At 39.9% G+C, this 138,360-nt stretch overlaps 1 protein-coding gene across 6 annotated transcripts; it reads right to left on the minus strand.

The window, feature by feature from the left end:
* Positions 1 to 25,681: 25,681 nt before the first annotated feature.
* On the minus strand, positions 25,682 to 90,939 carry PCGF5 (polycomb group ring finger 5). 6 transcript variants are annotated; one of them, XM_077183069.1, is made up of 12 exons: positions 90,542 to 90,939; positions 80,652 to 80,762; positions 75,627 to 75,697; positions 58,670 to 58,979; positions 49,394 to 49,490; positions 44,939 to 44,994; positions 44,760 to 44,819; positions 41,455 to 41,603; positions 40,241 to 40,339; positions 39,122 to 39,211; positions 37,238 to 37,297; positions 25,682 to 35,112 (listed from the first exon to the last, which is right to left on the minus strand). In XM_077183069.1, exons 4-12 carry the CDS (start codon positions 58,779 to 58,781, stop codon positions 35,065 to 35,067), a joined length of 771 nt encoding a protein of 256 aa, XP_077039184.1. In that variant the 5' UTR covers positions 58,782 to 58,979; positions 75,627 to 75,697; positions 80,652 to 80,762; positions 90,542 to 90,939; the 3' UTR covers positions 25,682 to 35,064. The 6 variants fall into 6 exon arrangements, with proteins under 6 accessions (XP_077039184.1, XP_077039185.1, XP_077039188.1 ...); XM_077183070.1 differs by lacking the exon at positions 75,627 to 75,697; XM_077183073.1 differs by lacking the exon at positions 37,238 to 37,297 and having other exon boundaries at positions 90,542 to 90,937.
* Positions 90,940 to 138,360: the final 47,421 nt, after the last annotated feature.

Raw genomic sequence — 138,360 nt, forward strand, 5'->3', positions numbered from 1 at the left:
TGCTCCTTTAAACTCCTATGTACAGGCTTTCTACTCTTTTGGAGTGGGGAATTAAAGAAGTCATTAACTTGGCTTAGTTTGCCTGGGTATTATGCAATCTGGACAATATGGAGAGCAGCATTTGAAAGACATTGTTTGCAAAGTTGTGCTGGTGACAGCAGCATTTCCATCTGGCAAATGCCTAAAATGTGTGTTCAGTGCAGGAAAGACTGGAATAAAAGAGGAAAATAATGTGATATTGGCCTAAGCTGGCATGTGGCAGAGGTTTTGGGCAGGCTGAGAGTATACAACAACATATATAGAGTTGCAGGCTCAGAGTATATTGTACAACAACAGACAATGTGGAAATAATTCTCATTTTGTCTGCAGTGCTTAGCAAACAAGTTTCACTAATTTTTCTTTAATCAGATTTGTAATTAAAATGTTCCTTGCTTTAGTGCAACTGGAATAAAGACTATTCTAAAAGCATGACCAACTGATAAGACATGAATAAAATTACTTCCATGTGTATGAGATTATTATAAATGGGACTTCTCTTTTCAACAAAGAACACTCTAAACAAATACATGATCCAGTTTATTAACTGAGATTGGCTGGATTACATTTTGAAAATAAGATACACATGTTGGCAATTATCACACTTCACTATAGTTATGCCTTTGAAAGACATACATAATGTGTTTTTTCCTGTGGAAATTGTAGCTTTTATAGCTTGCCTTACTAGAACATTTTGAGAAGTATCTTTTCAAAATGCATATACCAGCCTGATTTCTGAATCCATGCTCAGACATGAGAGGGCAGATCCAGATTTCTCAGTTACATGGGCTGAGGTGGAAGTTAGGAAGGTCTTCCAGCCAGCTGGGACACACCACAGAGGGGAACTAAGGGTAAATGTTTCAGTGGCTGCTGTGTTTGCCTGTAGCCTGTGTCACTCAGGGTGTGAGACCAAGAGAGGCATTGCCTGGTTCAACTAGGAGAACAACTGTGTCAGTGCTCTGTTTTGTTGGGGTTATTTTACATTGCAGGTTGCCTGGTTTGTAAAATGTGGCAAAACAGACCTTCTCTACTTCATATAGACGTTATTAGGGGGACTTAAGTGGCTAGACTCTTAGGTAGTAGTTGCCAAAGAAAGGTAGATATTCTTTAGGTTGTGGGGGTTTTTTTTGGTTTTTGTTTTTTTTTGTTTTTTTGTAGCTTTGAAAGAAAAAGCTTCTCTGTTTGATAAAAATAAAGATAGAAACCTCTTGAATAACAGCAGCCTGGCATTCAAGGCACTTATGGCATGTCCAGGCCAAGTTCTTGCTCCCTATCAGGTAGAGTCCTTGTTTTGCCCTGCTCTGCTGCCTGGCTGGTGCATTAAGCCCTGAGCACTGGGCTGCTGCCCATTCTGTAGCAAGTCTCTCAGAGTGAGAGACTTCTCTGACACACCACAAAACATGATTTAAGCACTGCACATGTTTTGAGAGAGCTCTGTGCTGGGATGCACTGGTTACAGTGGAGAGGGGCAAGTTAGATCACATGGAAAGTGATACAGATCTTACCCAGAGCACCATACTCAGTCTAAACGTTGCACAGTTTGGACAGAGCTGGCAGGGACATTTCAAAGGTAATATTCATGTGCTGTCCCACTTCTCCATGTTAAGGAAATGCATGTTAATGTTATCCCTGGCACTAATCCAATGCTGGGCTCTGACCTAAGAAGAACATACACAGCAAGTAGGAACATGTCTGCAGAGATTAGAGATGAATCTTCACTCTCACAATACAAGAGCTCTGTGCAACAGCTGTGGGGAAAAGAAGAGGAAACCCAGGCAAAAAATCTTTGCTTCAAGCCCATTATAATTTCCAACATGTCCAAGAAATGATAACAAAGTATTTTGCAGACCTTATTAGACTTGGGTGCTGTTAGTCCCATCCTGGCATAGATAACACATAAGCCTGAAAAACACAGGCCTAACCTCTCCTTCCTGTCATGCAGCCTAGAAAACCAATGAAGTATTGCAACAGATATGAACAACAGCAAAAGTAATCTCCTTATCTAATTGACTCTAGTATTGGTAGCTCACAGTAATATGACTTAGAAAGATGTGAACTTGAAGTGTCAAGTGTAGAAGATATAGGAACCCTGGCCTCAGCTAAGATTCTCAGACAGCAACTCCCCTGATACAGAAGTGCCACAGTTCAAACTTTATTTACTTCAACCAAAACTTTGCACCTTTACAGTATGAAGGATTCCCCCAGTGAAGGAGCTATGTCAGTCCTGTCCCTCCTTCCAGCACATCAGAGACAAAGATGGCCAGGTGATGGGTTAACTTCATGTACTGCACTTCAGGCTTCATTGAGGGTGTTGCAAGATCTCATTTTTCAAACAAAGCCTGGGATAAGATTACATCAGGATGTCACACAAATCTTCAGCTGCCTTAAGAAGGCCAGTAACATGGGAAACCTTTTTTCCCTATCCTATGTTACAGAAAACCTCAGATTATTTTTGGGTTTGGTGCTGATTCTAATGTCACTTTTAAAAACCATGCAAAAAAGTAGTTAAAACTATGAGCTTCATAAATCTTATTAGGAAAAAATTCTGTTTGAATTACATGAAATGAAAGTACTGAACTCAAAGTATTTTCAGTTTCTGAAAACTCTCCAAAGGGTCTTCAAAATGCAGTAGGGGGAGAAAGATACCATCCAATTAGTCCTCTAGTCCTACCCACACCAAAATGACCACACTAAATAGCAAAACAATCAGTTAAGGAGGGATCTTCAGCAAAGCTGGCATTCCCATCTCTCTCAGTGTTTCATTTCATTCTACAAGGCCAAAGATTGTTTTCTTGAAATTATAAAATGAAAGCCAGCCCTGCCCTGTTTTGTTAGACAGCATTGATCTTTTTATACGAGCTACCTGTTCAGAGAAGCAGAAAATTTCAGATAAATCCTTTTAACGGGTTCTTTTTTCTTTTTTTTTTTTTTTTTTTTACTGTAAGGCCAAATAAATGGATGAGGCATTTATTTTTTTAAAATAATGATAGAAGCATTTCTGCTCTGCCTCTGTGTTTGTGGCCCCTAACTGGTGACAGCAATTAGAAATTACTGCCTTGTAAATTTTCTTCCATTCCCAGCCCAGCTCCCGTGTTGGAAGCAGTCAGAGATGAGCAGAGCCTCAGTCAGTGGGTTCCTGGTGCTGGCAGCCAGCAGCAGCATTATTGCTGCCATGCCTGTGTTCCTGCAGTAGCACTATTGCTGCCATGCCTGTATTCCTGCACTAGCACTATTGCTGCCATGCCTGTATTCCTGCAGTAGCACTATTGCTGCCATGCCCGTGTTCCTGCACTAGCACTATTGCTGCCATGCCTGTATTCCTGCACTAGCACTATTGCTGCCATGCCTGTGTTCCTGCACTAGCACTATTGCTGCCATGCCCGTGTTCCTGCACTAGCACTATTGCTGCCATGCCTGGATTCCTGCACTAGCACTATTGCTGCCATGCCTGTATTCCTGCACTAGCACTATTCCTGCCATGCCTGTATTCCTGCAGCAGCACTATTGCTGCCATGCCTGTATTCCTGCACTAGCACTATTGCTGCCATGCCTGTATTCCTGCAGTAGCATTATTGCTGCCATGCCTGTATTCCTGCACTAGCACCATTGCTGCCATGCCTGTATTCCTGCAGTAGCACTATTGCTGCCATGCCTGGATTCCTGCACTAGCACTATTGCTGCCATGCCTGTATTCCTGCACTAGCACCATTGCTGCCATGCCTGTATTCCTGCACTAGCACTATTGCTGCCATGCCTGTATTCCTGCACTAGTATTATTGCTGCCATGCCTGTATTCCTGCAGTAGCACTATTGCTGCCATGCCTGTATTCCTGCAGCAGCACTATTGCTGCCATGCCTGTATTCCTGATCTAGCACTATTGCTGCCATGCCTGTATTCCTGCACTAGCACCATTGCTGCCATGCCTGTATTCCTGCCCAGGACCTGTGCTGGAGCAGAGATCCATCAGCCTTGCAGCCCCAAAGGGCTGACCTGGCTGTCTTTGCTTTCGTGCTCCCATCTTTGCTGCATGCCAAGCTAAGCCACAAGGCAGCTCAGGGCTTTGCCAGCCACCTGCAGAGGATTAGGTGGACAGCCCTGGACTGAGGTTTCAGGGCAAGCCCAGGCAGCGGCTCTGGCACATGGGAGCTGAAGCGCGGTGTCCCACGGTCCCAGCAGAGATCAGAGATCAGCATTTGCAGACCCAGGCCTTGCAGAGCAGCCATCTGTCACTGTGCAGCCATGGGCACTTAGAGGGGCTTTGGCAGCTGGATCCAGTCCCCATGTGCTGCACAGTCAGGATGGGACCAGACAGTAACCAAAGTGTTACAAGTCAGTGATGGATCCTGGGGAGCTGCTCCTGAGACAGACCCTCCATCACAGCAATGCCCATCCCAAGAGCTACAGCAATGGAAGGACAGAAACATTTATCTCACTACCTAGAAGGTATTAAGTCTGTGCTTCATACAGTAAGAAAGTTATTATCACCAGCAAATCTGTCCCTTTCCCTAAGACATAAAATCTGCAAAGCTATGAAGCCAGGTGTCTGATAATGTGGAAATCACATCAGGGATGAACACCACCAAAACTGTTTTGACTGCCATTCTGGAGGTGCTTTTAAAGTGATTGTTTAGTGAAAACAGCAACGTTTTCAGGTGACAATAAGGTTACCTAAAATAAAATCTAGAGTCTGGGTATTTAGTACAAAAATGAACAGATAGGATCATAAATCTATCTTATGCCGTAATATTATTCAGGGACCCTTAGATTTTAATTTTTATATTTTCTAATCTTGACTGCCATTCTGGCAGGAATTATACTACTGTAATTTGATCAGCTAGCAGCCATTACTTTGGATAAACCCAATGGAAACAAGATTAGATGCAAACCCATTTACAGCAAAGTCCACTAACCCAAACAAACCTCAAAACTTGTAACTTATAAAGCACACTCATGCCCAGCTCTATGGGAACCACAAGGGAGTATATTAATTCCTCTGTGAGGCCAAAGAAGGCAAGTATCAGATGGAAGACTCTTTATAGTGGATCTGCTCTAAGTCATTCAAACTTCAGCAGCTGTTTGAGAGATCTTCTGGTTCTCTGACTGTAGTCGGTTCTTTACAGAGCAAACATGAGAATTCTCAAGTCAAAATGTTTTTCTAATCAACATCAAAAAGGATTTAAAAAAACCTCAAAGCTGTTTCTCCCCTACAGAGTTAAGGGAAAGCTCACAACAAGTTACTGGAAGCCAATATGTTGCTTTTATACAGAATTTCCAAGAAAACAGGAGTGGGGAAGCAAGTATAATGAATTGCCAAGTATAATGAATTGCCATCCTGTCTTTAAGAAGGATGAAATATTAGAGAGTTTTCAAGCTTATCCTAAGCAGGTATCGTTGTAAAAGCAGCAATTAAGAGCTTTTGTTGGTGTTACAAGTGTAACTAGAAGTAGAATTTTGTTATGGTAATAAAGCTGCTACTGCAAATATTCTACAATGGAGAAATAAGCTTTTTGTGGCTAATAAAAACATATATATTTAAAGAAATGGTCAGCATAATATTTCACCTCTGATTTCCTTTTTTTTCATACCCCATGCATGATTCTTCCTCACCAAAAACAATAATGCTTGAAGAGGAGGCAATCATGCTCTGCACAAGTGTAATAGTCTAAACACATCACTTTTTTTCTGCAGATTGAGACCTGAGAATTTAATGATTTACAGAACACCTCGGCTTGAGGCCTTCTTTCAGCTTTTATTAATTAAGAGTATGTGTCTTTGATACAAAGTAGAATCTCTGAGAGGCCAGAGGCATTGCACTCTCAGGTATATTTAACACAGAGCAACATGATGGATGCAGTTCAGGGTTCTACACCGCTCATGCCTTTGCTGGCATAAATTTAGAAAGTGTTAAAAGGTCTAGTGCCTACAAAAGTGAAGCATGTTACAGCAAGCCAAGAAAAGGGAGATGATGCATTCTCTCAGGAATCTGTCTAAGGAAGTTATGGGTGTAGCTGCTGCGCTCTTTGGCTTTGGTGAAAGTCTAGAGCAGGAAGTGGTGTGGGATGGCCCTGGCAAAACTTACAGAAACAACAGCTCTAAAGTAACTGGGAAATTTAGATAAGGGAACTGATAGAAATCCTTAGGACAAATGAATCTCCTATTGGACTGAGAGTCTAGAAGAGTAATATCTTCCTCCTGCAATTCACAGTTTATTGCAGAAAAATGAATGAAATGCTATAGCAAAAAGACATTCCCCCAGAGTGGTCACTGGAACTTCTCACTTGGAGAAGAAATGAGAGGAATTTTCTTTTTTTATTCTGCTATTTTGTTAGTTATGGCTGTAACAGGAATTTAGACAACAGAAAAGGATTCCAAACCACTTGGGGAACTTGTTAACATTTTGTGATTCATACAAAATAAGTGGGACTCAGTGCAGTGGGACTCCACATCTTGTCCTCTTCACCACTGAGCTCAGAGCTGCTCTGAGGTGGTGGTGCTGTAGAAGCCTACACTTACTACTGGAAAAAGCCATTACTGACTAATGGAGGTCTCAGAAAATGTTTGAAGGAGTCATGAGACTCCTAAAAGCAGAAGTTACCCTCATTAAGTCTATTTTGGAACAATACTGTCAGTTGTTTTCTGAGTATTCAGAAAGTCCTGTTTTGTTTTCACAATTAGAGCAGAGAACAAACAAGAGTAAGTTGTCAGCTTCAGCAAAACCATCTATTTGAAGCTGGAGGAAAATATCAGGATACCTTATTGGCTGAACATTGTGGGCCAGACTACATCAAATGGTGGAAATCAGAGTCAAGTTCAGCAATGGTATCTTGCCCATTCCCAGTAACAAACTAACTCCTTGCTGAGCTCTCCCACTGCCAGACTGCAGCACTTTCACCCACAGACCTGCAGATACTCGTGTTAAATTGTAGCTTCAGTGTCTGCAAATGGAGACCAATGCCCTCACTTGCATAATGCACAGGCTCTGCTCAGTGTTGAAAAAGTGCATGTTTAGCATGCTGTGATTCTTTAGGGAAATGGGTGAATAGAATTAACCTCCTTGAAACTCTTTTTTTTTTTTTCTTTTCTGCTGCAGCAGCTTTTTAAAGTAAAGAATTTACTGGTGTAAAAAACCAGTCACGTTCTTAATTGCCAAATAATGCCAAATGCCAGTGCCCATGTTTTATATCTGTGTTTACTCCACAGCACCATTCAAGCCCTGGTCCAAGTAATCTTAATAATGATTGCTTCTTAATACTAAAGTAGTTTCTCAGGAAGTTTCCACATGAAAAAAACACTGCTGACAGATTGAGAAGGGAAGAGGTTCAGGTAGAAATTCTCCCTTCTGCACCAGCACTACAGGATTTGCTGTGAACCTAAACATGTGAGGAATTTAGCTTTCACCCACAGACAGCAATGAATACAGTCTGTGCCTTCCCAAGATAGAAGATCACAGATTTAGGCTCAAAGAAATGCCAACATACAGCTTAAAGAAAAGGGCTCTAGTTTATGTTAAAACAGGATAACCAGCTTGGCATGAAAAATGTGAGAGTCAGATTGGTATCCACCCATTCATCAGGCTCTGAGCAAGGCAGGCAGGCGCAGGCTCAGAAGAAAGCTGCCTCATCCTAATAAGGCAGAGCTGTCTGGCAGGGACATAGTCTGGATGCCTTCTCTATGAACTAGTGCAAGCCATGGAGGAGCCACTTCTGCATGGCTCAGGGGCCCTGTCATCCTTCCAGCAATAACTGAGTGTGATCACCTCTGCAGGATTACTTGTGCTGAGTTGCACACAAGTGCTGGGCTCGCTTGTGTGCTGCAGGAAAATCTCGTGTTACAAGAAAAGCCACTTACCAATGTCCCAGGTTACCCTCTGCACCTCCTCCAACATGAAAGCCCAGGGAAAAGAAAACAGACATCACGACTGACTAGCAAGCATTTTTTTATGCCCAGGGCATATAAAATTATAGCAAGTTTTTTTTTTTTTTTTGACTCTGTAGTAAAATGATACTGCTTCTTTGCTTGACTTGTCAAGACCTTCCTTTGTTTAGATTTAATATGACTGAATCCTTTAGAAATACTGGATTTAAAATGGAAGGCAACAGCTCAGAAGATGGGCATCTATGCAAACAGCCATGTTTCTGCCTGCTGCTGAGTGGAGGTGGCAAGGTGTTTGCTGAGGTAGGAGCTGCTGCTCACTTATTTTGAAGAAATGTCTTTTTTTCTTGATGTATTTATAACATTCATATTCACTAATGCATTCCAGGGAGAGGCAGATCTCCCTACTGATGTCAAGAGAATCAGCTGAAAACAGGCCAATAACAATTTCTGGACTTTAAAGCAAGCTCTGTGGCTGTGCAGGAAGAAGGAGATTTAGCATTATAAGAACAAATAAGAAACAAGTCATTTACAAAGAAGAGAGTAAGTATATTGTGTTGAAAATTATTAATGCAGTTGCTGTTCTTATACTTCATAGCCAAAAAATTATTCTGCAGCAAGATTTCCATCTGAATTTTTAGGGTATTCACTTGATTAAGTGCTGCAAGGTGTGCCTTTTGGGCCAAATCTCCTTTTGGTCTAGTGGCATTGTGGACCTTTGTCATTCAGTCACAAATATCCAATGCATTAAAATGAAAATCAACACTCAACTGCCACCATTACATCTTACTCTTTTCTTTCAATAATTTTAAATATTGACCCAAAATATGGTGGCATGTTGACGTTTCATACTTTTGCAAAGCAGGAAAATTAAAGCGAGTGGTGATCTTTTCTTACCACTTACAATAATCAAGTATGGCTCTACTGGCCTCTTAATCTCCCTCCACACCCTTCTTCCAGGCTTTGTACTACAATGGGGTATTAGTGGCTAAAAAGAGCGTGAGAAATTATGGTGAGGGACAGAGAATGGGCTGAGGTGCTCTTGGGTGAATAAACAATGCAATTGAAAAGATTTTGTTTAAACACAAATGTTTGAGCAGAACAAAGTATGAACTTACTCAACTCTCAATTTATGAGATAGTTAGGGTTTGTTTAATCATCATTGAGGCTCCCTAAACTTCAACTACAATTAATTTTCAGTTTGGAGGAGGTGCTCTCCTTGCTCATCAATTACTCAGGAAATGAAGGTAACCCTAACATTCCCATACAGAGAGGAGCTTCCATCACAATCCTCCTGGTCACTGTAAGCAGCTCCTTTAATAGTCAGCTTCTGCAAAAGCATAAGGTACTCAAGGGGTGCATCAGACCAAGCATAAATACACTTGAATCATTTTCTACTAATAATGCAGAAAAGAAGTTGAAAGTCTGAAAGGCACTCCCAAAAGCCCTTCTAACTCATGAACATACACCAATGAAAATGGTGACAGACTCCTGTGACATGCCATCTCCTACAGACATGTCTGTTCTCTGCCCTGTCAGACTCCACCTGTGGCAGGAGTGAAGCTGGGTCTCAGATCTAGAATTCACTCACAAGGTTCTTATTTCACTTGCAATTCTTTAATAGTTCCAAGTTTCTAGACATATGGTTTCAACAGTGTGCAACTTCCCTGCACGAGCTACGGCTTCCACTTCAAATTGCCAGATTTGACTAAGGGGACAGAACAAGTGATTGAATTCACAGACCTTGGACCAGTCCATTCTGTTGGGGCAACAGAGAAGGGGATTGAAGTACACCCAGCAAAAAGACCAGAAGTGTGAGGCAGTGCCACAAAAGAATTGTCAGGGTGCCCTACCAAGACATTGTAGGTGTTGTCAGTATAGAAACCCATCTGAAATTTTCCAGAGAACACTTTCCACATGACTGACATCTTCTACAGGTCAAAACCAAAAAAATGTTCATTATCTCACCTCTCTGTCCCAAGCAGGCAGGACAAGAACACATACTGACACATCAGCACTACAGGAGAGAGAAATTGTAGTTTATGACCACCTCTGCATTTTTCTCCTTTACATAAAGGATTTCTTCCTTCTGCACCAGAACCTGTCAGCACACACCAAACAATAGTGACGTATTTAAGTGTAGTTACTCAGCACTATGCACCCAAGTGCTTACAGCTGAGAAAGCTGTTCATTTAGTAAGCCAAATTTGGAGCCTCATTCTGCCTACCCTGAAGAAATGCTCCAATATCCACACCCACATCCAAATGCTCTTGTTCTGCCTCCACAGAAAGCCTGGTGGCTCAGAAGTGCCCACACTTGGGCAAAAGAAAATGGAAGACACTCCAAAATGTAAGCACAAGAAAAGCAGTCTCTCCAAGGGAGGGAGATCATTCATCTCTCACATCAGCTGTCATGCAGGTTTGCTAGCCTGAACTCCTTCATTCTGATTGAGAAAATAGATCTTCCATTTCACTACTTCCTTTACTCTTAAGTTTCACTTTGCTCTCTCCATGTTATTATAATGAAAGAATAGTCAGCCCAGTCCCAAGCAACAATTCTGAGTATGTATTTCAACATTGCTGTGGTTAATAAGCTTGTCAGATAGCAGTCCAGGAGCAGCAGATATATAGGCCCCTCAGGCATGTTGCATATTTTATCTTTGCCATATCACTAATTATAACCATGGTTGTGATTAGAATGCTGAGATTCATGATTTTACATGTCACTCTTTCCTTGCCTATCCTAACTTTCCTTTCAGCCTCCTCTCTCTGGCTCCAGCAGCACAGAGACATCAGTGACAGGGAATGCCTGCCAGGGCAGCAGGAGGGAGCCAGTGCTGATCCCTCTTCCTGTAACATGTCCTGGCTGAGCATGTCCAGGCTAAAACATCATTACAGCCAAATCTGCACGTACCCAAAAGCAGTATTGCATTGTAGCACTAAGTACTGGTATGAACAGGACTCCTCACGAGCTTCTTGAACAGACAACCTTTAGATGAAATGGAAGAACTGGAAACAGGTTCTAAACTATCTTTTCCATATACTAGAGGACACTTCTTATGTTTAGTTGAACTAGAAGTACCTAATCCCTCTAGATTCTTATCCTTTCAGAGATCTGTTAGGGTTCTAGAAATGAGGGAATTCAGCCCAAGAGACCCAGGATAATTAAAAAAAAATAAAAAATAAAAGAGAGAGGGGAAGAAAAAAAAGGCATACAAGGCCATCAAAAAAGAGTTATGCAGGACTCAAATATTCCATCCCAGACTCTCTTTGCCTGATTGCCTCCTAGCACTAGAGAAAACTCAGTTTTACAGATACCTACTCTTTGCACTTCCCCATCCCTGTGCACCACTTTATACAGCCAGAACTGCCTCAGCTGAGGGTTAGCAGAGATGCTCAGCATCCTGCTCTGCTTTAACCCTGTCCACAGCCAGAAGCAGGGCACTAGTTCAGCCCAGTGGCAGCAAACACAGCCATTGGGCAGTGGGCTCCCAAGCCTCAGAGATGCAGATGGATGTCATGGCACCTCCTGGCTTCCTGAAGAACAGGGAATGAGCTGGGCTGCTCTCAATTACTTCATCTGATGCTTGGCTGCTTCTGCCTTGCTTGTGGGCAAGCAAGCTGTGATTGTGAGCAGGGTGCCTCTGCCTCTGGGTGACATCTTCATCCTCCTCATCTCACCAGCTGAAGCCATGCCCTGTTCAGGGAGGCACTCACCATGCAACAGGGGGTTCTGGTTACTCTCCCTGCTGCCACAAGTGCTGGCATTACTGTTCAAGGGCCAACCACAGCTTATCCTGGGGGACAGGAACCACAGCTCAGAACCCTCCTCTTCCCCAGGAGTGCCCTAAGCTGTAGCCCACAGCCCTGCAGCCTTTTTGTTTCTTTGTATCCATGCTTTCTCTCCATTTGATTAATTTGGTTTGGAAGAACACATTCAACAGGAGAGAAGGGTTTTCTTCCAGGATAAGTGGTTGCCTTGGAAATAGGACATGTGGATTTGAGTTCTCTCTAGTAGAGAAGAGAGCCAAATGAAAAGCCCCTGCTTTATCTGCAAGGGCAGAATCCACCCACTGCCATGGGAAAGGTGCACACCTGAGGCTTACAGCCAGATACAGAAATGGACCAGGGAAGTGTCCTCAGGACAGAGCCAGGACCAGGCCCTGCAGGAAGGCTTTTCCCTGAAGCTGTAGTAGAACATTTTACTCATGTAATCATCCAAGCAACTTCTTGCTGAGCATAGAGCATGATTCTTTCCTCAGGCTTTCTGACTGCTTATAGAATATGTCATGGAGGAAAGAAAAAACCCAGTGATTTTGCCTAAAAATTGGTATGGTAATAATGAGGGTTTCTGGATTGAGCCAGTAGGTATAAGTACAAGTAAAATGGTCTCATATCTGATTTGGTTGGTTTGTTGTTTTTGGTTTTTTTCCTGAAAAGTTCTTTCCCCTGTAGCTTTTCAAGCAATGTTAACATTAGGTCTGGGTTACTTTCAGCTAGTGAAAGTGCAAAAAGGTTGTCTCAGGGGATGATCTCTCTGAAAAAATGGCAAGACAGTCACAAGTTGGACACAGATCACTTGCTGAGTGTTTTAGGCTGCTGTGAAGGTGTCAAATAAAGACTACTTCAGGCATCCATAGCAAAGGCCCAGGAGCCAGAGAGACTGTACCCTGCCCGACCTTTAAGCCATACTGTCTTGTGTGCCCAGGATCAAAGGCAACAGAAATAACAACTATCATGTTACATGGTGCTGTTCCAATAAACAAATGTGTGTCTTTTCACTTCAGCTTTTCCTGTGCTTTGAGAAAAGTGCAGTTTGAAAAACAAACCCCAAAAGACTATGAAATTAAACTGTATATATCCAAAAGCCAAGACTGTTATGTTTTGCTACTTTCAGTTAGTTTACACTAAGAGGATTTTTAGGAGTTCAACATACCATTGCTGTCCTGTAATAATATTTCATAGTGTAGTAAGAGATGTTGTCTTATTTTTCTTCTTGGCCCAGAGTGAATACTTCAGCACTGCATGTTTCATAGTCTGAGTCATAAATGTTGAAATTGATTACACAGAGGCATTGGAGCAGTCTCTCATTTTGCTTGCTTAAAGAACCACTAAAATTTATTGAGACATTTACAATTCCCATGAAACTCAGGCTTCTAACTTGAGGCTTTTTATTTCTCCCCACCACTGTCAGGACAGCAGCTCCAAGGGCACAGTACATGTTCAAAAATCACAAAAACATTTAAACCCCCCTAAATTCTGAGAAGGGAATATATGAGGAACATTGCTTAATCTGGCTTGCTTCTAGCAGTGAACAGGTATTTCCAGTACAGAGCTATATCCTAATTCTCAATACTGTGTAACCTCAGGGGCAGTCCCTGTTCTTCTACCTACAAAGCATTTTACTATTTAACAAAGTTTCTGTTTACTGAAATTACCTTTTAATTCTCTAACATCCCTTTTGATAGCAGGAGAATGCAGCTGGATCCTCCCAATCCCTTCTGTCTCAGGACAAACAAACCCACCCCTCCTTTGCCTCTCTTCTCCTCTGTCATATGCTCACCCTCCTTCTCAGACCCCCATTTTAATGGATTGCCATTGAATTAATATCGTTTTCAATAACAGCACTTGATTAAGTAGAAATATATATTAATAGTCTTCCTACTGGGAGTAAGCCCAAATACACCAGAATGCAGATGAAAGACATTAAACCTTGTGTTTTTTTCAAAAAAGATGGGATTTTGCTTCTTTCCCATGGAATCAGTTGTGGTCCACTCTACAAGGGTCATTTGTGCTCCTTTTGAAGACCAGACAGAGCTGAGTAAATCCTTCAGAAAATGCAGCCATTCCAGCACTGTTTATGTTGTACCCCAAACAGGTATAACTGACCCCATCCTTTACACCAAATCCAACATGAAGCAGATCAGTGTTTGCCATTTTGGTATGGAGATCAGAACTGACCCTTGTTGGGCTTCCCTGAGGCACTCCCAGTGGCAGAGTCTCCTGACATGTAACTGGAGTCTATGGAAAGGGTGCAGCTCAAGGCAACGTGGCTGGCATCAAAAGGGGCACTAGCAGCACTTCTTTCCATTCTGAATGCACTGCCTCTGGGAAAAGTGCAAGCCTAGGAGCTGTTGCCCCATTTAAACAATTGAGTTACACTACATTCAGTAGAGCAGATCTTCATCTGCCTGGAAATACTATGAAAACTTTTATTGCAATGCTTAATTATTTTCTCTTCTGCAAGCTGATGGAGGCTCTGGGGCAGGTCAGGGGAGCTGATGGAACAACCTCAGCAGCCCATTCATTAGACCTCCTGTATCACCTGGGCTGGGCAGGACTTTCTGCATAGAATGTTCCACTTCCCCAGCCTCACAGGGCAAATTAGAGTACATCCAATTAAGATATAGAGGACACTTCAGTTAGAGGCAAATAACCTAATTCATATTTCTCTGGGACATGAGAATGATGCATCCATTTTATTAAAGCAAAAAGAGTAAGGATAAAACCACTCCGCAATCCAGGGCAGGAAAACAACCCTCACTGTAAACAGAGGGTTTAATTATTATTCTTAGAAGGATTATCTTTTAAAGAATTGCTGAAATGTTCATTGGCCAGAGCTGGTGCCTTCTGACTTGTGGGAAATTGTATTTTTTTAGAATGTTTTGTTTTTGTGATAACCTTAGGAAGGGCCATCACACCTCATTCTGTGCTTGTTTCACACCTAGTACTCTTCCCTTTGCTGGTTGTATTTACAGCACTGTATTTCAGTACTGCTCTGATCAACTAATTCCCTATAAGAACATTTGGAATCAGAATCATGGAATTGTTTTGGTTGGAAAAGACCTTTAAGATCATCAAATCCAGAGTTACCCTAACACTGCCAAGTCTACCACTAAACTATGTCCCCAGGTGCCACATCTACACTTCTCAAATACCTCCAGGGATAGTGACTCAAATGCTTCCCTGGTCAGTCTGTTCCAATGCTTGCCAACACTTTCCATGGAGAAAAGTTTCCTTCTATCCAATCTAAACATCCCCTGTGTAACTTGAATCCTATCACTAGCTGCCTGGGAGAAGAGGCTGATCTATATACCTTGCCATAATCTCCTTTCAAGCAGCTGTAGACAGCAGTAAGGTTTCCCCTGAGCCTTCTTTTCTCCAGGCTAAACACACCCAGCTCTCTCAGCTGCTCCAGACCCTTCACCAGCCTTCTTGCACTTCTTTGGACAGGTTCCAGCACCTCAAAGCCTTTCTTACAGTGAGGGACCCAAAACTGAATGCAGGATTCGAGGTGCAGACTCACCAGTGCTGAGTACAGGAACCTATGTCTCTGAAAAATCATACAGCAAAACTACTCCAGAGAGAAGAATTTTCAGGTGAGCTAGGAAACACTCATTGTCACTGATGAGACTTGGGAATTTCATGGAAAGGAGCACAGGCACGAGGGAAGGGCAGGGCAGGTGCTGCCATCAGGCACTGCCAAACCCTGCAGTCAGTCCCTGCTGGTGCTGTGGATCTGCTTTGCAAAGCCCCAGACACTCACAGTGCTGGCTTTCCTTGCTGCATGCCTCATTACCCGTGTTACAAAAGTGCTGGGGAGGGATTTGCAGTGAGAACAAGTCCCACTGCTGTAAACCTTTTATACCTTCCAAAAGGCCCTCAGAGCATGTCCTCAAAGCTGCTGGGTGCCCTTGGTGGCTGCAGGGATGTGTCAGCCTGAGCCCAGGGGCTCCCCCAGGGCTGCTCAGCCCCAGCGTTTGCCTGCACACACCTCTGGGGCTGAGCTGCTTTGGGCTCAGCTCTGGCAGGGAGCATTGCAGTTGCATCAGTGCAGAGTTATTCTGTTCCACAGGCAGCCTCCCAGGCTGATGTGTGAGTTTGAAAAGCTTATTTAGTAAGTATTAGATTTCATGTTGTTTCATCTACCGCTTCCCACCCCAGTCTCAAGGCTAAAGACAAAAGCAATAATTTCACTTTACATCAATTTGCTGCTGGTCCCCTTTCCCCTTCCCCAAGATTTCCAAATAACAAGCATTACCATTTCCCTAGCAGGCACTCCAAGCCCACAGCATCCTAAAATCCAAGTGAGGCCACGGCATCTCTTCGGTAACTCAAGAGGAAGTGAGACCCAAGACACCCACGGACTGGCAGAAAGTAGAAACTATTTCAGCCTGCTCCTGGGTTTAAAGAGTCAGCTGCCAGGACAAAAGACTGTGGGAAATGTTCTCTCATAAAGACTCCCAGTAAATGAGAGAGGTCAGCAGTGACAAAGCTGCTAAAGAGACAGTAATTGTAGCTAGTTAGATGGGCTGCTGCCTGGGTCTCTGAAACCTAAGGATTTGTCTGGGAGGTGTTTTAACTTTTCAGGGTCTTGCCATCCTTCCTTAGTAAGCTGAAGGAGTTCATACAACAAAAAGATGTTTCCCTTTCTTTTATTGTTAATGTCTTGAATACATCATTGTGTCCTCTTTCAGATTTTTTTTTTTTTTAGGAAAAGCAGGTGAAGATAGGTAAAAGATAGAGCAGCAAAACCCTGCACATGCAGCATTAATGTGAACTTAACATATTTTGCAGGTGGGAAATTATTTCTGCGCAAATTTTCTCATTTAAAAAGTTTTAGCATTTGGAATGGCCAGTTCCAACTCTTTCTTAATGTATTTTTTTAGTTAACAACGACAAAAAAATTCCTATTAAGGTCATTTTATCTTGTCATCTCCAAGTCAGCATCTATCTTCCTTTCTTAGCACATTTCTGTTCTTTCCCTGCTGGAGATAAGCTGGTGGATTTGCATGCTATTTTCTCACTGACTCATTTTCCAAATACGGCCATTTAACAAATATTATTTCTACAGGCAGCCATCCCCTTCAGAGCCTTCATAAAGGAAATTACTCAATCAATAAACTTAATTTTCCCTCCCCCCTGAAGCAGCCACCCACCTCAGCAGATGTTAAGAAACAGACTAAAACAAAACTGGAAACCTACTCAGATCCAAACATCTCTTGCCAATATCCTCCTGCAGCTAAGGTTGAAATTAATACTTTGTCTATACTAGGAAGAACTGCAAAGAGCAAGAACGTGTTCTGCTTCTTTAATTAGCTGGCTGAAAGATTAATAAAGAGCAGTGATGAGCTCTGGTCCATTCTCACTATGTTTAGACTCAACCCATTTCCATAATAAATACTGTTTTCATGATGAAACAAATGCAAAGTTGACATGAAGTTCAATTAATGATAAAGGCCAATGAGGCACAGCACAGATCACCACCATTCTAAAACTGCCCCAGTGGGACAGAAGGAACCAGTCCCATGCCTGCTTTCATGCCAGGAGGAATTCTGCACTGGAAACAGACTCACCTGGAGAGCCTGAGGAGACCCTGAGCATGCGGATACTCCTGGGGACACCCTCAAAGCCACTTGAGTAGGGTCTGTTTTTGCAAGCCTGTGGGAAGTAATAATAGCACTGATCACAGGAATGAAACACACAAAACACCTGCTCTGCTTCTCTTCTGTTTTGAATAAGAAAAATTAAATTCAGCATTGTACATACTAAAAAGGGGACCTTGGGATCGAATCTCCTCTGCTTTACATGAACTTGATGTTCACAGAAAGTCCAGACTTCAACTGAGAAAGTTCAGAATTAGGTTCTTGTACACCAGGATGTGCAATCTGCCTGATTTGAACATGTTGGCAAAGGCAGTGCAGAAGTTGGCCCCAGTTTAAATTTCTGTGTGAATCACACTTGGGTAGAAGGGGCACAGATTTAGTGAGTGCATTAGCTGGTCTTACATAAAGTTTGGAAGAAAATAGAAAGATTAGGGCTTCAATTTAATGTTTAAGAAAAAAACAAAAAAAAATACAGGTGTTCTCAGGAATAACATCAAACCAATTTATTAACAGCTGAAGCAGTCTCCACAGAGGCAGAAGGCTCAGGGAGGTAAAAAACAGAACACCCAGTTAAGAAGAGGATTTCATGGAGAAACATGCATCAGGAATTGGTCAGAAATGCAATATCAGTATGGAGCATTTCTCCTTGCAGTATGCAAATCGTAATGGATGAAAGGTGGGAAGGAGCTGGGACCATCAAGTCTAAGTCTATGATGTGAACTAAGACCAAGAAAGAAACACTGTGAATAATTTTTGGAGAGAGAATAAAAGGAGAAACTGATTTAACTACCTACTGTTTAGCAGGATTTTAGATTAGTATAATGCATTCTTAACTGAGTACTGCCCCTCAGGGCACTTACAGAACAGGTCTGCTCACATACCCAGAACAATCCTCCTGTCTCTGCAGCATCAGGGGTCCACTACCATGGGCCCAGCATGGCACTGTTTATGTTACAGGTGGCACCAGCTAAGAGACAAAATGAGCCCATCAGCCAGAGTTTATCTCCCAGGAAGGGAGGGAGGCAAATCAACTTGCCCCATGATCCAGTGTAGGGCTGGGTGGGGATGCTGCAGATGTCCCAGGAACTTTGCTGTGAGATTGTGCAGATGGGATGGGGATTTTCCAGAGTATGGGCTACTGGGGCAGGATGTCCCATGCTTTGATGTTGTGTTAATAAGGAAGGGGTTGAGTACTAGGAGAACTTTGCATTCACACCTTAGCAACTGCACATACCTGTGGCTGCTGGTTTAGCAGCAATTTCCATCCTGCTGGCACAACAGGCACCGGGAGAGCTGCTTGCAAAGAAATGAACCACTGTAATTTCAAGCAGAACTGTTGCTGTTAAAAGGACAAAGGCAGGTTAATGACAAACAGAGGGAAATCTTCTCTAAGAAATCTGATAGGTCAGTACCTGATTTGATGGGAGATGCAAGCTGAAAGGATGGAAGCAGTTTCACACAGTGCAGCCTCTTACATGGGACTGCTGGGGTGGAGAGCCAGCACAGCACAGCCCTCACTGCTGCTGGGAAATCAATGGCAAAAGCTTCTGCCTCCAGCAGCCCATGGGCTGCTTCAACTGAATTGATACTAAAAGATGGAGGGCAAAATCCTTCTGTAATTTAAACAGACATCTGTGACATGTATCATATATAATGAACTTAAAATGTGGAGGTCCAGCACATTCATACCTACAGCTCCAGAATATGAGTAACTCTTCTGCTTATTGCTGGGCAGCAAAGCACCAGGTCAATTTACCTTTGTTTTCCTACATAACTACCTGCTAGAAAGGCCATAATATTAGCACATATTATAAATGCTATATAATAATATATATATATATATAAATACTAGATAATTTATATATATAAAAATCAGAAGAGTCCAGCTCCAACTGTGGCACATATTGAAAGGAACAAAGATTAAGGATATTGCTAGAAATGTTTAGCACATAAGAGACTACAGCTGCAGAGCAGTGTTTGGTGTGTCATCCTGCCTGGGCATGGACTCTCTGTTTTACTAACACCAAGCTCCTAAAGATCAGGGCTGATGACAGACTGCACACAGATGGAGTTTCCAGACCTTCAGATAACTCTCTACACCTCCTCCCCAGCAATCACATCTGATCTGCAGCAGCTGTCTCATGCATTTAAGCTCAGTTTTCACCCAACCATGTAAAGGTGGTTACCTTTTCAATTCAAAATCTTGACTTGGACATATCTGAGCCCAGGGAAAGGATGCTCTGCACTGATAATTAACAGCAGTATATTAGATGCCAACTGCTTAGGGCTCAACAGGAAAAATGCTAAATACTAATGAACATGGAGAATATCTATAAAAACATTAACAAAATTTTGGTTTTTTCCCTTTTTCCCTTATTTCCTTGGCTTTTACTTTTATATACTTCAGCTATTAAAAAAAAGTCTTTTTTTTCTATTTAACAGGACATTTTCCATTCACAGAACCCTCTTTCATTTGCTGTAGTTGTATTTGTCATATTTGTAGTCTCTCCACGCCACTGAAGTTCTCCCAGTGTAAGAGGGGAGCTTTGCCTTTTGGCAAAGTTCTAGTACTTCTAGTACTAGGCTTTAATCATTAAATTTAGAAAAATCAAATGCCTAATGGGGCTTTTGGAAAATTGTCAAAAAGGTACTTTTACTTTGAATGCAAAGCACAAACTCTACATGCATTCCACCCTTGATGAGAGATCAGGGTGTGGGTGAAAGCTAAACAAGCCTTGATCCATCTGATTCTGAAGAGCACCTGAGGAACTTTTCCTCCCATTCCTTGGGAAGGACACCTGTCAGGGCTTTGTGTCCCACCCTGAAACCTTGCAGATATCCACAGGGCTTTGCTGAAGGCAATCAGCCACGTGCTGGGCTGCTGCTCCCCATTCTTACTCAGAATTGCTTCAGCACCTGGGTGTTCCTGTCTTGCTCAGGTATTTATGGAAGTCAGAAAAATCTAACCACCTCCCTTTGTGAGTTTTGTAGAGACACAAGTGGAGTCTCCTAAAGTGTTGCTTGGAAGGCATCAGTGACATTTTAAGCATTCTTAATGCAGCATTCATTGATCATCATTCTAAATTTTACTGATGCATGAAGAGAGAGGGATTCAGTTCAGCTTTGGGTCATCAAATTAAAAATGTATATGTGCCTTGTGGTCTGCTGCACTAGAGGTGCTTGTACCTGTAGGCTTTTAGAGATGGTTATAATTGATCCTCTGCTGAAATGGAAGAAAACACATTTGACTTACAGAGTCAATGGAAATAATCATCTCTGAGGACCACATTTGGATGAGTTCTCTGAGAAGCAGGTGACAACCCATAATGCTTTTGCTTTTGGGACATTCCATCTTTTCTTAGAAGTTATTAATAGTATGAAGCACTGTCTAGTGCTTACTTTCCTGCAGAAACCTTTGATTTATATTCACAAATGTGCACTCCTTACCACTATTCTTATTCCAGTGGTTTCTTGTGGGCAAATAAAAGCAGAGTGGATGATACAGCTGCTGCACCACAGGTGGTTTTCCTTCCCCATGACCCATGCTCCCAAAGAGTTTAGCAGCAAGAAATCTGTGACTCCACAGCCTCAGTCTCAAGCTGATGGCCAGACCAAGTCTCCTGTTTTCTGTCAGAACTTCTGCCTGCAGTCCTAGGAAGGCTCAGGGATGCTCTCCTACTGATTTCCAACTCTTAACGTCAGGCTGCAAACAGCAGCTGAAACTAAGTCTACACTTACTAGCAGCAAAATATGAGGACATTTAGAGAACAGTTTATCTGCTGGCTATGTACTTGAACCTGGCAGCAGTTAAGAATCTGGGTGGTATTACAAATGTTTATTGGTGAAAGGTCCCCTACAGTATATTCTGTATAACCCATGGACAGACACCTTGTCACCAGCACAGTGTGGGCTACAGGCAGTCTGCTGGCAGTGACCTGAGCTGCACAAGGATTCAAAGCCCACAGCCACTGCCTCTGTGCTGCCAGTTTCCTTGCACAGAGCTGCAAATGGCTCAAACAGTCCTGCACCACTGCAGCTGTGGAGCTTGTGCCCGGGTGCCTGGCACACCCTTGTGTTGGTGTGCTGAGCCATTTCCTCCACGTGGTGCTCTCTGTGATGGTACATCTCTGGCAATTCTTGTCCTCACCTACTGCTGTGCAATTGAGACTGAGAAGAACTACCAGAGCTGAAGACTGAATTTCTTAGGGCTATTCAAATCTGGTTTTAGCCAGTCTCCTCTCATGATTAGCAGTTGATGACATCAGGATAAAAATGAGTGTACAGCCCTCTCCCTTAGGAAGACAAGTAGGTTCTCCTATCACATCCACCTCCTTCTCAAAATCTAGAAGATACTACAAGGAACTTAGCTTCTTGTCAGCTTCTTTAAACAGTGAATATTGTAGTTTCCCCATGATAGGAATTGAGTCTATATTGAGGCTCATAGAGATAAAGCATTTTACTCTGATTTTTTTACCTGAGAATTTGTTTGCCACAGAATAGTCTTGCCATAGAGCAGGAGCTGCAGGCAGAAATCAGTGTTTTGAGGCTGAATGCAGACGGTGGGCAGCTCACTGTGCAGTCACTGAAAAGGTTTACTGGCTCTTTTCTCCAAAGTCAGGGAACAGACCTGAATAGATTTAGGTGTGAATTCTGATTTCACATTGCTGTTACCTTGAACACTTCTCTTGCACTTAAATTACTTTATTGAGATGAGTTCCTCTATTCTACTTTTACCAATGGCCACGTTGCCATGGCAAAGTCACTCCTCATGTGTATGTTTTAAATACATAGCCTACAAAGCACTTTGGGTTCCTTTGAAAGGCTAGGCATCTATTTTCCAAGTGATTTTCTTGATTTAAATACAACCTGTAAAACAAATGGAGAGCATGCTACCAGCAGGCCAGATTGTATTTCTACAACAACACAAACCTATGTACATGTCTTGCATGTTACACATCTGAGTATTCTTTCAGCACAAGCCTTTATAGGATCAGGCACTACACAACACATGTTTGGTTTCATGCTGTCCTTATGATGTGACAAAACACCTTGTTCTTATAGCAAGTACAGAAAATTAAACTATAGCAGCCCTAGGTCATAAGCAACAGTGCAGATTTTTTCCTTCATAGTATCACTTCTTTAAATAAGCTATACTAGCATAAAATATCTATTTATTTTTATATGAACAAAAATTTTGATTAGCAAGCATTTCTATTTTTTTATGTCTCTGAATAAATTTAAAAAAAAGTTAAATTATATGGGCTATGCTTTGAACATGCATTCATCCACTCAAAGTATTATCCAGAGAGCTCTTATATAGTAATTTTTCCAAATAGTGATTAAAACCAAGTTGCATATTGCTTACCTCAAATGCTGTAGTAATTTTTTCTTGCTTATTTATAAGGTACTCTGGAAGAACCTTTTGAGTCTAAAAAGAAAGATTCTGGCAATCAGCAGAACACAGAAACAGGGGTAGGCTGACTGCTGCAAGTTACAGAACTATTCAGCAGTACAGACCCATGCCATTTCCTTCTCTTGTTCCAGGGATTTTGATTACCAGAGAAGAACTGTCACAGCACATGTCACAGCTGAGACAGCCACGATGCACAGAGTAGCATCATGCAAGTTCAGAAGGCTTCATCCCATACAGAGTAACACCACACCACTTCAGAAGGCTGCAAGCATCTGCCCTTGTTCTTTAGCCCAACCTTTTATCCCCTCATGTTCATGCACTGCACCTGTGTGCCCTCTGCTCCCTTTGGTGGTTGGTCAGTGCCCCTGGGCACTCCATGGCCCATTGCTGTCAGTGCTGCTCACCTGCTGCTCACAGCTGTGACACTGTGTGCCCACAGTGACAATGTGAGCTGAACTCCTGGAGAAAGAGAAAGGCTCTGGAGGCAGTTGGTGCAATTGCTGTGTAGCATTGTAAAGCAATCCACACTGGATACTCCACACTGGAGATGAGGGCAGTACTCAGGGAAGTACAGTTTCTATTCTGGATGCTGTTTGCTTCCAAGGGCAAACAGCATTGGTAGCCCTGCCTATTTCTCTTTCTCTGCTAATAGTATCAAATATTCTATGAGTTCTTTGTGAGTACTAAGGTGCTTAACAAATCCAGCATCATAAACTAGCAAAGCACAGGAGCAGCAGTGAACTTTCCTGAGCTCACTATTTAGGATGTTTAGAACCCCTGAGGCTGGGTGTAGCATAAGGACACGAAGAGCACACAGAGCACTCTCTCCACATCTGCATCACTTCCAGCAGGTTTTAGGGAGGAACATAGGAATAAAATACATTTTAGAAACTAGTCAAGACAAAAATCACACTACTTTGAGAAGGACATGGACAGAGAAATTAAAGAGGAATACTGGCTAGTAACAAGTTCTGCTGGCTCTGGAGATGCACTAGGACTCAAATCTGTAGAGGGAGTCTGTAGGCAGCAGGACTGGAAGTCTTTGGGGCATGGGACACATACATGTGCAAAAGGATGACATTAAATCCAAGGCATTTAAAATGTCTCCAAAACTGGTTTTAAGTACAGCTTTTCTTAAGTTCCTTTTTGTAATTATTTCCCATATCTAAAAGTGCACTTACTGTCATTATTTGTGTACTACAGGAAAGGACAGAACATTACCTATAAATAGTTTAGAAAAGATAGGGTGTTTTTGTATATAAGAATGTTTTATTTTCCTGTGTGAGTTTAATGGGATAGACGCCAATGCTTTTATGAATTGTGAATGCAGCAGTCTTCTTTCCAAATGAAGATGTTGGAAGTGTGCCACTGGAACAAGGTGCTCATATTACATACTGCCAGCAAATTTCTGTTGCTTTAATGAAACCTAAATTACGAAAGCACTTTTCTTCTGAAACACATTACTCTTGCCTATAATGACATTGCATTGCATATTCTCCTCTAGAATAAAAGAGGGAAAAATAATTAAGGTAGAAAGCAATGTGAATCACAGTTCCAACAGGGAAATTCATGTGCTACACCCTTGCTGTAAACAGCTGTTTGTATACCACCTAACTTCCTCCCTCTATAAAACATAATACAGCCTTATGACTTATCAGGCATTTGTTACTATTCTTATGCATGGGGTTTTTTTTCCCACAATGATTCTCTTTTTAGCTACGTGAAACAAAGCAATTATTTAGAATAATTTAATCACTGTATTTTAAATGGAAATCTTGCGTGAGGAAAAGTTCCCTATTTAGGAGCAGAATTTTGCACTTATATACAATTCAATTTCTCTTTTATAAATAATGTAATGACATTTTATAGAAGCATTATGTAAAGTTTGGGGTTTTTTTTTCACTGAGTGACCTTAAATCTCAGGAACATTTTTAGAAGAAGGGAAAGTATTAATTTATGACCTTTGACAAATCTGGAGGTCAAATGTGAGGTCCCATGTGAGAAAGGTCCAAAGAAAGTCCCTGAGGCTGCACTGCTTCATCTGCACAGGGCACAGAGCAGCCAGTGGTACCACAGCTGCTCTCAGCCTGTTAACAGCCAATTGCAATTAACAAATCCTATTCAATCATATGCATGTATTGCAATGTGCTGCATTTCACATTTTGTGCTCACAAGCAATTGTTTTTTTCTTGCTAACAAGTAGAAGAATTTTACAAGAAGATACAGAATGTACTTTGTCTCAGATCACATTACTTCAATCAGCAATCCTTTCTATTTTTTCCAAATCTGAGCCACATCTCCCAACTGAGAGGTGGTATTGCAGACAAAAGGTACAAGTTCTTTTGAATAACAGGGTTCCCTCCATTGTTTTTCTTTGCAGTAATTCTGTATATAGTGTGAATAAAAAAAAAAAAAAAAAAGCTACTTCACACCAAGGGCTCACCTGTAAGGATATCCTCTATCTTCCAATTTGCATGCACGTTTATTTTACACTACCTTAGAGTTAAAACAATTCAACGACATAATAAAGCTAAGTGCACAGAATAATAAATACTACTGAAACCATATTAACTCAGAAAAACATCAAAAAGGGAGAGAATAAAAAGCAGTGAAATTAGGTTAAAAAAAGTTGCAGAATCTCTATGGATGGCATTTTTTTTCCTTTTATAAAAAAAGCCTCAAACACACAGTTACACTGTAACCCACCTGGTTATATTTTACAATTGGGTCCCAATTCCAGACAACTTTAATGTTAGGCAGAACTCCACACCTGTGAAAATGAATGGCAGCACTCTATGACATTAACTAGAGTAAAATCAGGCCATGAAAAAACCTTCTGTTTTTTCTATAATGAATAATATCAGTGCATTCTGTTTTCTACTCACACTTCTGTGAGTTGACAGTATGCTTGCATGATTAAGAGATAAAGCTAGCAAATGTTTTAATTCAAATATTATTACAAATGAGAAAGAAGTCAGATAAAACCAGAGATTTTTTTATTGCACAAAATAAATTATATAGAAACAATGCAACAAAACAACTCGTATTGTAGGCTGCACAACAGATGTTACAACATGAATATATTTATTGCTTTGAGAAAGGAGCAATTCAGTGCTAGTAAGCAGATTAGTTATACTTCTTGCTCATCTAGATTTTTCATAAAATTAATCCAACTGGGCTAGAGGCATCTTGCAGCATACAGGTCAGGCCAAATTGTCATTTGTTATCAACCATTATAAAGGTGCTGTAAACCCTCTTGACATTAGCATGGAACACGCAATTTAACATCACCAGTACTGAGCCATACAGGTAGTTCACTGTTAGAAATATCATTACATATCTGAAACATTTATACACAAGTTCTAGAGGCCCACTCACAGGCTTTGCATGAGCTGTTGTTTCAAAATAAACCTTGCTTACAAATGTTGATGCAGATTTGAACAGGCTTCACTCTACATCAAGAGGCACGACCACGAGGTTTTGCCAAAAAACCCCAAGTACCAGCACTCCCTGTCCCTAAATGGAAAACTGGTCACTAGTGCTGACTCAGTTATAAGTGTCTCACTTTTTCTAGGGCCACACTCAGATTCCAGATTAAAAAACTCCTCACATTGCTTTGGTAGAACTGGGTGAAATTTACAGTGCTTTTTGAAAGTACTTCAAAACACAATATATTTGGTTCTTCAAAAGATACAAGCTGGCAGTACTGGTATTGCACTCAGATCAAATGGATTTTAAACTGCTACTCTGTGGACCCTGAGATGTTAACCCTAATGAATTACTACAGAAATTAGATCTTAACAAAAATTATAAAAATGGGCAATGTTCATGTAATAAAACATATCAAATCCTGACCAACTGCAGATCTTTGCAAAGCATGAACATAAATGAGAGAATGCCATTTCAAATGTTTATAATCTGAGTCAAATTCCCCCCCAGTTTGTCAAGGACACAAGTATTTACTCAGTTGAGTTCCTACCAATGAATTCTACTGCTAGTGTACACACTCATTATTGCAAAACTTACTCATGAGAAGGTTAATATAATAAGAGTAAATTTAAGCAATATTAGTCACCCATGAAAGGAAATTAAGTGAGGAAGTGGGAAGCCTGGCTCATTTCAAGTCTCAGCTACAAGGATAAGTATAGAAAGTCACTCCACTGAGGTTAAGCTGGAGAACTTAACTGAGCATCGGACCCATGAAGTAGATCCCTGTAGAATCCCACTGAAATAAGTAAAGAGACTTTGGATTGTACACTAATAGGTACACAAACAAATGCGGTTGCCACTCTTTACTATACTTTAATAGAATTCTTTACTGTATTTTTTCTTCCCTGAAACTGTGTTAATGCATTATGATGAATCAAAACACAGTTGAAAGTGAGGTTTCAAATAGCTGCAAAATATTACCAGAAGTGAATTATTCTGAATTTAAAAAAATAGTATTAGCCCAAATTCTCAGAATCTTTAGTGATGCCCTCACATTCCATGCATGTACCCAGCAGCAGTTTCCTTGGAAGGAAGGTAAGTATTAAACTTGACTAATCTTGCACACTTTTTCATCCAGGGGACTCTTTATTAAATACTGTATGTAAAATTCTGTCATCTTATAAAAAATGTTAGTAACATAGTAAGATTCAACTAAACAACCAGATATACCCTGAAATGTCCATTGAAACACATGCAGCACAAAAAATGATTAGCATTTTTTATACTTATTATGAAGTAGAAAAGTTATAAGGCAGGATGAAGCTAATATCAAAGATGAAAAACAGCACCACAAGCCTGTGTTTTGCAATTGCTTTCTGATTGGACACAATGTATTATCATAGTCAGATACAACTGATTAAGGTGAGAAATGCATTTAGCCCAGCTGTACTAACTACACAGCTTCACACAGAATAAACATTCCATAAATCAACAGAAATTGCATTTGAGCACAAAAAATAAAAAATATGTAAGTGATTCTCTAAGCAGCATTTTGTTTTCTTCTTTTTTTCCAAAACATTAACATAGATAGATATTGGACTGATTAAATATCTACAAGTGCTTTTCCTTTACAAAAATACATATATTCATAAGAGTAGGATAGACTGTCATTAACAATGACCTGTGTTTTTTTTCACTTCAATTTGAATGATTTATAAGCTAAATTTTACAACCACAAAAAGGTTTATTTGTAATAGGATGTTATCACTTTTGACAAAAAGCTTAAAACATTTCATATTTTAAAACAAATTAGCAACGTAAGATCACAATATGTTCTATGAGCTCCTAAGTACTGTGAGGGCTGCTTTATTACAAACTGGTAACTACTGATCAAATGCAAGGAAGCATTAGAACATTATTACTGCTCACCCTAGGCTCCTTTCTTTTAACTTGGATCACAGCTTATATAAGGACACTTAGGCCCCCACCCCCAAAAAATCCATTGAGAGTAACTCTATATCATCTATTCAGTAGCCTGGAACATCCAACAATTCAGGCTTTGCATTAATTTAGAAAAAATGCAAAATACTTTCCTTTCAATAGTTAAGTCTGCAATAAGGGAAAAAAATGATGCATTGCTTCATGTTTGTGCTAAGAAGCTTCTATTTGAGAAAAAAATATGATCAGTAAGTATTAGAATGAAATCTTTCAGCCAGCTAAATAATTATATTGACCTATTACTTTCCAGTTTAGTTAGCCACTATCCTGGAAAGGGAAATCAAGATAATTTGGATTTTTTTATTCTCTCTGTTTTATACTTCACAAGTAAAATAATCACTTCTTACTAATCAATGGTCTCACATCAAGGACAGCAATGCCATTTGCTAAAAAAATAGCTATAAAAATCTGTAAAACATACCTAATATCTTCTCATTATCCTCCAAATCTGTCCTTTCCACCCTCCAAAATATCACTGAACTACAACTAGAAACCCCAAAAGTAGCTTGGTGACTATTTTGTGCTTTGGAAGGTTTACAGGATTGACAGCACACTGAGTTTTTTGTTAGTTCACAGGCCAGGTATAGCAGACACATCAGTAAATGCAAGCCTTTGTGCTTTTCCTCAGGAACATGAGCTGGGACTCGGAGCTACTCTATGTCTGTTGACTAAACCTCAATGCTATTCCTGTTGTTTCTTTCATTTCTAATTTGTTTTGGAAACTGCTAGGAGTGCCTAACCCTTCAGCTTGGTGACACAGACAACTACCACTGGTTCAGTTCTGCTTGATTAACTCCAGGAACCTCTTGACCATTTAGGCACTCCAGGAAAGTGTCAATGTCATATTCCAAGTTCATTTCTGGGTGGCATTACCTTTGGTATTAAATAGGTCCCTTAAAACTATCAGGCAATCAGATTATCCATAAAAATAGTTTATTTTTAAAAAACCCTAGCTTTTAAGAACAAATGAAGTATCTGACAACAAAGACTAATTTTAAATCAATAACTATGTGATATTTTTTCAGTAAAAATGGAGCATGTTTCATTTTATCACAACAAAATTCAGGAGACAACAGGAACAATATCTACCATACTCAATATAATACAAAACTGAATTTTAAGAGTAGAATACCATTATAAAATATGTGCCTTGCACTTTGACAATAACCATCTTCATCGCAACTTCATTTGTAAGAAAACCCTCAGTATGTTAACTAGCAGCAAAACAGTTTTACTGTGCAGCTATTTTGTATATTGTAGAGTAACCTTCTCTCAACTCTTTGCTTTACACTGACTGTCATAAGGAAAAAGGAAAATGCACAGTAGCTACTTCTGTTCACCTCATCCTGTCAACTGTCAGCCATGTTAGAAGCATGTCCTAAAAATACATATAGAAGTTACTTCAAAGAAGAGGACCTAATGGTTCAGAAAAGCAAGCAAAGTCAAACCAATGCCTATCTTTGGTTAAAATTAATGTAATAGCAAAATCTACTGCTCTACAGACATCTCTCATTCCAGAATTTCTCCCCCATCCTGAGCTTACCAAACTTTGTCTCCTTCTGCAAATACAAAAGATAGCCTGGACACTTCTACCCATGTACAGAGCTCCTCTGCTTCACTGCCCCACTCCAGAACCACAGAGACCTAAGTTAAAAAAGCTACCCAAATGCAAAAGATTTATGGCACATACCTTGGATGGAAGGATCTGTTAGAAATTCATTAATTAAATCATTTCCTATTCTGGAACCTACGGTTTTAATCTGACCTACAGACAGCGCAGACAGAAGGTAGAAAAGATCAACAGGTACATCTCCTTATGAAAAAAAAAATTAAATTAAATATTGCAAGATCATCTTTTGAAGGACATTCCTGCAGGGGATGTTTCAGCTGAGGTCTGAAGGTCAGACAACCCCTATGTGACAAAATTAGAGGTAAATGTGCAGTTGGAAGTTTTCACATTTCCTTCAGGTGAATCAATCCCCTCATGTTTTGGAACTCATCCTGGAACACACTCCAGTAGGCTACAATCCCTCCTCAAAGAAGTGTTTTTAGCTGAAACCTGTATAGAAGCATGACCTTGCTCAAATTGACTGTGAAGGATTGAAAATGCAGAGCTGTGAAAACTTTGCTGAAATCCATGAGAGCTGCCTGATAAATGAAACCTGTGAGCTGACACCTCATGTGCAATTTCACCTTTATAATCCTTAATGTTTTGACTTTTGGATAGGAAATGAGATGCAGTATGGGAATGGCCAAAAGATGTCTAAGAACCTAGAATTAATTACTGGAGAGAGGGTGCCTGTTTAGACATTTTAACCAAGAAAAATAGTAAGTCAACAGAGCCTGAAGTAAAATGAGAAGGGAATATGCAGCATGACATATGCATTTTTGTAGGAAGCTAAGAGATGCTTTCAATCTGCCAGACTAAGCAAAGTAACTGGACCAAACTCTTAGATAAGGATGTAAGTCTTCATTGCCTTTGCACTTTCCCAGAACAAAAATGAGTTTGATCAGTGAATCAAGAATCATTTTTTTCTGGGGAGTGAATAAATACCTCTTGTGTGCAGTTATATGAAAAAGTAAAAAACCAACAAACAATGCAACTCAGTGATTGGTTCAATTAAAGGACTAAGCCATGGCCTATTTTTCTTTTAACAGCAGAGAAGAAAAAATTGTTTACTACTCTCACTAAGTCATGTACACCAGTTATTCATGGGAGAGATGAGATGGAACTCTGGACCATTATTTTGTCTGCAGGAAGAGCCTAGCTTATATCTAAATGGAATGGGATGGGATCAGTCTCTTCTCTCCTGCAGATACACTAGAACTGTTTGTGATAAGAGCAGAAAAGTCAAGTCAAGCTGCTGAAACCTATGGAGAAAAAAAAAGACCAAGATCCAGAATTAAAGGGTTCCTCATGCAGAAAATGGAATATTTTCAACATAAAAGTACTTATTTTAATATAATTTCTACTGAGATAGGCTGGTTTTAAATTAAACTATCTAAAAGAACACATTTCTTTTTATCCTTTTTTCCCATGAAAGCTTCTCAATACAGTATGCTTATGATATACTCTTGCTGAAAATATTAAGACCATAGATAAAATTCAGAAGCAAATACTACCCTGTCAAATGAAAATAATGGGCTTAAAAGGTATTCTGTATTAGTAATCAGGCACTTCACTTTGTGAACATTTTCAATAAAGTCAAGATAATACTTGTGTAACTTTTTTTTGCATAACTGCAAGCTAGCTGAGTATGCACAATGTACTTCTTGCAGTGCAGACTCCCAGGACCCAAATCCCCAAAGCTTTCACGTGAACAATACCCACTACAGTGATGAGTCACTTCAGTTATTGTAGCAATCTTATTTGGTATTTAATGAAAAAATTCCTTCCCAGGACTAGGCCCTTAGCTACCAGGAGTGTAGCAATGCATCATGGAAGATACATTTCTTGATTAATCATCTAATTCCATATTGTTTGAGATATTACAGGATCTTGTTTCTAAATTCTAGCTGATGGCTTGTTACTTGATAAATGCAGCAACCGGCTATGCTCAAAAAAAAGTTGTTTATGATTTTCATTAATGAGCTTTTCACTTCTATGGAAAAAAAATCCAAGCAGCACCAAATGTGCTAAATAAGGGACAGCAAGGTTAGGTAGTAGTGTGGAATTTTTTAGGTCCCTCTGCAGTTAGATACTGCTAATATGGAAAAGTCATAGACACACAGTGGCAGCAACACTTATTTTATATTCCTATGTTTTACAAGGATGCAGTGGTGACACCTTGTCATGGAAATGCTCAGGAAGTGTGACTTAATTCAGGCATCAGTTCTAGCATGGCATATGGTGCAGTCTGAAGGGAAAGCCTAGGTACTCATTTCACTTTACCCCATCTTTGGCACACAGGAATCTGCACCTGCATTCTCATATTCCTATGGTGCTCAGATACTCTTAATTGGCACAAATGAATTAAATCTGTGTATCTGTAGAGACATGGCACATATGTACTATATGAGTGAAAATTTCCTGTAAAGAAGGCAGTGCCTGTGTTGCACAAGCTGCCCAGTTAAGATATGTATTTCACTGGCACTTTACTTTTACAGAAATGATTAAACTATAGCAGCACTCAGGCACCATGCCATCAAACCAGAAATGCAGAAAGTGTAGGTGGTTAGTTCATGCATTTAATGCCACCATTCGCAGCTGGGAACGTCGGTTCAGATCTGTCAGTATCTTCCATGCTCAAAATGAAGATTTGCCTTCTGTAATCTAGCTTTAACTTGCATCAAGAAAATACCAGGAATCAAAACCAATGTCCATCTCTGATTGAGAAAATTCATGATTCTCTGAATTATGAATACAGGAAGCTATCAAACAGTCAAAAAAGCTTCTATTAGTTGCCATTCCACCGCCAAGGCAAAATAGTGCTATTCCAAGGGTCCTGTTAGGTGGATGGATTAAAACTTGTATGTTCCTGTCTTTTTAAAACAAGTCTGTTCAAATTTTTTCAAAACAGCAAACGTAATTGTTGAGAAAAAAATTGTGCTGTGAACCAAGCAGAAATTATGCTTAAGCATCCTAGCATTAGTTTTGGGATAAACTGAAACAGGTGTTTTATGTCAAGCAAATTTACAGTGAAAATTCTGGTATAAAAACACATGAAATATATAAAAATTGTAAGGTGTAATTGGTATGTGCATGTAAATATTTACAAATAAGATCCTATTTCTACTGTACAAAACAACTGTATATACTAAAGAGAAGAATAATTTTCAACTAGAAAGCATGCTCTGCTCTTCCAAGCTGCTCCATGAGGTGGACTTCTATATACAAGAAGAATCTATTTTTCCTTAGAGACTCTGCAGAGAAGGGCCCTCCCTACAAGGAGCATCTTCTTTCTGTCAAGTAGTGCATCACAGGCTGGGTGGGCAGTAGGATGTCTGCTCCCTGCAGCCAGCACTGTTTCTGGGCAAAGCAGTGCCTGTGCTGGCCAGCACACTGCAGAAAGGGGCAGCAAAGCAGTGCCTGTGCTGGCCAGCACACTGCAGAAAGGGGCAGCAAAGCAGTGCCTGTGCTGGCCAGCACACTGCAGAAAGGGCAGCAGCTTCTTCCTAGACATTTTCCCTCCCCAGTTCCACTGGCATTCCACAATATGTGCAACCTTGACCTGTAATGGCAGGGTTCCTTAACAGACTGCTATTGACAGCATCTTGATTTCTGCATGTCACATGGGCTTTGGAGTGCAGTGGTAGGATTCAACCCAACTTCATGGGATTCCTCGAGTCACCAATGTTAAAATGCTTAACAACATTAAAGGGGCCAGACCTCATCCACAACCTGCTTATTTCTCCTACAGAACATACTACTGTACATGAACATAAACTTACAAAGGAATTACAGCCTTACATCTATCTTTTGTATTTGATCCCAAGAAAGATTTTTCACTTTGTCTATCTAAGAATGATCAGTTCACTCTACAGTAGCTTGTGAAAAATTGATTTGGTTCCTTTTTGCTGTATGCAAAAGGCATAAAGAAAGTAAATAGCTATCTACAACACTAGCAGGCATGTACTAAGTAGAAATTACATAACATGACTGAACTATAAGTTATCTCCAGAGAATCTGATCAGAAAAACTCAACTGACTTTTAAGCAAAGACAACAGAAGACAGAAAACATACACATTGCTATGCTCCCTGCAACATTACCAAAAACCCCAAGGAACATCCCATACTAGAACCAATATGCTTGTAATACCTAAGGCAACAATCACTTTTTATCCAGCACAACCAGGTCTTAGGAAAAAAAGATGACCTGAAGAATTATTTTGGTCAGACTGCTAATCTTCAGTATTGCATTACCTCTAATTTTATGGAAATAGTTTTATGATGTGACTTTAACTAATGAAAATTTCTGTAATGAATTCTAAACTCCAGATAGTCACAAGAGATACAGTATGTAATTAAAGCTATATTTTTTTAATCTTAGTATATTATAGACCTCTATTCATTCTTAAAAGGAAATATTTAGTATGAAAAGTAATAATTATGAAAAATTTTGCCTTGGTCATAATTTTGTAGAGGAACTTAGTTGTTCCACAGACATTTGTATTATTTTACCTTCATTTTATGGAGGCTTTATTAGAAGAAATGTAATCTGACCAGAAGCCATTTTTTCCAAAAATAGCTAGTATCCCAAATTCCAAACTTCAGGGAAACCATGGAAAGTGCAATCACAAAGGCTACAATGCTTTCAAGCAATATTAGCAATTTTAAGATTTAAAATCACTATTTTGAATTACCATGTTCTACATCTCTTGTTCAGTGTAATTAATATTCATTCACTGCAAAAGGACTGTTGCACACTCATGAGTGAGCTATACCTGGACCCATGAGAACCTTATCAAGGAAAAGGTAGTGGCCTAATCACCACTTTTCTAAATATATTTTCTATACAAAATATTGTCAAGGTATAATCCTTAGTTATTTTTACAGTACTCTATGATTTAAACAACAATATTCAGTAAAGTAGTAAGTGTGTGAAACTGCAACACCACATGAATGAGCACTCTGCCATTTTGCTAGTGTAATCAATAGTAGGACCAGAAAAATTTTCTAACACGCAAGCAAAAATATTCCATAGGTTTTGAGTCTTGACTGTACACTTCATGATTTTGGCTATGATTTGCAGCACACTCTTAAGATACACAAATATCTTATGCACATTTCAGTAGCAGAATGGCACTTGGCTTGCTCTAATAGAAACAACAGAGATGCAATTGACAATTTTAAGAAAGACAATGTCCTTATTTGCATGCTGAAATTCTGGCTGTGAGCCCCCAATCCAGGCACATCCATTCATTGTGCAATCTGTCGATGGGTAAACAAATAGTGCAGGATTCATCTCAGTGGGATCTGGCCCTTTGGTCTAACCGAAGTCAATTCTAGGTCGATACTGAAGTACCATAGGGTAAGACTGAAAACAAGCAAGGGAAAAACAACAACAAAAACAGACAAGAAAGCATGAAGACATGATTCATAAACAATACAAAGAAAATGCATTTAAAGACTACCTTAAGAATAGCCAAATCTTATCTCTAAGACAGATGTATATGACGATGTTAAATCCATCCCTGTACTTCAAATCTATTAGCTATTTGTCACTGATATACAGCTTCTGTATCTGCTTTTATGTATTTCAATATTTATGTTTTATTATATTTATACTTGGGAGTGCTCAAACAAGTCTGTTTTCTGTGTTGCTGTGTTTGATAAAAAGCAATCTTGACATTTTATACTTTCTAAACCAAAGTAAATTTACAGTTGATGTACTTGGAAATTTATATACAGAGGTTCCATAGCTAAACTATAAAAAAAGGTCAAATTGCTGTCAGCTGGTTTTCTGAGAGATGACCTTCTCCCCAGATCCAAACTCCTTAACCTCAGATCTAGTGATAAGTTTTTATTGATTCCTACTGAAAAAAACCAACAAACCAAACAAAAAAAAAAAAGCAAATCAGCTTCCTGGGTCCCTAAATTGGATGGAACTTGTGGAATGATAGGGAAGAATGGATGGGTTTCCCAAAAGGGCTGTAGAATATCTGGGCACTTGCTGCTCAAACCTCTTACTTTTCAGTCTGTCAGCATTTCATTTGTCTCAAGTTTTCCTCTTAACTTCATTAGCATACTGGATATTTTCTATAGCATAAAACCCTGGCAAATCTCATTGTCTCAGCAGCTGTATGGCCTTAAATACCTCCCCACCATACAACAGAGGCAAAGCTAATATAAGTTTTTCTAAATTCCAAATTTGGAAATACAAAGAATTATTACAGAAGCTATCATTAAAACCAGAAACATTTTGCTTCATTCTTCAAATGCAACAGAGATGAAGAAACAAAGATATAGCCCCAGAGACCTACAGGGTTAATAAACTTTCCATGCCATGATAGTAAAATACCACCAGAGCTAAATGTGATAATGCTTGCAGGGGATTTACAAACTGGAGTTCAGAGAAATCACAAGGTAAACCCAGAGGTATTAACAGTATCAGGAGTATTTAGGAGAGAAGACAGGAAGCACCACATGTAGTCTGCATGGTGCAATTAACAAAAATGTATCTGTGGTATCATAAATCACTTGGTCTCTGATTAATTTTTTCTTTGCACAGGACATGAATACCATTTCATTTAAATGCTGTTTCACATTTTGACTTTGAGTATATAAATTGTCTCTAGAAGTGTGCAGATCTAATTGGAAGTGCACACAGGCAGAGACAGAGCAATCACCACACTGAAATTGCCAAGTAAACCAGTGAGGCTCAGTGTTTTAACAAACAAAATCACAAAACTGTACAAATCAAATGCACTATGCTGGGACAATTCTAATTATTGAAGGAGGCATGAGTGCAGTAGTTCACTTCCATCACTAGTGGGGAGTGATCCTCTACCACTAGCTCTAATTTTTCCTCAAGACAAAAATAGTATTCCAAAGTTGCAAAGTAACTTTTAGAAATAAGTTCAAATCAAAATTCTCAATGAGGAAACTGAAATACTCTTTCAAGGAACCAGATTGGTCACTGAAATTTAGAAATCAGCTTCAGTTTGCAGGTTCTGGAGGTTTTGCTTCTAGAGATTATTCAGTTTCTAATTTTAAAAATATGAAAAGGAGTTTAGAAAAATCTAACATTTTTTTACTCCATCAAAAAGGACATATGAATTCCCACAAAGAGATGAAACCAGTGTAGTCCCTTAATTCACACTCTTAATTTTTGATCCCTTGCCAGTGACTGCCCAATACTGCTTAGTTAGAGTAATGAGATAGCAAGAGGTAGATAATCCTTTGAGGCTGATAGGGATATCAACCTATAGAATGGTATCTTTCAAAAAAATCACAAACAAAAACCGGCCTATGGCACAGAAGACAAACTCCTAAATCCTGTGAATAAAGTTTGTGCTGCAGGAATGAAAATGCTCCGACCTTGCTCACAGAGTTTTAGCACTTGGTAGTGAGGAATTCTAAAAGCTCCCCAAGCTGAATTACAATGGAGTGCTGACAGGACCTTAGTGACTGTAGTATGTACAGTCGTGAGTGCCTCTTACCTGATAGAAAGTGCCATCCTGTGAGCAGACTTGCGAAGATGAGCAGTTCTGACACCGAAACTGCGGAGGAGATGATTTTCTGATCAGATAAGAGGCATCCACAGCTGGACATACACATTTACCATTTATTGATTTTTAAAAAAAATTTAAATGTAAAGGTTACAATTTATTTACTCATTTTAAAACAGGAAAGAATTGTTTAGTGAATAAATGGATATTTTTCCCTTGTCTATCTCATGTAAGGTCCACAGCAATGCAGTAAAAGCTCAGAGATGAAGATAATGGATTCACCTGATCTTCATTCCGAAGGATATTGTTAATTAATTACCATTACAACTTCATTGAGGAGAACAAAATCATAGAAGTCTAGATATTACTGGATTTATTACCAGCACAATTAAATTTTTTAGAGGTGTTAATCATCTTTGACTTCAGGGGAGTGATTTAAAGCTACATGAAAGAGAAGATGAACACACATACCTGGCTATGCTGTATGTATATAAATACCCTTACAAACTTAACCAGGAGTTGTGAACTCTTGCATTCACTAAATGTTAAAAACTATAGTTCTGAGATTTTTGAAAATTTTTAGTGCAAATTTTTTTTACCAAGATCACAGTTACTGTTGCCTCCAATTTCATGCAGTAGGCAAGGGCTGCAGGATGAAATGCCATGAAAAAATTCCATTATCACTGACATTGTTGCCTCAACACTTCCTAATAGGACAGACAATGCTAACAAAAATACAACATGGCAAACCAGACATCCACTGGTTTCAAGGCAGTATTGGAAAAAACTCTAGTTAAGGGTCTCTTGGGGGTTTCAGCAATCACCAAATTTCAGTGCAATATTACTTTCAAATTTATTGAATACTTGCCTATATACAATGATCCCCCTAATTCCTATCAAAATCTATCCTTCCCCCTCCAGCTTCAGATTAAGGTAAAACTTTAGGAGACTTCTGAATTGTTAACTTTACAATGTGTTAATCCTCCGTGTTTTCTGTCCGTGTCCCAGCACTTATTATTCTAAGCACTAGGAAGCTTAAAACAAGAAAAGAATAGAAGAAGTTTGGAATTTTCTTCAGAACAGTACATTAAGGTATGTTAAATGCTTAACTATAGCTGCACTCCAATTTAGCCTCAACTAGTAATGATAGACAAACTTGCATGTACTACAAAGCAATAAAGAGTGAAGACCAATCAACAGGCACACATGAACAAATGCATAAAAGAATGAGAAGGGGATATGAATTCTAATAAAAAAAATATACAAGGTAATACTAAACCAAACTGAGTATAATTTCTGAAAAAAAAGTATTTTAAAAAGTTAAATACTGCAATTCTAAAATATACACATGCAGCAAGGAAAACCCATCTGGCTGTTATCTGAACGTTATTCTACAGCATATCCAAAAAGAACAGAGGTAGTATTAACAGAAACAGTAATAAAACAATTAGATTTCTCTAGTAATTTTTTCAGTGTCACTTTCAGTTTATTGACTGAATAAAACAGGTTCTTACTGAAGAACTGTTGGATGCAGATTCCCCAACTATTCTAACTCAAAAGGTCACCAAAAGCAAATTTGATGAAAAAGAACAAGGGCTTGGGTTTTCAGTTATTTGACTTAAAACTCTGAGCAGAACTTGCATGTACACATCATACTTCTGCTATTTTGAAGTTTCAGAATCTACACAATATATGTGCTGAAGGGTCACCCATAGGGTTTTACATAAGGAATTCAGAAAACATGCAGAATGCATTTTTCAATAGGGGTTTTTTGAAGGGTCATAGATTATATTTGGGCCTAAGATGTGAAAGCATGTATAGTATCTATAATAAATATACCCAAACATCATTTATCAATAATGTAACAGCATTTACGTTTTCTCCTCTTAGTCTCCATCTTGTCATATAGATGAATTCCATAGTGTGATCCTTCCCCATGATTTCTCCGTTGCATAGTACATCCAGCTTAAAATACAACAGAACAAACAGTAAGACAAAGAGAGGTAGAAATTTAATGTCTAAAGGAATTGCTAAGTGAATCCCCAGAGTTAATCCTTCCACTCCTACCATTATACAACGATTCCATCAGACATGTATATCAAAGCTGGATGAATACAGCATGCTGACAATGTTATTTTGTACCCTGGTATTCACTTTTGTGTTTTTATTAGAAGTGTGGACAGAAGGAAGTCTGCTACCGAGGTATGAAATCACCAGTAGACAAACATTCCCTATATTCAGCTACACTACACAGTATCCATTTGAAGAGAAAGTCTTGTGCATATTTTGAAGGCCACCTTGCTATGCCAGTACTCTTTTCAAACCCAAAGATATAAACCAGAAGTACAGAAATTTTCATTTAAAAAATAGATTGTAAAGAAACTTTAAAAAATTAGTTTAAAAATAACTAAGAAATTACAAGGAAAATGCACTTCAAAGTACACAGACATTCCTTAACTGAAAGCAAAAGACAGAGAAAACCAATGATCTCAGTGTGAAAAATGTCTACTTTAAACTGCATTATAGCATCTTTCTGCTGCCTGCCACTGCAAATGTTTGACAGTATTTTCATTATTAGACCTATAATATTTTCTGTGTTTCAGACAAAAAAAAAAAAGACAAAACTTTGAAGTAAGCAGATTCTTTGTAACACAAGCCATTAAGGTACCAGACAGATTAAAAACCAAATGACACCAAAAAGGCTGATCAGCCTCTCATGACATGGTGACAAAATCCTGTGCTTAGTTATAACCTGTGCACCAAACCTAACTCAGCCCTACCCCTGACCAAAGCTGGGAGGCTGCTGCTGGTGCTAAAGACAGCCTGCCCTGCATGGAGCCTTTGGAAGAATAGGGTGAAGAAATAATCTGTGCTTCAGTCTAAATTCCAGCATGCCTGGAAAGAGGGAAAGTGGGTTCAAACATGACTGAATTTCACAGAAATATATTATGTTGCAGGGAAATAAAAATAAAAACATCTTTCTTTCAAATGTACCTCATAGGAACTTGGAAGTTTTAATTTTAAGCTGAGAAACTTTTTGATAGTTCCCACGGTCACTCGAGTAGAACAGCGGATAAATTTCTTCATTAAGCCCTAAAGCAACAGTAACAAATCAGAAAAAACACGTTAGAAATTTAAAAATTTAAAAAACATGTAAGCAATCTTTAGTGCAGGAGCACCTGTAACTGATAATCTTTTCAACCAGAAACCAATTCTCTTCTAATTCATAATGACACCATAGGTTCTTTTTTGTTCACTTGTCTTCAAAATTTAAAAGATGACAAACAACTTCATTTGACCCATCTCTGGCTCTTAAGATATTTCTAAAAGATACAGAAGGGAGGAAAGAAAAAAACCAAAGCCCAGCTACCACCAAACCCATTAAAACTCCCAGAAGAACTCAAATAATCAGTGTGTTTCTGTTAGTAGCACTGGGGGTCAGAGACATGTTGCATTTCTTAGAAGTGTTAAGAACCTCCAAAGTTATACATGTAACATAACACTTAGAAAATACAAGTATTTTTATTAGAAAAGTTCTTAAATATATTTTTCCTTTTATTCTTCTATTTGTAATTTAATAAAACATTGTTAAAATCGAAGGTGACTTCTAAAGACTTTCTTCTAGACTAAGTATGTTAGGTAATCCCCTTCAGGAATAGAAACCAAACATCCCTAACTCTTAAAACAGCAATTGGCAGGTATTACTCCACACATTTTGCAGACTGAAGTGATCTCCCCAAGGCCACAGACAACACACTGGGGTCAGAATCAGGTTTACAGCTCAGAAGATCTGGATCCCAGTCATTCAGGGCACCACATATTTGGTAAGCAGGTTCATTCTGGCATGTTAAGACAGCAATCCTCAAGGTATGAGGCAGCTCACCTTCAGCCAGCTTTATAAATACCTCTGTGGTGTGCTGTAATCTGTTGTGTAGTGCAGTTATATACCATAAAGGCTGTAGACTACAAAACTATAATCCACACACACACAAAAATTCCACTGTCACAGATGGCTTTCTGTATAGAACTGTAATTTTCATAAAATTCCAAAGATGCACTGAAATGCCTCAAAGGAAAGGACTAAATAACCGTGAAGTGGGAACAGGTGACTACAATCAGGTTTGTTTTTAATGGTTATAAAATGATTTGGTTCCTGTAAGATGCTTTTCTGTCATCAATAAGTACAGCACAGCTTGTTTGCTACTCACTTTGACAACATTATCTCCTGACTGCCCATTGTTGCGTAAACAGTCGAGGCAGATTGCAATCTGTGGGTCACTCCTGTGATAGTCTTTGTCTTCTTCATTTTCATCACACTCCTCATCTACTTTGGGTTTATCAGCTTTTGGACTTTCATCTGTAAAATACGAAGATTATTTAAGTATAAAGTAATTAAAAATTATATATATAAGGAAATAAGGTATTTTTATGAGCCATAATTTTTCTTCTCATTAACTTCACACAGTTTTAACTCAGTGCATTCTTAAACTGACCAACTTAAAGATCTCTGGAAACAAATTTTCACTGCTGAAATTTTAATGCAATATGGAAACAACAGATTTCTATGGAACAGAAAATAATTAGTTGATGGCCTATATTGGGTATGGCTGTCTACTTCTGATATGTTCAATAATTAAAACCCTGCAACTCTGCATGCATCACAATCACTCAGACATGTAAACCTACTGTATAGTGTGGCAGTTCAGTGACAAAAATAATGTTTTTAAATAAACAATAGAATGACTAATCCCAACACTTATATATCGAAGTAACACAGCCAATCAATTCATATTAACTGTCACAATAATCCAGTGAAGATAAGTCCCTATAATGCAACCACAAGGCAAACTAAACCTTAGACTTCATCCACTTTTGACCAGATCTAAATAGGTCACTATAAGAACTCCAGGTGTCTCTCCAGAAGGATTTTACAACTAAATAGCCATATAGTTACTTACTCCCTTTTAAAAAGAAAAAATATAAGAAAAGAGGAAAGGTCTGTGTATTTTTTAGTAGAGCTTATACAAACTACATAATCACATAGAAAATGTTATCCCCTTTCACTCTGCTGTTAACATGTTCTATTGGTTCCTGGTTAAAATTGTAACTCTTTGGAAAAGTACCATCTTGTATGGTTTAGAAAGGTTTAGCAAAGTTGAGCACTCAAATGCTAAGACTGGCAAGTACAGTTAGATAAGGCTGCAATGTATGTAAATAATAACCATAAAATGGAGTAAGGTTTACAGATTTAGTGTACAGTATATAATAATCTTATTGTACACATTTAGCTTTTTTTCTGTATCCCCAACTTACTTATTTTGATTTAAAATAAAGGCTGCTCTCTATTGGAATAAAACATTAACACAATTAACTTGAATAAGCTGCTTTCATGTTTTTTCAAAAACCTTTCAGATCAAGTTCTGCTACTTTCCTACACATACCAGATTCTAAAGGAATTTAGAAGAGTTCAGATGAGAAAATGGAATGTAAACTTTAATAAACACCAAGCCATGACCAAGTTTCTTGACAGAGTAATTAGTTGCCTTTGTTCAATTTCCATATTCAAGATGAGTTTTAAGCTATATTCATTACTTTTCTCTCTTAGAATTTTTAAGCTTGCACTAATTATGCACGATTTATCCCCAAATCCCTATTAGCTAATGACACATTTAGTTGAATGTGTATTATATACACATTTTATTCGTATCATCTTCCAGGAGCAGAATTTACAGTATCAAACTGCAGATTATTTTCTTTTTTTCTGAAAGTCCAGGAAGCAAACTTTATCAATTGAGCAGGTGCAGTCTACCTGCCACAAGCATTTGTTCACTTCAGGCTGGACAGTACCACTGAATATTTTCTCTCTGTACCATAGTATTTCATCATTCATCAATTCTTTCTGGCAACCACTCTCCTACAGGTGTCACCAATGGCTGAGATATGCTTTATTGTTTGGGTTTTTTTCCTTCTGATATGTGAAAATTTTAAGTCCTGGGATTTTTTAACAGCTCTTAGATGCTTAGGTTAGGAACTGTGCTGCAACCTGTGGCACAGGACATAACTGACAGACTCTTAAACTACAGGGACAATCTGACTACAGGACATGGTATTGACAACTGAAACAGTCACTTCTAAATGAAATTATCCTCAGCAAATAATTTCTTACCAGGCAAGATTCTAAATGCTTGTTTGTGGCAGAAAATAGCTTAAGTGCTCATAATTTGTATCAATGAGTTGTCATGACTTTCAAATACTTTGCAGAGACAAAGTTCCACAGCCCCAGGCTACAGTCTCTAACGGAGTTGGATACATCTGTAGCTACTCAGAAGTATAATCTGTGAATTAGAGCCTTCCTCTCATTCACAAAAACAATCCAAGCTCTCACTACACTTACTAACTCATCTCTATTGGGTTTATCATTAAATTAGTAGAGGAAGGTAAGAACCAGAAGAGTAAGTTGGTCAAAAGTAAGTCACATTATACAAATTTGCAAATTATCTGTTGATTCTTTCTATGTATATAGCAGAAGTTCATTTTCTAAACAGTCAAGAAATGTCTCTATCTCACAAAAATTATTTTCTGAGTATTTTTTAAAACTGAACAGGTATACACTACATAGTATACTGTAGTAAACTAATATAATTTCATCTAAACTGTTCTGCAGTTCACAATTTATTTATATAATAGAGAAAATAACATTGTCCCTCACAATGGATGCCTAATCCCAGTCAACAAAACTTGTGAGAAAGAAAATTAAATGTTACGAAAAGAAGTTGAAAAGAAGATATTATAAAGAAATGAGTGCAGAAGAATATAAGATGTTTACTTGACAGTTACCCTTTACTGAAAATAGCTATTTTTTAACTTAGCAGAGTCTTTCAAAAGTTCTTTAAAATCAAATCAAATAGGCTATGGTATTAAAAACTTGATGTCAAATTAAAGGGGCATAAAACCAGCTGGATCTAGGCCTTGCTTAGCACCTCAGTACTGAGTTTCAAAGTTCATGGATCAACTACAAAAAATGAAACAAAACAAAGCAAAAAAACCAAACCAAAAAGTCCAACCAAAAAAGCATTGTGGGATCTATAGAAAACAATTATTTGGCATGTGTGGAAATCTGTTTTACTGCTTGTCATAACTAATTCTTGACAACCTCCTACTTAACAGATGGTGAAATTTGGTAACAGAAAGTAATTTGTAAAAACTCTGTAAAAAATCCTGTCTTGCTCTATTAAGAAAATTAAGAATTCAGCTGGACAATTGTGAGAGTGTTGCGAGTGAGAGCCTAGGATAATGCAAATGAAATAATGGTAAAATAGCTACAGTTTGTTATTAACCAACTGGTTGATAGATAAGCAGTAGCATGTGAAGGCCCATATATCTGCACAGATTCACTACAAGTTTCTGTAGTATCTCTGAATTCAGGAAAAACAAAATGTACTTGTGTCAGTGAAGAAACTGGTCTTAATAAACAGTGTTACTTAACACACAGATGAAAGGGAAAAATCATCACCTTGTCCATTTTCTTGAGGTTTGTTTTTCTTCCAAAATTCAATCTCTCGCTGCAGTTCCTCTAGTTAACATCAAAGAACAGTCATGTGAATTTTTAAATCAATACCAGGTATATAATTACAAAGAGCCATGTTCCCCCCACCAACCCAAACAGTTCCCAAAACCAAATGAGAAACTTACGTTCTCGAAGTCCAGGCACCAACTTAAATATAATTTCCTCTAAGGTGTTATCCAGCCTTTCAGAGGGAAAAAATACATTTCACATTAAATGGATACTAGCATTTTAAGTATTTTTAGTGTTTAAATAACAAAAGCTTTTGAATAACGAGTTGCATTTTTCTGGTAAATAATGAATCCTATCCTGTCAAAGTCAACTAATTTTAGTTTGAGACAACATGCATTAAAGCTTATCTCAACCATCTCCTAAATGGATTTATCATAGAAATAATGAAGGAATTACTTTTTTAACATTTAAAGATGAGAATGAAGCAAAAGATAAAAACATTATACTTAACATTTTTATTTCTGAATTTGTATTACATACAAACAATAGTGCTACTAGAAGGAACACAATGGAAAAGTAGTATCCAATTTTAAGGTCCAGCTCATAAGTAGTAAGCATGAAAATGATAAACTCCATTATCATACTAAGTGTTGAAGTGCTTTGGTAATAAGCCTGTTACAAAAACTGAATAGACTATTTCCTACTTACCACAGCACAGACAAAACAGTCTTGGCAGGATAAAGAAGCCAACAGTGCATCCATGCTGCTCTGACTTGATAGTTCTCAGTACCCAGCACAGTTAATTTGAACTATTTAAATCTGCCATGTGTTGTATACCAGAAGAGAGTACACAGCACAGGCATGTCCTTTGATACCCTGATATTAGTGCCAAAACTAGTTATTACAGTCCCTTCCAGTGTACACACTGCAGTCACTCTTGTTGCTGAAGCTAAAATCCTTTTCTTTCCTTTTCTCTGAATTTAACCAAATCTATCCATTTAGTTTATCATCTGCTTTCTAGTTCTACTTCCTCTCCTGGTCTCTTATCCTTCAGTTTCCTCTGGTTTCATTCTGTTTCCTTTTTCTTCTTCTCCTTTGCCCTTTATGTTCTATCTTGTCTACAGAAAGTAAACTTCCATTGCCCAAAGCCTAAACAAAAACTCATGACAAAATAAACCACTAAATAATTCAGAGCAATTAAGTATCTTGACATTCAGTCAGGATCTGGCATAGTTTAAATTGCCTTATTTTTTCATCTCAATAACAATATATTTCTTTATATATATTTGTAAATACATGTGTGTACATGATATTAATAATACACTATAGGCCTGTTAAAAAAGCATAGCTGTTCTGTCATTTGTTCCCCAACAGTTGCAAAGCAGGAGTAAGAATGAGTGTTTTTATTGTTGAGGAATGCCTACAATCAATATAAATTGATAACAATAATCTTAAAATAAATACATGAGTATTCAAGGTTCTCCTTACAGAATTTGTACTTGTACTTTACAATTAGACCCATTACCCAACCATCAGGTTCTGAGATTAGATCCCTGTGGCATCCATCAGTAGATTCAGTCATACCATAGAAATATTCATGTTTCAGCTACACCCACAACCCATTTTTAATTGCTTCTTCTTAAGGGGACAACAACAACAAAAATTCAGCAAGTGAAACATCCCTCCCATAAAAAAGAGAGAGCACTTTCTCACAGATAAGAAGGAAATTAAAATGGTAGGATGTCTGAGTGCTGGATTTCTGATAGTTGACAAGGTAGCTCTACCTTCCCAGGTGGTGTAACTTGCAGCCTTCTCTGACAGTATCTGAGGGAAATACATGGTGCTGCTTGCTGGGAGGTTCCCTCAGCAGAGCACTGGGAACTTTGGAGCATGCCTTGGAAATGGAATTCATTTTTCACACTGTAAAAAAGCTCCAACCTTCATAATTTACTCATTAAAAGAAATGAAATGAAATAAGGACTTCAAAAGGGAACACTACTACCTTAATTAAAAATCCCTCTGTTCTTGAGGATGGTATAATACATGCTGGTTTTCTTTCATTTATTTTTGAAAATTCCCATTTAGCACATTCTAATTTACTTTCAATGGCTCAAAACAAAAGTCACTGGTAATGCTAAGATAGCAAAAAAAATCCAGTATACTTTGCAAATTTACAATGCTAGAAGCAAGAAGTGGTTTCCCACTCTAGTCAATACTTAATTTTTTTCCAAAAACTAAACAAAAAACCTTTTTTCTTTACAGAGGATAAATACTAATCAATACTCTGACAGGGAGCAGGGAAAAAAAGTCCAACCTGATCTTTAAATGCAGGGAAACATGAAATTATTACAAGATTCTCAATTTCAGATGCATCTTTCAGTGTTCCCATAATCCACACATGTAAGCACTCTGACATAAAGATTTGTATTTTTGTGTCTCACATCAAACTCATTCCAAAATGAAACTACTTGAAAAAGGTGGTCTCAGTCATTTACTATGATACTTCCTGAAAAAAGAACATTGATATTTCAGAGATACCTCTTTCCATTCCCACATCTTCCAACCATCTTCCAAGTCTCCAAACCGGAGCATATAGAAAGAAGAACCAAGCATTCTGCCAGCTTAGTATAGCTCCTTTTTTCACCTCTTCTATAATACTGAATGAGTCACAAGATCAACACTCTCTGATAATTACCAGCAAATGTGAACCAAACTAAGACTATTGCTCAGGAAAACTTGCATGCACAGGAGTATGCCAGCAAGAGAAAAAAGAAGTCTGCCCTCATGGCATTATCAACAAAGACCCTATTGAGTACTGATGATGCAGAATTCTGCTAAATTAGTAAAAGGAATTCTTAAAATTTAACACTTTTCCTACATTTTCATTTTAGAGCTCAATGTTGAATTTCAGACTTGGTCTTGTAGTTACAAGAGACCCTAAGTGCTGCCAACTAAGAGATACATATAAAAAGCCCACATAGTTATGAAGTTACTCAGAACTGAGTTTAGAAGAAGTTTATAAAGCTTATCTGAGAGATCTTAGTTAAAACTCCTAAGTGTTGTTCAACACAATTTCTCAGAAAATGACTGCATTCTTTAGCAATGATGGGGCTGATCTCCATGGTCAGAGTGTAACTCTTGTATTAAGCTATGCAGGCAGCATCCAGGAAAGATAATTCCATTGCATGGCTCATGTGCTCTTCTGATTATTAGTTTAGCAAATGTTTAAAGCTGGTTCATAAAATACAACCAGGAAACTACTAACTATATGCAGTTTCTTGGCAAAGAGACCAAATGACTCTAAAAGGAATTTCAGGAAATAATTGCAGAGAAAATAGCTCTTCCCACATTTCTGGCTTGTGCTCTCAACTTTCCTCACCCATCTATAATTTCCTGCTCAAAGGACAATATTTGTTTACTAAACATCTATTTTATGTTTCAGAAAATGCATTTTTCATCTCATATGAAGTGGTCCTAGGAGAATAAAAGAAATATTTCTAAATGCTTCTGTTTTCAGCTTATTATTAGCCTACAGCATATTCTGTTATGACTCACACAGCACCTCAGAAACTGACAGGAAATCAGAAAAATAATCTACATGAACCTGCTCAGCCCCACCCTTCCAAAAATATTCAGATGACAAAGTCTTAGGCCAATAACACCCTTTACAGTTGCTGAATTGAATCTCTTTCAGTTATGCCCTTGGTACATAACTGGGAATGGTTGTGCACGCATGGATCAGCAAAAATCAAAGCAATATATGACAAATTGTAACAAAACAAATGACATCAGAAAATTATACCAAGCCTAGTAAATTCTACATGTAAATTTATATTTCTACATTAATGTAAGAATAAGTCCTTCTAAGTTCACAACAGTATTACAAAACAATAATACTGGGGGATGGGGAGGAGGTCGTGCTGGGAGTGAGGGCACAGAGGGCCTTCATCACTCCAAGAAAACATGAAGTTCTTCCAGTTATGATGACATTTGCAAATTTTTCTATCTTATTGGATGTCTATCATCTTTGTTTCAACATAACACCACTAAAAGTGAATCCAGAATTTAATAATTTTTTTTTAAAAGGTGTGTTAATACATAATTAAAAACTCAAAAAAGGGTATTTTTAATGTAAAAACTTATTTTCATGAGTGTCTTTTCATTAATTTTACAGCAGATTTCAATTCAGTTTGGTGGACTTATGCCTTGAAAAACATTGCTTTTAACATGATTCATTTTCTATATGCTGCTCTAAAAATAAAAAGTTGCCATGAGGTTTGGAATGCCCTAAATAATTAAAAAAAAACCCTCTAGAATTTAATTTCATGTAAAGAATAAAAGGTATCTGGTTCATTTATTTGTTTAATAGAGATATTATTTTTTTTAACTTGTGCAATAGAAGCACTATTTCTGTGTCTTTCCCTTATGTTTCCTCCTTTTACTATATCTGAAAAATTCAATTTAGACTGTAGTGGGAGCTGAGAAAATGACAACCTATATGGCTTAGAACAGTTAATATATGCATTATACAAATAAGCAAAACAATTATTGCCCTTTTAGGATAAAAACGTTAAGATTTGTTGTTGTTGCTGTTCTTGCATTTCAGCAAATGCTCTGAAATAGATTCTTACCTTAACATTTCTAGTGGATTGGTCTCATGCACTTGGTTGCCACACCTGGGACAGTCATTGCTGTCTTCAAAGTGTTGAACAATACAAGTCTTACAAACTAAGACAGAGAAGGAGAAAATAAAAAGAAAAAACCCACTTAGACAAAATCTAAATAATATTGCTCGAGTATGACCTAATGATATCTGGTAGCTACCTCACACATCAGAAATAAAAGAGTATTGTCTTAAAGTAAATAATTACAATGTATCTTATCCCTTTCTTGTTCCCCAAAACCATCATTAGTTCTGCTCCACTGGGACACCAAGTCAGCAGCACAGGCTGGACAAGCACTTTAAATTATGAGATATTTCTGCTACTCAGAATTCTCCCAGCATCACAACACATGAAGCCTATAGCCTGTCCCACCTTCAAGAGCAGGATCTCAGGTGGGTGCTGGGGAACTTCCACCATCACCTCAGCTGATCTGAAATAACTTACATCAGTTCAATGGTGTTGCTTGCAGCTGAAAATACTGGTTTAAACACTTAATGTAAGAAAAAAGGTCACAGAAACTGTACACAGGTTCAAAGTGTTTCCTTTTTGACACAGTGCTTTCCAAAGCAATGACAGAATGTACACTCAACATTTAATATTTGAACCTTATAATGAAAAATCAGGATCAGGACCATGGCAAGTATCAATAAACCCAAACCAACAACAACGTGAATTTAAAAACCAATCAACTGAAAGTAAACTAAACAAGGTGCTACACTACTGTTGCTTCCAAATGATCAATTACAGACTGTAGATTTTAATGCCATTAATTATGGAAGCCAAGCTGACAAGAACAAATATGCCTGCTATTATTACTGCACAACAATGTTCTGGATGGAGATAAACTCTACCCTCTTCTTATTATTAATTCACCTACACTGAAATAAGAACTGCAAATTCATCAGTAAATGGACAGAAAAAATAAATGGACTGCTGTGACTGCAATATGCTTTCTGCTGAAACACTGTAAATTTTTTCATCAATTACCTAAAGTATGAACATCTCTAAACAAGTTGGTAAGTCCTAATTGTAAGACTCCAGGAATCTTGAACTTCCTTTAACAAACAAAGCCTGTATTTGTCTTTGCTTTAGAATGCTCAGAAGGGTTATATCAAATCAGCTGATGCTGATAATGCACACATATTAAACTTCCATGCAGGTGTTTCTTCCAACTGCTTTAAATCACTAACTTAAAGACATTAACTTTACAGCCCAAGATTGTCAAGGAGTTGTAAAATAACTCTTCTGTCAGTTAAGCATTTCAGCTGCAGCACCTGATAGCTCCTATTCCTGGTGTCTATATGAATCTGAATTCACTGCTTCTGTCAGGAGAAGCTGTATGGGTTAGTGTGGGTGAGGACAATACCAATGAACCACCAGGTTAAGAGTCACAGGCTGTCTCAGAAATGCCATTAGTTGGAAACCTCAGTTCAAAGAGTGGGGCAGAAAAGGGCTGAGGAGCAAGTATGATGATGAAGTCATGGAGTCTAACACAGATGTAAATTACTGTCATCTGGAAATTCATGTAAAAGTCACTGAGGTAAGTAACAGAAGAGTTTGGCTTACTCTAGACCTCTTCTAACTTGACTTCATAGAAACTCAGCTTAAAGATAACTCTTTTTCAATGGAGTTTCATCTGCTAACCCCTGTAACAAAGGAAGTCTTTATGTTTTTGGTAAGCCTTCTGTCTGGTATAAACAGCAGCATCTCTATGGAGTCTTTCTAGCCCGAGTTAAAATGATCAAGAATAAACAAAGTGGGAAAATTTGTAAAAATGTAATGACAACTGTTCAATATTAATTTCAGAATTGATAAACACAACCCCTAGCCTTCTCTTGTTTGGAAAATGTCAAGGCGTCCAGGCTGGATGAGGCTCTGAGAAACTTGAACTAGTGGAGGGTCTCCTTGCCCATGAGAGGAGGGTCAGAACTCATTAAGGGTCTGTTCCAGCCCAAACCATTCTATGAATTTTTTTTTTGCAACAGAGACTCAGAGAATTACCACAAAAATTCTTCAAAAGGAGAAGGGGCTTTGTTTCAATACCAGAGTGAATTGGTTTCTTTTCTGTAAGCAATAGAATTAGCCTCCTTCTGAAAGGATTTCCTTGCGTTTTAGAAAAACTTTCTGAAATTCTTAAGAGAATTTAATTCCCTTCACTTGTTCCCAGGATTTCTGCTCCACTCATGTCAGAGAAGTTCTTGAAGTCTGTGATGAGATGACACTGTTCTTACTGCATTGAGTTGTCTTGTAAAGATATTTTACATTTGAGCTTCCTAGGTTTTTTGTTTGTTTTCCAAACTAAAGATAAATAGGGCCTATCTGAGCTATAGCTTTCATTTACATCCAGAAGAAATCTGAAATTATTACTATTCAGAAGAACTCCATGCCATGGGATCAATAACTAATACACTTATTTAAGTCAGATAATTGACTCCATAAAATCTCCCAAACACTAAACACTGCTAAACATAAAGCTTGCTAATATCCACAATAATGTAATTGGAAGAAATATTTATAATATAAACCAATCTATGGAAAAGAACTGAATTCCTCAGTCTGAATACATTTTTGTGCTCTCTTTATACTTTTTGTTTCTCAGAGGAGACAACATTGTTGGAAGGCATGCATGGTCCAAGAAAGGACCTAATGATTAATGGAGAGCTTAATTTCCAGTGTAGGAAAGGTCTTTGAGTAGAACATATACAGAGAAGACATCTTAAGGAACCAAGAACCTTATTCCAGTCCTATATGGATGTTTCTCTATGCCAATAAACACACAGATCTGGATCATGTGTTTGTACAATCAGCTCAATACCATAAAAACCCCCCTGAAACTGTAAATCAATACTGAAGTAATCTAAACCACCTTTTGCTTTTTCTCATGTAGAACTATGTTGTTATGAGAATTTGCTGGTGACAACTAAACGTGATTTACCAACAAGAATATAAGGGTAAAAAATACATATAAATTCTAGCATGCAAGAATAACAAACTGATACATGATACTCCTAGTGGGATCATCAACAAATATTTTCCTATATGATAGGTATAATCATCCTCTGTTACTCTCAATGTAAAACACTGAACATTTTTCAAAGCCTATCTCTTTGGAGTTTCAGAAAATGAGATGAAATCTAAACATTGGGTGAAAAAGGTAGGCAAAAAGAGAATCCTTAAACACAATTAAATGACAAATATCATTAATTCACCACCTTAGGGAAAAAACCAAACTCCAACCCAAAATCCTTCAATGCTTCTGGTACAGATTAATAAAATAACGTAGTTTCATTTGCTTTACTGTAGGTCATGGTAGGGCAGCAAACAGGCAAAAGAAAACTGCTTAACCTAAATGTACAGTTTGCAGAATTTTGAGGTAGATGTTACACATGCCAGTGAAATGAAAACTTGAATTTCACAGTCGTACAATGACATTTTAGATGAGACACAATAAAAGTTAAACTCATGTAAGATGACTTTCTGTGGCTGATAAAAGTACTTGTGTGACATATGCTAATTGGCTGGCTGCATAACAATGCTGTTTTCCAATACACAGATATGTGGTTCACACATTCTTTCAGATCTTCATAATCAGATGAAAAACATAGATACAAGTGCCAAGACTGGGCTGTATGTCACAAACAAACAAAAAAAGGATATCTCTTATGAATATCTACCTACATATGTATCCATCCAGGTTACTGTTTAAATGTTGATTAATGATGGACCTAAATAAAACTTCATATTGCATTTTTAAAATAAAGTATTCTACAAGATAATGTTTAATTAGTTAATTGTGGTACAAATTCTTTGTCAGAACTCATCCTGTGAATTCTTCCAAAGATTTCCTCTCTCAAAGTTAATCACTCTGATTCAGTGAGCAAAGGAAGGGCACAGGATATGCACAGCTAGTGGAACATCAAACCCATCTAGTGGAACATCAAACCCATCTCACTGATGGCACAGAGGTGCAACAGGGCATTTGGTATATTTACTGAAGTATTTCATTATCTACCTTAAGCCTGCTTTAAAAGCACTTACTTTTAGGGAAAGTGTTTGCTTAAAAACAGGACAGAAAACTTCACTTAACCACCCTTTTCAGAAACTATACAAGTGGGACTACTCCTCTCTTAATTACTTCTACCAGACACTGTCACACTGGATTTTCTTTTGTTAAAAGGGAGAGAGAATTTCAGCATGTGATAACCAAGAAAGACTTTTTGTGTTGAAAACTATTTAAAAATAACATTTAGGCCCTGCTACATGGCACTGACTAAAGTTTTTGCAGGAGAAGGAGTCTGAAGGCAGCTCAGCTTGCTTGTCTGAGGGTGAGAAATTTTGCTGCAGTGAAGTTTTTTTGGGATCTTGTGTTGACAGCATAGGTTTTTAGCAAAATCTGAAAACCACTCTGGTTGAAAGATTATTTGATATTGAAAATTATTTCTCTGGTAAATTTCCTGCAGGGAAGGACATTTCTGAAAGTTCCTAATCTGGCTTGGTTGGCAATTTCTTAACACAAATATTAGAGAGACCAACTAGGAGTAATGCACCTTTTGATCTGTTCATAAACAGGGAAAAGTTGGTGATGAATATGGCCACAGAGAGCAGCTTGCCTTGAGGTGAGCTGAGGATCTTGAGAAAGGGTACACATTTAAACAGCACAGTTAGGACTCTGAACTTCAGGAGATAGGACTTTAGCTTGTTTAAGCAACTGCTCATCAGATTTCCCACGGAGAATATCATTGGAAAGAGACTTAAGAGAGCTGGCTGAGCTATACAGTCCACTGTATAGGGAATTATGGCAGAAGAACTGCTTAGTGCACAAGAATTGCTTAGTGCACATGGTTCCTAATTAACATGCAAAAGTAGATCATATTAGAAGTGGAAACAAGAATGGGAAACAAAAGGATATAAAATCACTACTCTGGCACTTAAAGACAAAGGTAGGAAAGCCAAGGCTCAGCCATAGCTAAAACTGATGAGAGACATAAGGGAATTGTGTAAGTATGCTGGTAGCTGAAGGAAGCTTAGACAAAATATGCCTGTTAATGAATGAGGGAAACAACTCAGGAATAGCTTATACAGAAAGGTTTGAAGTCCTCAGCATCGTTTTGCCTTGGTCTTCACAGGCAGTGCTTGATCCTCCCTATGAACTAGCTTGATTTGGGAAGGAGAGGGATAATCAACAGCCAAGGAGCAGCAGGTTAAAGCCTACTGAGAAAGACTGGATGTACTTAAATCTACAGGCCAGGTAGGACTCACTAAGATGAAAGCTTATCACCATAATCAGGGTGATTATGAGAGGTACCTGCTGACTAAAAGAGAGTGGTGTGTTATGGGCACCTGTAATAAAGAGGGGAAGGATGGCCCAGGGAAGTACAGCTGAACAGCCTCCTCTAGCTCACTAGGAAGATGGCAGATTACATCATGTCCCTTGGAGTCAATGTCCAGCTATGTGAGGGACAAAAATGGAATCAGAAAGTGGAAACAGCAATTTGCCAAAAGCAAATCATGCTATAGGCTGGCAGGTGATGTAATAATAGCTTGTACCATTTGAACAGCAGGTACAAGAGTGACAGAGCCCATCTTCTGGGGAGTGGCAAACAGTATCACAAGGAGCAATGGTCACATGTTGACATTTGGAAGGACATTCAGAAAAACTAGATAAAGACTGTAGCATTGGAAATGGTTATTAAGAGAAGCTGTGGAGACTCCATGCTTAGAAATTCAAATGTCAACTACACAGAGGCATGGCTTGACCTGGTAGAGTGCTGGCAACTAACCTGCCTCCTGCATGAAGTTAGCCTAGACAACCTCCAGATGTTTGTTGATGTTTTCAACCAACATTTCTATGATTGTGTAAACAGTCTGTTATTTTTTAAGATACTAAAGAATGTTCTTGAGGAAAGTTTATTTTGCAAATTTTCTAAGTGCACACTGTACTAAACAACAGAGTGACTCAGGAGACAGATGATGGGACGTGCCCTTTAGCTCACATCCAGGCTGCTTCCATCAGTGGTTCTTAAAACATCCTTGACAACTGTGTAACAGACTAGAAAAAAAGGTTTCAGTCCATAAGACAAAACCATTCTGTTGAAAGTAGCAAAAGAGAAATGAAGTACTGAATTTGCAGAATAAGTAATTCTGCACTAACACAACCGTTTCCTTTCCAACAGAGATAGGAAAGTTTGCAGTTCTGGTACCCAAGTTCCACTTAGGTATTATTCACCCAGTGAATAGTGGAGTTTTCTGTCCAACATTTTCAAAAGCCCCAGCAGAAACATCTCTTTTTGAAAAGACACTCATTTCTCAGAGCAGGACTTAATATTTTCCAGAAATACAGACTATGCAAATCAACTGCTAATTCCCTGCTGTGGTTACTACTGATCACATTAGTTCCCCTATGATCACTGGAGAACATCTATGTCAATACATGCTTTTCATCTTGTCCAAAGTCATACATTGCACTCCCCAAATCTAATGAATTTACACTGCTTCTTCAACCATTAATACCTGCAGATTTTGATCATTTGTACAACACTGCTTTCAATCATGGCAATTAGTAAGTACAAGACAAATACCAAAGGACAGTTAAAATCATTGTATACTGTGTATCTATTTGGACAATACTGAAGAATCATACCTGTATGGTACCATACCTGTACTTGAAAAAAAAATTAAAAATATTAAATATTTTCTACAAGATAACTTAGCAGAGTACCTCCCTGAATTCTTCCATTACCTTTTCCTTTGCAGACATAAGATTTGCATATCACCACTGTTTTCAATTTTTAAATTTTCCTTTCCATCACTGTAATCTTTGTATCTTGGTAACTGAAACTAGACTTTGCTTTAAAGAAACACCACCATCTTTCCTACATTTCTACTTAAGGACCCAAATATGTGGCAGTTCTTTGGTGAGAAGACCTGTTTAACTATATGGCAGCTCAGTAAAATTCATGTGCTCTGACCTGGGAACTAGGCAGTGACAGAGCTGGCTCATTGAAGAGCTCACAAACTACAAAAGAACAAAAGAAGCAGATGCTGCTGAGAAGAGAATGCTCCTCATGCCATTATTGTTTTGTAATAGGACCAAAAGTAAATAAAAAATAAATTATGTAAACAAAAAGATACCACAATAAAAACATTTTTTTCTTAAATCTGCTTTCCAATGTAGCTATTTTCCCTTAACCCCAACCTTTTAAAAGTTGTCAATGTTCATTAAACTTCAACCATAAAAAAATAGCTAATACTGGAATTTTCCCAGTTTCTTTAAAGGGAGAGAGAATTTAATAATATATTTATCTGTCTCTAATAAATTTACTTCTGTTAAGTACCTCAGTCTTTTCCTGATTCTTTGTCACTATTTTCCCCCTGTATCCAATAAAGAATGAAAATCTTCCTTAGCACTCCTTTTCTTGATAATGTATTTATATAAACATTTTTAATTGTCTATTATGGCAGTAGCCAGATTAAGTTCTGGTTGGGCTTTAGTCCTTTTAATTTTCTCTCTTCATAACTTCATGGTGTCCCTGCAGTCCTTCTGGGTTGACTGCCCCTTCTTCCAAACTCAGAGACTCTACTTTTCTTACTAGGATCCAGAGAAGGCTTTCTGTACAGCCAGGCTGGTCACCTTCCACTAACACTCCCTAACACATTCCCTGGTGCAACCCCACCAGGTCTCCTTCCTTGCCTATCCCTTCTGGAGAGTTTTATGGCCATCCACTGCATCCTCCCAGTTGTGTGAGTTATCCTGCCATATTTCTGTGATGGCCACTGTGCTGTAATTTTCCAGCTGCACAGTGGCTTCCATTGTTTTAATTCTCTGTGTGTTTCATATAGTAGGGATGCAACACCAAATTGTAAAAATTAACAGTGAAGACATTAACAACTGCAAGAATAACACTGCACAGCAACTACAGGAAATGCCAAGACAAGACTTTAAATGATATTTATTAAAGGTTTAAAAATGGGAAATCTACCAAAAGACATACGCTTCCTCTTACTCTTCTTTTAGAAGACTTCAAATGTTATTTGGAAAGATGTCAAATTCTAAAGGAGGTCCAGTGAAACTACTGGCTATTCAGAAATAAATGTAAAAAAAGCAAGCAGGTAAATAAGCTTGTGAAAGTAAGATGAGAGAGTTTGACAGGACCCTTCATATGTTTAATATAATTCATACATGACAATGTATGATGATGTAGTAGGAGCAGAAGACAACCTAAACAACTTTTCCTGAGACAGTTTCATTGAAAGAGATCTATTTCCTAAGAAAATATTTTGCCACCTTCAAATATTTCTCTGCATTGTGCCATGGAACACTGCAGAGAGATGTAGGCCACTGCTGAACAAACTAGTGTATCCATCACACTTACTGCCAACAGATACATCAGTTGAAGCTTCAAGCATGGTTATATCATCAAAAGAGCACACCTGACCTAATGATCTCACCTGAGATAGGCCACAGTGATACGTCAGGTGTTAGAGCCAGCACTATCACCACTAGCCTAGGGCAAACAAAGGGTCTCTGTACTCTGCCAGGTCCAGCAGAGCTGACATACCCTCCCAGAAAAATGGGTCAGGTTGGAAAGGAGCCCACTGGGTCATCTGGTCCAACCTCTCTGCTCAAGCAGGGTCATCCCAGAGCACATGGCACAGAATTGCATCCAGACTGCTCTTGAATATCTCCAGTGAGGGAGCCTCCACACCCTCTCTGGGCAATCTGTTCCAGTGCTTGGCCACCCATACAGTAAAGAAGTTCTTCCTCATGCTCAGGTGGAGCTTTCTGTGCATCACTTTCTACCCATTGCCTCTTGTTCTATTGTTGGCACTACCAAGCAGAGCTTGGCTCCATACTTTTGACATCCACCCTAGATAGTTACACACCTTAACAAGGTCCCCTCTCAGCCACCTCTTCCTGAGCCTGAACAGGCCCAGCTCCCTCAGCCTCTCCTTGTAAGAGAGGTACTCTAGATCCTTGATCAACTTAGTACTCTCTGCTGGACCTGCTCCAGGAACTCCATATCTCTCTTGCACTGTGGAGCGCAGAACTGCACACAGTTCAAGATAACCCAGACTGCAGACCAGTGTTTAGGAAACTTCAGAAGAGACTGGATTAATTAAAAATATTTAATGTAAAAATTCAGTAAACAAAAACAAGCACAGTGGTCATATTAAACACATTAACACTTAAAAAAACCCCCAACAACTTACGAAGGAGGGACTATTTTAAAAAGTATTACTTACAGGTATGGAGGCACTCTGTTACTGTAGTTGGCTTGATGAGATAGCCTTTACAGATATAGCAGGTAATATGAGGATTGAAATCTTTCACCAAGTGCTTCCTCTGAGTAGCCATTCGTGGAGCAGGAAACGCTGGCAGAGTGCTTGGGGCCAGAGAAGCAAGTCTGAGAGGCGCTGATGTCCACAGTTCACAAGAGCTGCGGCGCTGCTCTGTGCAGCTGGACTTCTCCAGGCATTTGATCCTAATTCCGCAGGTCTCACTGAGACATGGCTCATAACTCCTGCTCCTGCGCCGGGCGAGTCATTTTCCTACCTGTAACACACGTGGAAAACGAGAGCTCCGTGAACCTGGCCGGACAGCGGCGATGCCCCGGAGGGCCGATGTCGCCATGAACTTGGCAGCGTTCAGGGCTGTAATTTACATAACAGCAGCCGCCGTGCGCCGGCAGCCGAGGTCCGAGGCCGTGCCCCCGCCCCGCCGGGCTCCGGCCGCGGGCGGGACGGGCCGGGGCCCGCGGTGACAGGTGCAGGGGCCGCGGCCACAGCCCGCCCGGCACAACAGCCCACAACAGCTCCGCTCCGCCCCGCCGGGCCGGGCCCGCAGGCCGCGCCGGGCCCGCGGGGAGCAGCCCCCCCGCCGCCCCGGCCCCGCGGCCGGAGAGGGCGGCGGCCGCCCGGCTCTGCCCCCGCTCGCCCGTCCCTCCCCTCCCGCACCTGCGGCGCCTCCCGCCCCCGCCGCGGCCCCGGCCGTACCTGGCGCAGCCCCGCGGCCTCGGGCGGGCGCCCGGCGAAAGAGAAAGGGAAACGCCGCGCGCCTCCCCCGCTCGGAGCGCTCCCTCCTCCCCGCCGGGCTGCCGCGGCCGGTCCCGGGGCGGGCGGGACGGGCGCGCAGGCGCTGCTCCCGGCCGAGCCCCGCTGCGCCACAGCCCGCAGCGCCGCTCGGGGCGGCGGCGGCCGGAGCAGCGCGGGCTGCCCGCGCACGGCGGCCGGACGGCAGCGGGGCGGCGGCGCTGCCGGCCCCAGGTGAGCGCGGCGGCGGCGCCCTCCGCTCGGCACACACCCGCCGGGGCACCGGCGCCGTTTCTTAAAAATAACTTCAGCTTCTGCCCGTGGAGGGGTGGAAGTTAAACCCATTTCTCCAGCCCGCAAACGCAAACACTAAACACTGCACTAAGTTAGCCCGAATGCCGTGAAAATACGTGTGCTTTCCTCGAACTGGGACCAACTAGCCAACGGCTTAGCACGAGTAAAAGCTGTCTCCGTGGTTCAGTGCATCTGCTTTTGCCCCTCCTAGTCACAGAAACTCATCATATTACCAGGTAATTGCCCATAAAACTAATGCTACCTTAATTTTCCAATTGTACTGTTTCTAGAAAATTTCTTTTATACTGCATTTAACAATAATGACAGAAACATAAGGAGACGTTTCCTGTATCAACAGCAATGCCACCACATTACCTACAACTGTTTTAGGTCTTTGCTCTTCTGGTCTGCATTTTGAAATAAGTGCTCATTTTGCAGCGGCCCTCCAGTGCACTCTTCCCTTTCATCTTTGTGTAAGAGCTGCAACAGCTGAAGGCTTTCATAACTTTGGCCTGCTTCTGCCATCCAGTCCTACTGCTGTAATATTTACCAGGCAATAGATCTCCATTAACATCAATTCAATGGCTAGTCTGAATCAGGTGCATCAAAAACTGTTACAATTAAAGTTACAGTGCAATGATGTATGCATGATAAACCAGACAGAGCAATCCAACAGAATCTGAACGATTTTTCGTGATAAAATGTTCATCTTGTATGAGGTTATTTCTCCACAACATGAACAATGAACAAAAGTTTATATAGCTAAAAATCTTTTGAAGCAGCACACAACCATAGAGTATTCGAAGTTGGAATGAGCCCACAAGAATCATTGAAGTCCAACTCCTGTTCCTGCACAGGAACATCCCTGAGTCACACCATGTGCCAGAAAGCATTGTCTAACTGCTTCTTCAACTCTGTCAGGCTTGGTGCTGTGACCACTTCCCTGGTGACCCTGTTGCAGTGCCCAACCACCCTCTTGGGTGAAGAACCTTTTCCTACCCCTCCCCTGACTCAGCTTCAGGCCATTTCCTCAGGTACTGTCACTGGTCACCAAGGGAAGAGATTAGTGTCTGCCCCCCTGCTCCTCCTCACGAGGAAGCTGCAGCCTCTGCAAAGTCTCCCCCATGCAGAACAAGCCAAATGAGCTGAGCCACCTGCTCCTCACAAGGCTTCCCCTCTAGGCCCCCCACCATCTTCAGAGCCCTCCCTGGGCACTCACTAACAGATTTAGATTTTTCTTACATTGAGGGGGCCCAAAGTGCCCCAGCACTCAAGGTGAGGCTGCACCAGTGCAGAGGAGAAGGGGTCAGCCCCCTGCCCGGACTGGCAGGGGATGCTGTGCCTGATGCACCCCAGGATTCAGTATAGCTTAATGGAGTTGTGTTTTGATGGTTTAAACCTTCTACTGTTAACTATTATTTGCAGTTTTATACCACAAAACACACACTGACAAATCACAGGCTAAAGAACACTAAATAGAGAAAGAGACAACAAAAACTATTCTAAGTGAGATTTCATAGCATAGTTTATCAAGTATCCCATTTGAGAAAATAAAGAACCCAACCTTTTCCAAATGAATCAATCAGCTGGGCTCATGTTTACATGGTAATGGATGCACAGTATTCTATTCAAGCACATTAAAAACTCAGTTATGTCATTCATTATACTGTGTAGGCCATGCAGTAATGCTCACACAGCAGTTGGGATACTTGCAGACTACACAAGTGGTATTGATCCCCATAAGTCATGCTGAAGTCCCTCTTTTAAGGACAAGCAGTCCCATGCCAGGCAAGTGATAGTGTAGATGACAAATTCTTGCCTCATCTCTCCGCAGTGCAGGAACTCAGTCCTGCTGGTACCAAGTTGATGCTGACTGAAGGTGATGAAAGCTGAGGCTTTCAGCACCTTTCCAGACCACAACATAAAGAGCAAATGAGAAGCAGCACAGAAGAAGCTCTCATTTCATTATCAGAGGAAAGTGGATCCTTAAATACTTATGATTTATATCATCAGGAAGCAAATTGTGTTAATAAATGCCTATGAATTAATTATAAATTCAGAGACAGTTAACTTCTAGCACTGCATTCAACAGGTTTATTTAAACATACAGGTCCATATATGTGATGTGAGCATTTTGATCTTCTTATAGCAGTTTAAGGGTAACAAGAATAGTGTTTGAATCAAACAAGGCATTCATTTCATATTATGAAAGAAACAGAATTAAGAAATTAACTGAGCTCATCAGAGTAGATATGTGTCATTAGTGACAGGAAACATGGTGTCCTGGTTCTCTTGCAAATATTTCCCCAGCTCATCTGGGTTCTGAATTTGTTCACAGGGAAAGTCCTGGGCTATTGGGTCAGAAAATTCCTTTAGGAAATTTTCTCCCATGGCCCATTTTCTCCCATTCCTCACACCACTGAGGATTTTCCATGCCTGGGTCAGGTGCCTCCTCAACCCCTCTGGACATCTCAGCCCTCACTCTAGACAAGCTGCAGACCGTATAGAGGAAGCTTACCAGATAAAATACCAGCAAAGTGGTCTCTTGAACATTCAGGGGAAACTAAGTATTCTCAAAAGGTGACATAACAGATTAAAAGGAGAAGAAGGAGAGGAAGGGCTGGGAAACCCCATTCCCTACTCCTCCTCTAACAAACTGGGTGCAGTTACCAATAAATCCCCAAAACAGGCTACGGAAGCTAAGATGAATGAACAACAGACCATACACATTTTGAACAAACCCCAGTACCTTTGTTAACCCTCTATAAATCATAATCATCATACCCAGCAAAACAGCAATCCTAATCAGTGCCCTTCTTCTGTAAAAGCTACATGTTAGGAACAGTACTGGAGCTATTTGTGGGTGAGAAAACAAGCCTAAGTGTAGGGACCAGAAAGACATCAGTGCCTCAAGCCAGAGAGATGCTATAAATTCAGGCAGCATGGCTACTGACTGCTTTATCCCAATAGAGGGTAAGTAAAACCAAAATGCAATCAGGACAAATTTTTTTCTACTTCCTCAAGCCCCACATTGGGTGCCAAAATATTTGTTCTGGTTTGAGACAAATTTGGGAGAAAACACCCAAAAGGTGTCTCCTCTGAAAAGGCAGATTCCAGCAGCCCTTCCCCCAACCAGTTCAGGAGAAAATCTCCTTGAAGAAAACGGAAAAAAGCTGTTTCTTTAACAAGCAAAGTAGACATAAGCCTGGAAAAATGGATAATATTAAACAATAAAACTTCTTGCCATTCTGAAGAGATGGCAAATTCAGAGAGTCTGTCTGTGGTTCAGAGGGTTCTCCGTGGGCTTGGCTTGGCTCTCACTCAGTCTCTCCAGGGCTCAGGCCTGTCCAGGCTGCAGGGCCACTTGGGGGGGGCAGGGGGGGGTGGCCCTGAGCAATTGTCCTGGTGTTCCAGAGCAGGGAAAAGCTGAGCAGTTCCAGAAAAAAGACACTGTCCCAGGAAAATCTTTCTTGACTCAGGTCACAGATGAGAAACCAGCTTAAAAAGCAAAGGAAAGCTGCCCTGCCTCTATCCATGCTGCAGACAACACACCAAGTGAAAGGAATCTGGGGAGGAAGTGAAGCTTCTGCAGACAAAACTGCACACCACTGCTTCTCCCTCCCTTGGCTCTTGGATCTAGTGTTAAGGCACAGAACTCAACATCCAGCATCAGCAGATGGTGGGGGATACAATACAGTATCATAAAGTCACCCTAGGACACATGGTATGACAGAGCTGGTGACTATAGCCCTCAAATGAGTGATGAAAATACAGCTGCTCTCATTTTTCTGTGTTTCTTCAACTTTTGACTCTCTCATCAACTGACTTTCACTCAGAAGTCCTCAGTGTTCTCTAACACAGTGCTTACTTTTTTAAAAAAGTCAAGTCCTTTTTCACATATATGACTTTCCTAACACATAGAAATAAATGCTGCTTTCTAAGCATTACCATCCTTGAAATCCCTGAAGAACTACTGTATCATCCTGATGTGAAACAGAGTAATAACTTACATTTCATATCAATAAGATGTATCTTTTGAAAGGAACAGGACTGTTCAGTCCTGACACACAAGAACTTGTGAACTCCAAGCATTTCATTAAAGCAGTTCTACTACTTTTTGAAATATACCAATGCTCATTGTCAGCTCCCAAGTAAATTTCAGACAAAATAAACATTGATCAATAGAGCCAAATTCTCAGCAAAATTTTAAATGAGTGAATAATACTAACTTTGCAAGAAGATCCACATTGGTACAATGTTACATCTTTATCGAGCTACTCTAGAGTCTTTCTAGGCAAGGCTCCAACTACCCTCCAGTTATCCTAAGAGTTACTTGTATTTTGTAGATGAAGGAAATACTGAAATCCATCTGAACTACGAAACTAACAAAACAAAAAATCCTTAGTTTTCTTGATAGAAATTGTGAAGCAATCTGAATGGCATTTAGAGAGAACCACAGCATTCACCTTCACCGGATACTGATTCTCTAGACATCTGATGGAAATGCCATTTTACAGCTTTAAAAAACTTCTGTTCACAGAATTCCTTAGGTTGGAAGACACCTCTGGAGATCATCTAATCCAACCTGTCTGCTCAAGCAGGGCCAGCTAAAGCAGGTTGTCCAGGACTGTATCCAGCTGGGTTTTGACTATGTCCATAGATGGGGCTGTACACACTCTCTGGGCAATCTGTCCCAGTTTTGATCAACTTCATAGTGGAAAAAAATGTTTTCTTGTTATCAGATAGAATTTCATGTGTTTCAATTTGTTCCTATTATCTCTTTTCCTGTCAGTGGGCACTACTGAGAACAGTTTGATTTCTTTATCTTTATTCTCTCCCATCAAGGAATTATATATGCTGAAAAGATCCCCTGAGACTTTTTTTCCACAGCTGAGCAGTCCCCGAACTCTCCACCTCTCCTTATACGAACAGTGCTCCAATACCTTAAAGACCTTTGGGGCCCTGTGGGCCCTCTGGGGCTCTGAGACTTGCTTCATGTCCTTGTTCTAAGAACTGGACACAGCACTCCACATGTCACTTCATCAGTGCTGCACCACAGACAGGAAAATCCACCTCCCTCAAACTGCAGGCAACCTAGTTAAAACTACTGCATACTTACTCAGGTAGGAAGAAGAGTTCACATATAACCACCTGGGATCTCTAATTTCCAGTGTTAAATTCCCAATCAAGCAGAACATTATCTAGAATAGAACACTAACTGGGTTGGCAGGACCTTTGGACATCATCTGGCCTAATGCCTTTGCTCAAAGCAGGTCTAATGTTAAAGTTAATTCAGATTGCTCACAGCTTCATCCAAAGAAAGTCTGAGTATATGTAAGGATGGCAATTATACAAACTCTCTAGGCAACTTGTCTCAACCCCTGACTATCCTCATTGTGAATTAATTTATTTAGGTTCAGTTGGAATTTTCCTTTCTCCATCTTGTACACTTTCTCATATATATGAGTAATTTACTAGCAGCAAGTAAACTTAACTCTTACTGCCATTATCCAAGTCTTTGCCATAATCTTGGGATGATGTGACATATTTCTTTGCTTTTTAGGCAAATAGTAGTAACATTGTTTATCATATAAAATTAGTAGTATGCTCAGAGTGAAAACTGCCTTTGATTTGATAGAAAACAATAGGAATCAGGCTACTCTTATCCCCATCAGTTACTGATGAAAATGATCAGCAATGAGATTTTGCATTTCTACCAATAGGGTTTTTCTTCATCCTCACTAAGCTCTCTATAAGAAGCCATATATTAGCACATAATAGCACTTCTGGGATATGTATAGCATTTCTTAATGCTTACTCTTCTTTTATAGCCTAAAGTAAAGTAGCAAAGCAGGTTGCAAAATGCCAACATCTGTATTATTAGGCCATTGACAAATACATAAACAAGAAAAGTGCATTCAAGAAATACTTCAAGTGAAAGGTAAAATTGTGTCACACAGTGTTCCAACTGTGTTGAACTAAATTCCAGGAACTTTTTAAAAGTAAGAGAAATCGTAAAGTAAGTTCCTACAGACTTTATAATAATTGGCTGCTAGTAAAAAAGAGAGAATCAAACAAGTGACTCCAGCAGGGGAAAGATGAGCAGATCTGTATTGTTAAACATTTCCTTAGCACACTGAAACACTGGTCAGCCATAGCACACACTGTCTCTTGCCAGCTAGGGAACCAGAAAACAAGAAACAAGGTCATAGCAGTGGGAGAGGGAGATTGCCAGTGCAAGGGAAAAAAACCTCTGAAACAAAAATTGACTAGAAATTGTCACAAGCATGAAGACAATTTAACTTCAGTCACTTGTATGCAGAGGTTGAAGGGAAAAAATATCTGGTTTAGAACATATTATTAGCTGACCATTAAACATATTGAGGGAAGATCTTGTGACAAGTTTTACATACCTCCCTGGAAACAGCAAATTCAAGAACTGTGATTATAGGCTTCAGAGGTATTGCAAGTACAAAAATAACAATCTATCTCAGCAGAATCCAAACTTTTCAGCTAAAAGCAGCTGTAGATTTAAGTGTGATGGGCATATTTTAAAAAGGTATTTATTTTCCTTCTGTTTCCTTGATTATTTTGTCACTATTCTGGATTTTTATTTTGAAGAATAGGCATGATTACATATCTCAGACACAAATATATTCAGAAGCTTCCCAGAGGAAGTGAGACAAACTTAGAAAATTTTACAGGCCAAATGGTCTGTTCAGTTACCCCAGTGTCCAGTGTGTGAACTGTGATCAGCTGTTGCTTTCTGGTTTGTTTGGGTTTTTTAAAGCACACTGCAGGTAAAAACAGCCCAGTAGCCAAGCTGATCCTTCATGTGCAAATAACCTAATTGACATTATTTTGGCTTTAAAGGCAAATACTCTTTGTTATAGTATAAACTTTGTATTGTGCCACAACACAAGTGGTACATTGGTTTGGCTTTTTCTTCCCCCTATAGGTAATTGATTTTTGGTGAAGTGGGGTTAGCCTTTGAAGCATCAGAGACTGCTCACAGGGGGTGATAGAGTTTTGGTGGTTTACAAGATAAAAAACCAAGATGCTTCTGTACCTCCATTTGTCTGTGTGCTTGGTTAAAAACCAGTCATCTGTGGTGGAGTTAGGATCTCTGAGCAACTGAAATACTGGTGGTATTCTCAGCCTCTCCTGGATTTATCTCATGGCACGCTGACTTCCATGCACTTCACTCTGCTGTGCTACATCTCCTTCACCTTTTTATAGGGTATTGGAAACAAATATTTTGTGGTTCTTAGCATGTTCTGTAGGCTGCAAGGGAGCAGGCATTATTTCAGAGTTGCCTGATTGTGGAGACCCACAGGGTGACCAAAGTAGTCTTTTACAGTCCTGTGCTTTATATAAATTTCTAGCAGTTCTGTATAAGCACAGAATCTAGCAAGTCTGTGTAATTACAGCAAGTAATGGTGGTGTGTTTTGGTAACATCTTAAAGAACATCTTAAAGAAGATACATAATTTGAAACAATTACCTTGGTTCTTAATCAGGCGTTCTCCTTGCACCACGAACATCTTGCATCATCAGAATTACATTTTTGTTCTCCAGTCATTTACTTCACTTCTACTGAAGAGTTTATTAGACTGTCTCTGAATTATTGGAAATCCCACTTGTGTTGCCATTTCTGTTATTATATAATCTCCAATACTTCTTAACTACTTTACCTGTTGCTATCTGATTATATGCTTCTGCCACTTCAGTTTCCTTTTACACTGCTCTCTACAATAGTATCACCTGCTTATTCTGAGGCTTCTCCAGAGAAAATCTGCTCTGCAATTAATGCTACTTCAAGTCTCCCTGCTACTCCATAATGGAAAAAAATAAACCAATCAGTGATACTCAGAGCTACATTATCAGAAAAATTCCAGTGGTGTACTCATGCACAGAGCAGCCCAATACAGCTGTTGTCTGCATGGGCAAGACTATGTCTCCTTCATAGACTTCCAGGATCTGTAGGTCACAGAGCAAACACTTGGCCAATTTGATGTATGCTTCCTTCCAGGGGAAATGTATTTCTATAACAGTATGAACGTAGGTTTCAAGTTTGCTAATGAAGTCACAACATAGTCTATGCTTTTTCACAAGACATCCTAATGGATACTTGCTATAATTCTATTACTTTAAAAAAAAAATCCTTGTTTCTGTAAATAATATATATCCTCTTTCATTCTATACTGCATTGTACACATATATTATATAAAAATACCAATTATAGATAATATTTTTCCCCTCAAATTATCAAAGCCACTTACATCAATATATACAGCTCAGCTAAACAATAACCTCAAGTCTTCAAATAGTTTTATTCTCATCTCTCAATTTCCATGAAATTAAAAGACAAATGAAAACAATGAAAACAAACTGTAAGAAGCCTCCAGTGACTCCTACTAAAACTGTTACCAACAGATTTTGTTTCTTACAGTTGAAAACTGGCAAGAATGCAAATCAAATTGTATCACACATGTCAAACAGCTTCACAATTATGCAATCAACTTGCACTGCAAATTAAAAACAAGACTTGCTACTAGCTCTTAAGTCAAAACAAATTTAAAACGTCAATAAGCTCAGCAAAAGCAATCCTCAACAAAATCTACTCATGACTGTTATGATGGCAGAACCAGAAAACAAACAGGCTTGAAGGGAGATAGAAAAGTAGCAACCAAATTGCCTCATCTTTTACAAGACAAATTAAGGATATTCACAATGTCTTAGGGAGCTAACTACTCTATTTCAATCGATTTTCAACAGGAGTTCTCTTTGCCGCTCTCTCAAGAATAAAACCTTTAAATTGGTAACACAATGTTGGGTGGACTCCATTTCATTTGAACTGCATGGGACTTATTCATGGGAACTGCCACTTTGTCAGCCCATTGAAACAGTCAGCTTTGCCTGAGAAAACCTAACACAGACACCTGTGCATTCAAATTGTAAAACAGAGAATGTTTCTTCTGGATAAACAAAGAGAAAATTGGGAGCAGACCAAGATACCAAGCTTCACATCCTCCTATGATCTTTTCTGACATCAATTTAACATATATATGTATACAGAGAGTCAAGGTCTGTGCAGCAACATGTTCCATGTGATCCTGTCCATCTAATCATATGACTAAAGTCACTGTGGAATTTGGTCTACTGAGTTAGATAAAAAACCTTCCATAAGAAAAAGCAAAAATAAAGGCTCTTTAGGTATTTTAGATGTTTTTAACAGTTCACATTAACAAATGAGAGTCCCTGCATGTAATATTTCACTGAAAGCATCATCTTGAAATTCTAATACTTTTTATCCACTATACTAATGGTAACAATTAAAAACTGATACATTTAGTTGATTCTTCATGTGAATAATGTGCTAGTTTTGAGGAGAGACAAACTCAGGATTCTAGCCAGAACCTATTCTCAAGTGAGCAATCAACCCATAACTTGGCATCATCTGCCAGTTCTGCAGTGACATTAGCTTAGGAAGTTGACTGGTTGTTTGTCCAACCTTAGTTCCATGACTGCATGAAACTAAAGAAGTTTGTATAAATGGTGTCAGCATGTGACATTATCATAAGGGAGTTTTCTAAAGAAAAGATGCATAAAACAATTCTCAAGTATGCAAAATAAGCTTGATATTGTTTTTGCAATTACAAAATCCTGGCCTTCAGACTCTGCCTGCATGTAAACAGCATATTCTTGATTCATGTGCATTTAATTAGAATGAACACAAAAACAACCAAAAACTCAGAGACCACGTTTACCATCCCTGCATCTTGAACTTCCTCTTGCAGTACTTGGAAGTCTGGATTTAGTGCAGTGCTAATGAGATCATGTAGCTCATTCTCACATTTTGAACTTGCCCAGTCTCATCAACTAGGCATGATTGTGAACTACTTGGCTACAAAATTCTGAAGGAAGAAAATGTTGGTGAGAAATGTAGCTAATACTTCAGGACATTACATGCTTTTGAGTCTAAAATGCATACCAGTACAGGAAAAGCCCTTCTAGAAATCAAGATGCTTGAATACAACAAAATAATACCTGTTTTGGTCCTTAAATATATAATAGCACTTAATGAAAACATCTAACAAATGTACAAATTGGATCATTGTATTAAGAATCCTGTTTTGTATACATAGAAACAGATCTTAATTTCCTCCTCACAAAGAATCACAATCTTACTAAAATCACTAAACTCCCCTGCAGGGATATCTATACTTACATGGCAGGTTAACTCTATGTTATATCTTTAGGCCTGGATTGTGTAAACATTGCTATCTTGCTTCACTATGCATGCCCAGAGTCCATGCAAGCCTACAGTGCTTATTAAAATTGTGACTATCAGTTTTCATCAAGCTTTAATCTGGAAATTCATGCAGGAATGTACAGATATATGTAACAGTCACCTCCTTATATTGTAAAAAAGGTGTGTAAGCAGAGAGAATGCATCATTCTTTACTTTTGTTTCATACCTCACTGCTATTTCTAATCTGTGTTGCAAGAGTTCCAAATTCTACAGTGACTGTCAAACACGAAGAGATTTATCACAGATATAACAGCTCCTCTTCAGATTACCAGCTGACTTTTCACTGTATCAACACACTTGAAAAAGCACAAACATACCCCAAACATTTTTACTTGCAAAATTTTTCACATTTTGTAATGAACTGAGCTCCCATAAATGTTAAATACATTTAAAGAATGGTTTTCCAAAGCAAATGACAAACTATGCTAAAGATATCCAATTTCTGACCTTTCTACATTACTACAATCTGTATGCATTTTACTGAGTTTTTTTAGATGTGACTATTTTCTTCAGTGCTCTAATAACTTTAGGTTCTAGAGACATGAAGCTAGAAGGTTTTACTTATCAATTTATATGGCAAATCTCACTCCATTCCCTAATCTAATATCCTTGGGAAGCTTTTAAGAGGAAAAGGCATAATACTCTTAAAATTATTTCCCTTTATCACAAATGCATAGATGGGAATATGAAATTTTGACAAGGAATTTGGCTTATGAGAACTTGTTGATACATGTAACACATAGTCTGCTCCTATCATCATCATGCTGTCTATTTAATAATTCACAGTTAAATACAAGACCTCAGTTGTCACAGCTCAGTAGGAATAAAATTAAGGAGATTTACATTTTTCCTGCTGAGAAATATGGAATTCTGTCTAATGTTTTATCCTGTGTCTTTTAAACTTGTCAGAAACAGTGGTGCCATCATAACCCTCCATCAGTCAGGAACTAAAATATGTATTTGAGGGCTGTGTCTTCCATTATGCATCAACTTTCCAAATTCCTGACAGAAACCATTGTTACAAAATATGTCTAAAACAGAATTTCAAACATAGAATAGCAATTCACAGTTTTACCTGATATATTTAAAATCTATTGTACAATTTTGTTCATTGCATTTGTTTCTCTTAACATTTGTACCAGTGAACCATTTGTACTTTTACCCTGCCGTTTTCTTTATATATCAGTTAATAGTACAAAAAACTCAAGAACAGCTGAAAACTTAAGATGAGGTACTAAAACTGGTTTCTTATAATCCTATTTTATGTTAATGTCCCTCAGTCAATAAGGAATGCTAATGAATTTCAGTAGAGAGACTCAAAAATACTCCTGAAAAGTAATGCTTTTGGTGCAATTAATGTGGTGCTAACAAAACCACCTAACAAAGACAGCCTTAACAAAGAGAAATGGAAAGTGTACTGGTTTGTTGAAGATAGATTGCATCCAGTCACTTTTTTAAAGATGGAAAAATAACTCCATAGTTTGTCTGGATTTTAGGAACACCTGTCCAAATCTTTACATACAATTTTCACTCAGTACAAAGTCCATTTTACTATGTTTGTTAGAGCAAACATTCTTGCTATGAACATGACCTCTCAATGGTGTTATTTTCCAAACCACTGTCACTGATTTACACAGGAGCCAATTTAAATGGCACTTAGTGGCCAAAGAATTAAACTTGTAACTGTGGGAAACAGTAAAGGTAAGTGGAGCCTCCATCACTGAAAACTTTCAAAACCAAACTGGGTAAGGTCATGAGCAATCTCATCTGTTGATCCCACTTTCAGTAGGGGACATGGAATAGATGAGCTCCAGAGATCCTTTCCAAGCTCAGTGATTCAGGGGTGCTGTGAAATACTAATCAGAATTACTCAACAGGTCAGGAATATGTTCATTTCATGCAGTTTTAGGCTACCTGCAAACAGAAAGTGTATAAGGTGTAAGTCCCCCCAGCTGAGTCTGAGCTGTATCAGAGGTGAATGCCATGGGTTCTGGTCTCACACCATGACTTTGGTCTCTCCTGAGACCTGGGGTTACCTGGGACACACCCAAGCCTGCACTGCCTCTGTCACCTCCTTGTCTACATCACCCATTGGGATCCACCGTGCTGAGCATCATAATGTCAGCTAAACAAAACCCACTGGGTTCTCCTAAAGATCAGTACAGACTGGTATCAGATTGCACTGCAGCTTTGTGTCCATTCCCATTTGCTCCATGACAAGTCTAAAAATTTCAATTATGAAAAAGCTACTAATTTAAGGACAAAACTACCATTATAGTAAGCTTATAGTAAGCTTCCTGGAATAGTGCATAACAGCAAAATACACAGTCCTGTTAAACTGGGTGAATGGCTGCTTTGCATGGCCCAACTTCCCCCTTTTTTCCCCTCATTCAAGTTTTTTCTATTTCTCATGTCCCTTCTGCATTGCCCTGCTTCTGTGGGTTGCTCCATTTCTTAGAGGCACTACATTTTAACTCAAAATCTGATGAAAAAATGTAGCTTCCTGAGAAATAATTGTGTTTTCAAAATAGTATAGCTTTGGGGTAGAGATGTTATTTAGCAGTCTAAATTCTTCTTGAAGAGGAAAACTCTATAATCTCAAATTGCAGATGTCCTTTCACAGTACAGAATTCTACCCAATCAACTAAGTTTTATATTCAGGTCACTACTTGTGTGTGACAACACCTAAAACCCAACTGTCCTAGAGGAGACTGCCATTCCAGAAGTGGGTAATTCAGGCTGGAAATGGGCTCTCTGTAGAGTGTGGCTCAGGATGAGAATGAGGGTAGCCAAATTTAGGGTCCAGGCTATATATTATCACAATCCAGCTCTAGGGAAATCTGGGCACAACTCCATGGACTCAAGCTTTAATTAGGTCTGTTTTCTGCTTTTCTAAAAGCACCAAGGAAATCATACACCTTGGGAATTCTGGGGCAACTGTCAGCTAGCACTGCCCAGTAAAAGAGCTCTGTTGAGCAAAACAGCCACAGAGGTGTGTGCCTTTTGGTCTTCTGTGCACAAAGGAAGAGCCTGTGTATTTTGGGGCAGAGAGGGCCAAGGGAAGACAGAGGATGTAAAATTCTTGCCTCTACAAGAAAATAAATCAGAAGAAAATCTAAAGGTTGACTGCAGTATTTAGTAAAGGAGTAAGACAAAAGCTGTAAGAAAGAAAATAATTTGTTTTTTGAAAGGGAAAAGCAGATCCATTCTTTGAACTAGCTAACCCCATTAATAACAGAAGTGAGCAGATATATCAGCATCATCTAGTCACACAAGCTCCAGGGCAAGCTGGGTCCCATTTACTGAAACACCTGACAGTATTTTTAGTGGTATTTAACAAAACTGGCTAGATTACATTTAGGGCAAATATATCCAAATATATCCATTTAGCTAATACCTTCAGCTGCAGTGGAAACATACCCTTTTGAGAGTCCATCTGCTCTAAAAAATCTACAATATAAACTGTGTTAAGGAAAGGATGCATTACTGAGCCTGTTTTACATAAAGACTAAAATATTTCTAGCTGTTTCCTAATAATTTTTGATGTCAGCAACACAGGAAGACATGACTGCCTAGGAATTAAACCTCCAACTCCCAAATTCCAATACAATGTGTTAATCACAACATTAGTCTTCATCTGAATGTTAATTTGACATGCATTTAAACCAGACAGCTAATCTCTGAGGTGAGATATTTTATTTTAAAAAAATGGCCTACAAAAATAGCCTATGAACATTTAGCCTACATTTTGGCTCATACTGCTATTGATACCAGCTCCTGAAAATAGTCTAGATATTGGCAGATAGTTTTAGAACAGGATTGGTAAAAAATTAAGAGTTAAGTCTCAAATTTTCAGCATATGGAGGCAAGTAGAACATTTTGCAAGATGCAATATTTGAAGATAAAAAGCTGGATTCTTCAGAACTTCATGCCTTATATAGTGTATTTATAGATACAAAATTTTATATGCTTGCAACTGAAACAGAACTTTTTTTTTAATTGCATTTTTGAATTTGGTTTTAAGCAAGAGCAAATGATCACTTGAGATGGCTAAGATTCAGACCCATCAACTCATCTTTTTCATATTAACAAACATCTCATGAACATGAATATTGCTGTTTACACAGCCTAATCCCACACAATACCATCATTACTTCCTGAAACAAGTTATTTTTATGTCTCTATGATGTATTTAAATGTACTTTTACCTTGGCTGTGATGAAGAGATTGTTTGTTAATACACATCTAGAGCTGATATAGTGTTTTACAGCTATAAATGACTTACTAAAAAGGAAATAAAAATGCACAGTTATGCTCATTTACAAAGCAGCAGTTAATATTAATAATCACTGAAACAGAAATTCTGTCTCGTTTTATGTTTGTAATTAACTGAAAGAATTTTTGCTTGGAAATAGAAGAATACTATGTTACAAATTCACTCTACAGTGAGGTTTAAATATAATATCTCCATCATTGCAGTGTTTGCAGTGTGGTTAGAAATGTGCTTGTAAACTATTCCCATTCCACACACACACAAGTACCACAATCTCCCAATAACCAGGGGTGAAGACATCAAATAAAGGATACCACCAGTGCCCTCAGTGCATTGATAACTGGGAGAACAAAATGTCACTCCTTCTAACTCCTGTGATTCTTATGTGAGAAAATTCCAGTGCATTGTCTAACACAAGTGTGCTGGAAGCCTGTGGACTATTCAGAATCAAAGTGGTCCTCTGGTCTACTGCTCTGCTGCACTTCTCAGTCCTAAAGCCACAAAGATGCCATTATAGTCCCAGAGGTGTTTTGTTATGTTTGTTTAGGTTGTGATCACTGCACAAGCAGAAATTGCTCATTTGAGACTGCCAAATTTGTGTTCTTTTTCTAGTCCCTTCCTCAGACTTCCCAAGCCCAGGATGGTTAGACACTGTAAGTATCTTCTATTCTGTCTAAAGTACTTCCAATACTTCATAAGCTCTCAAGCAAATTCTCTACTTCACCATGGAGTCAGGGACTCACTTCACTAGCATGTGAGCAGAGGTCAAGAAAGAATAAAGAATAAAGTTTTCACACAATATTCAAACATTGTTATGTAAAGAAAACTACTCACATGAGGAACACTAGACTGCTTACATCCCTATGGACTCTGTGTCAACAAAAATAACAGTACTCTTTTTTCTCTCTATTCCCAAAACAGCGCTCAGAGTAAACCTGCAAAACTCAGTAGATTCCAGCAAAAAATTCAGTTCCACCAGACTAATGCCAAATATGATATTTCAGATCTCATTTCTCTAAAAAAGGAATGCATTGTGTTAGACAGGAGTAGGCACAAACATAAGATATTCAGTCAAAACATCCAAAAGGCTCCTGCACAGGAAAATTGATACTCTAGCAGAGAAAGATGAGGATTATGTAATGCACACAACTGTATAAGTAGTCTGTTTTCTGCAGTGAGAGGAATGAAACAGAGTACCTGCTGACCTAAATACAAACTTTTGTCCAAGACAAACATAAATTCTTATTTTTCAACTCTTGAGCAACTTCAATGGGATACACAAATACGTACCTTGAATATCTTTTTGTGCAGATTTCCTTCTCAGTCAGAGTTAGAAATATTCATCTCCCACACCATGTGACCTATGAAATGTGTTCAAAAGCACTAAGGTTATCTATAAAATACTGTGTTCCTCCTTCCTGAAAAATGTTTTGTTATTCAGATGGTCTCTATGGCTTCTTAGAGCTTAAGTCTCAAATGCTTCTTAAGTCCTCCTGCTAAACAACTGTACTGGGCCTGGCTAGGACAGAATTAACTTTCTTCCCAGCAGCTCATATGGTCTTTTAGTTACCTGCCCAAAACAGAGCTGACAGCACAGTAAGGTTCAGCCTATTGCTGGGCAGTGCTTGGTCAGCACACAGCCCTTGTCTCTTTCTCACTCCCGCCACAGTGAAGGTGCAGGAGAGGATACAACCAGATGATCTGAACTGAGCAGGGAGATATTTCATGCCATGTAACACCACACTCAGTCATGATAAGGAAAAACAGGGGCCTTAGGGATGTTAGCTGTCATTTCCTTGGAGCTGAATGTTCATCAGTCCTCTTGAAGGATGTGGACAGTAACTTTTTGCCCCACTTGCTTTCTTTCCTTCCTCTCATCTTTCATCTATCCTTCACTTTATAAACTTTAAAACTTTTTTTTTACCTCAACCCACAAATTTGCTTATTTTTTCTCTTCCCTCATCTCACAGGGGCTTGGGGTGAGTGAGTGAACAATTTGTGGTGCTTAGCTGCCCACTTAATCCACAAAAACAACATAATAAACAAAAGGAATGATTTCCCACCTTTCTGTTGTGCTGCCTGGTGATGTATGAGTAGGTACTGGGTGTTTATGCACACTTGTGACTAAGCCTGTATTTGTGTTACAAGCAGATATAGGCTGTCCCATTTCTCCATGGCCAGATGCAGATGGGCATGGCATGACATGACCAACATCTCTGAGGGATGCAAAGAATGCAGGAGTGGGCTGGGTGCCAGATGAAGTCCTTACCTAGGCAGCATCCAGCTCAGTTTCTAGTTTGCCTATAGGTCAATTAGCATAATGAGAATAATTTTGTGTAATGCTATACATTGATTATGAGTTGTCAACATAAATGCTGCCAATGGACTTGCCCCAAACTAAACACAAAAATTCTACCAAAACATAGCTATGAACTGCACATGCTTCTCACCCAGGGGAGAGGATGTGTGAAAAGATTGTGACAGATGTTAGGGACATTGTTTACATTGCAGGAAGATGTTTCATTTCTATGGTAATAAATACTTTACAAGAAGTCATACAGATTTATGGCATAATCTCAGATATTTATATCAAGTTATTAAATATTTTTAAGACTGGGAATATACTAGATACAAATGATAGTATTTTTGGGTGTCATCCCACTAAATACTTTTATGAATTGCTTTTACTGTAATTCATAGAAAGGTACCATTTGTATTACTGAATATTTTTAATGTCCTCTCACTGAGCACTAAAATGCTGTATTACGTCAAAAATAAAAAAACACTTTGCATTAAATTTTCATTCATAAATTTTATGGGTAAAATAGAAATCCAATGTAGAGTCTAAGTTAGAAGTCATTGCAAGCAATTTTCCCTACTGACTTTAGGGGATTTGAACCTGTGGCTTTTGACTCTTAAAATAAACACTGCATTACTGTCACATATGAAAAATATTATGAATAGTGAAGAACTACTTTAATCTACTTCTTGGAGCACACTGAGAATCTCCTAAAGGGGATTAAAGATTACTGCACATCTGAAGTAAAGCTCTATCTTGCATACCACTGAAATATTGTAAAAAGATGGCTTAAAGAATGTGGTTATTAACAGGAATATTTATTGATCATAACAAAATATTTCTTTTGTGTCAGTGGTCTGAAAAAAATTGCCACAATGAAGAGAAGGAGCCTTAAAGATAGGAATCCTGACTTCTTATGGCTCCTAAGAATATGCTAGTTTAATTTACACAACATACACCCCTGTGTTACTTTAGGGAAGCTGGGCATACAATTCCACACAATATTTATTTCCTCTAACATTTTAAAAATAAATATGAGCCATTCAATCGAGTCTGATTTTCTTCTTTCTGAAAGAATTCTGGAATGCTGATCTTGGACCATTCTGCACCTTAGCTGGTTTGTTTTTATTAATGGTTAAAACAACACATCTTTTCTAGGTTTATTTTTAAATAACATAAAAATATAAATGGAGAAGGATTTAATACCGAACAAACAAGGAACAGTATTTTTACAGAAAACTTCATGGCTAAGCAGATGTCTAACCTACTTTGAGACCAACATGTTATGCAAATACAGTACACAGCTCTCTCTTGTATCCCAGGGCTATCTTTTGCAGACCAGCTGTTGCTTTACTTTGCACATACTTTTTGAATACTACTCATCGAAAAAGAACATAAAAGACCATTTAGAACTTAGGTAGTCAGGTATTTTACAAGGGACCCTATCATGACTTTATAAAGTGCTGACAAACCACACTAGATGTGTTGTACTTTGAAAATGTCTCACCTGATTAATGTCATCCTGCTGTCTTTTTGTTATAGATGTCTCTGTTCTGCTTTTTCTGAAATAGCAATCTGAATTCTGGAGAATTTCAGGTAATTGTGCGAAGAACTCTCTGCCAGGACTGTGTGCAATTAAACTTCCAAAAGTTACAGCAAAGACTGCAGAACCTTTACAGTAATAATTATCAAGTAAAAAAAGGCCAATTATCTAATCTGAGTTGCACTAAAAATATTTTCTCCTGTAGTTCAACAGATTATTTTGATTAAAGCATCCTTCTTAATTTTCCATTGTAAAGAGTGATCTACAAAAATCGTCACTGGTTTCAAATGTTAAAAAAATTTAAAAATACTTAATAGTAGTCTGAATTACTCTGGTTTTTATTACCTCATTTGCTAATATACAGTAATTTGATTTTCTTTTAATCAGCTAGACTGAATAACCTGGTTTTGAACAGGACTTACCTTATCTCAAATGTTTCCATTTAGTTCATGAAAGATAATATCAAGAGATGGTTTGATTACTGTCTGGAAGTGCCACCTTAGCTTTACTTTTACTAAGCTGTGCCCCCAGTCATCCATGATAAAGCATGTATGCCAAGAACTCTATCTTTTTTTTAGGTTTTCTCTACAGAACTTTCAAGATTTCTGCATCCTTCTTGATGTGCAATTGCCAGAATCAAGTTCAGAATGAGTGATGATCACAGCATTAAAAACCACTGAATCAATTTAATTCAACAACTGTTTGATATTCCCCTTGCCCATTCATCTAAGACTACCTTCATTCTTTTGTGCCCCCTTGACACTGGCAGCTGATTATACCATGACCCTTCAAAACTCCTTTAGAAGTCTGTGCTTTGTGAGGGACGAATGAGGCACTCTGTAAACAGAACCTACAAATAGTTCCTACATAGTGATTTCTCTTTGCTATTTTTCCTATTCTTCTATTTTATTATCTTAGATCTTAGCTCTGGAATATGCACATGGAAGTGTATAAGACTTCTATTTGAACTCGTCTGATGTCAGGGAGCTTAATTACATTTATATGGAATATATCAATTTTAGAATTACTCCCTTGTGATATTTTCTGCTGTTTCCCTCATGAACAGCTGAACACTGCAGACTTATTTCTGCAGTTTTAAGTGTGGAAGGACATGAAAGCTTAGCCTTCCCCATTTTCATTGTTTTGCTTCCACCTTCTTTATGATGCTTTTTTGATTCATAATTAAGCTGACTCTAACATTTGAATCAAATGTCTGTTGTAGAGAAATCATGATTACATTATTGTAAGGAAAGTCCCATATTATGTTTCCATTTCAATTCTACCGAAGCATTGCTCATTACTCAAGGGTCTGTGTCATCTTGTTAAACTAATTTTTTCATGAGTTTCTCCTCTCCCTGCTCCCTGTTCTTTTTTCTGGCTGCATTGAACACAAAACTAACAAACTTCTGGTAGCAGCACTCTACACCAGGTGAAGTTGGCACTTAGAAACAGTGAGATCATGGCTTGAATTGCAGTGCAGTGGGTACTGAACAGGTGTTTTTATGCAAGGACACCTTGGACATAGGCCTGGAAAACGTACACAGAGACCTTCCAGTCTTCTGTCTTGCAATTTCAAAGACAAACGTTTTGAAATTGTACCAGAAAGTTCATCTACATAAGATTAAAAATAATCAAGCCATTTCTCTGGGATTAGGTGACTGATTCCACTCACTAAACTTTTAGTCTGATGAGTCTTTACATAGCACAATTCTGGAAATAATTAAAGGTAAAAAAATTATGTAATTTTAGTGGAAGTGAAAAAAGAGCAATTAAGGTTTTCTAAATTTAAATAAAATTTATTGGGTTTAAACCATCTGATTTTAAATGAAAGACCCTTTTTCTTGCTTTGTGCAAATTCACAGATTTAAATTTAGAACTTCTGCAATAAGTATAAGGGATTAAAATTGTGGGCCCTTAAATTAGCAGGAATGCTTGCTAGTGCCTTCAGTGAAAACAGAGGCAGAAATAGACCAAGGTATTTTCTAGGTGAATAATGATACAGCTTTAAATGTGTGCAATATTTCAACATTTTCAGTGTTAAAAAAATGAATTGTCTTTTGATTTTATATTGTAGAGACTGGAGAATGCATCTCAAGTAGTATTTAGAAATGGTTTTCCTTCCTACATCTTAAGGAAGAAAATAAAATCATACTCAAAACATTTTCAATAGTGGCAAAAAATCTAGCACTAGAAAGTTGATCTGACTTTTTGGCTAGTTTCCATACAAAAAAAGTTTTCTTACATAGAAGATACTTCATTTGGTTAAAGGATGAAACATATCTTTGTGGATACCATGTACAACAGAGCAGGAGCTATGCTAGTGAGAACCCATTGAAACATAGTTTTTCTAGTAAAAAGTGATCTTTGCTAGCTCAATGAACTATTTTACATGCTATAATCTATGCTAAGCAGGGTTTGTCTTGCAGGGCAGATAGTGACCTGAATTCCAAGAAGAATATTTAGAATTTCATACCAGAACTTGAACTCTAGATTCTTCTCAACAATCCTTCTGTGATTTCTTTTCAGCATACACAGGTTTCTTCTTATTCCAAAATTTATCTTCTACTTGGATTTTGATCAGTTCCTTGTGTTTGTGAAACAAGAAGGAACATGCAAAGAAAAGAAAAAAAGACAATGAAAAAACACAGCTCTGAATAGGAAGCCTTGCTAACTCAGAAGTGTTGCAGAGAAAAGCACAAGCATGAGACCCAAGAAACAAATGATGTAAGCATATGCTTACATAGACAGCAACTCCAGCCCCACTCCCCTTTCCCCCCCTCCAATGAAAATATTCAGCATCTACTTGCTTACAGGAATACAACTCCAAAGAAGACTCTTAATAAGTCCAGTAATGTCTGGTGCAGGTAATTGCAATGCAGTTCACTCCTGCAGGGACATCCTAACTATGAAGGTACTGCAAAGATCTGATCTACTGCCTTTCCTCTAGAGAAGGAATACAGCCTAAACATCTCCTCCTGCACGTATATTCTGAGCAAATAAAAGCACAAGTTGTAAAAGAGATTATTTTCAAAGGCTTTTTCCTGTGTTAGTATCACTCAAAAAAGTTCTGAAGTTCCTGGTCATATTACAGTGATTAATTTTGGTACATAGGACAAGAGCAGCACAGTCAGCAGTTGGATTTCCATGCCCTGTTTAACTTAAATGGAATCACTGCTTTCCTTGTATTTGGTGTAGGTCCAGAGACTGAAGCCTGCAGAGCTGGTGACTTCCAAGGGAACATTGCTCACAGTACCATGATAAAATGAACAACAATGGAACATCAGGTTTTCTAGTCACTATTTAAAACCTGTGCAGCCCACAAAACACTTAGAAAAAAAGGTGGTCAGAAAGAAGTGATTATAGTTCAGCAGTTCAATTATCTTGTGAGATGCAATGTAACACTTTATGCAACACCACTGTCCAGTATCTGAATGAATGATCACAATCATTAATGCCAATGTTCTACCACTCTTACAGCAACACCACACTGAGCTGTCAGATCTACTCTAACCTACAAAGAGCTCCTGTAAAACAAACTTCTGAGGCTTCACTCAATACAGGATGCTCAGCAATGTTTATGCTTTTCTGACTGGTAGCAAAGTACAGGAATCAACACTTAAGTGTCAATTGCAACTTTCAAGGAATGTGAGGGTTTATTGAAGTGAACAATATAAATTTCACCTACTCCAATAAGCAATAACATCATATTCACTGATGCATAAGAGAAGGCTCTGCATTGTCCAGGTTCAAGTATTGTGGGCTTCTTTCTATTGTCCTAAACTTACACTAGTTCTTCCCTAAACTCTGCCTTTCTTCATGCAAATTCCACATTCAGAACTCTTCCACAGGATCACTACCACAGCTTCATAAAAAACACTTTCTTTAATGAAGTATTTTTAATGAATCTTGTTTGTTTTAAAGACAAGAAAAGTTGCAAGATGGTTCTACTAGCAGCAAGATATGTCTGTGTTGGAAGCTGACTAGAAACCATATTCTAGTCAGGATTCTGTTCAGGGTAAAACCTAATGGTGTTACCATGGCACTGAGCCACAGCTAATATACTCTGTTTTTATATTACACTAAACATAAGCAGATATCTTCTCAGTTTCTTCAAGCTCGGGCAGCAGGAGCTTACATATGTTTAAAAATTACACAGATGCACCTCAATGCATAATTCCTTTAAGAACTAAAAGAGCACCTTTGTACTTCCAAGCAGCACACCCAAGCATGTTATGGAAAAATATACCTGAATGACTAATGTCTCTCCCTGAACTCAATTTGTCCATTATATTCCTTTGTTTAAATACTCAACCTTTAGACAAAACCAATCTCTTATATATATCCATGAGGCCAAACTCAACAGAATTCCATACCTAAATGGGCCCTGCTGAGATCATTATAACTTCAGTAAAAAATACAGACTTCAAAAGAATTGCAGAGAAAAAAATCTGCGCCTTTGCACATATGTGAACTACAGCATTGGTTTTAATATTATATTTACTACCAAAAAAAATGGTATAAAAGACAGTTACACCCTTTTTTAGTATTGTACTCCCAGGTGTTTGATATCACACACAGTTATACTCACTCACTCCTCCAGTATTTCAGTAGTGCTCCCCAAATAGTAATAAAAGAATATTCTCCACAACCTATTCAACAAGACAACTCTGTAAGCCATAATTTACAGATACAGAAAAGGGAGACAGAGACGTCTAAGTCCAAACTGTCTCATGTACTCTTTATTTCCATACACCTGATGTTCAAAGGTTCAGCTTATCAGGACACTCAGGACTGAGTAAATAGCTTTGTTTCACACAATTTTGATTGTACTGGTGATGTCAAAACAAGGGCAAATTTGGCTGCATGTGTCTCACATCTGTTAAAAATGAAAGGCCATCTGTGAACCCCTGACCTATATTACCTACCCGGCAAAAAATAGTAATTTAGTATCCAAGACACGCAGATACTCCAAGGCAGTATTCACTTCCCTGAGCTGACTATCCTTTGTCTTCCTGCAACATTCCTCTTGTGCCCATTCTACACTCGCCTGCAGGTGATAAGGGGGTGCTGAGGAGAAAGCCTTTTAAGAACAAAGTGAGGAGTACTACAATGGATAAATTACAGTCACACCAACAACCTAAAATAAGAAATGTCCTAACATTTTGGCCCTTTAGCTATATTAGAACAGTTTAATTTTTGTACTTAATCATTCCCAAAATACAGGAATTCTCTGCTGAGTTACTATGGCTCCATGCAGTCTAAGCTGTCAGCAGTTTGACTTCTGCACCTGTCAAACAGACTTCACCTTTGTGAATAAACAGAATCAATACCAAGCCAGAAAGCACTGAAGTGAAGAGAGGTTCTTTGCTTGTTCTCTCTGCTGTTCAAGGAAGAACAAAGAAAGGGAAAGTTCTACTCAATGACTTGGCTACAGATACTGTCTTTGGAAAATGTCATGGGCAAACTCCCACCAGCCTCACCTAAGAACATTTTTAAACATAGATTATTTTTTTCAAAGGCTTATACTTAGATCAAACACTTCTATTTTCACAAGAACAGGAAAAAATACATTTATAATACAAGGGCAATAATTAAATCAAATTTGAGGTCCTGGCTTAATGAAAAGGTTACCAAAACCATTTTTACACTCGGCAAAATGACCACTACTCCCTAATCTTGTTCTTGGAATTATTTAATAACTGACAATTTTATAAGCAATTCAAGGCAAGGTCTATGGTGACTTAACTAAAGTAAGTACAAGGAGTACTTGTGGTTACTCTGTCTACAGGCATATTCAGTACTGGCATAAAGTCAAGTGGATAAACTGAAGCTAGAGTTACAACAGTTTCCATCAGCTAAAGCTAATGTTTCAAATTATTTGTATTTTTATGGATTCTTCCTTTGATTCATGAGAGTCAAGACACTTCCATTGAAAACATCCAGTAGAAATTACATGGTAAGTAGCTATCATCCCTTGTAAAAAATTTCAGTCAGCATATTACCTGTCAGTGTTCTCTCATATTACCCACCCACTCCAAAAGATGGAAGCTATAAATCCAAAAGTCCAATGTTTGGCAGATGTTTGCAAATGTTCTTTATTTATCAGACATGCTTGAGAAATCTAGGTGTAAAACAGCTGGATGGGAGGAGTTGGGAGGGTTCTCTTCTGCCAAGAAAGAAGTCAGATGCAGAGTTTGTATCTCATAGTCCAGAACCACAAAACACCAAACTTGCTCCAGCAGCTCTTGTCCATGTGACACAAACACACTGCCAGTGCAGAGCCTAGCAAGCATCCAAGAAAGGAAGACAAGAGATTACCCTCAGTAAATATTAGAGAACTGTTTTCTTCATGTATGCTGTTCTATTTAGGCTATTCTCTCAATGTTACACACATATTAGCAAAGACTTCCAGTGCCAGAATGAAACCCCCACTTCTTAGTCCTGATCACCAAGTCAAATGTGGAAATGAGGGTTCACAGATCTTCTGGATATCAAAAATAATAGACTTAACTGGAGATACTGTCTTTAGTGTGTTGTGACACTCCAGCTAAGGCCTTCAGTGTTCTGGTGGGAATGATCCATTTTCTTTCTGCCCAGGACAGAGCACTACCTCAGAATTTCTAACCATACTAATGTCCCCTTTTTTATGTAGGTGATAACCACGCTTTTCATCCAATGAGCTATTTCATTGCCATAACTGAAACAAACTTAGGGCAACTGTTCCAAATTTGGCCTAAACTTATGGTTAGATGAACAGCAGAGCTGATCTAACCAACCAAAAAGAAGGGGAGCACCACTTTGGAGCTTGTTGATCGATCTGTAAGTCCATTTAATAGTCTAGAGCAGCAGAAAACTTCTCTCTAGTTTCTTGGTGGTTTAGTTAAACCTAATCTGTTTGGGGGTTTAATGACTGCCAGGGCTCAGAGAGCATAAGCCATAGCAGCAGCACTTCCCTTGTTCTAAGCAGTGGCTGTAGATGTCTTCTGGAACTGCAGCCCTGGTTTATTGTTTGCTGCTATTGCTCAAAACCTGAAGAAGAGTTTGCATGCCCAACATGGTTTGTGTGGTTTTCCCTATTGTACCAGTGGATGTACCTAAAGCTGCTACACCTGGAGAAGCCAGATGTTAAAGTAAAGCTCCTTTGTTACAAGTCTCACTGGTTTCACCCAGCTTCACAATAAATAAACTGAAAGAGCTTCTCTGAAATTAATGGTAATTTTGAATTGGAGATTAATCCCACGTAAACTTACATTTTAAATTTTCAGCAATAAATACATAAGAGTTACACATCAAGAGAAGATTTTAAACACTAGCCTGTGTAAAGCACCAACTGTCACTGAATACATAATTTCAAGTAAATCTATTTCCTATCTCTGATCACTATCCACACAAAAAAACCTCATTTGTACTTTTAGTAAATATGTATTTGGGATGAAAGCATTAAAATTTACTTTATCTATGATATATCAAAAGAGTTAAGATGGAAAGCTGAAAAATATTGGTTTGATTAAGCAGCTCTTCAAAATCACTTTGTATGCAGGGAAATTCTACAGCCAGAATCAACCAAGAATACTTACTCAAAATATCATTTATATCATATAAAGGATCTTTTGTCTCTGCCGCTAGTACTGATGATTCTTCAAAAAAGTAAACAACAATTTTATAAAACCATGAAAGAAAGAAACATCTTTAACTTCATTCAATACACATATTGGCTATTTAAGAGATCATCTGAAAGAACTGTGTTTTCATGATGAAATTAATCAAGAGTCTGGTTTCTTACATATTCCATTCTTCTTCTTAAGGAAGGAAATAAATATAATCACATTTGCTTTAATCAGTGGTGACACTTCTCTAAGAACCTTTCAAGACTTTTATCTCAAGATCTACTACTTTTTTTGTGGCAGAGAGAATATCTCTCTCTGTCTGATCTGATTAGTGGTAACCAGCACTGAAATCTATCTCCAGAATACTTAAAATGTGGATTTCCTTACTTTAAGGTAGTTTGTTTATATACAAAGACTTTAATAGATGTAACACAATGCAAAATGTCAGACTGAATTACAGGAGGTTCCCCAAGAGCTTGTATTTCAAAAACTAAGCTGCCACAACAGGTGAGCAAAACAAGTGTAGGGTGGAGTTTGAAAGATGGGAATAACAAACTGGATGTGAGGGATTTTACAGCAATTACAAACTGGGGCTCTCCCTGCTGCTATCAGATTGTACTCACAGATTCAGCTCACAGAAAGTAATTCTGTAACACTGCCATCAATATCATGCATGTAATGACAATCACAGCCATGAATCAGGAGAATATCACTGCTCACCATTTAGGTCTCACTGCTATTCTTGCTACATCTCCACTGGTATGTTGTGTGTGGGAAGGGTTCTTTCTGATAAGAATTGCCGTGGAACACAAAGTGGTTTTCCTCCTTGTGGAAGAACCTATGCTGAAGCTGAGCAAAGGAGCCAGGAAAGGCATTCCCTGTTTGCAGTGTGGATACCTGCTCTCCAGCACTCATTGCTCCATCTCCACTGTGCCCTCTCTAAAACAATGAGCAGCAACTCAAGTGCCAGTGAAGACTTGGTGTGGGAAGGCAGTTCTTGGACCACTACAGACTGCAGCAACTTGGAGCTCTCTGTGATGCACCAGCCACTGACACAACAGAATCTCAAGGAAGTGAAGATCCTCCCAATAACTGTTATTCTCATCTTTGATCTCTTCTGAGAAAGTAAGTTTACTTGTCTTTTCCTGGTTAGATCTTTCATGAAAATAGGAATATTATGCCAAATCAGCAGGCTACTTTCTTAATTCCTTTCAAATCTCAAAACATACATAAACCAACGGCAAACAAAATTATTCTATTACAGGAAAAAAAATGACCAATGCACAGCAGTAAATGAACAGTTTGGTTAGCTGTTAGGAAAGCTACTGACATATGCATGAATTTCACTATTAATAATTGAATAAATTGTTTCAGTTTAGGTAACCAGTCAAAATTATTTGTTTCACAAGTAAGAACTAATAGTGACAGCTATTGAGACCATAGTGCTCAAGTAACACTTTCATTCCAGAAGTGGCTCACACTTGACAGTGAACAATTTCTGGTTTATAAGCAGTAATCCAGATAAGGACAGCAACACTTATATTTCCCATGGACACACATTGAGACAGACACTGACTCGTCACAGCCTGATGGAACTGGCTGCCAGTGCTACACTTGATCTGCTCATTACAGGCTTCAGTCTCAAACCCTGTCAAGCTGTTATTTTTCATGGCACTACATCTACTGGAAAAGTTTAAAGATAAAACCACAATAATCAGGAAAATGAGCTTCATTGTAAGAAATGTTTAAGGCACTACCCACCATCACTCAAAAGATATAGCTACAACACTGATACAGGATCAACTTTGTTTCTTTATCTTTCAAATATTTAGTCTAATAATAGAAATAAAACTTTTTCCCAGATAACTGCAACAATTTTTTTTACCTGAGGATTTGGGGAACAAACAACCCCAAGCTAAGGTGTACTTGGTGCAAAGTTTTCAACAGTTGAAGAAAGGATTCCCCTTTTCAACACCAGCAGTATGTCTTTCTATGGGAAATGATTAAAACTTTGCCTGGGACTATGATACTTGTTTAAAAGCGTCTTTACAGCCAAAACTACAAAAAGGAACTAATCTTTTGGGTGATTTCTTTTTTCCTCACTGGGATGTTCTAATTCAGATAGCTGGAAGAACATATAAAGATGCTGTTGGCACCATTCTTTCAAAAGGTCATGGTAAGAACAATTCCTATGTATCCCCAACTTGGCAAAAACAAGATACAAAGTTCAGACACTTCACTTTTATCTGCACTGCCTTCCACTTTTCTCTAAGTTCTTCTGTGCATTCCACAGTAACTTGCTTATCAGTCCTAAAAAGGGAGCTGCACAGGAGCAACTTTAAACCAATACATTTTTATCTAACTTTATTTTGCAAATTCTGCAGGCTTAGAAGTGAAACCTAGAATTTTTCATTTCCACTTTAAATCCTAGAGTGTTCATAGAGCAGGGAAAACCAGCTAGAGCAGAGTGGTAAGTCCACTTTCAGTATTACCTCCTTTACTGCTTTCAGCTGAGTTCTGGGCACATAGAATGCCCCACACACTATGTTTTTATCTTCTTTTTAAGGAAATTAAATAAATAAGGATGAATGCTATTTGATTGTTGAATGAAATGCACAACTAAACCAGTATTTTTCCTGTTTTTTAACCTGACCTCCCAGCATACCTAAGAGATTCTCTATTACAGTGCTTTCACTGTCACGTGCAGTCTAAGCTTGGTTAACACTTCAGAATTTCTGACAGGGAGATGTTAAAATCCACGCAACGAACCCTGAAGTAATACAATTTCCCCACACTTTACTGCTCTAATCCTCTAATTAATACTATGAGGTGCCAGTGCATAGTTCTAGACAAACAAAAATGATAACATGTCCTTTTGCCCCAGCAGTGACAAACAGCAAAGCAATCCTTTCTGTTCCCACGTGGAGACTGGTGAGAGGTACAAAACACAGGCAGTGTGATAAGGGACACCTGATGCTACAGAAAACAGAATCGCTTACTAGCAGGACATGCAAAGACTTTCACACAGTCATACTGGAAATCCAGCTGGTTGGATGTGTGAAGCACTACCTCCCCACTAGAAGCAGTGACTTCGTTTCTTCACAGTGGCAGGTATGCCGAGAACAAAAAAAAGAAAAATTAATCTTGTAAAATTCATAGTTCTGCCTCTGTACAGGAAGAGAAGAATGTGTCCCAAAACGGTGGAGGATGAAAAATCCACTTTGGAAGCAAGCTGCAGTTGAAAGGACAACTATATATAGGATCCAGATCTATCCCATTTTAAACACCAACAGGCAAGAGGACCAGGAACAGAAGTCTATCTAGGTACAACTCCAACATGTTTATTAAATCAACTAGCTTAGCTTTTAAAAATACATATTTATGGTTTTTTTTACTTCAACAGAGACTATTTTTGCTTAAAAAAACTAAGCAAAACAAAACCCAGATTAAAAGCATCTGGGATCTGTCTCTGGCTTGAGGGTATGGACATAGTGTGATGCTACTTTTAGGTATTATTGTTTAAATTTTACTTGAAATTAATACACTTTGAATAACACAGTAACTTAATTCTTACCATTTACACCCTCCTTTTAACTATTTGGCTAAAATAATGGGTAACAAGTTGGTAACTGAAAGAGGTTACCATTTAACCACTGAGCCAGAAAAACTGCACTTGAATGGTGCAAAACTTTCACAGTTCACAAACCAGCCGCAGGAAACTGCTGGGTTTCTGAGCATTGTCTGTACTTCTGACATCCCATTGCGCGTCAGAAACTGACACCAACCTTTCACTATCTACCGTAACAACCGTGCTCCCTCTCAGTTGTGTATGTGAGATGATTCACTTGCTTTTATTTCAGGGAACTGATGATTCATTCAATCGTCTCCAGATCATATTAATCTACTAAACATGCACATAAAGGAAGCAAAAATCAAGTTCTTAAACTTTTTTTTATGCTCGCATGTTTATTTTTTTCTTTGAGAGAGAATAAAAGCAATTAAACATGGGAGACGAACCAGGACAGGTTACGTTTCTGCTCAAAGGCAAGGTTTGGGGAACACACCCAACCCACGTGTAAAACGAGCAGCCGTATTCCAGCGGCGGACTGCGAGCGGAGGGGAGCTCCCGTCCCCTCCCGGCCGCTCCGGGCCGGGGCCGCTCGCTCTGCTCCGGTACCTGGAGCGGGCAAGGCGCGGCGGACCGGTGCGTTCCCCCCTCCGCCACACCGAGGGCTTGTGCCTCTCCTCCTCCGGTGACATCTTACATAATAAGCCGAGCTAATCACGCCGGAAGCGAGCCAAACCGCCACGGAGCATCAGCGGGGATAACTACCCGCGAGAGGAGATGCTCGGACCGGCACCCGCTCCTCGCTCACCGCCCGCCCCGGCGCCTTGCTAGAAAAATCCTCGCCGGGGCGGCAGCGGCTCCCGCAGCAGGCGCCAGACGCGGAGCCCTCGCTCGTCCCCCGCCGCGCTGCGCGCCGTCTCCCCAGGAAGCCGCCTGCATCGCGAACGGCATCAGCCTCTGCCGAGCCTCTCCCGAGCGCTCCCAGCCCCGCCGCCCTGCCCGGCCGCCGCCGGCTCCCCTCTCAGCGCCGAACTGGAGGAGAAAGTTACTCGGCGGCGGCCCGGCGTCCGCCGCTGCCGCAGTTCAAGAGCAATGTCACGTTCAACAACTTGTTATGACACATGATCCCCCCCGCACTCATCCGCACCTCGCCGCCGCCTGCCCGGCGGCCCCCAGCGGGCCCCTTACCTTCCCCTGCAGAGGCCACGGGCACCCGCGGGCGTGTGCGGGAGTGGGTGCGTGTGGCAGCGCGGGCGGCGCCGGCTGGGCGGGCGGGCGGGGGAGGGGAGGGCGGCGGAGCGGCGGGAACGCGCCTCGCCGGACTTGTCAGCGGGCGGGGGCGGCTGCGGGGCGGCGCGGGGAGCGGCGCGGAGGGGAGCGCGGGGGGCGGAGGAGTTCCCGGGGCTTGTTTACGCATTGCCGCCCGCCCGGTGCAGGCGCTGCACTCTCTGATTGGACACAAACTGGGGCACAGCCCGGCTCGGGCGCTGCCGCCCCGGGGGCCCCCGGCGCCGCTCGGCCGCCGGTGGAGCCCCCGCCGGGCTGCGGGGCTCGGGGCCGCCGGTGCCCCGCGGGCTCTGCCGGCTCCCGCCGCCCGCCCGCCCGCCCTCGGACGCTGCCCAGCCGCCGCCCCCGCGCATGCCCGGCGCGCCGGCGGGCCCGGGACGCGCATGCGTCCTGCGCGTGCCCGCTGAGGCGGAGGGGCCGGCGCGGAGCCGCTGCCCGGCCGGTGCCAGCGGGAGCGCGGCCGGGGCGCTCCGCGTTGTCCTTGGCGGGGCGGGGACGGGACCGGCGGAGCCGCCCCCGCAGGCGCTGGTTATGTAACCGGGGGGTGTCTCTGGCGGCCCCGCGCCACCGCCCCTGTCAGCGGTAGCGCCTCGGGAGGAGGGGCTGCCGCTCGGTGCTCCCGTGGCTCCGTTTCCCGAGCGGGGAGCTGGATGTGCTCTCTCCGCCCCAGGGACGGGCCCCCGCTAAGTAGCGGCAGCGGCCGCTGCCCTTTTCTGCCCCTTCCCCGGACAGGTGCGGCCTCATCCCGGGGCCGGGGACGAGCAAGAGCACATCTACAGTCAGACCCTTCTCCTTCGCCCGCCCTTAGCGCATCCCATCCCGAAAACTTCAAAGTTTGGGCAGTACGCGGTGTCCACGCGTCGGTGCGGAGCGAAGAGCCCCGGGCAGCGAGAGCTGCTGTGTGTGGGCAGCACTGCTCAGAAACACCGCGCTCTTCCCTCGGTGTAGGCAAAAGGCCACCCCAGCAATGGGGATTTTCTCCTGGATTTATTTCTGCTGGGGTGGGCACGACTCATATCCTTGGTAAATTCCATTGAAATAAACAGTTTTAAACCAAGGAAATAATCAGAACATAACACAATTGTACGACATTACTCATATACTCATTATGTCTAAATAAGCAGCTCCTTAATGCTCCTTTTACTCCCATCCCACAGTCAGAAAATGACAATAAATGTAATAGGAAAATATAAGCCATGAGAGCTCTTTGCAATAGGAATCCCCACTATGCATGTACACCCCACGGGAACTTCCCTGACTCATTTTCAGATGAGTAAGCTTCTCAATCAAGTTTTCTGGCATTTGATGGTAAAGCGCTCAACTTCCTCATCCTGCTAACAATCAATAGTCCCTGTAACCTGTTCCATGTTGCCTCTTGCACAAAGTTTGGGATAAGGACCCTGGCTGGAACCATTTCCTTGCAAGCACTAGGGTGGTCAGCCAGCAGCCAGGGCTGCTGCTACTAACTTCGAGCTGAGCATCCACCTGCAAGTTAGCAGCTTTCCTGACTTCAACTTTCATTCTTAGATGAAAAGTAGGAGTGCAGTTTTGAAAGACTAATTTTAATATATCCATGATGCTTTCCAAGTAGTATTGCATTAAAAAAAAATTAAAAATCTAGAGAAGAGTTCTCTTATGCCTGGTTATTTAGAACTTCTCCCTTTTAGTTGCTTCCTGGGACAAATTACCAGGATATCTGAATTAAAGATGCTTTAACATCATCTGAATCAGGTCACACTACCACATTCATTTGGACAGCAGTGAACCCTGTTAGTAAGTATATATTCTGAGGCTTTCCTAGTCAGACTAGTGTTAATCTTGACTGTCAGTCAGTCAGCTGTTGGTTATAATTGTATTTTTTGATAATAAGCCAGATTGGTTTTATCAGAGCAACTATAAACTCCATAGAGTTTATAGTTAATGGGTGTCACACAATGTAGAGTATTTTTAGAGATTAAAAGAATCTTCACTGAAAAGAAACTAGACTGCCTATGCTTCAGACAATCATATCAAGCTTACTGAAAACTGAGACCTGGGTCCTAGGATTCAAAGTTTTGGGGACTTTTGTAGGGTTTTGTTTTGGGGGGTTCGATTATAAGTTTTTATTTGGGAAAAAAAAAATTCTGAATCATGAAAGAACAGTTTCAGAGAGAAGAGACAGTAGTTCTTTATCTGAAAGGAAAGGTCAGAAAGAGAACAAATTCCTTCCTGCACATCAAAGTACTTGAGCACTCATTGATTTTACTGGAACAACTGATGCTGACACTAAAGTCACACAAAAAAACATAGCAGAAGATAAAATTATTCAAGATATTATTACCAGGTGGAAATGTAGCTACCAGTGATGGTCTAGACATGGCAGGACAGAGCTCAGAGCAGATTAAATCTCTTTACTAAGAGAGCAAGGAAGGCACATCAAGCCCCCAATGCAAAACATACTTCAGTACTGACAGTTCTCTCACCAAATGTTCTGAGTCTACCTAATTGATAGATACAGATTTCCCTTTCAAGGGTTTCTGCACAGCCAAGAGGGCCATCTATTTAAATATAAGTACATACATATGTAACTGTAACTTTAGATGAAAGTTTATCAACTTCTCACTTGTTTTCTTGGCTCCTAGGAGACACCAAATAGCAAGAGACTAATAATTGAAGCACAAGAGTTGGCACTACTCATTTTGTGTGTAGCAAAACCTGAACTATAGATTCTATTTTTATTTTATATCTTTCACGATACTGAGTTTTTAGGGTAAACAGATTTTGCAGTTTCATGGTAGATTTTGCATACAGGAGAAAATAGTTTGCCTGGTTCAAGACTCAGTTCTCTCTTTCTTTCACTTCCTCTGCTCATTTTATTTCTAGTAGAGTGAGAAGCCTTAAACTGCTCCCTGGGGCTTCCTTCTTGATCCCAAGCTTTGTAAAATGTACATGTTCCCTTAAGATGATGGCTTTTAGAAGCTGTCAGTTAATTGCGATTAGAGCAACAGCCACATCTGGAACTCCTCTTCTGCTAATGCATCTTTGGAGAACTGGCATGAAAATTGTACTCAAGTGTAAAATATGTGGTTGAGAAATATTTTCTAAAACTAAAAATAAGCAAAATTATATTTAATTGGTTTTCAGCAGTTGCTTCATGTAGGTTGTGGGTTAACTTTCAATTCATTAGTATATTTTGCCTGTCAAATAAGCTCACAAAATTTCCAGTGAAGGGCAAGCCACAACCTTTTGGTATATCAGGGATTTTTAGGATCCCTGGCTCTTGATTTCTGACCTAATATACATAAGTCTCCGTGGGTGCCCTCCCTACCTTCTCAGAAATATTGCCAAGGTACATTTTTTCCTTTTCCAAAGATTACATAGAAATTGAAAATTATGGCTTTAAAATGTCTAGCATTAATTATGCAGCTTTCTTATGACTTCTTGCCAGTGAGTGATAAATTCCTCTCTCCCTTTCATCCGGAATTTGACTACTTTAGCAGAGTACTAGGGCACTCTAAAACTACTTCCATTTGAAAAGAGGGTATCATCACTCCTAACTCCCTATTTAGAATCATGATGCTATTTTAAATACTATTTTACACTATGATTTTTCATTCTGTTTGTGTTACTAATTAACTTGCTCTCCAAGCAAGGTTATCAATTGTTTACTGGTCAGCAAAAGGCACTCTTGGGTTTTACTGAGCACAGCTTAGTGTTGCTATAATTACAGAGTATCTCATACCAACAGTGAGACTAAATTGTGAATTCTGCTTTTTGGTAGGTATTTTCAACTTGAGCATTGTTTTATTTCTGTTCTATAAATACTGAAACACTCTGACATGAATTAGGAAGCAGAAGAGAGTGCTCTCTTGCCTTTGGACTAGACTGGGAGTTTTCTTTCAGTTGCAGAGGGGAAGAGCTGTAAAACACCTGCTCAGTCTGGCTTCAGCTCCAGCAGGAGTAAGAATTGCCAGATATCTACTGTCAGCTGGAATAGCTTTACAAAGCTATTCCAGTAAATTTACCAATTTACAAAGTTGATAGAGAGCCTACCACAAGAAAATCTAAGAGTTTACTTTCTCCTCGTGACAGAGGCTGTTGAGCTCCTTGGGTAAACAGCACATTTAATCATTTATTGGTGCATTATAAATATATACATAAAAGAAAAATAACTTCTGTGTTGGAGCACAGCTACAGCAACAACAGGGTTAGACCCTCACCAGGGAATTCTCTGCTCCTGCAAAGGCATCAGGAGTTTCCACAGATCTGCTACCATGCTTTAAGGCAGGTCATATCTCATCTCCACTCATGATATTCCAGAAACTTTCTCTACTTCCTTCCATTTCACTACATTTTAACTCAACCATGCTCTATATTGTAGTATTATTATGAAGCATTTTGGTTATAATATCAGAGAAAGGTGTTTCCCAGTTTGATTTTCATGCTTTTATGGAGTATGAACTAAGGTATAATTACACTACATAAGAAACTATCACAAGATATCATTTCACAGGCAGGCTAAATGACTATGGGCAATCTTCCTCCAAAATGAAGGCCACAGAGAGGTGGTCTCAGAGTCATGAGCTGTATTTCACACTGGGGAGTTCTGCAAGAGTAGATTTTAACAGACTAAGCACTAACACAGTTTGAGAGGGATGGCAGGACAAGGCTGATACCTGTGCCCAGCAATCACAGCAGCTCTTTCTCAGAAAAGTCTCCCTCCTGCCAGTGAGGAAACAATCCCTTACCAAGGAATTGAGAGCATAATTACTGAATGGTGTCTTTTCACAGCCCAGAGAACACACTAGACAATCACTTTTACACTGCCAAATGGAATGAATGCAGGAAAGCAGGATGGAATAGCAAAGTCTCCAGGGAGACTTTTGCTCTTTGTTTATAGATGAGGACATGACTTGTCTTCTGCACTACCCCTGCCTGTGGTGTGCAAAACAGCTCACTAGGCAATTGAGAGAAGTAGCTGCTCATGAAGAAGAGGTGAACCTAGATATCTAAATTTAGATTCTATGTATACCCTGCCATGTAAGCATTTTTAGATCATCCTAAAGGAAAATATTTCCTGAATTGAATCTATTTCCTTTTGTTAATGTTGACTTGAGCCACTGTTGAAATGAAAGAAAGTAGGATGACACTTCTTTTTTTAAAGATCCCTAGAAATCAGGGTTTTCCCAAGTTTCTAGTGTTTCAACTAAAACACCTGCAGTAGTTCTTGCTGGCAACTTGAACAAATAGAATAAATTATAACTCAGTTGAGTTCTTGCATTACACCAATTTCTAAATTAGAATTCAGAGTCCTTTAGGTGACAAGTGTTTCATCTGGTACTTCGTCACAGTCCTTGCTGGGGCATCTGAACACCTTTATACTTAAAGGTGTTTTAAGTTTTAAAGTTTTTTTTTTAACGTTTTTATTTGCATGTCAACTAGAATGTACGAGCAAATATTTACATGTACGAGCAAATACATAAAAAAGGTAGAGAGGGAAAAAAATGTTCCTCTTACACAGTATTTTTCAGTCTAGTCTCTGGTTGTTGAAAACAAACAATTTTTAAGGGGTTTATATATTTAGGGCAATGTGGTTGAGGTCTGGATGTAGATAACTAGAGCTATGGATACTGGAGATTTTTCTTTACAATGGGATGCAACAGTACATGGAGAAGAGGGAAGAGAAAGATTTGTGTGACAAATCCATTCCACAGTTCAGAGATCTTCCTTGAATTTCTTTAAAAAGAAGCAGACAAGACACAATAGAGCCCTGATGGATTGAAGGGTTTTTATGTAATAGGGAGCTTTCCTAGTCTTCAAAGATCGACCTGTCCACTACCAAATACTTAGGATGACACAGCATACATGTATTTACAAAAATTCTATTTTTAGCACATAATAAAACGCACAGTATAAATTCAGGGTTTTTTCCTGCCCCATAGCATTAACATATTTTATACATTTTTTATCCCCTCTGCATGTACCTGATGGTACCATCCCTGAGAACACAGTAATCTTCCTTATAAACTGCCTTGCTGACAGCAGTGATCTAGCAGTTTTTAATCCTGGATTATTTGTAAAACTACTGTAAAAGCACACGTGAGCAGTCTGAACAGCTATTGAGACCTTAAATTATCATCAGGCAATACATATACATACATATTTATTTAGAAAGTGAGTCCCTGAATGATTAACTTATCAGGTGTTTGTGTAGTAGTATATTTTCTTGGCAAACATAGCAAAGATTTTGAACCAAGGGATAAGAAAGGAGAATTTGACAGACTGTTCTTTATACTTCTAATCAGAACAGTTACCAAGATATTTTTGTTTATCCAATGCATGAAAATTCTCCCACAATATGAGAATTTTTTAATAAAACATCAAAAGTCTATAGCTGCAAATCCATGCAGAAGAAATATAGTGCTTTTATAATTTGATGTTTCATACTGCTAATTTTATGCATGAGTATGACTGCCTGTGACCCCTTCCTGTGTCTGGCCATGTGCCAGCTGTGCTCTTGCTGGCTCTGGTCACAGGGCTCCTTTCTGGCTCCTCCCTCTCTTCAGATTGCCCATTTTTTAATGAGCAAATCACTGAAAATCCCCTCTCTTCTCAATTTTTATGGTGTCCAAATCTCAGAGGAAAACACATTGACTCTGGATTTTATTTTAGGTATGTGCAGCCATGACTAAGGCCAGGGAGAATAACAGATGATAACACAATGATCCTGCATGATGTTCCAATTCGTCAGGCAGTAGAACTCTAGTGGGACAAACCCTTGTGCTGAACACAAAGAAGCATGAAACAGAAAGCAGAAATCCATTTGCTTATATCCCAGCAGGGCTGGTAGCAAACAAAGACCAAAACACAAACAACTCACCTTCTACGGTACAAATGGAAGCTTGTGACATACGGCTTTGTGCTGAATATGGGGACAGAAAAGTGTATTTAGAGGGCCCAACACAGCCCCTAAAAACACCCCATGTGGAAGGTGCACATGTGAGGATATGGTTTGAAACATCTTCCACCCCTGATCCTGATTAAAAATACCCAGCACCCCCAGAGAGAGCAGGCAGGTTGAATCCCTCACTGTAAATTACACTGTACTCTTCCAGGAGCTTCATGTCCTCCAAGTATCTCTCCCAAAATACAGCTGGAACTTGTCAGTAAGGCGACCATCATTAGGGAAGGAAGCCAGAAGATGGACAAACTGTAGGACTATGGATCATACTTCCTTCAAAAACCCAGCTGAACTCCAGTTAGATCTGGACTTCAGAAACTTAATTCTAACCAAACAGTTTCCTATAACACTGGTTAAAAGTCCAAACTATGTTTTCTGTAAGCTGATGGTAAACATAGTGGTGGATATAATTGAAAGTCAAGGTTTTGAGAAAGAGTTTTAAGCAACCAAATTTACAGACATCCTTAGTGACAAATAAGTAGAAGCAGGTGGACATCTAAGCTTAACATTTAATCTGTTTTCACACAGCTAAAGCTGTAAATAGGAAGAATCTACAAGATGAATTGGTGATACTAAAAAAAAATTTACGCCCCCAAATTTTATGTAATGAAACTTTCAATATCTCATCTAAATTCCTGCCAAATTCAGGATCCATATGCACTGCTATAGAGTTAATTTGAATTTTGAATTTAAGGTGTTACTTCTTTACTGGTGTATAGAATATTTGATAAAGACTGATTTCTAGTTGAAGAGATGAAATGAGGAAGAACGGCAGAACATGAGGAAACAGACTGGAAAAATAAAAGGCACAGAAAGAGGGTTCACTCAGGTGTCTGTGTAAGCTGCTCTGCCCACCAGAGGGTTAACTGCAGGTGCCATGGCAGTGTCAGGCTTCTGCACCCTCACTGGGGTTTTCATTCACTAAATCTGCAGGGGAAGTAAAGAAGCAATGCCACTTTTTTCCCATCTCATTGCCCACAAGAGAACGTGAATGAAATATGCCAATGATGTTAATGGCTTACCAGGCTGGATGACTGTAACCACTGCAGTTTTGTTCTTCCTCCCTCAGTGTTCAGGTTATATTTTCTCAGCTACAGCCTGCTCAGCCCCACATATCTTTAATTACTGATAGAAGTCACTAATTTTAAACATACTAAGTAAATGCATTAGAGACTTGTGCAGGCCAACCAAAGGGGAAGAGAAGATTCTACAATTCCTTAGATATAGATATTATAGTGGAAGAGCAAATAAAAACATGGATGCACAACCACCTGGTGAATCACACAGATATGGATAGATTTTGTCTACCTGGGATGATGTCCTCATTTACAATCTCATATCTCTATTGTCATGCTGTGATTCAAGGATGCATTTAGGAAAGGCAAGAAGGAAGGGCACCAGTGGCACCAGTCAAGAATAACTCATCATTCACAAAAGACATTCCTTCTTTAAAACACTATGTTACATCTAGGTATTTTCCTGAAATCAAAGAGAAGTTACTAAATACCCTTGAAACTTATTTTAAAAGCCCTCACACATTAGGTCTAAGATAGGAAAGGTCTGGTTCCTGACTGAATTTATTTCCTATTTGGAATGAAATAATTTTAATAATCCTGTTCCACCACACAAAATGAGCTGGTCAGACCTGGTTTAGTAACTGACACACTTAAGAAAAGCTTTATCAACTCCATCTATGCAAATACAAAAATAAAAACAATTAAAAACCCTCACCTTTTAAAAAGTAAATGTCAAAATGTGGCTATTTGAGTGTTTCTATTAAATAGTGAACTATTTTCACTTTCAAATAGTTTTACAAATATTTTAAGACTTGCTTTGACAGATAGAGCTGAGCATATTTAATTTTGCTGTGACTGCAGGACTTTGAACTTTGGGTCTTAAAAGACCAGATAGAACTAGCTGGGCATTCTAAATGAAAATCCTGTGTGATGCAGGTAAATTTTAGTTTCTGTTGGAGATTAATTCTTTCAGTTGTCAAGTACCAGGCTCAAAAATGAGTCAGTATTTGTGAGACAGTGAAACAAACAGTGAAATATTATCTGTCTAAATGAGAGCACACCCTGGCAGTGATAATCTTCAGTGTTTCAATGTCCCTTAAGCCTCAGAAACCTGAGTAAGGCTAGCCCAAGGCCCCTGTTACTTATTTCATTTGGAACAAGAGTTCCTAAAGCATCAGATGGAGTCCCTCTTCCCTCAGCATGGACGAGCCCCTCAGTGATGCACAGACACCTCCAGTGTGACCCCAGCCACGCCACAGGAGGGGCTGGGAGAACCTGGGAGACTTTGGATGCAAAATACACCTTCTCCCTTATAAAAACAAGTGCTGATCTTCTGTTTATCATCACTTGGACTCAGGAGGTTGGCTGGACAGCAAAGCCACTGAAGAGGGACAAGTGGAGCTGGGGTGTCCCTGTGCATTATCAGAAGTGCCTCACCCACTGAGCTGGAGGAAGAAGCTCAATGCTGGTGGGACAGGAGCCACTTACACTGGCATTAGCTATGCTAAACCTGCCTGATAGATAGAAAACTTCTGTCTTCAGAACAGATTCTAGGCACATTTCATCAGCCTAAGTTTAATTCTGACAGCATGCTACCTTAATGCCATCTTTCTTTTCAGAAAATTTCACCCATCTTTTCCCAACAGCTTTTACCACAGGGTTCCTAAGGGTGTGAAGGGTGAGGAATTGTTAGCAAGAGGTCACATTCCTTTACCCAATAGATTTTATGCAAGCCCTAGATTAAAGGTTCAATTATTAAAGTTAAATTACTCAGCTTCAGGATTAGGTAATGCAGTTCACGTGTTCCTAATGCTTAGCCAGACTTGAGGCCAGTAGTAACTCCTAGTAGTTGTTAGCAATTATTTGTCTTCTGAGAACATCCATCCACTGCCAAATATTTTCCAGTTGTGAGGCACCAAATAAGGACATTTTTTTTTTCATTTAGCTGTAAAATGCCATATAGCTAACAGCTTAGAGTTCTTTTTCGAGGATTGGTGGTTTGGGGTTTTTTTGGGGTTGTGTTTTTCAGGGCTTTTGGCTTTTTTTTGGTTGAGGTTTTTTTTTTTCCTTTTTTGTTTTAATGGCTTATATAATAGCTCCAGCAATTTCTGTAAGCTGCAGCATCTTCCTTCTCTCACAATCTCTGAATAGGAATCACTGCTGGTAGCCCACACCTCTCCTTTCCCACCCCTGCAGCAGCTTCCGATTTGTTCATCTTTGCTCTCTGCAGGGAAAGTACCTCAGCTGCCTTGCATTCATTCTTCATTCAGCAGAATGTGGAACAAATGTTCACTGACAGCCTGTTGCACACCAGTTTAATAGTGCATAAAACAGAGAGGCTACTGCGAGCAGCTTTTGGAAATTCAGCATTTTGTATTTAAAGCTATTTGGCTTTGTACTAATGTGATGGTTCACTCTGCAGCTAGATTTCCAGAGATGTGTGGCTTTATGTAAAGTAGTACTGATGTATTTTTAAGACACTTTTGGATTTTGAGTAGAATCCTTTGTAAACTACTATGAACACATGTTCCAGATATTCTGAGAGGAGGGGTCAGTAATGCAAATATCCCACTAACCTCAGCAGAGTACTTCATGTTCCATGTTCTCCAAGAAATCAGTAAGAAATTTTTGAAGATACCAAAAACATCACAGCAAATTCAATCAATAATGATATGTTTCTCTGCTGAATATGTGTTTCTATCTAATGGAAAAGTCTTAAGTGCTGTTTAAGCACTTCCTTACCAGACCATACATCTTCTGACCACTAGTGAAGCTGTTTTGCTTAAGGGGAGAGGAGTTTGTATGAGAGAGGAAAACAGCAACCAATTTTCCAAACTTGAAATACAGACTTGGAGATACGTTGTCCCAAATCTCCTTTTTTCTTCCTAGCCTCTCCCTCTGCTCTTGGTTAATTTTCCCCTTCAGAACTCTAAGCAGCCCCATTTTTTTCAGATTTCTCTCACCCCAACACAGGTCATGCCTCACTGTCAATTCCTTTCTCCCTGTATCTCTATCCCTCTGCCATACCTTGGGGGGGTTGCACACTTTCCCTTTGCAGCACCTGCTACCTGTGGCTGCATGGAGGAAATCTCTCCATCTCTTCCTGTGTCACTGGCAAGTGGGCTCAGTGAGGCATGAAGAGGAGCAGAAGCACCTTTCCTATGAGGATCCCTGGCATCCCTGGGTTCCTGCCCTGGCTGCTGTAAGCCCTCTTCAGCCATGTGTTCTGCCTACTACATAAAAGACTCCATTTTTTCTGAGGGCTGAAGATGGCAGTGCAAACCTGTTTGTATCCTTTCCTCTTAGAAGGCTGTACTTATTTTGTCTATCACAGGATAACTGCTTTCCCAGCAAACTCTGTGGAAGGCAAAACAATGGAGGCTCCTTTCACTGCTTAAAGAGCACCTCTGGGGTTGCAGGAGAACTTACTGGATCTTTCCAGTTGTTCTCCTTCCTGTTGCACAGGCTTCCCATTGCCAGCCAGCTCTTCTGAGCCAAGCCAGGAGATATTATTGCAAAAGAACAGAAGGGAAGTAGCTGCTGAAGCCAAGAGCATCCTTTTACACATAATACTAGATTTTATAAAAGCATTTGGTGGTCAAGCATTTTTCCCTGCCTGCATTCAATCCCTGTGAATGTTTTTAAGCATCTGTGCTCTTAGCAGAGCCTTCCTTTTCAAGCTGTACATTGAACATAAGAAATGACATTTGAAGAAATACTTTTGTGTGTGGTTAGTATCTAAGACTAATCTTCTAAGAATAAGCCAATCAAATGCAAATCTATTTCCCAACACAATATAATATGTCATCTTAATATAGATATCTTTCCAGGCAGTATGGTTTCCCTAACAGCAAAAAATAGAAAGCTGTCCTCATGGAGGGGGCTGGAAATAGTACAACACTGATGAAATAATTCTATTGCAACATAGTCAAGGAGCTTCCAGATTGTCACTTGCCACAAATCCTGATTGTTTGCAGCTGGTAACAAAGCTAACAGTGCACCTCTGAAAAGCATGCCACTTCACTGGTTTGCCTCCATTTACCCCAGCACACCAGCAGTATTGTTAGAGGGATGCAAGCTGCACCACCACCAGGCCTTTGTGAACATGAAGTAACTACACGGAACAAAAAGCAGTCTCAGCTCACCTGTCATCCCTGCCTGGATTTTAGTTAGGAAAGAAAAAGGTGACAGATCTTTAAAGAGTTACCACCTGCTAAAGAAAACCAGAAAAATCCAAGTGACTCCTAGCTGAATGTACTTACCTTCCCATCAGTACTGGAACTGGGAGGTGAACAACATGAAAGGGAAACATTTTCTGTGTTTGAGCTTTCTTACAGCAGTAGGTGAAACCAGCACTTTTGTTTCAGGTATAAAATATTGAAACTAAAACTGAGGCTGTTCTCAGTTTTCCCTTTTTTCCTCGACAAGAAAATAATAGTAGAAAGACGAACTTTTGAGTATAGAAAATAATAGGAAAACTTCACAATTATCAGCTCTGTAATATCCTATGACATTAAAAATGCTTAGGAAGAAACACCATCTTTTTATAAGAAAAGATGATTTATGTAATGAAAATACATTTAACATCTCAGAATAATAAAACTCAGTTGCTCTACACAAAACTGGTGGATGACTGGGGTTGATTTTCCTGAGTACTGTTGAAGTACCAAACAACAGAATGAGAACTCAAACAGCAGTAATGTGCCAAAAGGATGATTTCATTCACTATTTCATATATGCAAAAATGGAGTGACAAATCACCTCCATCAAGACAAAAGAGAGTGCAGCAAGGAGTCTGTATTTTTACCTTTGTTCTTACAAGAAGAACAATGGAAGGTTTGCAAAGTACTTTCTGGTCTGTCAAAAGCACTCAGTGTTTGAGTCACCACAATGCCTGTGACCTGGAACGCCTACCACTTTTTCCTGTGTTGATTAAACTTCATTAGAGGTGAAAGAACTGCATGCTGTTGCAGGAGAGGGAAGGAGACAGCACTAACAGGCCACTTTCCAAGCAGATTTCCCAGAAATAGAGCAATTAATAAAGAGCCTTAGAAATGCTTTTCGTGCACTTCTATTTATTATGTCATAAAGTGCAAACTAAAAGCTTAATTAATCATAAAATGCAGCATTTTTATGATTCTTTCTTCATGCCTAATCCAGATCTGTCCAAATAAACAAGGATAGTAATGTACAGGCAGAATGTGGATCTAGCTTACCCTCGGCCAAGGTCACATACACAAAATGAAGGGCTCTGTGAGGAGAGCTCACAGAGCCTGATTTGCTGTAGATTTTGTCTGGGAGCTTAGATCACTGGGAGCAAACTGTGTGTGCATTTTATGTGAAGTTTTATCTGGATTTAAGATACTCATGACATAGTTCTTCATGTGGAATCTTTTGTGTCGTGTAGGGGCTGAATCCTTAGTAGAGACTCTCCCTTGTTAGGGGCACTCTTAAAGCCTCTCTCTCCCCTTGGTAATGGGGTCCTGATTTTCATAAATATATAAGAATGTAAATTGTTTGGAGACTGCTGCTGCTCTCCAATTTGGTTAATTTACTAGTGGGTTAAAAAGCTGCCACAGCAGGACAGACAGATGCAAACCACATCCAAATCACATGATTGCATAAGCCCATTTCCTTAGAAAACCAGAAGAGGAATTCCAAGACCCACAGAAAGGAAATCACAAAGAAGGAAAAGAGCAATTTAAGCAATATATTGACAACACCTAAAAAGCACTCCCTATTCCTGTCCACAGCAAATCTACACACATAAAAGAAAGTTCTTGAGGCAAATATTCAGATTAAAGACATCTAAATGGCACAGATTAAAAACATCTAAATGGCACATTAGTTTTACTCATTTACCACATTAGTTTTACTTTTTCTTACAGTAAACACAACTGAACCTCACTGAGCTAACTACCAGAGAATGCATGCTTCATCATCCTAGTACCAATAAAGCAATATAGTGCATCAAAGAAATGTTACCCAGTGAATGGCATTTCTTACTGTAGAAGCAAAAAACCATCAATATAATTAATTTCTTAATTTTTTTTTCCATAGACAAGAAGTCAGGTACAAGTCTGTTCAGATAAGTAGGTGAATGAGGATTTAATCCCTTAAAGTTTTTGGTTTTTATCCTGTAAGCCATACAGTTTTTGTTTTACACAGTACTTTTCACTATAAACAGGATCAAAGCAAACTTTCAGAACACATCTCCTTGGTGTTTGCTCTGGAAAATTGTCTCCTTTGTTTCCTTTTCCCTCCCCATGAGCTATTTTCAGTGTTTCCACCAAGTTGTTAGTCATAACAAGTTACCAGACCTGGAGGGTGTTAGCTTTGCAATGAAGCAGAAACAAGTCATGGATGAGGTTCTCTCCTAATAGCTTTATCATATGAATGACACAGAAGTTGTAGCACCCTGGGCATACTGATGCAACTTACTTTGAATCCACAATTTGATCATATTTTACAAGAAATTATTTCTGACAAATAGTCAAAGTGGGCCTCCCTTCCACAAGAGAGGACAAATTTATTTTGTCCTAGAAACATGTGCACAGGTGATAGGGGACAGGGCTGCATGGCCCAAGGAAGGCACCTCTGCCCTAAATTGAAATCTGATGGATGTATAATTGATGGAACGACAGCAGCACTTGTAGCCCTCTCCCAGCTTTACACACACCTCCCACCCTCTGTTTTGCCTGTCCTCCCAGCTGTAACCTTTGCTCAGTTCCTTCCCCCTGCTTTTCTCCTCCTCCTCCTCCTGTCCCGCAGTGGAGGCACAGAGCAGGACACAGCCTCTGCTGCCACTCTGAACAAACCCTCACCTGGGCAACACATCCATGACAACTTTCACCATTTTTCACTGCAGCTGCTGACATCAGTGCAGGAGCATCACTCATGGGTGCAGCACTGCTCCAGGGGCTCAGTTCAGGAAGGCAATGCTAAGCTCTAGTACTTAACCAAGAGGATGTCTTTGCGAATACTTAGATTGGTAGGTAGATGACATTTGATACCATTTATGAAACCTATCATCACTCAAAGGAGCAAATTACATTGTTTCCTTGCTTCTGAATTAGCTGCAGTCTCTATACTAATTTTTAATTCTCAAATTTGCTCCTAGCAATATATGCTGGTAAAATTCAAGACTTTAGTGTTCCGTGTGTTTAATAGAGCACTCTTGCACAAGAAATACAGACATCATCTAACATACTCAGTCCTGTTTCCTCCTGATGTGGAGTAACAGCAGAATTTTTCTTACTAATAATTCAGGTACACTAAAATAGCTGGTTGGGAAGTTTGTGTACAGAGACAAGCTAGCAAAGTGCCAAGTTCCAAGAGCAGCCTAAGTGCTCGTTATGGAGGTAGCCTTTCCCATGACAATCATGCTTTGTCTTTTTGGCAGACAAGCTGTACCAGTTGCCACGTGGTTGTTTTTCTGATGGCCTCCTCTCCCAGGGCAACAAAATCCCCAGCAAGGAGCAGTGACTGCTACAATTTCTGAGAGCAGAAATAAATGCACATTCAGGACTGATCTACTGAGAGCCTTTGCTTTCCTTGCCCCAGCCCATTATCTGTGTTTTGCATCAGTTACACAACGCCCCAGAAGTATCTAAACAATTCTGAAACCCGAGCAGCTGAAATTGTTTCAGTCCCTCCCCACCACCAAGGAGCTTAATCTACCTCTGGCAATTACACTATGGCTTAAAAGTGAAGCTTTTTCATTCAACTGAACATGTATGTTTTTCAAAATACACACACTTTGGACTTGGAGTAACCCAGAAATAACAAGGAATGAATGCAGACAAGAACTTCAATGCTCATGAGAGCATAGCATTTGCAAATTTCTTATCACTTTTGAATTGTTTTCCCATCTCTAAATGGCAGTTTGCCAGTGGCCTCTACCTCCCGAACTTCTCCTTTGTGTGCTAGATTCAGTACAAGGATCAGTACACATTAATATTTCTATTTTTGCACCAAGCATCAGTTTGTAAAATTACAAATATGGTAGCATAAACTCAATTTAATAGAGGCTTATGATCAGAATAACATTTTTGCTGGTGAGATTTTGTTGATATCTAAATGAAGCAAACTTCTTCATCATGTGTAGCTTTGGGGAATCAGATATGCCCTAATTGGAGGTCACCCGCTCCTCTTTTGCTTGAGATATTAAATATAACTGCTCAGAATTCATCTTGTTTTCTTGCTAGAGGACAACACGCTTCAGAGAGACATGCTGCATTTCCTACCTCCCTACCTCCTCCCTTGTGGCTTTATCACACATACCAATAATTGTCTACCATTATTCTACAATACAACATTCAGATTTGGCACTTGGGTCTCCTTTGAGATGGCAGAATGCAAATCCACAGCCTTCCAAAAGTAATAAAAAAAAGGGCTTCTTCCATTATAAGTTATCATTTTAATACTTCCTGTACAGAGGACTTATTTCTAGCTCAAGAACCCACTCTGGAAAGTTTCCCCCCAGTTTTCTGTTTCCATTCAGCCATATGAAGGCAGGATTCAAATCCTTCCTTTACCAATGTGTTTTTCACCTCTGTACAGCAGCAGGGTTTAAAATATAATCTACATCAAGTGCTCTTTTTGATTCTGGCTTGAACAAGAGACATTTTAAGAAACATGGAAGAAGTAGTAGTGGACCTGTAGTGTAGTGTACCTTAGGTCTTGTAGTGGACCTAAGAGGATGTTTGGCAAGAGAGAGAATAAAAAGGCCAAGGAAGATTTCTGCATGAATAGATCTTACAATAAGCATTTTAGCTTTGGATTGTCTATTTCATTCTAATGTGATTACTAGGAGGGGTATATCACAAAAAGTGGTCCAGTATGCAACTGTATTTTAGACACCAGAGCCTAACTTATAGCTGCAATAAATCAATGTTTCAGTCAGTTGTTTATTGTATTTTAAACCAGAGACAGAGCAGGTAAGATGTCAATAGTACTTCTTGCTGCTTTTGCCAAAAGCTGAGATTGTCAGGCAGGACTGATGGGCTCCTTGACTATAGTGTTGGCTCACTTTGGAAAGATCCATCCAGGGAATAAACTCAAATCTAAAAAAAGGCATGTCCAATTTAAAGTCCAAATGTAGCCCCAAAAGTAGCACATACACAATTATATACATAATGATTAAAATAGATATATATATATACAAACATATACATGTAAAAAGATAGTTAAAACAGCCTTGCACTCCCCTCTGCTCTTGTTTAGCTGTCCTGACCAAAAATACTACAAGAGAACAGCTGGCATTTAGCATTATGAACAGCACAACTTTAGGCAGCCTGCATTTGTCTGTACTTTGTCAATTGTTTAAGAAATTGGACATAAAGAAGCTCTTATTTGCCTGACTTCCCTCACTACCAGGGGTTAGATAACCCTGAATAACAACAGAGGGAGAAGCAGAATGGATTTTACTGGCCCAGCCATCTTGCTCAGGTTTGGTTTTCACTCCTCCTCACCTTTCAGACAGGCTCACCCTTATCAGAGCTCCTGCTTTTTCTTTTGAAGGAGACATAAGGAAGGGATTCATTTGGCTGATGTTGGGCAGGCAGGCATCTGACCCATGCAAGCTCTAGAGCAGAAATGCAAGAAAATATTTCTTACCACCAGCAAGACCTGTCACTACACCATTTTCCAGAAAGGGAACAGCATAACTTTTGGACATGTCCCATATCCAGAATATGTTCCACTGCCCTCTGCAGGAGTATCAAAATGACTCAGCTACAGAGCCAGAACCTCTCAGTCACTTTGTTGCTTCTTACTAAAATTTGAAGGGTGGCAGTTGTGGCCCTGATTTCAAGGTAAGGACAGAAAATGTTACCACCCCAGAGACCTGCAGTCACAGTTGCACTAGAGAGAAGCTCAGCCTTCAGTCAGCTGAAAGGCTTGCTATTCATAAATCATTTATTTGCCAGGTATCTCAGATCATGTCCTGCTGGGTAAGGAACTGTCCTCTCTATGGAGCAAGGGTAACTGTAGCACTGGAAAAGTGACAGGTTGAGATCACACTAATGGTCTGCTACCAAAGCTTCTAAGTCCCAGGGAGTCACCTTATTCCGTGGTAGGGCCATTCTCCTTTCTTTTTCATCACAATTGGTCACTCTGATGAGCTTGCTTCATGGTGACTTCATGAGTGGAAGCTTCTTCTGACTTCAACAGGAGTTGGGCCAATACAGATGTTTTTCAGGACTAATGTCTAAAATGCACCTCAAAGTTAAAAATAAAGTTTTCAAACTAAGGCAAATGAAAAAAAAACCCACAGGAGTGTCTCTATCTGATGAAACTGGAAGGCTCACAGGGAGCCTTGAAGCATACTTCAGTTATGACCTGGCTTTGTTTTGGGGTTTTTAGCTTAAAGGATATGTCTCCTTTTCATGCAATGAGGCTGAGTCCAAAGTCTGTACAGAATTTTCTCCTAACATCAAGATTTTAGTTACCTTCTTAGAATCTGAAAACAGGGGGAAAAATCTAAGCTCTCACCTTTTAACTTTTTTGGGAACTTGAAAGTGCTGAACTTGCTGATAAATATTAAGAAGCTCTTCACTGTCGTCATGATAAGTTGGAAACAAAACTTTCACTGAGACTAAAAGTAGTAAAGCTCTAATTAATTTCAGGAGAGCACAGACAGTCAAGTCTGATAATTCTTCTACAGGTTCAAAAGAGAAGAGACTGAAAAAGGCTTTGACTCATCTGTCATTTATGCTGCCCTAATATACATAGGCTGCAGAACTTCTTCTGAGAGCAAACTCAGACTAAAGAAGAATTCTCAAAGCTCATTATACGGTACTTGCAAATGAGTTGAAGTGCTAAGGCTTTGATTTCTGGAGTCACCAAACACTGGCTCAAATCCTGACCCCCTAGCACACAGCCTACATAACTAGGACATGCATGCACTGAGGAAATCAAGAGGGAGAATTTTTTTCCTCCTTAGGAGTTTTAGGCAACAATAAAGCCAATTGTGTCTTTAACAGCTCCCAGACACATCTTTTCTCCATGGCAATGGCAAACATACTGATGTACCTCAGTGCCCTAGAGTGTTCTTTCTCTGGCCCTGGGGACACTCTAGCAGTTCCCTCCAGGCTGTGTAGTCTTGGTCTCCCTGCACAACAGACTCAGTGCCTGCCTGGCTCTGCCTGGTTGCTCAGAAAGAGTTGGGAAGCTGTACAACACATTGCACCTATCTGCAGAGATTACCTTGTAGACAAAAACAAGGCTGTGAAATGTTAAGGATTTCCCAAACTTTCAGCTCCCTGCTGCAGCCCTATCCCCATTGCCATTTGTTACAACGCTGTCCAGAAGGGCAGGAGCATTTCAACAGGAACACATTCTCTAGCCAGGCTAAGGAGTGGGCAAGTACAAGACCTGTGCATCACAGGATTAGTTTGGAGGCAGCATTATGCACCTTGAATTCTGAGGCAGGGCTGTGTTGTGAGGTAAGCCAGCTAACATTGCCATTTTGTTCTTGTGGCCATTTACAGTGGGTGGGGAGGAGAGAGCAAAGAAGCACTTTCTTAGAAGTGCTTTTCCAATGTGGTGTCATCTGAACACAGAGGGTTAAGTCCTCTACTGACACAGACTGACAGAAATCAGTTGCTTTTAAGTACTGTAGCTGCATTAGATATAGCCCAGAGCTTCTTCAAGTCATCAGAAAATGTTCTTACTCTTGGCATCACTAGGACTCCTTCATTTCACTCCCAGGAGGCAAAAACTGATACAGAGTTTCAAGCCTGAAAATATCCTCCTAGTGGTTAACTTTGTGATCACTGAAAACTCAAGGTATGAGCTCTCTACTTCTGTTATCTTTGTCAGATTGAGCATTTTTAAGCAGATTGTACAATTCAAAAGCTGAGTCAAATTTTATAATCACACAATTAAAATCCAGAGGAAAGCCTTCTGCAGTCTCAACAGAAAACAGTCTAAGGTAACGGCTTGGGTGTTTTTCTTAATATATACCTCAACTACATGGTTCTGCTGTTTGGGTTTCCAGCTAAGTAGACCCATACTGTGTGGGCTGTTTGCAGAGTGCTGGTAACATCATCAAGGCTATGTCTGATCACTGTGCCAGGAGCATGCTAGATGGAAAAGGATTTATGGATGTCAAAACACTCCAGAGAAACAGGCAGCCTACAGCCCAAGGGGGCAGAAATCGTCCTTTTAGTAAATCTCTGCAGAGGGTTTTGTAGACACCACACAGGACATCCATCACCAGGGCTTTCCAAGAGGAAAGGAAGACAGCAGGAATGTGTGAGCAGTTGCAAACATATCATCAGTAGGGCTGAAAAATAAAGGCCCTTCCACTTTGTGGAGGACAAATGGCCTAAATTCCCTGTGATCCTTTCTGTCTCACTGTTTTTTTGGGGTTTGTTTTTTTTTTTTTTTTTAAACTCTTGAGACCTAATATATTCCTTTAATCCATAGCAGACAAGCTGCAGGCTCCTCAAAGGTAAATCACAATTCATTTAGTGGTGGTTTCCTGCATTACATGAAAGACAAACTCATCTCAGGAATTATACACAGCTATTGGTTTGATTTCAAAAGCTCTTAAAATTGAGAGTGTAAGTTATCTAATTACTCTTTTGTGCAACAAACCTTTCCTTTCTTCTGATGAGGATAATGTGTCTTAATTATTGTTGTGTTACCAGGTTAGGCCACAAATTAAGTAAAACCTGATGCAGTCAGCTGGCAGTCATAATATGGTATTTCCATTTAACATAAGCATGTTAATGGTTAAGTTTGGGGAACACATTTTGCATGTTTCTTTACAATTTCTACCTCCTCTTTCACAGAGCAATGAAATTAAGTGCCTACTGAGCAGGGTAGCAAGTGTCCAGGAGACCTTCTTATGGGATGTTGTTACAAACTTGTCTCCAACATGCCTTTCTTCTGTAGCTCCCTAGGGGAAAACTGAGGTCATGTTATCAGGCTGATCTTGATGATGATGATGATAATCATATTTATTTTCCTGCATGGGAAGAAATGTATACCACCAGATAGCCCTGTGGTCACAATGAGAAGTGGATAATATCTCACTAAACTTGGACTATAGTTCTTACAGCTTTTGCTAAAGTAAGTAGTTCATTATGGTAATGGGCAGCCAGGTTTTCTTCTCTTAAATACACAGTTGAAAAAAACCCACCCTTCCCTTGTCCTTACATTTAAGAATTTCAGGGCACCTACTATTTTCCTTTGAGGTCATAAAACTTCTTAATCTAAAAAGGCACTTTTTTCTGTAGCCTACAGCAGAGAATGCAGCCTGTGTCACCCTCAGGCTTGGAACTCCCTTGTGTCACTCAAGGGGCAAAGCAACTTCAATGCTCTTTACTATTGCTAATTAGAAAGGAAAATAGATTGGTTGGCAAATCATTTATATCACAACTCCTGAATAAGGGCAGCCCAGGGACTATTATTTCATAGAATTAGGGAGCAGTGAATGTAAGGGCTGGTCTAGCAAGGGGTAATATTTTCACTAGGGGTTTAGAAATCTAAGCTATGGGCTTTAAAGCTTCTTGCTCAGAGTCCCCAGTTTTTAAAGACCTGATGAAGTTCAGCAGGGTCCAAAGTGCTTGGCCAAACTTGCATTTTGGGTGCTTTCCACCTAAATAAGCCAAGGAGAGGGGGGTCAAAACTGAAGGCAGAAGCTGTGTTTTGGGTTTGGTGCATGAGAAAACTGGGAGAGCAGGACAGACCCCCCAGACACTTCAGATCACAGCTTAGCCTGCACCTGGGAGGGCTGGGAGCAGCTGACCTAAGGACACAGCTGATGGTGTAGTCAGTTTAAGTTACCCAAGGCAGTGAAGTTATTTCCTTTGATTCTATCCATGCTGATTTGCAACAGTCTCATATGGCAGCTTAACATTCACCTTCCCTTTAGCATCAATGGTAAGACACTGCTGAGCAGCCTTTCATATAGTATTGAGTGCATTTAGAACTTTAAAGGATAAATTTAAACAAACAGGACACCTGCATGCAAAGCTCTTCCTTTTGGGCTTTGTAGAACAGAAAATCTATTAAAAACCTTTTTCTGCTTCAGCAATTTTTTTAAATAAGTACTGAAATACTCTGATGTGATGATATAATTCATATTATTCTTGACTAAAATTCTGTGACAGCCCAAGTTGTGATTTTAACCTTCCTCATGAATGGGCAAGGCTAAAAATTGAGTATTTGAATGAAATCAAATATTCTGCATCTACAACCCAACATTGAAAGAACTCTGTAGTTTTTTTCATATCATCTTGTCTTACAGTAATCATTAGAATACAAGCACTATTATTGAATCACTCAGTTTACCAATGCTTCTATTTCTACCTCTTACAAAATACTTTTACTTGTGCATCTAGTGTGGGGAAGAATGAAAAAAAAAATGGGTTTGGAAAAAAAAAAATGCTAGCAAAGCTCAGATCTAAAAGAAAACTTGAGTGACCATGACTGAAGTTTCCTGTTTAAACCTTCCCTCTCCTAACAGAGAAATTCACTCAGGCTTATGCCCTGTAGCTCACAGGCTTATGCCCTGTAGCTCTTCTACTCTTGGCTGTATCAGCTGGTGCTTGGGAGAGCAAACCTGTTATTTTGAGGTGGCAGCATTCCTGATAACTTCTGAAATTAGCAGGACTTGAGCACACTGCCCTTCCCTCTGCAGCCAATGTCTTTGGGGGATGAAGAGGAGGAAGTGGACATCATTTGAGCTGCTGTAAATTGATCTAAGAAGTTGCCTGAAGTATTGCCTCCTCTCACCCCCTTCCACTATTTTTGCCTCAGGTTCAAGAATGATGTTGAAAAGTAGAAGATATAACAACACAAGCTATATTCTGTACTAGATGTTACCAACAGATGAACTATCAACTATCACAAACAAATAACACTTGGCATAATCTTTTCCAAAGACCTCATTATTTCAGCTTTAATATTTGTTTTCTAACCAGATTCTAAAATACTTATTTAATAGTCACTCTGTTGGTGACCCTCCCTGGCATAAAGCCTAGATGCAAGGACAGCCACATGAAAACAGCAACAATGTAGAAGGTAGACCTGAGTTTTTGCAACAGGAAGTTTTAGAAATGAAATGAGCTGTCACAAAAGTCTGTAATGCATCTTCCTTCTTGCTTCATTTTTGCAGGGTGTCAGCACAAGCCTGCAATGCTGTGATGAACTTGAGAATAATTTTACAGCCATGATATTTTTAGAGAATTACAGTTGGGTATTAAATGAATTCTCCACTCCAGCCAGTCCTGGTTGCTTTATTTAAGGGAAGAAGCTGCTATGAGCTTCAGGTCCAATTCTCTGCCTTGCTGTCCCACTTGCACCCCCATCCCCTGTCCTCTGTTTTTTACCCTGGAACTTGCTTATGAATTTAAGGTCTACCTAATTATTCTGAAGTATTCACTAAGAACTTTGCATACCTGTCACAACAGATGCAGTCAGAAGAGTTTTGGAATGAAAAAGCACAATGAAGCATGAAAGTGCCATTAGAGGACACCAATTTTTTTTTTTAAAGACACCACTGGAGAAGCAGTGACTGTGTTTTTTCTAGCACTGCTTTCCTTCACATAGCTACAGATGCCACGTGGGAAGTTTTATCTCACACAGAACTGGAAGAGAAACTCTGAATCCGTACTGTCAGCATGGGCCATGGCCCTGCAATGTGAGCACTCACACTGCCAGAGCAGCCAGGGCAGATGGAGCCAGGCAAAGCCACTGACCCTCCATGACACACCAGCACTGCTGCACCTCATCATGCCACCGTGGAGGGCCTGGCACAAATCTGCAGCTTGCTTCTGGAATCCTTTACAATTCAACCACCACAGGTAGAAGGCAGAGTAAACTCTGATTTCTAGAATTCAGGGTGTGTAGTGATAACACAATCCAGTCTCTTGCTTGAAGGGCTGTGTTGCCTATGGGTAGCTGCATGATCATTATTTTGAGACTGTTGCAGCAACTGTTCTTTGTGCACTGGAAGTCAACCACTCCCCTTACTGAAGGACAAGCCCTTTCCTTTCATCTTTTTGCAATGGCCAAACAACTACATAAGAACTGTAAGCAGAGATCATCAGCACAAATACATTAGAACAAGCTTAAATCTAGAATTTATTCTTCCCTTGTTGGCTAACTGAAAAGGCTGACTTCTAAAACAAAGCCCAGATCACTAGAATAATGTGCAGTTACTTATTCACATTACTTTTGTAGCTGAGAGCTTCAGCCAAGAATTCACGTTGCAGTGGCTGAGCCCTTATGTGAGGGACTCACCCAGTGCCAGCTGAGTGCTTTTCCTCTGTGCAGCTGTTGTGTGCAGCAGGCTCAGGTGAGAGAATCCAGCAGCCTGGACTGTGTGGGTCAGGTGCACTGATGGACTGCTACAGCAGCTGACTGCCAGAGCACACAGGGAAAAGGTGTTTACAGGGAGCAACAGGCAGGGGCCTTTCAGCCCCTGTATGACAGGGAGTCATCACAGCACTGAAATGAGGTTTCATTACTTTGAAAAAACTTGCATTTTAGATTGCTTTAGTTTACACTCTTCTCCATGAAACAGTATGAGGTAGTTATATGGTACAGTCACAGCAGGAGAAGATACAGAAAAATATTTCATTTTCAGGACTATATCAAACCTAATTTTTAGTTGTCCATTTTATTCTCACTTTCCACTGTGATCATTTTCATTTGTGCTTGCTCATCTCCACAAGTTTTTACCATATGCTAAGTGGAACATCTGCTTATCACTCATTATTTTTCTGCTCATTTATGCAGGGTTCATTCAGTATGATGGATGGGGTAAAACCAACAGAAAAATAGATTTAGATTTAGTTTATGGAAAGAATATACTCAGCTGGGAACATCTTACTTTGCTAAGAATGGACCACTTTGGAGCACACTACCTCAGCAGACAGCCAGGCATGCATCAGTGGAATAAACTGCCTTCCTCACAGTTATCTGTTCTAGCTGGGATCTTGTATTGACACTTAAAGAATGAGTGCCAAACAGCACATGTAAATATTATTAAATGCTCTACATTTCTTATCTCTTTAGAAATATTTTCAATTGATAGATGTTCTTCCAATTATTCATGTTTTGTATTTTATGTTTATTGTAATACTTTTCCTTGGCAGGAAAACAACTGTTATGTGCACATAAAAAAAAGCTGTTAGAAGCAATTTAGCCCCACGAGCACTTATCTAGGTATTTGTGTGGCCCCTGGCTATATGAATGTGCTCTTATGCAATAGGATTTAGTAATCTGCAAACAGATTTAACAAGCATCAACCAAGAGCTCCCTGAGCAAAGCTCCACACACGACAAATCAAATATACAATTCAAAAATAGAAACTCAGCATAAGGTTAGAATTTGATAGAAACATTATTCCACTGTTTTATTACATAAATCCCTGAAGAGTGAAGAAACAGAGGAAACTGCTTGGTGAACAGCCATAAAAATTCTGTCCTGGAATAATTCAGTGACTTATCTGAGACACCACATAGCTGAGTTCACAACCTTACCATGTCCTGTTTTGACAAGAGTTTTGCACCTGTTTCTCTTTTCTCCAGGGGAAACCTCCTAATCATCTATTTGCTGCTCTGCTTTTGCATTTTTATAGTGACAAGGACTTAAGGAAGAACAAGTCTCCATTAAAAGATGAGATGAGTCTGTTTTAGTGAATCAATCTTTTTGTTTGGAAATATTGTATGTCAAAAAACCCAAAACCCTTTATCAGTTCTACTTCCAGAGACCCTAAAGGACTTTGGAGCCAGAGTGTGCAGCTCTAAGTCCCAAGGGACCCCTGCAGGGGGAGGTCCTGAGGTTGGCCAAGGAGCTTTGGGGCTCCAGCTTAGAAATGATGGTAGGAGCAAGCCAAAGGGAAACGTCTTAGGGAGATCTCAACAACAAAACAGAGTGAAATCAAGACAACTAATAAGAATCCATCTTACTGGATATTTAAGATCTGAGGGCTGGAAGAAGAGAAAAAGCACATAATTCTTTATTTACAGACTCACACTACTTGATATTGTGCGACTTGAATTTAGGTTTGAGAGGCAGGGGTGGAGAGAAGGTAATGTTAAGGTTATATTGCAGCAGAGAAAGGATCAAAAAGTGGTGAATAGCTGGGTGGCTGCTATATGAAATTTGCTCTAGGCAGATGAGAAAATGAAAAGCAATCAAATTGAAACTGCCACATGTGCAGCAGCAGAACCTAAAATACAAGCAATAGAGGTACAAGGGGGAAGGGGGAAAATGAGCTTAAGTTGGGAGGATTGGAATTATGAAAAGTTGGAAAACTAGAAACTTATCATCAGAATTTTAAAATGAGAGTGAAAGAAAATGAGAAATTATTTGAAATAGGAGAGAAATTGCAGCACCATATCTGTTATATTTAAGAAATAAACAAGAAAAGCATGGAGAAGGAAAAGAAAATGAGTAACACATGTTTACATTCATGATAAAGTTATCTTAAAGAAAAAAGATAATCAAAACCTGATAAGAGTACCCTGCAGATCATATTCTGTGAATTTCCTAAAGCCTTACATGACATCTCACTCAGCTTTAGACTAAAGGCTGTCCCTGAGCTGCTGACTGCATTGAATTGGGTTTTGATCACTTCATGTCATTACCATGAAAATTACCTTCAACTTGACCTGAAAACAAACAAGACTGGCTTTTACTGCATGAGGAAATACTGAGGTTGGTCTTGCAGTGATTCAGACTTTGACAGGGAAAAATTCTATTCCATAATATTCCAAGAATATTAGTTTATGATCACTGATGAGTGCCACAATTTTAATACCACAGTTTATTCACATAATAGTACCAAGAGAGTTTTAGTACAAAATCACCAATTACTGTTGGAAGAGCAGTGGGAAATAGGTTAACTGAGAGTAAAGGACTTTTTAGAGACAGTGTAAATCCTTGTCCAGTGCTACTTTTGAGGTTAAAGGTGCTACAGGTGCAGCTGCTCTTGGCAGCCTCAGAAGTCCCTCTGTGCTCTGCTGGTGCCCCAGTGCTGTGAGACACTGCAGGAGCACAGTCAGGGGAGCTTCACCACCGAAGCAGCTCCCTCATGGGGCAGTGGCCAGGGCAATGGCCAGGGCAGGCAGAGTGCTGCCTACAGCCCTCCTCACAGCTCCACTGCTCTGGAGCCCAGGGCAATGGTCCTGCTGCACCAGACTGCCCCACACTCAGCACAGGCAATGTCAGCAGCTGCTAAGTGTGTGTGGAGGGGTTTGCTGTGCACTGTTGCATGGAACAAATGTACCCTTTGAGAGCAAAATAAGGGTATCTGCATTTGTTCCCGACACAAGACATGACCCCCGATAAATTTGCCAAACACTCAGAGGAGGAGCTACAAGCATTTTACATGTTAAAGATGAGGGTCTGCAGAACCCTATAGAAGCACCAGCATGTAAAGTGGGGGTGTGGCACAAGGACCACTCCTACCCCCTAAGAGCTGGTGTTGGAGAGGTCTGCAGTGCATTGAGGCATTTTGTTCACAACAGAACACCCATTGCTGTACCAGATGACAAGGCTGAATAACTTCTCCCCCCCCAGAGGCTGCTAAGCAAGCTCTGTTACAGTTTAGTGGTGCTCTGGGAGAACCTGAGGCATTTTCTCTAGCACACTATTAAACAGCAGTTTCTCCCCATTTTGCTGCTGGCTGGGATGTAGAATCTTCCTGCTCATGCTTTTCTCTACCAAGAAGTTCTGCAGAGTCTAGCAGGGGTAGAACCTCCAGTTTCTCTGCCTTGGGAAGATAACACCAGCGTACTTCCCCCCCCCACCACCATGTTGAGACAGAAGGACTTTCAGCACAATAGCTAAAATCTATTTTGCTCCTCAACAGCATACTTTCAGCATATTTTTTCTTGCATTGAGCAGTGAAGTTTTCACTTGTAAAGTGTTTCCAACTTAAACCAATCCAGCTCCTCCTCCCAAAGCTACCCATGATGTTTTTCTGCTTTACACAGAAGTCCCACAGGGCACCAACTCAACTCTGCTCTTCTAAGATATCCTTTAAGGCATCTTCCCACAAATGACTGAATCTGAACTCCAGATGTCTGCAGGCACAACCTGCAGCAGCAGATAATTAAAGTACAAGCAAAACTGTATGGGTTTGAATGTGGACCTGCAGAATTTCCTGGCTCATAGCCAGAGCTCCGTAGGTCCTGTCAAGGATGAAAGCAGAGTTTTATGCCCTCAGTGGTAAAAGCTGAGGATTGATTCAAAGACTGTTTAAAAAGTAAAAAATCAGTTTCTGGTGGGGAAATAAGAGGAGGAATGCCACCAGTCTTGCCATGAAATGAGAATATCCCATAGGCACAGTCAGTATGTGAGTATTTTCATGAGACACAGCCCAGTAACACCCAGTCCCAAAACACCTCAGATAAACTCTTTTCAGAAGGGAATCACCAATATCCTACAAGCCTCCAAGGGGTAAAAACAGTTGAACCAATAGATGCTCCCTTCCCTAGAGCCTCTGGGCAAATTTACTTAAGAAATAAAACCAAAACATATCCCCTTCCATCTCTTCCTCTGCTCCTGGCTATAACATTTCACATGGAGCACAAGAGCTTTTCCAAAGTGCGTTCACCTGCAAGTCCAGAATGTGGGTCCTGCTTCAATGAAGTCTCATGAGGATCCCAGATCTGCAGCCAAGCTCCTGCCAAGGGAGCTACCAAAAATGCCACACAGAATGCAAGTTTGTGTGTAGCCCCCCCTTTCCATTTCTGCCACAGCCTCACCCTCTAGCCTCTGGCAAGAGACTGAATTTCCTTGTTTGCTTGTTCAGCTCCACCCTACATGTGCCCCCCCAGAAAGATGGCAGAGGGGCAGACTTCACAGCAGAGAATGATTTCTTTTGAAGGCAGTGGCTTAGCAAGAGCCCTGGAGCGTTAAAAGGGAGACCCTCAAACTTACTTCAAGAGCTAATATAAATATAATATAGATATATATAATTTTAATATAATATAATTTATATATATAAATTATAATATATAAACTTGCTTCAAGAGCTAATATAAATTCTGATAAATCCAAGGATATGTTTAATATCTATTTCCTCTAAGAAAACAACGCTAAAATCATCTATTCCTTGTTACCAGTGTTGGTAAGCTGAGGCATTTTCTCAAAGGGTAGGTGGAAGATCACAGGGATATTTATTGCTTCAATAAAAGGAATTTTATTACAAGCTGCTCTTTCCTTTTTGTTCTCCATTCAGCATAAATGGCAATGTCACCTTATGCATTCACAATTAATTTCTGGAAAAGAGGTATCTTATTTTATAGCCTTGACACATTGCATTGCATTGAAGACACATTGCATTGCATTGCCATGAAGAAAACAGATGCATGGGATAAAACAAAACCAGCTTGCAGCACTGGTCTTCTACAGTCATTGATTTTAGTTGGAGCTCACTTCCACAGAGCTGCCTTCAGAGACAGCAGCAAGAAGAGATCTCCACCCTGGAAGTGCACATGCTCTTCCTCCACAATATTGGCTGGCCAGGCACTGAAATGCAGGTCCACAACTCCCATATCTGAGACTTGCCAGGAGGGCTGGCATGTGGGCAGAGGAGATGTAGCAGGTGAGAGAAGAAAGTATATGAAAAGAGGCTGTATTTTATTTGCTGGGAAGGAGGAGTGAGGAGAAGGCACCAGGTCTTGCTTCATGAGACCCCCTGCTCCCAGAGGGAAACTTGCTGCTTACACCAAACATCAACAACCTGTGGCTGCCATCCCACTCTGCTTCAGACTCTCAACCTCCTTTGCAACACTTCAGCCTGGAATAAGCATCCCTATAAACAAGGACACTCTCAGATGGTCACACTGAGGTAGACATTAAATGTCTCTATATGGCCAAGTCATCAACAGAAGAGAAGACAAAAGACAGAAAAAGAGGAGGAGGGAAAGATTCCTGCACAAGTAGATGGCTACTAAAGGCTCCAGCCCAATTCTCCTTAGAGAGAGGTGCACCTCTCACTACCATGTTTACATCAGTACATGCAGTATCCCAGCTCATCTTTTGCCTTTTTAGAATTCATGTTAGCAGCTAAATTTGTGCACACAGGGCATTAAGCTGCTGCCAGACAAAGTCAGTGTGTTTCAGGCAGGATTCAGCCACATCACACCTGCCAGGGTGCCCACAGAGCCACACTCCTCACATGGCAGCATCAAAGGGATGAGTCTAGACTCCCCTGCCCCAGGGTATGTGCAACCTTGCCAAGGCCATGCCAGACTGCTTAATCCTATTAAAGCATAAGCTGGAAGTACACGATCCTCATTAGAAGAGAATAGCTCGCTTTGTTCCTGAGCTCTAAGCCCCACAGCAGCAGACACTGTGGGATAACCACCATGATTGGCCTCTGCAGCCAGGGCTTGCCATTCCCAGCTCCACTGCCAGCAGAAATCTCACAGCCCTGCTCTTTGCTCCATTATGAAAACACAGGTTTAGGAACCCTACTCAGGACGGGTGCCAGAGCTATAGCACACATTTCCAAAGGGAAATTGCAAATATTAGGGTCCAGCTAATCCTTTGGGTGCTGCTTTACAGTCACACAGGGTCCATACAAAACCACAGCCAGTTGTCATTGTCCCCACACTGCCTTTCTCACTGAAAAAGTACCAGTTGGACAAAATATTAGCTGGTTGTACAAGTCAACAGGTAAATCTTTTAGGAAGAGCAATTATTTAGCAAAAAGTTAAAAAAGGATCTAGGTAGATGGGCTGTGCAAACTCATCCAGATCTCTTAATGCATGGAAGGGGCAGGAATTCAATAGCAAGTGGAGCTTGTCTGCACCATCCAGCTTAAGCACAAATTCAAGATTTCCAATGGTTTTAGCTGTTTCCAACATTTGATTTAATCTGTTAAGCTTCTGAAATATGAAGAAGTTTTCCCCTTCTGAAATTCTTTCTTTCTAAGACACTTGTGCTGCAGTGCGGCACACACTGTTGATTACATATCACCTTACTAAGGAAGTGATGACATCAGCCTTGTTGCTTTTATTCATTCCACCTATGATGGCTGAAGCAATTCCTTCCAGTCTCGTGCCATTTGGAAAGCCAGAGCTGTTTGTATCCAGGTAACCAGTGCTGGCACCACAGAGCTGGCTGCAGGCGTGTGCCCAGGGACTCATTTCCCCCGAGGAAGGGCAAACCCTCCCAAAGCAGTGACACACCTGACCCTGCAGAGGCCAATACATTTGTCTGCCACATTCCCCAGAGAAGCCTGGAGGGGGTGTCCAGGTACTGGGCTGCTTTGTGGGTACAGAGAACTATGCAACAAACCCCCCCAAAAAAACCCAAAAAACATCCAAAGAGAAAAAGAAGCAGAAGAGCAGCAGGGGGAAGACATGGCTACATGCATGTAACCAAGAGTTAAATGGCTTCCATTCCTTCATGCATGTTTCCCATCCTGTTTCTCTGCATGTCCAAGTACTAGAGCACTGCCTCCTTGTCTGCTGATAACAGAAGTCCACCCCACAGTAATGACCACAAAACCTGTTGCTTAAAGGGACTACCAGTGGATCCTGCTTCCCTGCCCCTCAATCCATGGAGCAGTCATTCTTTCCTTCCCCTTGGTGCTTGCCTCAGGTAAATCCCTATCAGGTCTTCACTCAGGGTATTAAATCCTCTCTGTTGCTGCAGAATAACCACAGATCTTTCCATGCTATCTGCATCCACTAATAGTCTATATAAAGCAGAGATCCCTCATTCTCTTTACCCAATAATTTTTTTAAGTGATATCTAAAAAATCCATGAATATAATTTTTTTACAATAAAAAACAAAACCAAAAAATTCACAACCCTCCCTTCACATAGCCAACTCTGAGTGGTTGGGGGTTTTTCTCAGAGCCCATGTATTCAGTTATTTCTTAAGCAGGTGCTTTCCATGCTCTCCAAGGCAGCATTCATCCTATCCCACATATCCTGGCTGTTGCTATGGAAATCATTCCTCTGTAAGCTGATGTGCCAATGCAGGTCTCATTGCTGCTCAGCAGAGAGGCTAAAGGTGTGCATGAGTCAAACTATTTGCTGTGCATTATTCCCCTGCAGCCTCGCTGCTGCCAGGCACAGGACAGGAACAATTAGAGTCTGCACAGAGGGTGCCTGTAAAAGGTGCTGGGTAGTCTCAGGAAGGCTCTGGCTGTTACCTGCAGCCAAGCATGACTCAGTCACCCAGCTGGGCTGCCCTGGGTGCCACAGAACACAGGTACAGGAGGTACAAAACAATTCCTGATGTTTTTAGGCATACCAGGGGGAAGGTAAGCCGGCATGTGCCATCACAGGTACAAGGCACACAGGGTACAAGGCACCCCTGCAGTCCCTCAGAACGGTCAATGATGAAATCAGGCTTTTGGCAAAGCCCTGCTGCTGGCTACAGAGAGGCAGAGGCTGAAGAGTGCTGGAGGTCCCTCTGACTCTGGTGAAGCAGCAAGACCAAAAGGGAAAAACCATTTACAAAAATCTAACTTCTTCACATATGCTGTTTGGCAACTTGACTGAACACGGTTTTTGAGCTCCTGACTACCTATGAATAGGTATTAAGGCAGATATTGGAGTACTCCCAGTCAAAACACAGCTTGATGCCAGCAGGCACTTTACAGAAACAACTGCTGCCTCCTCCCAAAGTGACAGAAGCAGTGGAACCTGCTGCCCCCAGGACTCAGCCCCTGGCCACGAGTGCAGACACAGCCCTCAGAGCAGAGGGCACATGGGGGCAGCTGCAGAGCTCCCCTGCGCCCCACCCCAGCCAAACACCAGCTCCTCTCTGCATGTGGGAGGCTAGGAACATTTCAAGACAAGCATCCCACACCCCTTTTTTCCCCCTCTCCCCTGGAATACTTGGCAATAATTTCCATAGATCTATTGCAACAAGCAGGAGGTCTCAGGGCAGCCCCCATGCCTCAGTGGTTTCTTAGTTCATCTCTTCTGCAGCCTGAGGGGAGGAACTGGGACCAAAGAGGGAACAAGGGGGGCAATGAACTCAGATTTACAGCAGGTTTTTAAGGGGGGAGAGGGCAGGGGATTCTTTGGCAAATGTTAGATTGACCATCTGAACATTCAAGGTTTTTGCTTTCAAATGAGGAACTAAAAGGCTGTAGCAGCCAAAGGCAGAGCCATCAAAAAAAGCAAACATAAGATTTTTTTCCTTCATCCTCCTGAAGAAATTACTCCTCCAGAAGAGCAACAAGTGGTCCATCACACAAACCTCAGGTTTCTATTCACATCTTACCTCCTTTCTCACTGCTCCACAGGAAACAGGTGCTATACCCAACCTGTCCTCTGAATTATCTCCTGTCCTAAACATTAGGGAACTCTTAGAAGCCAAGCAAACAGCTTCAATTACAGAATCACAGAAGTTGGTGAAGTTTTTACACCACCTTTTTTTTTGTCAGTCACCCTGGGGAAAGGCAGCTAGTTAAAGCACAGATTCCAAACACTCAAACAGAAGTCTAAACTTCTACAAAACATCTCAGAGCACAAAGGCAATAACCTCAGAGCACAGCTCCTGTGGGGCACATTATAAATGACAATTAAACTCAGTAAACAGACTGCAGCATATCAGTGTAAACAAAGCAAGCATCTCTCCCTCAACAGCAGCCCAAAATAAAGGTAGCACTTACCTCATTTCAGGGCTGAAAAGGAGCCTGCTGGCACCTAAAGCTGCTCCTCTCCTGCTTGCCTTCTCAGTGGAGATGCTCTGCTCTCCTCTGCTCTCTTATGAGCCACCTGCCAGAAGGTCAGCTGGTCCCTGGTCCTTAGGAGAAACACCTGGTTCAGCACAGCTTGCTAACAGAGCACAGGGGTGGCTGGGATTTAAAACAAAGGATTTTAACAATCAGTTAATGATTCTTTATAAAGATTGTTGTAGTTTTAACTATCTGTGAGCTGTAATGGGCTTTTTTCTGGTGAAAAACAGCTGACTTGATCAATGCCTCCTAATATTCTAATAAACTCTTACACCATTTATTGAAAATACAATGATAAGCAAATATAAGTGTTTCCAATTGCTTTAAGAAGATATGGTATGAATGTGAATAAATTGTGTAAAATCATACTATCATAGAGAAGTATCTTGTGATTTATAAGTTCCTACCTTATGTAAATTAATGCCCCACAATTCTGCAGCCTGTGGATAGCTTCCTTTTGTGTTGTGAACACACATACTATGCCTCAAAAGCTTCCAATTATGTGGGTGGGATTTGGAGAATACAAATGACAGAAAAAACTAGAGGGGTTTATTTCAGGAACAGCTCAATATCATAGAATATAGTATCAAGATTAGAGGTTATGAATTAGAGATTCACTTTCACTGTCTTGTTTGAAAGGGTATAAAAGAAATACTGAAGGAATAGCAGAGATATAGAAAAAAGCAAAGTGTACATATGCATTTAATACAGTTCATCATTCCTCTTACTTTTAGTGTAATGCATTTATGGTGAATCATATTGTGACTGTAATTTTAAGAAATGTGATTTTGAATGATTTTTGGTATGATCTGTTTATGAAATTCCTAGGTGCAGACACAATGCCACCATTAGAGGGACTGGGAAGGATTCTTCTCATGTACATGAAAGCCAAAACCTGTGTATTTAGATTCTGAACAAGTTCCTGAATTTGCTAATCATTAGGGTTATTTCTCCCTTCTCAGCTGCATCATTTCATGTAAACTGTTTATTTATTGGCCGCTCAGAGTGTGAATTTGAGCTAAAATTCTCCTTAAAATATTTGGTGTTCTTCTGTAACAGGTGTAAGTGAATTTAGAAATCCAGATCAATGAAGTGATAGATTGAATCCAATAATTTTTTAAGATTGTTTTCTTCAACAAAACCCAAGTCAAACTCAAAGACAAGATTCTTGCAAATGTTAAAAAACAGTGTTTTCAGAGATTGCTTCATGATGAAGTGAAAGATTAAGTTAGTGCATGTCAAGAGGGAGGATGCACAACAGAGAAAGGGGAAGAGGTGTTACTGACTCAAAGTTCTGCTAACTTTTGGTTTTCCTGTGGGACAGACACTATTTTTCTGCTTTGCATAAGAAAAAGTTCTCTATGGCAAAACTCCTCAAAAAAGGACTTTTACCCCTCATCTCTCTGTAAGAATTCTACCCTAATTTATGTGAGTGATGACAAAAGAAGACACAAAATACACATCAGTGCCAAATCCTAAAATTAAACTGCAGTGGAGAAGGAGGGTTTGTCAGCAGGATCCTGTACACCACACTCTGGATGAGGCAGATCCCAAGACATCCCAAGCTCCCAGCTCTGATTAACTCCTGCAGGAGTGACTCAGCACCAGGCAAGGGATCTGAGTGCATTTCAGGGTGAGGCCATTTACCTACAGGACAGCAAATATTGCAGTGCTTCTTTAAACTGATTCTATACACATAAATATGGTGTAATAAATCTCATCCTCAACACCCATCAGGCCAAATTCGGTGCTCTCTTGGCTGGGCATTATGTGACTTGGCTTCACTTGACCAGCACCACCCCCTGAGGGTCAGATATAGGGGGGATATTTTCATCTGACTAGACTGTTAGTGAAACCAAATACTATCCATCTTTCCCTGCCACTCCCCTTTGTTGCTGGATTTATTTTGTGAGAACAGTTGTCCTGTAAACAAGAAAGAACTCATCTGGTTGTTTTTGTCATTTCAAAAATAATCCCAGAACCAGTTAAAGGATGATAGCATCTAATGCAATGTGTCCTGTCCTTCCACAGGAAAAGCACTGAGCTCTAATGTTTTTTTCACTTACAAAGCAAAGAAAGCAAGTGATATTTCCTTCTCTTCTGTCTGAGCCTTTGGCACTGAGTTCAAATCTCAGTCTGTCAAATCTAGATTTAGAGCTGGAAAAAGACAGACAATCACATATGATTATCAGATACACCAATTCTACTGGTTCAGAATGGCAATATGCAACTTACCACTTCAAGAGGAAACCTCTGGTTATTTGGCTGTTGAACACAGACAAGCTGTTGTTGTGCACACAACAGAATTGTTGCAGGTATTTTCCCTAAGCCCAGCATATCCAGGATGTGTCTGAACAGGACATACAATCAGCTGTGTCACAGCAAAGTGCCCTGGAGGCACTGGAGCCCACATGGAATGGGCTTGCCAGCTCTGAGGTGTGCGTTGTACTTTGGGTCACTGGCCAGCATGCACCCCTACACACTGCACGAGTTTCTCTGTGCTTTCCAGCCCCTCAGGCTGTTTGTGGCTCCTCATTGTATCTTAGCAAAGGGAAGATTTCCGTAAGACTGTGAGATTTGGGGGCTGAAAAATTGACTGATTCATGGAAACACTATTTCTGGATAGTTCTGCAGTGAAAACCAGTAGAAAGGCATGTTCTTCCATGAAGAGTGACTGCAGATTACTTGAAGCTCAGCTGGTTGGAGCATGGTGCTAATAATGCCAAAGTCATGGTTCAATCCCTGTGTGGGCCATTCACATAAGAGTTGGACTCAGTGATCCTTGTGGGTCCCTTCCAACTCAGAGTATTCAGGGATTCTGTGATTCTGGAGAAAGGTGTTTCAGAGCAATCCAGCAGAAACTTCATGTTGGTCAGCAGCAGTTCATCCTCCTTTGTTCACCAACAGAATAAACCTCCTGGTGATCTCCAATATCAGCACAAAAGGCACTTTGCCTTTGGAAGCACAAACCTCTGGAATGGGATGCACATGTCCCTTGTCCTGCTGTGACCTGGAATTGAACCTGATTCATATGTAATTCATAGACAGGGCTACTACAGTTACACTTTCCCTCTTACAGTGAGACACAGTGGCAGCAACTCAGTTCTGGTATATGCACAATGTTAGAAAACAGTAACTTGATACAAAGAAAGCATCAGCAGGGGTCTGAACTTACTGCTCAGCGACAGCAGTTCCTGGTCTGGGAGCACAGCTCCAGATGATGTTGGGATGACACATCCCAGCCACAGTGGAGAATACACAATTGTCCCCATATGACATGAAAGGTGACACTGTCCACAGCACACAATTTTAGCCATTAGACATTTGTTATGAATATCTAGCAGCTGCAGCTGGGAACCATTTCTAGTGTGAAGGTCTTGCATTCCCTGTGCAGACACGGTAGAAGGGGTAGTCAACAGCTGCTGAGGTTTAGTCCTCAACCAAAACCCTGCAAACTTTTGACCCTACATGTTTTCCCTGGACTTAGGGGCTCTGTGATCCTGCAGCTCCAGAGGCTGTGGAGGTGGTGTTGCACTTGCTCTGATCAAGAAGTGTATTTGTAGCTCCCTGTTCAGCTCCTTGCTGTAGCTGAGTTTGTCCACCACTGACTGGTGCTTCTGACAGTTACTTGGCTCCTCTTTCTCACAACTATTATGACTAATAAATACATCCTGTCATTTCTTAAAAGACATTGTTACTTTCATGCCTTGAGCTGAAGCCATCTTAAAGAGGGAGGAAGTATGTTAAGACCAAAGAGAACTCTGCACTAGCTCAGCCCAGCAGAAATCTCACAGGCAACTGTCCTTGCAAGAAAGGAAGAGATGATTGTGGAAACTCATCTGTGCTTAGAGCAAGTGCTTTGTGAAACTTCAGAGGAGTTTTGTTTTCTGTCCTGTGAGCAGGACTGGTATTACTAACTTGTTCTTGTCAGCTGGGATGTCTTGTGGTCGAGTTTTTGTGTTTAGTTGACTTAGGAGAACATTGTCCTGAAAGAGAAGTGAAAAGTCTTGGCACACATTGTGCACTTCAGCATGGTGGTTTGTGGTAATTTCATTGCATCTAGGAATGATTTCCATAAGGATGATCTGCTTCGTGTGACAGCTCTTGAAGAACCATCACCCTGGCTGACAGCACAAATCTGGCAGAGGAAAGATGAGATAAATTTGCTGTGTGCTGGTCAAAGACAGGGTGAAATTGTTGGCTTTCATCTTGAGAGAACTGAGGCAACCAGGGTCAAGGCCAGTACAGTTATGGCACAACCTTCTGCAAAGATGCTGAATTCACCTATTTGGTGATTACTGGGTTTTCAAAAGGCAGACTAACTTATGACTAACTATCAGCAACTGATGGTGCTCCTACATCATTATGGAATAGGTCAAGGGCTTCTTCTGTAAGCTTCATCTTTGTTTTAGACATATTAGCTTCAGCCAACTGTGTTTTAGCTGCTTGAAGGGAAAAGCTGATTATTGGGGAAGCTTCAAACTCATTTATGATATATGAGGAGACCACAGATTTTAGGCAATAGACTTCAACTCATACAAGTTATGAACTGAAACCTATACTACCTGGAAAGAGAAATAGATATAACATTCTAAAATGCACAGGGAAAATTTAACATTTGAATTATTTGCTTGAATGAAATGTTGGAAGTATAAACATTTTAAATATTCATCTGTTCAGTTTTGTATTTTTAGGCTTACACTTTAAAAAAGTCTATAGGCACCACATGGACTGACTCCACCCATCTGCAACTTCGTAATAAACATGAAGATACACTCAGACCAAGAGCCTGCAAGTTTCATGATTCTGAGTTGGTATTTAATCCCCTCATGATTTCTGATGGCTAAGTAATTGCTACAGCCTACTCTGCTTGGTTTTATTTTCAGTAAGAAATGGGTACTGTGGCCTCAGAGTGTATTAGATACCATTTTCAGAGGTGTACACTTCACTGCAGGACTTCTGTGCCAGGTCAGTGTTTTTGGGACAGTCCATCCATGCAGAATGCCTTGTGTGTATGAGGAAGACCAGGACTTCACTGAGTGTACAAAACAGCTATAGGATGGCTTCAAACTACTAAGGCCACTTGTCTTGGCATTTACAGGTGGCAGAGGCAACATTTTACAGGTTCAAAACTTTCCATTTTAGTTTTTCTTTACATAAAAATGTCGTAAGGGTGCCAATGAAACTCTACCACTTGGTGATAGAGTGCTGCTTTATCTAGGAAAGCTGCTACATGTCCCTGCTGTTATTCCTAGGCAGCAACAAACGAGAAAATGTTTGGGGTTTTTTTCCCCACATTCTAAAGGCTCCCTTAATATAGATAACTGAGATCTCCCTGAGTGGCAAATAATCATCTTAATTAATGATCATGTGAAACAAAATACAAAGAAAACATACACTTCAAAGGACTATTCATTTGTATGTGAGTTCCTCTAACCTCAATGGAGACAAATGGAAGATGCACATATAAACAAAAGGGAGAATAGGTTCACCATGATGGACAGAAAAGGGCCAGCCTGGAAGAAAGTGGAATGCATAGAGGGATTTTAAGAAGGATTACAGATGCTGGTGGCAACTGCACTCAATAAATTCTAGTTAGATCAAAGAAAAATAGAATGCTTTGATAAGAGATTAAAAAGTGCCCTTCTCAAATGTACAGCTGTAATTAAAAGCAAATAAAATTATATTTTAAACCCATACTCAAGGTACTACTTTCTCCCCCTAGTTTCATTTATAAATTATTTTTGGCGCCCAGGGAAAAAGACAGCTTTTCAATGTCTTCATTCTGTTACAACCAACCACCAAATAAACATGCAATCATTATTTTCATGCATGTATTAAAAGTTCTGATGGGGGCCATGGGCTTTGGGTGCAGGTGGTGTAATTTTAGAAAAACTAGGTGACATACTGCAGCAAAAACATGAAGAGATAACCCAGGCAGCCAGGCTGCTGCTTTTCTTGGGTTGACAGCTAAGTATTTACCAACTTGTAATAAAGAGAAAAGCAAAATTGGATTTGCTTTCATCTACTGTCTAAAGTGATTTCTTGCCCAAGTACATAATGAGCATGTGCACTATTGCTTATGCAGCTTAGTAAAAAAAGTAGCTCTTTGAAAAGCCAATAGAAAATTAAGCAGTAAAGTCGTAAGTTATTACAAATGTGAATATGCTTTCGTCATGTTATACTAAGTGTAAAAGTTGCCCTTTTTTTCTTTTTTGTTAGCTCACAACTAGCATGGGAAGATGCATTATGACTGTTTCCTTTCAGCAGCAGAGAAGCAGGCACCCCAAAATGCATTCTTCAGTGACTGGGACCACAGAACTATTTGCAGCTGCTTGATTCAAGGCAATTCAAATCTGAGCATTTTAATGCTGCAGCTGTCTAGAAATTCTGTCTTTGGAAAAATCACCTTCTTATGACTATTCCTCATTTCTATAAAAGTGTTCATACAGTAGAAGTCAAATCTGGCACCATGGCCTTATGTTTTTCATCTGGGAACTCCTTCATCTACACATTTTTCATCTAAAGTTTAAATTTACCCTTTCCCCACACTAGTTTCTGGTTGTAAAAATCATAAGCTGAAAGTCTTCTGCACTTGCAAAGTGCTTTTAATACTAGACTTGACTTTCTTAATCATCTGGAGCTGAGGGGTCTGGTGTTTTACTTGGGATTAATTTGTTTGGTTCAATAGGCTGGGGGTCTGCTTCACAGCACTGTGTTACTGTGAATGATGCTGTAATGCCTTGAGAGCTCATTGCACTGAGCACTTACTGCTGAAGAGAAGATGTTTTTGTCCTCTCATCAATAATTTATAGCTGATATGGAATGTGGTGCTCCTCCTGCCTTAAAAACCCGTAATGAAAAGAGCACAACCCCCAGACTCATCAGCACTAGGCCATACAAGTTTCCATGAAATCTCAGTCATGAAGCTGAGGGAAGCATGGATGCATACTGCTGGGATTAATTTCTTCAAGCTTTCCTAGAAGTGCCATTACAGAGCCTGTGTGTGAAGTCCCTGTGTTTGTGCTTATGTGATAGAGGCTGCACATGGCAGTAGCCCTCAAAAACCAAATGACCATTGCTGGACACAGAGCACAGCCCTAGTGATCTTAGTGCTGAGTAGATGTTCAGAACACATGACAGTGCTTTATTTTGGCTCTTTTTGGAATACAGTTTTTCTCTTGCTCCTGATTCACTGATTGATTGGCTTTTGATCAAAGGAACATCTCCTCTATCTTCCATCTGTGCAAGTCTCTAGGTCACCTGGTAGGGATTTCTGACCGGAGGTGACAAATTTCACATACATCTCAAGTGAATTTTTTTCCCCCCAAAGACAGGGAAAACATTTCTACTGAATTCTGTGATCAAACACTAAAAGAGGAAAGCCCAAAAGGAAATTTCAAGGACAAATTCACCTGTACCTGGCCCTAACCTCAGCAGTCTGGCATTTTGAGCCAGCCCATGCAAACCTAAGAGTTCAGACTGTAACCAAGTGTTTGGCCTCTGACAAATAAGGCTTAAGAATATTGAAAAAGAAAAGGAAAAAGTTTTTCCATACTTATTTGAGGTGGAATTCAGACAAAGATAGTCAGAGATGCCCAACACTTCCTTGCTTCAGGAAAGCCAGGAGCCCGGTGAAATTTAGACATCCAATGTTTCAATATTTCTTTTCCACTTTCTGCCAAAACTAAGAATTGCAGAGACACTGCATGAAGAAAACAAAATAACTAGCTGAACTGTGCTATGTCTCACAAGCTGCAGTTTCTTGGCAAAGCCCCTGGTGATTTCTCATTTCCTCCAAACTAGTTCTCTGACTCATGCTGCTTAGTGGGATAGCAATGCCTTTTCCCCTCTTCATCACACACCACTCTAGGAAAACATAAGGTTACTCAACAGAATTTACTGGCCACTCACTTGAAATGAAGACAACCCAGTGGTCTGAATCCAAATGTCAGAGAAGGCAGTGCCCTCTTCATTGCCATTGGGAATGTATTCTCTCCTGTGGTCACTCAGCCACAACCCTTGGCCATCTGAAAAACTGGGCACTGACAAATGACAATGCCCTTCAGTATCTCAGTTTCTTAATTTTTTTCTGGTATCCATGAGAAAAAAGTAAAGTATATATTTGTTTTTACACTTCTTCACCATGAAATTTAGTGTTCCATTTGGATTATTGCCATCCTGCATCCTCTCTATCGATGCCCTAGGGGAGGAAAAAGAAAGATCTTCCTGCTCATTCTACGATGTTAGAGTGAGAACAGCCTATGCCTGCACTGTCTTTGCCACACAGGTGGTTGAAAAACGTGAAAAAAGAAGCAGAGCTCATAGCAAATTTCTCACAGGGTATGTGAATCATATATGGGCAGAGCTTCAGGAAGAACTGACTGGTTCTGGCCACAGCCTAGTCATCTCTCTAGCTCCTCTGGATAAGGACAGATTTTTGGGGGAAAAGGCCTAACCCATGGTCTCCTTATCCAGCTGGCTGTGGTGAGCAGATGCCTTTGCTGAGACAAAATAGCTATGGGGGAGATTTTTAGTGTTTTCCTTTGTGAAATAGCAACTTCCTAAAAAGAGTGTCTGTAAATGAATACATTGCAGTTTGCAGACCCAGAGAAACCAACTTAGATCATTCACTCCTCTTTCTTCCCTTTGCATGCACTCCCTACACTTTCTGAACCTGAAATGAAACAGATTACAGAAAACCCATGCCAGTTTCATAACAGACTCCTGTAAAACTTCTGTGTTACAAAAGGACACAAGGTTTTTCTCTAAATTCATCACAGACATAAATTTGTCTCTGATTATGAAACTTTAGAGGAAAAGGTGCATTTGAGGTTTTTTGCTTGCCTTTTTTTTTCTGTTGGTGTTTTACTTACTCTCTTCTCTAAAATTAAAGTCAAACTTCTTTTATTATATGCTATATACCTATAATAATAAATTGACAAAAAAGAGAAAAAGTATTTTCTGATCCCATTTACAGTCACAGAAGTATCCATCCTCCAGCCCCAAAAGGATGACCAACATATGATATAATGTAATTCCAAATTTGCATCAGTGCTTTTCCACCTCACTGGTATTATTGGAATCAAAGGAGATATTTGTTAAACATAGCTTGGATAAAAAAATCCAGTGACCTCTTACTGCCAATGAAACCTCATGAAAAGGGAGAAATAGCTTTTCAGCAAATTTAATGTGGAGCAGGTTTACACATTTACATTTCAATTGCAAAATATTAAAAGCAAAACCAAAACGCAAAACAATAAACCCTCTCTCCCCAAAATTAAAACATAAGAGGGTTATTTTCTGCAGGTAATAGTGATTTGAAAATTCTCTCAAGCTGTTTCTAATATGATAGATTCTAACATTATATGATTCCAATAAATGGGAAAGAGAGAGGCTGCCTGAGTGCACGTCTTACGACAGAGTTCTGACACACTACTGTTTTGCAAAGAGATTACAAAATCGATGCTTTATGAAAACATTCTTGTATTTTAAAGCAAAATCCATCCAATTCTTTATCACCTTGATTCCCTGAGCTCCTTTTTATTCAAAAGAAGCAGGAATCTCCCTCAGGTAGAGCTTCCATTTGGGCTGCATCCAAAGATATCCCAGGCCAGCTTCAGTGCCAGTAAAGCAGAGAAGCTCCTTTTCATTTTTTTCTTAGCTCTCAAGATGTTTTGACTGGCTGAAAAAGATGAAAGAATTAACAACAGGCTGGCTGACATGACTTAGTGCTGGGAAAACAGGGGGAAGAGTTAACCAAAGCTTTATCAAGACAGAATCAGACAAGTTACACAAAATGGACGCCAATCTGTAGGGCTAGGTGCAAAGAAAACCTTTTTTTAAAAGTGTCTTTTTGCAGAATTAAAGGTCTGGTTGAGAGTAGCATTCATGTTAATGCAGTTTACTTGGGTCTTGCCAGTGGCATTTCATTTCATGGCATATGTTGGTATGATTAAAAAGCATGCATTGTATGGAATTAAAAGGATGCACTTTGGAAGAACTAAGAGTTGGCTCACTGACAGATTGCAAAGTGGTGAGAGTAATGAGTGGAACTATTTCCAGCAGATTCCCACAAGGATCAGTTCCTGGTACAACATTGTTTAGTATTTTCATCACGTGTCCAAACGGTGATGTAAAATCATAGTTAACTCATTCCCAAATCACTTCACTTCTTGACAAAAGTATTGAAGAGAATATGTTAGACAAATAAAAGTGTTTCCTGCCTTTTATGGAAAATCAACAGCTAAAAAGAAAGAGAGGAAATAAATGCATTTCTCGCAATATGCAGTTATATCTGTTGCATGTGGATATATAAGGTGTGCTGGGTGCACACACACACACTGCAAAATAAACAAGCCATGGCACACCAGCACATCACTAATCCAGGAGGGGTAATCTGTGGTTGCTACTTCTTCTGTGTACCTTGGTTATTTATCTTTGACTGCACACATGTGGCACAGTTTGCTGGCTCAGTAACCTCTTAGGTGCATGACCACTCCTCAGCAGCTGATTTGTTCACACCTTACTTACTTAGCAGCAGGAAAAGGACAACAGGCAGCCAGGCACAGTGGCATCCAAGGGCAGCATCTATGGGTGCATGGACAGAGCCAAGGGCAGAGTGCTGGAAAATGTAAGACAGACAAGTTGAGCAGTGACACCACTGAAAACATGACTGCCACACACTTGACAGGAGGTGGCAATATCATCTCTATCACACATGGTACTTTCACTCTACCATTAATCACTTAGAAAAATTAATTACAAACATTCTTTACTCTAGTCAGTTCAATTTTGGTAGCAGAGAACAGGGTGTGCCACAGTTTTCTGTCTGCATACTGAGCCTGCTGTCCTTTGGTGTTTTCTCTGTGGAGAATTTTTGTGACAATATCCAGTTGCCTCACACCTTGCAGATGATTGCTCTGCCCTTATCCTTCAGTGGAGTGGCAAGAGTTTTTCAGATTCCTGTTACACATCGCCCACTGACCATCTGCTATTACCACCTTAATGAGAAATCACTTGATGAAAGGTGATTGAGTGGTTACTGTCCAGGACAAGGTTACAAGCTCATTATACTACTTCCCCCTCCAATATTAAGCAATAGTGATAAGCCAAGAGTCTTAGCTGATACAACCTGGTGCATTTCTGCTATTTCAATCGTGTTGCCTTTGTTTACATGACATTTAGCTTAAAGCATTTACTGTTAGGTTAATTTAGATCCCAGCCTTTGGTTAAAGTGGATTTCTGGATTCCACAATTTCAAAATAGAAACTTGGGATAATCAAGGAGTATTCTATATTTTATTATTCTTTTAGCCATCATGGATGCTTTAAAGATGAATAAACTGTGGTCTTTCATTAGCACTCGTGAGAATTGGTTTCTGTTTCCCCTCAGAGCACTGAGGTTTCCTGTAAAGCTACTCTGGCTCTGGATTTATGTACCATTTGCAGAGGAAGATCTATCCCCTTAAAGCTTCCACATTAAGTTTTGCTGAGTCAGTTTTCTATATCAAGCTGTTTAAAAAAAAAAAAAAAGAGAGGGAAAGCAAAAAAAGAGAAAACCAAGCTTGAAAAAATCGAGTCCAGAGGAAGCTCACAGTTCCTTAAACAGTTTTTGTTCTAAAAGCAAACCTCTATATTTCTCTTTCTGCATCAGGTCTCTGCTGTGATCTGTTTCCACTAAACTAGAAGCATTCTACGCAGCCATCCTGTTAGGGTTGTGGATTTCAAGACAATCTCCCAAATAAAAATCAGACAACTGAACAGATTGAGGTAAGCTGTTAGAACACAAGAAAACAAGAGCTGCCTCTTGTCACAGAGACGTTTAGCAGGAGTACAAAACTGCAGTGAAAAAAAGCCTGGCAGTGTGATTCAGAACATACCACTAGGGGGGAATGATAGCGTTGCTGTACTTAAGTTTAGAAAAAAATGTTCTGAAAGGTTGTGTTGCTAGCACATACTCTATTTTCGTTCTGGGACTCATTCTCTAATGTCATATATATTCTGAGTGGTAAAGGAACCACCTGATGTCCAGCTTCATTTCAGGGAAAGGGAGGGCATAGGTATGATGGGCACTAGAAGACAAGTTTGGATGTGCTCAGATTACTGGGGGATAGTTCAGAGGAGAGACACCTTGAAAGGTCAAAGTCAGGAATGCAGCATGCTAATGATGCTGATGGTATAAACAACACCCGAGATAGGTCTCCATTTGGTGAAGCACTTGTGTACATGTCGTACTTGAAGCACCTGAGCTGCTGTATTCATTTCAGCCAGGTGACCTGTGTGCCTCACCGGACAGGACCTCCAGGCATTGCACTGTCACAGAACTGATGTGTCTTGGCATTCACCCACACTCTCTGAATGCAAAGATTAGTGTGTCTTCCTCTTATAAAACTGCCTTCTGCTGGTGATCATTCTCCTGATTCCAGACAACTCTGATTCATAGCATAAGAAAAGCTTTCCCAAAGGATTCAATAGCTCTTTTCTCCCAAAACACACACATCATCTGCTTATATTTGTGTGTATCTCATCTCATCTCATCTTATACTAAAAAATAAAAAAATCACTTCTGGGCCCCTATTCTCTCATATATTGCCTGAGAAAACAGTATTAAGTTGTCCCTCTTTTTTTTCTTTTGCATAAACATAATTTATTATTTGGCTTATAGTCATTGACAAGAGTCAAAAAAAATGCAAATCTTACTGTTTTGATATCTTACACTGATTGTAACTCATCATGTCATAGGCCCTTTTAGCACCAGAGACATCATTCTGGTATAGTAATCCCTTCAGAGAATTCCTTCCAACAAATATAGAAGACTGTCATCATGATGAGAAAAAGCCTTTCCCCTAAAAGTGTTTATCATCCAAGAATAAATAGCAATGAAAATAATGGCTTTTTGAGACTTCAGAGGTAATCATCCATTAATCAGGAAGATACTGCTATAAGCATTGTACATAAGCATTTACCCTTTCCAGTGTCTGACAGTCATCTGAATGTCACTTAAAAAAAAAAAAAGAAAGAAGAAGAAGATGAAGTTATAACGCCGCATCAACAGACAGCTGTCCTAGTGGGCACTGGGAGCCCAGCATGGCTGGCATTGCTGAGCAGTGCAGTCACTGCCACAGGAATGATGAGCTCACATTCCATTCTGATTCCCATGCTGTGCGGGGCTGTGGGGCTGCGCCCCTGTGGCCCCTGGCGGCCCGGACACCAGATCTGGCTCGTTAACGCGTCTGGAACCAGCCGGAGCCACCTCTCAGCTGGCAAGCACAAGGGCATACTTGGATTCCCAGGTTGGAAGATTATCTCATTCAGGCACAGTTCTCCCAAAGATATATAAGTGCAGTGAGCGTGGTGGTCCCTGAGAGCCCCAGCCCGGGGAGGTTTCAGCCACACAGGAGCACAGCCTCGGATCACAGCAAACATGACGACCATGATGATGAAAGTAGAAGAGCTGGTAGGTGCAACCTTCTTTCATTTACTCACAATGAATTATTTTCTAGACTGTCATTGGACCAGGCAGAGAAAGACAACCTTTGTGGATCACTGATTTAGCAGGAAACCAGCACTCTGTGCTCTAGGTGCTTATATACTGTTTGTTATATTATTATATTTTCATTTTAAGTTTTCCTTGGGAAAGGGTCTCACCACAGATACAACTACACAGCTGTTTGGATTTGGCATCACAGCACAGTTCACCAGGAAAAGATCAACCAAAATTTAGCTACTTATTTGACTCTGTCCTTGATTTTCATTCATATATATTTTTAGAAGCCAGTAATCTTATGATCACACTAAGTAGTTCCTATATAATAAGGGACTGGGACAACATATTAATGGTTAGAAACTACAGTATTTTGTAACATTAAATTAGCAGCTTAATAATAGTATTGCTTTCTAATAGTAAACTAACAGTTCCTACAGCCACTGCTGTTCTTGATGTAGAAGTCTTTGAAAAATTAGGTCTAGACCACAAGTAATGGGACATTCCACTGTAGGATTCAGACTAAGAATGTCTGATCTGATGGAGAAACTGGGAAAACAGGAATGATTCAGTAAAACACTGCAGTTGTTTTGCCAG

This window comes from Agelaius phoeniceus, chromosome 9 (assembly GCF_051311805.1).
Source record: "Agelaius phoeniceus isolate bAgePho1 chromosome 9, bAgePho1.hap1, whole genome shotgun sequence".
In the NCBI taxonomy this organism is placed as follows: domain Eukaryota; kingdom Metazoa; phylum Chordata; class Aves; order Passeriformes; family Icteridae; genus Agelaius; species Agelaius phoeniceus.

Bases quoted from the DNA above. Each gene is read 5' to 3' on its own strand.
- PCGF5 (XM_077183072.1), bottom strand. From the start codon at position 58,781: ATGGCTACTCAGAGGAAGCACTTGGTGAAAGATTTCAATCCTCATATT. The intron at 40,340-41,454 runs GTGAGTAGCAAA...CTGTTGCTTTAG, and splicing joins CAGGAGATAATGTTGTCAAA to GGCTTAATGAAGAAATTTAT. The intron at 35,113-37,237 runs GTAAGAGGCACT...GCTTGTTTTCAG, and splicing joins AGGATGGCACTTTCTATCAG to TCTTACCCTATGGTACTTCA.